At 44.0% G+C, this 144179-nt stretch overlaps 3 protein-coding genes and 1 long non-coding RNA gene across 4 annotated transcripts; 1 reads left to right on the top strand and 3 right to left on the bottom strand.

Moving 5' to 3' along the window:
- Positions 1–27420: 27420 nt before the first annotated feature.
- On the top strand, positions 27421–36310 carry LOC144270402 (uncharacterized). The gene is made up of 3 exons (XR_013347152.1): positions 27421–27558; positions 28493–28569; positions 34837–36310. It is a non-coding gene; the product is annotated as an uncharacterized LOC144270402 (long non-coding RNA).
- A 7316-nt stretch (positions 36311–43626) lies between these two features.
- VSIG4 (V-set and immunoglobulin domain containing 4) lies at positions 43627–92019 on the bottom strand. The gene is made up of 9 exons (XM_077826102.1): positions 91984–92019; positions 58704–58919; positions 54145–54501; positions 49838–50119; positions 49427–49504; positions 48678–48746; positions 47737–47850; positions 46301–46322; positions 43627–44020 (listed from the first exon to the last, which is right to left on the bottom strand). Exons 2-9 carry the CDS (start codon positions 58756–58758, stop codon positions 43807–43809), a joined length of 1191 nt encoding a protein of 396 aa, XP_077682228.1. The 5' UTR covers positions 58759–58919; positions 91984–92019; the 3' UTR covers positions 43627–43806.
- Positions 87852–107891, bottom strand: LOC144269972 (V-set and immunoglobulin domain-containing protein 4-like). The gene is made up of 6 exons (XM_077826103.1): positions 101875–107891; positions 99234–99590; positions 98165–98446; positions 97081–97194; positions 93963–93984; positions 87852–92233 (listed from the first exon to the last, which is right to left on the bottom strand). The coding sequence occupies exons 1-6, from the start codon at positions 101927–101929 to the stop codon at positions 92020–92022; spliced, it is 1044 nt and encodes a 347-aa protein (XP_077682229.1). The 5' UTR covers positions 101930–107891; the 3' UTR covers positions 87852–92019.
- Positions 107892–112065: 4174 nt separating this feature from the next.
- On the bottom strand, positions 112066–140794 carry LOC144269970 (heat shock factor protein 3-like). The gene is made up of 13 exons (XM_077826101.1): positions 140620–140794; positions 137540–137648; positions 134620–134747; positions 132917–133041; positions 131919–131994; positions 130480–130541; positions 129547–129628; positions 129129–129256; positions 121909–122157; positions 118192–118297; positions 116998–117063; positions 115525–115588; positions 112066–114275 (listed from the first exon to the last, which is right to left on the bottom strand). Exons 1-13 carry the CDS (start codon positions 140731–140733, stop codon positions 113944–113946), a joined length of 1641 nt encoding a protein of 546 aa, XP_077682227.1. The 5' UTR covers positions 140734–140794; the 3' UTR covers positions 112066–113943.
- Positions 140795–144179: the final 3385 nt, after the last annotated feature.

The raw sequence follows: 144179 nt of genomic DNA, 5'->3' as shown, positions 1-144179 counted from the left end.
ATTGATTTTAAATTATTCCCTCTGCTCTAAGAAAAGGAAAGTTGTTTGAAATATACTAAATCTTGATGGCATGTCTTCCAAAACATAATAAAAGTGTTGCTTCCTAGATACATTATTTTCTTTTAGCTGAATGATCTCAAACCTTTTTCAATGTATTTCTGCCCACCAAGTGTTAGTTTATAGGAACAACCAGGGGTGAGTCCTTCCCAACCTTCCCAGGACTGATCCTGCTGCTTCCACAGTGCTTCCATCCTCTGCTAACGCCAGGAGCCAAGGACCAAGCTGAGCACCTGAATATGAACTCTCTGCATGGCAGCCCTTTGCACTGTCACATGGAGGCCCTGATCTTAGTTGGGGCCTGTAAGTGCTAAACTAGTGATAAATAACAGTGATGATGCAGAACATCCTTCCCAGTGCTCTCTGCTGACCCCCAAATACGTTTTCACTCACACAGGAAGAACCCCCTTCAGCACACTCTGAACAATTCTCTGCCCTGCTGCACACAGCTAACATAGTCACCATTAGTACCCTCCCTGAGAACTGTTCCTGCTTGTTCTCTTTGCACTGTATGTTAACTATTCACCTCATCCCACAATTTTGAAGCAAATGCTGCCAGCTGGGCATAGTGCAGAGAGATCACATCAAAATGACCTGAATGGAGGAGCTGAGTTTTAGCCAAAAAAAAAAAAAAAAAAAAAGACAGTATTTAAACCGCTGCACAGAAGTTAATGTTACTGAAGTTTGTTTTTTTGTTTTTTGCTTTTGTTTTTAAAGAAGAAAACACAGCTCATGGGAAGGTCCAAGATCCCCCACTGTCCTGTGATGTCCCCCATAACAGTGCTCTGACAGTGAGGTACATGAACTCTGAGCTTTAAAGATCCATGACATGAATAAACTCCTGTAGTCTTCCGCAGCATGCACCAGGCACAGCCTAAAGTGACAGGCAGTTGAACATATAAACAGCCAAATCAAAGTTTTCAATACAACTCGGGAGGGTACCAAACCCACTCCAGGCACCTTCCGCATCTGTTCTTACACCTTCCCCACACACCCTTGACTCTGTTCCACTGAAAGCAAAGGTAAAACTCCCACTGACTTTAATGGGAGCAAGACTAGGCCAGTTTACTCGCGGGTTGCTCAGCAGCACTGGTCTATGATGAAAACTTGTTAAGTACTGTAGGGATGCTTGTAAATGCTCGGCTATGCTTGTAGGTTATTTTTGTCAGGTTGCTTGTGAACGCGATGCTGCACCTAGCAGTTTGTTATTGTCGTGTTGTTCATGAGACCTGTGCTGTGCACACTGCTTTAGTACTGTGGTGGGGCCTGTGAACGTTGGGATATGCACTTAGGGTTTGTTTCTATAGGGTTGCACAAACATTAACACCGTACTGCACATGCCACTCTGTTATTTGTAGTGCTGCTCACAACAGCTGGACTATGTACAGCTGATTGTGACTGCAGTGCTGTTGAGTGGTGCACACTGGTTTGTGTTATTGGGCTGCTCCTGGGTGCAGTGCTTCCAGCATTTCATTAGAAAGGAAGAGCACTGTTGCTTGTATTTTGGAATTAGAAACATCTTTAAAGCATTATGGAGCCTTGGCTAAAGAGTAGGAGAAAAAGACCAATCACATTTTGGAATAAGCCTTGACTTGGCCACTTTAACCACAAGCCTCAGCCTAATTCTTCATCACACAGGGAGAACTTTGGGGCAAGAATCCCATTTGACTGCAGTGCCTTTGCTTGCTTTCCTGGGGGGTCTCTCTTTGATCCATGCCTGTAACTGCAAAGTGAAAGGGTTTAGAACTATTTGTGCTTGATTTTCCCACTGCCAAAAAGAGGGCTTCACCATGCTGGTTCCCCTAGGATCCCTTCTTCCATGCGGGCAGACAGCAGAACAGCTGTTCAAGCAACTAGAAACCGGGGGATGCAAGTGCATTCAATTGTTAATGCTGTGAGGATTCCGCCAGCTACAACAGCAGCACCATCTAGAGCTTTTAACTGTTCCTGCACTCATTTTAACCTGTCAGCCCCTGGTGCCAAATGCTTTCAGATCCCAAACCCTTCCCCTTCTCCAACTGTGATCTGTGTGTTCCCTAGGTCTGTCTGTCTAATTTCATTCCAGGACCTGCAAAACCCGTGGACAGTTCTGATTAAGATGTAATGGCCAAACTTTTCGAACACCGAGGACTAGAATAGCATGAGTGCTGCGGTTGAGGAGTGAGGTGCATCAGCAGTTATAGCTGGTCAAAAAGTTTTTTGGGGGGGACAAATAGGTTTTTTTCGGGGAGAGGGTGTTTGTTTTGTTTGTCAAAAATGGGACTTATTTGAAAATGAATATTTTTTTAATCAATTTTGTTTTGAAATTGTGGTATTTTGAAAATATTCATGTTCTCACAGTTTGTTACCCATTCCTCCTTTTTCCCCCCACTGGAAAATGTGGGGGGAAAGGTAAAAAACTGAGAAAAAGTTGGGGAAGAAAACATTTTATCACACTTACTTACTTTTCCCAGTAGAACAGTATGAAAAAAGTATAAAAAAGTAAGAGAAAATTATACTTTCTCTCACTTTTTTTTTTCTTCAATAAACACTTTTCCCTGTGTTTCAAGTGGAAGAGTATAAAAGGGAGAAAAGTTGGGGGGAACATGTTGGGTTTCCCCCTTGTTTTCACTCCCTTTTCCACTTTCCTGCCCTTTTTCAAGAGAGGAAGGAGGGGAAGAAAAACCTAAAAACCAGAACCCACTTTTTGTCAGTTTTCAAAAAGGAAATTGAAATGAAGATTTTGATTCTGAATGAAACAAATGTGTTTCTTTCATTTAAAATTTTTCCATCCAAAAATCTGAAGATTTTAATTGGTATTTCTTAAATAAAATGTTTTGTTCCAAAATTTTCACTGGGAAAATATGACTTTTGCCTCAGCAGACCTGGGGCAAACGGGGAGTGGGAGGCCACCGAATTGGAATAGCAGCTGGGCACCACAAGTCAGGAGTAAGTTGTATCAATTGAGTTGTGTGGAGAGAAGACTATCAGGAGCTGCTACAAGTCTGAAGTGCATTAGTAAGCTGCACAGCTTACATAATACATGCCTCCAGCCTGCCTGATTCTGTCCAACTAGCCAATGACCCCACCCCTCTCACTTACACAAGCACTAATGCACTCAAAAAAGGTTTTTAAAAGAAGTTGGTATGTAAAGTGCTGATACTCCTGTGACCCAACTGCATCCTCCCCCCTCAAAGTTCTCCTTGCATATTAACAATGCCCCTTGCTCCCAGGAGAGCCCTGCTCCTGATGCCATCATGATCTGCAGGGGTTTCAAACCCTCAGTGCTTTCATTTATTTATAGTGAAAAATTCTGGCTAAACACTCCCCCATCTCTGCTCACTATCATCGCCCCTCCCTCAGGAAGCTAGAAACTCTCAGGCCAGCTCAGTCCCTCACCTCATTTCACATCCTCTTGGTTCTGGCACTGCAGATAGACCATTTCCTGCTGGGCATGCCACAGGCTGACTCAGTGGATGACACCTGTTCCACCCACTGTGTGCATGCAGCATGACTAGCATTTTGTTCATGCACCTCAGTTTTCCCCCCAGGTTTTCCCTTTCTTGGGGGGAAAGTAGTAATTTATAACCCTCGTAGACCCACACATATAACGATACCACTGCAGTCTACAGTCGTATCTGAAACACCACAGTGTCAGCCCTGTAAGCTGCAGCGTTTGTTTGATCTGGACAGTTGTGGAGTATGTCACTCTGTAAACATGGGAAAGATGCTATGATTCTGGTTTCTGTGCAGTGCCCTTTTAGGGGTAAACAGTCTCCCTATTGTGTGTGCTGCAGCAGTGCTGTGAATCAGTTCAAGCTAGCTGCTGTTTTAAAGTGAGTCTCACACATTACATTGCCTCTCACAGAGACTTTATGTTTAGTCTTTCATTCTCTGTTACTTTCCTGAATAAAAGTAATCCAGACTGAATGTTTAGCTCTGGGTACACAGAAAACAAAACAGATACATCTTGCTCTGCCAAGTTAGCAACAGAGAGTCAAATCCGTCTCTGGAAGTGATTGGAGTTGCATGAAGGATACATTTGGCTGGAAGTATCTAGGCTGGTATTTTCAAAGGAGTCTAAGAGTTAAGAAACCAAATAGGATTTGGGCATTTTAGGCACCTTGAAAATCCCACACCAAACACCTAAATGAAGTATTTACAAAATGAGCGTTTGAAAACCAATCCTCAAATTATTAACGATTATACTGCAACAGCAGCCAGGGGCCCCAGTCAATGTCAGGGACTGTACAAACAGTTGTGACCTTGAGCCTGTTACTTAATCTCTTTGTGACTGTTTCTGTCTTCTTTATGTATCCAGTGAACTCTTCTGGCCAGGGACAGCCTCTCCCAATGTGCCTGTAAGGTGCCTAGCACAATGGAGCCCTGATCACATCTGGGGCACTAGGCACTACTGAAGTACAAATACAAATAATAATTAATAAATATAGTCCTTGCCCTAAAGTGCTTACCATCTACGAAGACAGGTGAATTATGAAGGTTAAGGGGGAGAGAGAAAATATATGCAATATGTGCAAGTTTTATAAACATGTATACATTTTTATTTTAAAAACAGATTATAAACAGATAAAGTAAGTATCATCTCTCCTCATCTGCTGCTAGGCTGAGCCATCATTCATTGGAACAGGCTTGTTTCTATTAGGCACCATGGCATGAGCAGGGATTTGAAGGAGAAGGGAGTGGCCCTACAGTTCGAGTCAGGGAGAGCATTCCAAGTGTAAGGGACGGTGTACTCTTGAGGAAGCAGGGATCATCCATTTCAGGGAAATGCTTTCCCTTAACAATTCCATCAACATGACAGGTGAAACCAGACTCAGCCTCTGACTCACAGCAGCCCTAAACTCTGTGTCCATGTCTTGCTGTAGCCTACTTCCTGCTAGATGCCTGCAGGGTCTACACACTGACCCTGTGCCACAAGGGGCAGCACAGAGGAGGACACTGAGACGGTCATGCAAGAAGCTAATAAACCAAGCTAACGAATATGTATAGTTAGCATGATGCGATGAGCTCTCTGTGTGCCCAGCTCTGCACAATACAGGGGAAGACAGGGTCCCTGCCCACAAAGGGTTAATATCTCAAACAAACAGACAATCCTGTTCAGAATCTTAATGCACCGAATGACCACAGGAAGGTCCATGCTCAGGACACAGCCAATTTCTCTATTCTCATATCTTAATGAGGCAAATTATCACTGCTGGCCTCTGCAGACAGATCATGATGTGGGGAGTAACTCGAACAATGACAGGATGCTCATTTGGTGCATATGATTAGGTTGGATATTAGGAAAAACCTTTTCACTAGAAGGATGGTGAAGCACTGGAATGCGTTACCTAGGGAGGTGGTGGAATCTCCTTCCTTAGAGGTTTTTAAGGTCAGGCTTGACAAAGCCCTGGCTGGGCTGATTTAGTTGGGGATTGGTCCTGCTTTGAGCAGAGGGTTGGACTAGATGACCTCCTGAGGTCCCTTCCAACCCTGATATTCTATGATTCTATGATTGACCGTAATAGTTCTGGTGCAAGTGTTCATTGCTTGGCTTTGAGGTTGACCCATGAGGTTTCTTTAATGCTGGGCTGGGGTTTATCCTGGGTCCTTGTAGAGCATTGCCACCAACATAACGATGCTGAAAGGCACATTTTTGCTGGTGGGAAGATGATCCCCAGAGTAAGTGATTTGGTAATGCTGATTTTCTCTCAGAGTTGTTTGTTTTGGTGGGAATGTCTCTCTCTCTTTTCACTGCCTTTCTCCTGCCCCCCCCCCACCCCCCGAGCTCTGTGTTCTGGATTCCACACACAGAGACAAACCTTTATTTGCAATATTTTTGCTTGTCCTTTAAAAACACCATCACAAATAAAATGTCTGCCCAGCAGCTCTTTCCCTGGGGACAGCGCAAGCCCAGGATTGCAAAGAATGTTCCCATGCCGTTTTCACAGAACCACCCATCTTGGAAATAGAGTCTGTGGCAACCAGCAGAGGTGCAGAGCAGGCAACTATTCCTCCACCAGACTAGATCGATAGCCACCCCCTGCTCCAAACTTCAGAGCTCTAGGGTCAGTCAGCAGGCTGCAGTGAACTAGGAAACCAGTCTCTGGATGGGGTGAGATTAGAGAAGCGTGGAGGCTTTGCTCAGGTTAACGTTGGTACAGGCAGGAGTGTGCAGCAGGGCTTGTGCTAATGCCAGAGACACAGTAAGATGAGGGCAGAGACTCAGGACCGGCCTCCAAGCTCATGGCACATATTAAATTGATTGAGCGCCATCTTTCTCCAATTAAAATTAATAACAAAATGCCCCTTCATGTCAGAGGCAGCAGGAAGCACATAAGTTTGTTGTATGGTATCGTGCAACACAGTCAGCAATTCCCTGCTAACGTTCTGTGGACTTGGAAGGGGATGACTTCTTCCCAGAAGGCAACTCATCTCCCATCCCTTTCCCTGCTCCTCCACTTGTCCCTCCCTGTAGTGCAGAGGCACAGATACATGAAGGTCACATGCAGTGGCTTCCATGGAGCCAGAGGGAGGGGAAAGACAAAGCCTCACACCTTCCTCCAACAAATACTGGTCCATTCCCACTGCTCTGGCTCTGACTTCCCCTCTCTGCTCATTGATGTCCCCTCCAGGGCAGGGAGCAGCACGTGGAGGAAGCTGTTACTGATGGAACTGGACAGATAGTGTCGCTCTCCAGCAAAAAATTCATTGTGGTGTGTGTGTGGTGGGTGGGGGGGGGAGGGGGGAGGGGAAACATGCATGGAACTCCTAGACGATTGACCCTAAACATGCACCGAGTGCATTTGGCATCTTGACATTCAGTGCAGTTTACAACCAAGTGATTTTGAGGAGAAGGAAGCGTCTCTACCAAACCTCCTGCTGCTTGAGTTCAGCAGCTTGACAAGATGTGAGTGAAGTGAGCATTAGGCTTAGTGTGTGTGTGTGTGTGTGTGTGTGTGTGTGTGTGTGGGCTAGATGTTCAGCTGTGTCACAGCAGTGTGCCGTGCAGCTAGAGTGGGGAACAAAGGAAGTTCAACCGCTACCACAGGTTAGAGTAGCCTCAGAGCTGCGCTAAACTGCACAATGGCTTCCCAGGAGACCATCCAGCACCCAGAGACAGCTTCACTCTGGCACACCCTCTTTTCCCCAGTCCATTCTCCCCCTCCAACCTAACACGCGCACACACTCCATGCTGAGGCAAGGAGGGGTGTGGTGAGGACTGGCTACTAAAGCTGGCAGAATTCTTTCCCCAAAACCTTTCTTTGATGAAAGCTTTTGCACAAAGCTTTCTGCTTTTGCAAAATTTTCCAGTTTTTCATCAAAAGTTAAGTTTTCCACAGTTTGAATTTTCAATTTTGGGTCCCCCTCCTGCCTGTTTTCCTTGATTTCTTTTGGTTGCTGAATGCAAAAGCGTGAATGATGTCTAGGAATTGAGGTCCTTTTTCCATTTGTTCTTTTGCCACTTTGTAACTTTTCCAAACTTCCTCAACTTTGGAAAAGTTCCAGAGTGGCAGAAGAAAAGTTAAACTTGAAATCAGCCACTCTGGAACTTTTCCAGAGTTGAGGAAGTTTTGAAAAGTTATGGAGCAGCAAAAGGGCAAAACAAAACCCCTCAAACATGACAATTATAGATAAAATAGGAGAAAAGGAAGAAAAAGGGGGAGAAAACAAAACTGGATTTGCAAAAATTGGAAATTAAAAAGAAAAATCTGGAAAAAAAAACAAGTAAATCTCAAAATGGAAACTACTTCTACATTTTTTCATGACATTCCTTTTCCACTTTTGGACCAGCTCTTCCTGCTACACTGGCTCTGCCTATCTGCCAGAGGATCTCCATGGAGCACATTATGGTGGTTTGCATCACAGAATGTCATAAAGCAGACTTGATGGAGGTCAGGATCTGACACCATGTGTCTGCATATGTGTATCTATGTAGTCAGTGCAGGTGAGCTCATCTGTGTATACATGTGAGACAAGGAAATATCTTTTACTGGACCAACTTCTGTGGGTGAGAGAGAGAAACTTTCAAGCCACACAGAGCTCCTCTTCAGGTCTGAGACAGGAACTCCCACCATCACAACAAAACCCAATAGATTGTTTAGCATAAGTAGTTAACACATATCGTAAGGGACTGTAGAGAGGTTAGCCAGGGCTCGGGAATAGTTCTTGTGGGGTATTAGTCCAGCCGTGGGAGTCTTCCTCTGCGGCCTTTGTGAAGGTACAACTAAACACAGTAAGCCCAGGCCCTGGTCAGGGCAGGGCAGTGGTGAGTCAGGCGCTCAGGCAGGGGCTGAGCAGTAACAGTATATAATAACAGTAGGCCCAGGCGCTAGGTTTCAAAGGGCCTGGAAGGTGGGGGAGACTGCCACCCGCAAGTTGGGTGGCAGGGGGGACGCAGGCCCTCCCACTCCACTGCGTCCCAGCCTGGGGCCCTAGCAGCGGCAGAAGACCCGCTGCTGAGTCAGTGGGGATCCTGGCCGCAACACACTGACATGGGTCTGGCAGTGCTGCAGCCAGACTAGGGTCAGCTGCCCCCGGGCTACTTCCAGACTCCCCCTCTTGAGGTACCTGGGTCGGGGTGGTGTCCTCAGGGGGGTCCAGCACCCAGGGGTTCCTCAGGATAGCTGGCGAGGGGTAGACTTAGCAACTCCTCCTGGTAGCTGGCTCAGGGCAGGCTCGGCAACTCCTCCGGGTCACTGCCATGGGGCAGGTCGGGCCAGTCCTCGGGTTTACCGCAGGCCACTGGGGTTTCCCAATCACAAGCTAGGCCAGAGGCATCTGGCCTCCCAGCCTGCTCTCCCAGTGAGCTTGGAGGTTGGGCCTTTATACTTCCGGGGCAACGCCTGACCCTCTGGGGGGCGGGCTCAGAGCTCCCTGGCTCCACCCACTTTGGTGTCCGGAGGGTCTCGCCTCTTTCCAGGGCAGCGGGGAACCACACCACATCACTACAGGGACCATTCAAGGTCGAGTGGCCCATTAACACTTCATCAGTCATAGGACAAAAAGAGGGGGTTAGTGGGTCACAGATTGTTGTAATAAGCCATAAATCCAGAGTGTCTGTTCAGTCCATAATTTTGATTGTCTAACAGACTAATGAATTTAAGCTCCCAGGCTCGTCTTTTGAAAGTCTTATGCAGGTTTCCTTTGAGGACAAGGACTGAGAGGCCAGATGTAGAGTGATCACTTTGTGAAAAGTGTTCACCTGCAAGTGATAGAGAGTTTTTGTCTTTTATCATTTTTCTGTATGAATTCATTCGAATAGGTGTGTGAAAATACATGTACATCTGTGTGTGGGCATGCATGGCTGTGGGTGCGTGTGCATGTCAGTGTAGATCGGCATGTGTATTAGTGTGTGTCTGCAGTGGTGTAGTGGTAATAAAATAATCGGGTAAACAAAACTAACCTAAATTGAACTCCATAATCTCCGGATGAGAAGTGGGTTTACCTGCATTTACACTGGACTACACTGCCATGCGTATGGATACATAACTGATCTGTAAGAAGAAAAGGAGGACTTGTGGCACCTTAGAGACTAACCAATTTATTTGAGCATAAGCTTTCGTAAGCTACAGCTCACTTCATCGGATGCATACTGTGGAAAATATAATGATGTTTTTCATGGACTGTGTGTATAAAACATCCTCACTGCATTTTCCACTTTATGCATCCGATGAAGTGAGCTGTAGCTCACGAAAGCTTATGCTCAAATAAATTGGTTAGTCTCTAAGGTGCCACAAGTACTCCTTTTCTTCTTGTGAATTCAGACTAACACGGCTGCTACTCTGATAACTGATCTGTGTGTGCCTGTTCCTGATGTGCCTTTGCTGCCTCATCAAATCCACTTTCACTCCCATTTCCCATTTTTCTTTCTGTTGGAAGCTGCGGCACCATCTTGTGTTGAGCAAATGGAAGCACACATGCAGAGAAAACACTGAGCCAACCGCTAAAAGCCTGTCTCCTTGCCTTCTGAAACAGCAGCTCGGTTTGTCTTTGGCTATATTTGGCATCAGTTCAGCAGCATGTGGCTGGCACTTATTGTCAGCAGTGGAACATTCTTCCATTGTCATAAGGGAGAATGGGGTAAAGAATGAACAGGAGCACACAGAAAGGGATCCTGGGTTAGCTAAATAAGTGAACGTCCACTCCCCCTCCCCCCCAGTTGTTCTTTGAAGGAGAATATAGGAGTAAAGCAATAAAACGCTATGCTGGTGGTGACTGTGTGTCTTTGCCTTTCAGATTTAAGGCCAATATCATCAAATTTGGGTGCCTAAAGTGAGGATCCTAAATAGGGTTGCCAACTTTTTAATCGTACAAAACCGAACACCCCTTCCCCATGGCCCTGCTCCTTCCCTGAGGCCCTGCTCACTCTATCCCCCATCCCTCTGTCGCTCGCTCTCCTCCACCCTCACTCACTTTCACTGGGCTGGGGCAGAGGATTGGGGTGCGGGCTCTGGCTGGGGCTGAAGACTCTGGGGTGGGGCCAGGGATGAGGGGTTTGGGGTTGGAGTGTGTGGGGGGGGCTGAGGGCTCCAGCTGCGGTGTGGGTTCTGGGGTGGAGCTGGTGATGAGGGGTTTGGAGTGCAGGAGTGGGCCATGGGAAGGGTGTTGGGGGTGTGTGGCCTCCAGGAGGGAGTTTGGATGCGGGAGAGGACTATGGGCTGGGACAGGGGATTGGGGTGCTGGAGAGGGTTTGGGGTGAGGGATCCTGGCAGTGCTTACCGCTGCTCCCGGGAAGTGATCCCCAGTTCCCTGCAGCCCTAGACGCATGGGCTGCCAGGAAGGCTCCATGCGCTGCCCTTGCACCCACAGGCGCCGCCCCTGCAGCTCCCACTGGTGACGGTTCCCAGGAAATCGGAGCTGCGGAGCCGGCCCCCAGCGCAGGGCCAGTGCGCGGAGCTTTCCTGGCCACCCATGCATCTAGGGGCTACAGGGACCTGGCAGTTGCTTCCAGGAACTCGGGCAGGCAGGGAGCCTGCCTTAACCCCGGGCCCCTGCTGCGCCGCCAACCGGACTTTTAACGGCCCAGTCAGCAGTGCCAACCGGAGCCAGTGACCGGGGTCCCTTTTTGACTGGGCATTCTGGTCAAAAAACAGATGCCTGGTAACCCTAATTCTAAATAGGCGGCCTGGTTTTCACAGGGGTTGAGCATGCACAGCTCTCACTGGCATCAGTGGGACTCAGCACTTCTGAAAACCAGCCACTTTAGTAGTCTACCATTAGGCCCCAAAGTTTGACAATTTTGACTAAATGCTTTCAGCATTTAATGGGGTTCTTTGGGTGTGGGGAGGAGGTGGGGAGTAGAAGAGAGGGAAGAAATTGATAATGGTGACTCCAGCCGGTCAGCCTGCACACCTCAACTCTGTACTTAGTCTCACCTAGCACCATAACATGCACACATCAAGGGCAACACTGTCTCAACTCAGAGCCCTGCCCGTGGCTGGACATGGTAGCAGGTGCTCCAGGAAGAATTCATGCTGATTCAGATTCCTCCTCAGGCTTCCAAAGAAAGCACCCACTGCAGCGACATCTCTGCCAGCAGATGCATCATGCACTCTTTCTATGCCAGGCCAGCTCCCCATCCCCTCCGACCTTGTCTAAACACGATTTTAGCCCATAAAGTCTCCCCCTGGTATTTCCACTGGTCCGGCTCCATCAAGCAGAGCAAGCCAGGGCATTGGTGGTTGTTGGCGTTTTACCCACTGTGTTATCTAGACCATTGGTTCTCAGTCTCTTTGGGCTCAAGACCTGGTTGTAAATGTTTATGGTCTGTCACAACACAGTAAATAGTCTGGGTGTGGAGGCCCTGGGGTGGTTATAGGTGGGTCCTGCCCCCGCCACCCTCCAGGGCTTGGGGGGGGAGGGGGGAATGTTGGGTCCTGCCCAGCACTCACTCCACACTGGCAGCTCCTGTGCTGTGGGGCTAGCTAGGCTTGGCTCTGCACTCCGCGCTTTTCAACCTCTGGGGTTGCAGCTCTGCTCAGGTTTGGCCCTGCCCCCCTGACTGGACCAAATCTGTGTGAGTGGAGTTGTGACCTGGCTCATGGGGTTGCAGTGCCACTCACTCAAATTTGGCCTACCTGGACTGCTGTCATCACGACGGCTGGGCCAGACCTGAGTGGTGCTGGGACCCCAGCGTTGCAGTGACTAGAGCAAGGAGCCACAGGAACTGCCACATGACCCTTTGAAACACTCTGGTGACCCAATTTTGGGTTCCAACCCACAGGTTGAGAAACCCTGATCTAGACTGCAGAAATTATAGGTGGAACAAATTAGAGTGAACATAGTTTAAGAGGGACTAGTGCACGCAGCAACACTAGTATGGAGCAGTGGCTTTGCTTCCCCAGTCGATATTTTATATGTGCAAGTGTGTTCCCTGCATTCACCAGAAACAATCTGCCCACCTGCCTGATTTCAGTACCCAGAGATCGTTTATGTTTCACAGACATTTTGCAAATCCATAAGCTAAACAAATGGGATAAAATACAGAAATTACACTACGCAACAGGCCAGTTTTCAAGCTATTTACAAATGTGTCCTGGCCCCCAATGCATTCAGCTTCCAAATCCATACTTGGGTTTCCACAATGTAGCATTAGCATCTCTGTCTTTGTCCAGTAGTACTGTATGAGCAAATACCATGCACAGCCAGAAAGTGTGCTGTGTTGTGCATTAGTTTATCACCCTATAAATATTATAACTACTCATAAAGTTATCCATCCTGTTCTTAATTCTACACTCAATGGGTTCATGTAGTGTCTGCTGTAGGAAGAAGTGTCATCTTATTTATATATTGTGACTGCACTGAACTTGAATTTCAAATGCTTGCTGGTTCCCACATTATGGGACAGTGAAAAGGATGCATTGATCAATTTTTAGTAGAACTTGCAGTGTTCTAAATACCTTTGTCAATGGAGAAACTCCGTCTCCTTCCTCCTGTATTACTCCATCTTCCGTTCTGAAGTAGTCTTTGCTCCATCCCTGAGCTGCGTAACTCAGGTTAAGCAACTCAGCAAGTTTAATTACTATACAAATTATTTTATACTTAGATTGGAAGCTCTTTGAGCAGGGACTTTCTTTTTGTTTGGTTTGTTCAGCACCTTGCACAGCGGGGCCCTAGTCCATTACTGGGGCTCTTAATTGAGATCAAAATACAAATAATAACAGTACAACAAAATTAGTTTATCAGTCTTGTGGCTTAAATACGTCACTGTTCTGGGGCAGAAGAATGATACCCCCATGTCTAAGCACTGGCTTGCTACCTGTACCTCAGCACTGGCCATTTCATAAGGAGCATTAGCAAGGAACATTATAGTTTGCTCCCAGCCTTTCAGTGGAGTGTCACCAGGGCTGAAATTGGCCTGTTGTGTTTTAAAAGCTCTGTCATACAAAGGGGGAAACTTAGAACATACCATCCAGGGGCCAGTGATGTGAGATGAGTTGGTTTGTTTGCTGGGTCCCAGTTCAGTTCCTACTTGCAGAAATGTCACAAATAACCCAGAGACTGCTCCCTTTGTGGGCAGTCCTCAGTAGAGCTGTTGAGGACTGAATGGGTCCCAGGAACTGCTCCAGGGCAGGAGCATGGTGAATTGTCAGAGCAGCCTGACCTTGCATCTAGTTGGCAAGGAGGGGACTTCAGCCTTTGAAAGATGCTGTCAATTTCACCAGCACAATTTTTTGGGGCCCAACCCTTCTGCACATCTGTGGAAGGCCCTGACCCAGCAGGAACAGTGGTGGCTCTGTTGCAGAAAAGCAAGATTTGGAGAGGACCTGCAGAGCGGTATGTATCGCACCATTCTTTGCAGGCTCCCTGTGTAGCAGTGTGCACAGGCGTTGGGGTAGGGCAGGGCCAGAGCCACAGGATAATAGATTTTGGATCCATTTGGCACTCTTCCTCCATGAAGGGGGCGGGGGCACATCAGCCACAAGGGCTGCTGCCTTACAGCTGCCAGAGTGGGTATAGAGCATTAGAACATAAGAACGGCCGTACTGGGTCAGACCAATGGTCCATCTAGCCCAGTATCATGTCTTCCAACAGTGGTCAGGGCCAGATGCTTCAAGGGGAAGGAACAGGACAGGGCAGTTATAGAGTGGCCCTGGAAGGATCATAGCCAAAAGGATCCCCCGCTTCCCCATGGAAATAGTTAGTGTGCAGTCTTGGGACCCAGCATTTGGCTCTTCAAAACTAAAAATTCAGACGCCACATTTAAAGCAATGGAATCAATTCCTCGGGAGGCCTCAAAATGTGACACACCCTGGACTGAGAGACAGCCATAAAAATCCACGCTATCTGTGCTATTGTTGCAGCTGAAGGATGTCTTGTGCTGTTGGGGAAGCACTTCGTTGCCAAAGAGGATGATGGCTGATGTAAACCCAACTGTCACTCTTGAGCAACTCAGGGCAGGAGCTAGGGCCTGGTGGTCACACACTTCCCTGTGACAATGACTCTGCAAGCAGAGGCTGCAGTGTTGAAATGCCCTCTTTGTGCTAGACGAGTGGAGCCAGATAAGCAGCACGCCTGCCTCCTCCCAAAAGCCCACAGTGCACAGGCCAAGAGAAGCAAACACCAGTATCATGGGTATGTTGTGGTGGCTGCTTCCCAGCCTGTGGAACTGCAGGATTGATAAACAGACAATTTTGTATCTAACAGGATTCTTGGTATCACAGGCCCTTCTGTTGTTTCTGCTGACATTAAACCTCAAGCATTACCATCAGTGGCAAGCTTTTACTCTGGGCATCTCACCATTCTGCAAAGCACTTTTTTTCCCATCTAAAGATGCATGGAAAGGATTCTGTGCTGATGAAATTGAGGGGTTAACGGGCCTGGTCAGAGCCAATCAAAGTGCAGGCTAGTGCTGTGCAAGCTTCCTTGACAAAACTCAGCTGATACACCTCAGTTCTGACCTCACTGTCTTAGTCTGACACTCTCTGTGAGCTCAGCCAAGTCACCTGCATGGTGACTGGTAGCACTCTGATTTTCCAGTTTGGGGCTTCTCCTGAGCAGAGGGTTTTTAAATGTCAAATTCTGCCAGGATGTGCAGAACTTGGGAACTAGTATCGATCCCCCCTAAGTGATTTTTATTTATAATTGATGATGGGATCTGAATCCAGGATTTGAACCCAAGTGAAAGGCTCGTTCCTTGCCTATTGGACCTCCCTGTAAAGCGTCCTCATAACCGAGATGTGAGCCCAAGACCTACACTATAATGACAATACAACCGTAGCACTATTTTGACTGAAACAGTAGCTCTTTCCTATATATGATTTAAAGATCATTAGACGTGCACCATCTATAATGTCTGTCTGGCTTGTGTTATGTATGTAAACGGTGGAGTAGAATCCATTTCAGTTGCAGCAATATTATGTACGTGCTCTAATAGTTAGCATCTGTACAGCTGTTATTCCCACTATTTTGTAAATCCATGGAACTGCTGCCTATTTAGTGTTACAAAAATAGTTATTGATCCAAACTTGGAAGCCCTGGAGTGACAGGGAAGCCTGGATCTATATGAAAGGAGAACAAACTGCTCTTTAATTGGCTGATATAGATGTGGATATGACGTCTGACTTTTGGAGGTGCTGAGCTGAATACCCATAATTTTAGCTGGAGTTGTGAATACACAGCACTTTGGAAGATCAGGCCTCTGGTATACATTCCTTTAAAGTGTTTTTCACAAGTTACAAAGACCCCCTGTCTCCCTCTTAAAAAGACCAATCAAACAAAAACCCCAGCCTTTCCCAGTAAAGTCTATTTTGGGAGAGCAGCACAAATGGACGTGAGATGTTTAGGAAAGGATATAACTTGGATAACGCCAGGAATCAAAGGTGGCAGTGTTGCATTATAGACAAGAAGTTCTTGGCAATTAAAGGTCAGGATGAGACCTTAGAGATCAGGGTGAGACCCAAGGGGGAAGGAAAGGCTGGGAGGCAGATTGTCCCATATCTGCCTACCTCTGACTTCTTATACCTTCCTCTGAAGCATCTGGTACTGGCCATAGCCAGAGATGGGATATGGGACTAGGTGGACATTGGGTCTCATCTACTATGGCACTCATAAGAACATAAGAACGGCCATACTGGGTCAGACCAAAGGTCCATCTTGCCCAGTATCCAGTCTTCCGAAGGTGGCCAATGCTAGGTGCCCCAGAGAGAACGAACAAAGCAGGTAATCATCAAGTGATTCATCCCATAGCCCATTCCCAGCTTCTGGCAAACAGAGGCTAAGGACACCATCCCTGTCCATCTGGCTAAAAGCCATTGATGGACCTATCCTCCATGAACTTAACTAGTTCTTTTTTGAACCCTGTTATAGTCTTGGCCTTCACTACATCCTCTGGCAAGGAGTTCCATAGGTTGACTGTGTGTTGTGTGAAAAAATACTTCCTTTTGTTTGTTTTAAATCTGCTGCCTTTTAATTTCATTTGGTGTTATGAGGAGTAAATAAGACTTCCTTATTTACTTTCTCCACACCAGTCATGATTTTATGACATGATTTTGCTTTACTTAGGTGCCTACTTGCGGATTTAAGAGCCCAACTTTAGGCACCCAGGTTTGAAAATGTTGACAGATTCATGTTAGATTTAAAGACCGGAAGAGACCATTTTGATCAGCCAATCTGCATAACAGTGCTTTGGGGATGCATGACAGTGCTTTGGGGATCATAGCCATGTGATTTACAAAGCCATGAGCTTGTTGTTGGGGTTTGCTTTCCCTAGCTGTTGGTATTATTTATTAATGTAAATAGCACCACTCACAAGGATCCGGGTGCCCCACAAGCTAAAGCAAACTCAAACTCAACAGGAAGTTAGCAGCATTTTGTACAGAACAAGACAATTTTCTACTTAAATTTTAAAATACAAATGAGTCTCACCTTGGAATCTCTTTAGGAAGCGATTTCCACCAGAGGGAAGGTGGAATCCTTTTGGGTCTTTAGCTTTAGACACCTCTCCCCTGATATTCAGAGGTGCTGGGCATTTACAGCTTCCATTGGCTTCAAATGGAGTGACGGGTGTTCAGCATTGGGTGTGTCCAAAGTTTGGCATCAAAAAATTACAGGATACTTCTCAAAATATGGACCTAAATGGTCTAGACGAGTTTCTGTATTTTGAATGTGCAAGTGAAGGGAACCAGGCTGACCTGTGACAAAATGTGGCAAACACAGACAGGACTGAATGAGCCACAAAGACTGATCTGTGCTCTCAATCCTGGATGATGTTCTTCTAGGTCAGTTGTTCTGGGGAAAACTGTCTCTGGGGCTGTCAATTCAGTGCTTTCTCAACAGCACGAAATCCATACAGAAACTTTAAAAAAGAAAAAATAACTCAGTAGTAGTCAGAACCAATGGCAGACGAGTGAATAATTCACAACAAATAAGCTACTTGGCTAATTTAGCCAGCATTTCTGTTCATGGAGTCTTCACTAATGGGTCGTGATTTTCACAAAGGTGTTTGTCATTTGAAGTCTGTTTCAGTTTTGGCCTCTGTGGATTGATCAAGAACATATGAAATTCAAGCTGTGTTACCTAGTGGTGGTTGGTCAGGTTTATCATCTAGTATTGATTCTATTCCCTGACTGGACAAGCGAGCAAACACTTCTGTTGTGAATACCTGAGTGTGCATCTTTCCTCAAGTTTCCACCAGCGCACAGGACATGGAAATTCACTTCCTGCAAACATTTGTGCCAGTAAAACTCAATTGCCTGAATGTTCATGGAAAGCAAATGGAAAAAGGGACTCAAACCCATACAGTGCAAATTCATGTAACAAGCCAATGAAAGCTACACCAAAAATACGAGGCACGATTCCCTGAGCTCTAAAACCAGCTCTACTACTGAACACACCTACTGAGACAATGGTGGGAATGTGACCATTGTGTTTTACAGGCCATACACACAGAAGGGAGTATGGAGTAGGCCTAAACCTTTTTGCTTGCTACACTCAGTACTAATCAGTGAGCCTTCATACTCAGGATGTTAATTTGATAACGTCTCTAGGGACTCACAGTGGTGAAACTTGGTTCGTATGTGGTGATTAAAGGCTATTAGGCATAGAAAGGCATCTTTAGTATGTTCAAAAAAAGACACCGATTAGCATCAGATACCCAATAAACTTCTGCCTTACTAATCAGTAGGAAATCAGCACAATATTGTTTTAGAAGTATTTATCTCATTCAAAATATATTCTAACATGTTCTGATGCCTCACTGTCCATTTGAAGAATGGGTTCCAACCCACAGCTGTTTTTGTAGTCTCCTGGGACCAGATTCTGCCCTTGGTTACACTGGCGTAAATCCAAAATAACTCCATTGACATAACTGAGACTAAAACACAACCCCATCACCCCTGATTATATTAATTGCTAAGAGCTAGCTTTGCTTGCCTTGCAAAATATAGAGGACTACCTTACTCCTTACATAGCTACATAATGGGACTACCAAGGAGTAGCAGTTCTGTTCTGTATATGAATAAGGTAGAATATAACCCTATAAAGTACAGGGATGAGGGCCATACCAGTACTAGATAGACAGATAGATAGACAAACATGGCTTAGGACAAAGTTGCAGCATAAGTTTGCTTTCAGAACTTCTAGGGAAAGTAACAGCCCTGTAGTGAGAGAACACGGACAGAGAACCACGCTGTACTGTAACAAGGCTGACAGGTTTGGGGAAAGAGAAGGAAGATCCATTTCTTCCCCCATTTTAAAATAGATCTGAATGAACCAGTTCAGATGAAATAAGCCCAGCCCCATTGCTCATTGGCTGGTGCTATTTTTCTATTCCTTTCATAAACACCAAGTGTACATGAATATTATTAATAATAATTAGACTGTATATTGTACAGGATGCTTATGGGTCACTGAAAAGCTCTTTTAGACTGAACTTGGAACTCCATGCAAGGGCGGTGACAGTTAGTGGGGTTTTCTTATCTGACACAGGCCATCTGAAAAACAGCTTGAGCCTCGCAGTTTCTTGTGTGTTGGGTTTTTTTTTCCCCCAAGACAGAAGTTTAAAATAAATGTGACAAACACATAATCGCCCATGAGCAGCAACATCCTCCATTTGCTATAGCCCAGCCTCCAACACTGGCTGCTGAAAATAGGACAGACAAGCTATAAAAGCCCAAACACAACATTTAAAACAACATTATGAGGCACTAGTGATGGTTTTCTTTTCTGCGAGGTATAAGCACATGTGAGCAGCAACCAGGTGCTCATGAGATCAAACTCCAGCCACCCCAGGTTAGCGAGCTGCATACACATCAGCCAGTAAAGAGTTCATTTTGAAAGTGCTTTTTGCTGAAGGTGCCAGAAACAGCTTCATGCCCTCAGAGTGTAATTGACCAATCAGACTTGTGGTGAAGATGCAATGCTTCTAATCTAGTGTCTCATTGGTTGAATGGGTTGTCACTCAATGTCTTGCTGCTGAGGTTAGAGACCGGCATGATGTGGCATCTCATAGAAGAGGCTCCCAATCATGCATGGTTCACTTAACTTCTTATAAAGATTCAGCTGTTATTTTTCTGCATCATCTTTGGGGTCTTAAATGCTTAGAGCTCTGTTGTGCCATAAATCAACAGCCCACTGTAGGGCTCGTTGTCCATTGACTCCTCTCCCCATTCCTGGGAGTCCAACACTGCCAGTGGCTCCACCTTCAAGTGTGCAAAGACTGATTGCGCCCAGACCTTCACAGAGACTCAAGGGAAGGGGACTCCTTGCACCATCTCCGCCTCTTGTACACCTACCCTAGGGTCAGGCATATATTGCCCTTAGTATGGGGCCTAGTATTGATAGTTCCCACTGTAATACTGTGGAAATTACCAATGTTCTAATGAAGACCACTGTACAAAAACACCAAGTGCCATGGTTTCAAGATGTGCTCCTGTTGGATGTGTCTGCACCTGAGAACCTGCTGTTGTCCTCCACAGAGCTCCAACCCAGGTCCATCCTTAGGCATACCCAGAATACACAGCTGCGTAAGGCACCTGAAAATTTGGGGAACCACTGGGTCTTAGTGTCCACCCTTCCATCTCATCCTATCCCTGTTCTGACCCTTCCTGCAGGCTCCCACAGCTGGCTGCTGCAGCCTGGTGACTCTTACTTCAGAGGGGATCTAGTAACTTAAAAGTGAAAAAACCTTCCAGCCTGCCAGACCTATTAGCACAACACTGAAACTGGTAAAGAGCCATTCAAGTGGTAATGAACCAACCCATTTAACAGGCATTTGCCAACCCCCAGGTATATACTGTCAGTTTCTGAATTTACTGACAAAAACAGTTGTGCATTACTGTAATATTTACTCAGAATATGTTAGTCTGCAGGACCTTAGTTTAAAATTTGCTTTAAAAATATTTCATTAGTGAGTTGGTGATGATTATAAAATCACATCTCTAAAAAATCCTTGCATAGATTTTTAGATGCACAATCATCTTTAGTTTTAAATGCTTGGATCTTCAGACATATAGTTTTGAAATAAATCCTTCAAAAGATCACCCTTATCTAAAAAACACATTTTAATTTTAATTACTATAGTACAAAAAAATTGCTCCCAGAGTCTTCCTGTCCTTTCTGTCCATCCCTTTCTTCCTTCATGACCTCCCCCCCCCCCCTTGAAGAGAGCCCTTTAAGGGACAACACTCCTTTCCTTCCAGATAACTGGACAAAGAGTTTCCCTTTCTTTACTTCTGACTATTTGATGAACTAGTTTTAAGAGAACTCTCCAGCAAAATCAGTACCTTAGTAAGATATAAAATCCTTTGTTATGCCTAAAATCTTTGGAAACATATTTTTTAAAGTTGGTGAAATTTCATAAACATGTCTATTGTTATGGAGATCACACAAGGTAAATTAGTGTTTCCTTTTTCTAAAAGCAATGAACATTGTTATGAACACACTAAACCTCTGTGACTGATTAATTTAAAATAATGTCTTTGTTTTAGTGAGTAATGTGGAACGATTACTTTATGAAGGCTTAAGATATAAAATATAAAATCAGCTTAGAAATACCGATTAAGAAAATGTAAAACAGAGAAGAGCTGCATCATATCTTCCATAATATTTAATGTTTGTATTCAGCAAGACAGCTGACTGGCCCTTACTAGAAAGTTTTTGCAAATAAATCTCTGACAAACTTCAGGGCATATCAAAAAACCTGTGACTGACATTTTTTATTCCCAAGTTTAGTGCTTTTAATTAGGTACCTTCTGCATGTCCATTCTGCGTGAGGGAGAGGGTATGGGGGTCTCTGCGGGGATGTGACTCTCTGCCACCGTGAGGTGGGCTGAGCATCTCGCTATCCTTTGCTGCCTTGTCCCCCCACCCCTCTCCCGGGCTGCTGTCAGGCATAGGGGCACCAGTTTAATAATACTGAGTAGGGCCCCATAAATCCTAAGGACAGCCCTGCTCCAACCACACCCAGACTGTGGTGAAGTCAGAAGCAGCTGCCACTTTGGGAGAAGCTCCAGTAGCAACTGGCTTTGGTGAGCTTTTAATCAGAAACCTCTCCAGGATCCAGGGGAAAAAACAGGGTCTGGGGGAAGATGCCACAAGTGGGAAGGAAAAGAGCAAGAACATCTGAACATTATAATTATAGCAGTTTGTCAAGCAAGGACCAAGTAGGATTCTTCAGGTGAGAGGAGAAGCCTGAGAGAGAGCGCTGGGGTATTACAGTGTGATGGGTAAATTACAATTCTTGTCCACACTGGGATTTTCATCCTGCATTAGCAGGGCTTAAAAATAGGCAGCATCTGTGCTCCAGCTGGGTTACAGAACTGGGCTGGAACTGCAGTGAGGGCCTGATCCAAAGCCCTCAGAAGTCAAGGAAAAGCCCATTCATTCTCACTAATGGTTTGGATCAGGTCCTAAACTGGCAGCACAACACTCTAATTTGCTTGCGTACTTGTGGAGCTTTGCCTTTCAAGACATCTCTCAGCACTTTACATTCAGTGAGGATCCTAGTGCAACACCACTGCCCTTACACTGAATCTGGATCTAGCCCAGCAACCAAAGTCTGCTTTAACCTACACGTGGCCAATCCCCCTGACATCAGGGCTGGGTCAATGAGAGCAAACTGTGGCCACATGGATTTCATAAGTTAGCTCATCCCTAAATGACAGCAAACCAATTCCTGGCCCTGGCCCCAGTTGGGAGGGGCCTCACTCATGATAGGTCCAGATTTACCTGCATCCTACACAGACATGCTGCTTTCTCACCGCTTACTCCTACACATATTGACAATGGAAGTGCAGGATCTTGAAACTAAAATGGGTGAAGATGTGGTGAAATGAACCTCCCATCCCATTCCAGGTGCGGGCTACCTCATTCAAAGGTGGGGTTTGTCACCCACCTTTACTGCACAGTTTGTGCTTTGGGGAGTTGGCAGGCTGAAGGCTATGACTGATAACCTCTCTGAGACACACAGGGTATGTCTGCGCTGAAGCTGCACTTTCCAGCTCGAGGAGACAAGCCTGCACCTGAACAAGCTTGCGCACTAAAAGTAGACATTTAGCTGTGGCAGTGCGAGTGGCAGGAGGGGCTAGCTGCCCTAGTGTGTGCCTAGGAACTTGGAAGGGATTGTACTCGGGGCAGCTAGCCACTCCCATGGCAGAGGCAGCCCCAGCTACACTTCTATTTTTAGCATGCTAGCTCTACCAGAGCTAGCCTGAGTATGTTGTTAATATCCCCTAGGGGAGGCTGCAGAGCAGTATGCTGCAAACATGTTCTGGAAAGGGTGACTTGGTTAGGAAATGCTGAGTGCAGTTTCAAAGCTATTGCATGCATTGGGGTAGTGTGGTGACACCTGACAAGCTGAAGGGGAAATCAGCTTCACTGTGAAATCCCCACCCGCTTTTGCTAAAGCTGGCCTAGGAGCTCAGAGCCAGAGGGGTGTGCTCTAGAGCAGGGTGTCCGGGCTGGAGAGAGATTTAGGGTCTCTCACTGTCTGGCGACTCAGATCCACTGCTAGCTAGTTGAGGCCACCAAGGGTATGTCTATACTGCAATAAAACACCAGTGGTTGGCTTGTGTCAGCTGACTTGGGCTCGCAGCGCTCAGGCTGTGGAGCTATAAAATTGTAGTGCAGATGTTCGGGGACAGGCTGGAGCCCAGGCTCTGGGACCCTGCAGGGGGAGCGGGGTCCCAGAACCAAGTTCTGCAGCCCAAGCCCTGTACGCCCAAATCAGCTGAGACTGGCCAGCTGCAGGTGTTTTATTGCAGTGTAGACAAACCCTAACTCTAAGGGGCTGTGTGGTAGCTGAGGATTGTCAGAGCACTATTATACTCCAGCCATGCCCCCCACAGCAGTGGCCACGGTCGGTGTGTGGTGTAGGAATGGCTCTGCCTGCTCTGTGCCAGCTTCAAATGCCTCTATGGGAGGAATCCTCCGATAGCAGGTCTGGGTGCTCTCCAGCCCCTTTGTGCCACCAGCTTGGTGAAAACAGGCTGAATTACAATGTAGAGCCTGGCCCCCTATGTTTCACAAGCAAGTAGTGTAATGCTTTTTATCCATATTAACTACTATCTTTCTGTAGGGCAGGGAAGGTCAGTATTGTAGACTGTGACATAAGGGGAGCATGAAATATAGTTCCCTGTCAGTATCATGTTTCAAACATAATAAAAGACTGGTGAATAGTTTTCAAATGTGTTTGCTTCTGCATAAAGGGTAACATATTCTCAAGCTCCTACGTGAGTATCTCATTTTCAAAAATGACTTAGGTAAAAAGTTCTCTTACAACTACAGGCTGAAGGAACAAAGATATTTTGGCCAAAATTTTCAAGCCTAGGGTTTCAACCCATTCGAAGGCACTAAAATGTAAGTATCCTGATTTTGAAATTTTCTAATTTCCATTGCAAGTTAGGAGCCTAGAAACCTTTGAGGATCTGGGCCTGAGTATTCACAACTCCCGTCAAAGAGAATGGGAGCTGTAGATGCTTAGCACTCTTAGCCATCAGCTTGCTTTACTTAGGTGCCTACTTGCGGATTTAGGAGCCTAGCTTTAGGCACCCAGGTTTGAAAATGTTCACAGATTCATGTTAGATTTATAGACTGGAAGAGACCATTTTGATCAGATAATCTGCATAACACAGCCATAGAACATTGGCCTTCATCTTTAGCACAGTCCAAGGTTGTTGCTGTGTGAGCAAGATCAAATGCTGCTCTGAACGTTACCCACTACAACTACCCTGCATACATTTATTTATAGCAGTTTAATTTGTGGAGCAATGTATGGACATGAGATTGTGGTTTCTTGATGAAAATATTTGAGCATGTTTACAGCTTTCAGATCTTTTATCAAGCTCCGAGTTGAGTTTTTGGTTATTCAAGACCTGATTCTGCTCTCTCTCACACACAGGTCTGAATCAGCACTGACTCCACTGAAGTAATGGAGTCACACAGGTGCAAAAGTGATGTAAATCAGGTCAGAGTCAGGCCCATCATGTTTTATCTACAACATTGCAACATGTGACACAAACAGCATAGGAAACTAGTGAGCACATATCAGATCTGCCATTGCATTCACTTGAAGAGAGAAGCATGATGAAATTGCTCCAAATTGTGACGCTAATTCTGAAGAGGTGGACCTGGATTATGGATTGGGGCTGGATTTCTAGCAGGTTCAAAGTCTGAGGGTGTTAAGATTTGGAGTTCTGGCTCAGGCTGTCCCTAGGTTTTTCAACCCTGTACTGATTGTTGTCACAGTAAGCACATGATTTAGTGTGTGTACCAAATTCTGTGTTATACTGTACTGCTCCTTGTATTTGCATGCCCAGAAATGGATACAAATAAAATATGTCCTCCCTCACCTATGAAAAGTCAATAATTTGACCTTGAAGTTCAAGGAATTTATGGAAGTTTCCACTGATTTCAAGGGCTTCTTGATGTTTGCATGGTAAAGAGAGAGAGAAAAAAAGATTCAGAACAAATTGTACAAACTATATCCCTGATTCCACTCCCTCCAATTTTTTTTTTAAAAACCACCCAAATCTTTCCATTCCTCTTTATTGTTATATATTTTAAAATGCCGGTGATGAAAGAGGAACTCAGCATGCTAGTTATGTCCCTCATTTTCTAATACTCCCTGTCAGACACGAGGGTCAGGGTTTGTTCTTAGCTGAGGGCCTGAACCCAGATCCTGCAAGCACATGAGTGACTTTACATGCACGAATAACCCCACTGAGTTCAGAGTGTGCGTGGCTACTCATGTGCATAAGTGTTTGCAGAATCAGGGCCTTGGACAGCACAGTAACAATATGGTGAAACCAGTGGTTGCCTCCCTCTCTGTGTTGATAAAGCAACTGAAAGCTGCTGGCTTAGTTAAGTCCCAGCACGCAAAGACTGCAGACCTCTCCATGTGGTTTGGCTAGAGGTACTGAGACAGCAATGGGAAGTTGGAAAAGGGAAGGCTAGGTGGGTAAAATCAGCAGATGGCACATTCCTGATGACCCCGTGCTGCCAGATGTTATCTTGTTCTTCAGTTCTCCCATCCTTGAGGCTGTTGGGTGGATTCCAGTCTGCCCTCCGTGGGTCCTCTGGTTGTTTCCACTTGACGCCTTCTTCGGGGGATGGACACTGGATTCTTAGCCTGGCACCTTCCTGATCATTCATTTATTATCCACACCAAGCATCCATCCACATACATCCTCTATCTCTATTTTAATCACAATTTTTAACAAAGCGAGATGAATACAACGAAAGGGCGAGTAGTCTCTGGGTGCTGTTTCTGTTGTTACAAAGTATCGCTTTGAGTCTCTTTCTGTGTGAGTAGTTGTTGTTACAAAGTATTGCTTTGAGAACAGACTCTGTCTTAGGATGTACTAACACAATTAGCAGCTTGCAAGTTTCATACAGAGAGGGAGAGAAACAGTAAAAATAAGAGACCAAAAACCAAGAGACCTCTTAATTAGTAATACCCTGGAATTTAAACTATGGGGAATCAAATTCATTTGTGATTTTAATACAGAACTTCTTTAATATGATCCAACATAACAAAATGGGAAGGAAAGGCAGCTTCTGAGTGGCAACAAAGGGAGAACCGATCCCTGGTAACTGATGAGACACAAGCCAGGAGCTAACTAAACATGCAGTGACATCTTTCAAATGAGCACTGACTCCATAGGAAGATGCTGCACACAATGCTGTCCTCACTAAGAGTTTTCCAAAAAAATTCCTGGCGTTGGTAACACAAGTTCAGGTTCCATAGTCCTAGCTGTGCTGTGGAGCTTAGCGTGGGGGGCTTTCTGGCAGTTGTGTTCAACACTGCATTGATTAGATGAGAGTGACCGTTGGAGCTGGCAAGCTGGCTCCACTAGGGCTCCCCATGTTGCTAACACCCATGGAACCGATGTGGTGTTCACAATGGTGAGAATGGTTTGTGAAAGTTCTCCAGTGCAGAACAAGCTAATGGTAAACAAACCATTGATGTTTTCTGTGCTGGTGTGTGTAGAATGCTTAGATACTCTGGAGATAGAGGTCTTCAAAATATGATGGGTGAATAGGCAGATGGGCAGACAGATGGACAGATAGAACTAGCAGTGCAGTGCCTGCTATATGCAGTGACTTTTAGAAACAAATGTTAACCAGGATATTTATGGGAAGGTATTTCATTTGCAAGAGAGATGTGTCCAAACTACAATTTCAAATCCGAAGCCATCTGATCAGTTTGGGGATGAGATTCAGTTCCTTGGTCCCAAACCAGCCCCATCTCTTTTGGTTCTGGCTTGGTACCTTTTTTTTAATTGGGTCCATAAGCGACCAACGGTGTCAAAAATCTCTCAGGAACAGCTGATCTTGTGAGATATCCTCTCTCTTAGGCTGAACTATTGCTCTCTGCCAGTCTATGTCTCTTTCATCTATTTCCCTTCCCAAGTGCATTCCCCATAGCTCCGCTCACGTTCTGCACCCTGAGTCCGCATTGCCAGCTTTGTCACAGTGTAGCCACGGGCAGCATCCTGATTAACTAAGTGGGCTTACAGGCAACCCAAGCTAATCTGGCCATTTAAACAGTTAAAGTAAATGTCCCCTTCTAAAAGCAAGAGGCTGTCGGGAGAGCCCCTGGAGTTCCTTTATGAGCCAGCAGTGAACAGCCTCCCACAAAGTGTCATTAGCTCAAATACAAGCAATGTGGCCTGGTTACCACTTCTGCTGATGCCTTGGGGCCTATTCTAATCTGCAAGGAATTCAGTCTGAAAGTGCATCTGGACAGTTTGCACGGACCCTGTCCAGCTTTGCTTTAGCAGCAGTTTGTGAGCTTTGCACCCTGTGAGAGGGACAAAGCCAGGAGCTGCTGCTGCTGCATTTCACAACTCTGACATGTTGTCACTCACATCCAGACATTTCCTGTTATCTAACCTCAGCCTTATCTTCCCCATTTTCAGCTTCCTCTTGAAGGAGGAGAGGCCCCTTCAAAAACGAGCGGCCTTCCTGGGCTGAGCCCCACTGCTCTGCTTCTGCTTTGCTCCCTGGGTGCCCCCAGCAGGCCCCGCGTGCCTGACCCAGCACCACTCCACTTCTTGCCCCGTGAGAGTGCAGCTACAGGTATGGTTTGTACCCGCTGGCATGTCTGCTTGGTTTTACTCTCTTGTACGCTGCTGAAATGGGTGGCAGAGGGGAGAAGGGATGGAGTTTCAAATGGGACACTTGTCTCATGCCTCCAAAGGGCCTGCTACCTCTCCTTTGAGTTGGGTACAGCTAGGGAGAACAGGCAGCAACAAACCACTTCTAGCCAGTGTCCTGTCTAAAGTTTTTGGGGGGTTTCTTTCGGGAGACTTTGGGGTGAGGTCCCAGGGCACACCCCCAATTTCTGCCAGACATCTGCTGGACACTCCACCCCCACCTTCCTTGGTGTCTGTCCCCTATGTTTACAATTTGGGCTAGATCATTTCTTACCCCAGCTTCCAGAATCCCTTTCCCCAAGATACAGAATCATATCCAATATTCAAGCCTCCCTGGGGCAGATATTTGTAATGAGGGGGTTTGCCGGATCTCTCCTGCATGGAGAAAAACCATGCAGCTGGACAGTATATTTTAAGTAGATGGATAGAGGGGTCACCTTCTTCATTTGTCTTTTCTCCCCATACATCCCACCAGGGAAGAAAATGTAGCTGATTTTTCCTGGGAGCTCTGCACCTGGAACCATAATTAATTTATTATGATTATTATGATGATTATTTATTATTAATGACTATGTGTACAGTTCCTAATGCATGCCTGGTGCTTTACAGAGAAATAAAAAACCATGTTGTTGGCCTTGGGGAGATTTCAATCCAAATGAGAGATAGAAAAGCCAGGGCTATAACTAGCAATGAGCAGGGGGAGGTGATCCGGGAGGAAGGAGGTTTCCGCCAGTGAAAGATCATGCAATAAGCTAGTATGCATGCCCCATTGGCTGGGTCCTTTTCTCAAATTCGGTGTATGTGAATTGTAGATATTAGCGTTTTCCCTCCCTTTTTCTTTTCTCCCTTCTTAAAAGTTAGTGAAGCAAACAGTTTGAGAGAGCAAAGTCCAGCTGGAGCACAGAAGAGGTGGGGTGGAGGCCGGCGCTAGAAGGTGAGTTTCAAGGCGGGATTTGCAGGAGGATTCAGAGATATGCAATGCTAGCAATAATTAGTATTGTATCGAGCACTTCTGCATTGCTTTGCCTAGAAGCATAACTTATCACGTGTAAATTGCTACTCTTCTGATTTTCAGGCTCTTAAGCCATTTCCACGGCTCTAATCGATCCCCTGATGTGTCAGACTGTGAGATTATTCATGTATTGATCAGCTGTCAAAAAGTTTTCCTTTGCTTATAGCTTTATCCTTTCTGGGTCTCTGAATTATGTTGCAAATAAGAATGCTGGGGATACCATGTGCTTTTATGTCAACCACAGTGAGATGGGGCCCAGCAGTAAACTCTGGATTCAACTTTTGAATATCCCAAAGTTCAGGGGTGTACCTGGATTATTGGTTCAAGCCCCCATCCCTGAAGCTGAGTTTAACTGTCTGCATTGTAAATTGGCTCCCAGTCCAATTATCCAGATAAATACTCTACAGGATTTTTTATTTTTATAACTCTGTGGAGTGTGAGGAGAAAGCTTTAATACCGTGTGCTTCATACGGAATAGCACACTGCTCCAGGAATAGTCCCACTGAAGTCAATGAGACCACCTGTGGAGTAAGTGCTGCTCAAGATGAGAACAGATATCAGAATTTGGGCCTTTTATTTTATTTAAAACAGCAACGTGACCAGTGCATTGTATTCATCTATTACACGGCACCACAGACGTGCACAGGGCTGTACAAAGACAAATGAACACAACCCTGCTGCAAAGAGCCTTACCATGTAAGTTAAGGTGCAAACAACAGGAGAAGATGTCAACGCAGGGAGGGAGAGGTGGAAAGCAAGGGCATGCGCTTGTATAGTTGATGGGGAGACTAATGCATGTACCTTAGGGGGTAAAATTATTGTTTATGGGACTCTGGTTTATAAGCCTCTGTGGAGAAGTGGGGTTTGAGAAGAAGGTGGAGGAAGGGGTCCAGGTGGGTTTGCAGGGGGAGGGAAGCATGTGAAAGAAGGGCCAGAGGCAGGTGTGGGGCAAGGACAGAGAAGGGATATTCAGATGAGTAGCTTGGGCTGAGTGAGGATGAGTGGCATTTCTGGCAGAGAATAAAGACAATGACCTAGGGCCTATGTCTCTACTCTATACAGCTGGCATAAGTAAGGACAAAATCACACTGATGGGGGACAGGGGGTCATTGGGATGACAAGACATGGGGAGAAGGTGCCTGGGGAAACATTTCACTGTTTTATACGTTTCCCTGTACGGACATTTGGGTTAAGCCCGGTCTCAAAATCAAGAGAGCAGCCTGAGCCCAGCTCCCTGGGAGGTCAGAGGGCACATGTGAGGCTGCTCGCCAGCCCAGGCAATAAGCTGAGCCAGTGCCCTGAACCCAGCACCCCTGAACTTCGGGGTGTCGCCAATCTGGTTCTGGAGCTGGATGTCCCAGCTTGAGCCCATCTCTAACTGGAACACGTAGAGCTCTGTTGTGCCTGGCCCCTGTACAGAGGGAATTGGTGCGAGAAGCCTCTCTCCACAAGCACCTCTGTGCCGAGGCTGGGCACAATCTTTGTGCCTGACCCAAAGTCCCCTGAAGTCAATGGGAATATTTCCAACGAGCTGGATGGGCTTTGGATTGGATGCTGTTTCTCTGAATGCAAGAACCGCTTTGGTTTAGTGCTGTTGGCAGGGCTGGATTCCTCAGAGAGGGTGGAGGTGAGAGAAGACCATAACCTGACCCCGCTTCCTCTGTACCAACCAACAGAGCTGCAGAGTGTACCCTGCACCTGCTTCCAGGTGGCTGCCTCAGCTGTCCTCCTGAAGCCAGTACTCTTCCAGGAACTCTCTGCTGCAGCTCCACTCTGTCCCCTATAGTGTATCGTGGGTTAAAGCCTTAGCAAGTAAACAGGAGAGTTCCCATTAATTCTAGCACTGGGGGAGACAATTTCATCTGCAGCAGGGCCCCATGTGCAACCAGGAACCTCACTGCTGTAAAAAGGCCAAGAGCAAGCGCACAACGAAAGCTCTCATGTGGCTTTTGGCAAGCCCTGTGCTGCTGTTGCTCAGCTCTTATAAGGAATCGAATGTTTTATTTAGTGCTGAACGAACTCTCTTCTAGTTGGATTCAGCATCCTTGGAAGGCAGTTCGTAACATGATCAGCCCTCATTAACAGGGAGCAGAGCATTTGCTGTCCTGCGTGATCTAAGAAGCAGCACTGACACTTGTTGGCCAGAGAGCAGGCGTTATTAATGTACTGGGCACGATACTTAGGTGGTTGCTCTGCCTGAAACTTATTAACTGTCTAATCCAAATCCACAGATGTGCTATAGCAAAAATGGACTTGGGTACAACCTGGCATGGTTGCTTCAGTGTAAACTCTTTTATCTCCAGCTCTGATCTTTTCTGGAGCACGCCTGGTACTTGTAATTGAATACTTTGAATCAAATCCTGTGCTCTTTATTCAGGTAAATCTCCCATTGGCATCAACCATAGTGATGGGTGCAGATCTTCAATGGAATAGAATAGGATTCAATAGGAGGTTCAATTAAGTAAGGGCTTCAGAATTTGGCCCAGTGATGTTAGGGTTTTCAGTTTCCAGCTAGAGCTTGGGGGGACACTCAGGAAGCCTGACTCTGACCTCACTCCAGTTTTAAACCAGTGTAAGTCTGTTGAGTTCAATGGAGTTACTCCTAATTTACACCTGTGCAATTTGAGAGGAGACTCAAGTCTAGAGGTTACAGTTGGGAGGGTGTTCTACAAACCCAGCTCCACCCAGGTTCATGTGGATTCTCGCTCTCTTCATTTTGATTTGAGATGTGTGTTTGAGTGAGTATGGCAATTAGAGATGGGTCTGCACCCAAATCCAGGTTCTGAGTGCACTGAACCTGAGAAAGGTGTGTATCCAAATTGAGAGCTGAACTTCAGAGCTTGGGCTCGGTTCGACTGAAAATTCAAAGAAACACACAGCCAAAATACAGGCACTTGTCTAGGTTTGGGGTCAAATCCATCCTGCTTTGTTATTTTCCTTCCATCACCGATTGCACAGCAAATAGGAAGAGAGTCCTGTAAAACTCCCAAGAGAGATCACACATGGCTGATATGCTCACAGCAGGATTTCTAAAGCATTGGCCTTTTATGCTATTCACAAGGGGCTGCCTGGAGAATGCGTCTGTTTCTGTTTTTCTGCCTACAGTAATATTGATGGTTAAGTCTGCTTTTTAACACCAGGCTTTTCCTTGGAAATACCTGTTCCAACTGGAAACCAGAACCCCTGTCAATAGTGAGGTCCACCCAAACAACGTACCATCAATAGAGGGTGTGGAGTGAGTTCCTCTCCTATGTACTGAAAGAATGATCTTCACTTTGTGACCCCCCGCCCCCTTTATCTGTTGCTGACAGCAGCATTATGAGCAGCTCTGTTTTTCCCCTCTGAAAGCCACAACGGTTTTAAGCTAGAATAGCAGAAGCGGTGGTGCTCATTTTTTTAAAAAGAGCCTTCTTGAACTTCAGTGTCAAATCCTCATCTGGGGTAAGTCAGTGTCACTGCACTGATGTCAATAGAGCTCTGCTGATTTACACTTTTGATGCAGCCTCCACATCAAACTTTACTGGAAAGAGAGTTCTTAGAGCAAACTTGAGGCGTTTGGACCAATTCCCAGTTAGTTTAATGATGAGCTCATTCTTCTTTCCCCACTTGTATAGAGAGAATGGTGCCAAGGACTGCACAATGTCTAATTAGTAGTCATAAATAATTTGCATGGAGAGCCCAATGACAGATCTGGGAAGAAGAGCCAAGCACCTGCTGCCCAGTCCCCTGCTATAACCACTAGGGCACATCAGCTTTGCAAGAGTTAATCTGTGGCCTTGGCTATACAGTACTATAACTCTTGCACAGCTATGACTAAGACATTTTAAAATCAGTATAGTATGACGTGGCAAACTCCTCAGGTAGACCACCTCGATTCCTTTAAATTCCGCCTAAACCAATGTAGCTTAAGGTCGTAACTTACTGGATTGGTTTTAAACTGGTTCAGTTACACTGGTGCAAGTTTACTATCGACAAAACCCTGTGCCAACAATGTCGTTCATGCAGCTATTTAGGGTGAAATAGTCCCTTATGCAGAGGACAAGCCCAAGGACAATGCATCATTAAAGTCCCATTTAAACCCTAACTTGAGTGTTTACGTGGAATCTGAGAGTTGCATAGATCTTATGCTTACTGTGCACGGGGATGGGAGTGGGGAGTAAGGGGGGGAGGGGATCAACATTGACTAGAATTTTTGTATTTTACATGTAGAAAAAATATGTGAGTGTGTGTGTGTGTAATAACAGATGGGATACTAAGATATCATCATAGAACCACATCCCAGAAGTTAGAAATTAGAATTTAGACCTATTAGATCACCCACTCCATTTCACTGCCAGTGTAACGGTTTAATCCTGCTTTCATCTCCTTTAAAGGTTTTCAGTTGAGTTTCTCACTGTGGTATCAAAAATAGCCTGCTTGCTTTCTCAGAGCCTTGGTGCCGCTGGTCATGTGAAATGAAAAGAAGAGGACTCTGACAGCAGAAAAACTTTTTCATTTTTAAAAATAGGCTCTGCCAGGGCCTCGACCACAGAGCATGTGAACAGCACTGAGATGGTGTGACACGGGATCGGTTTTTTCCAGGAGTTGTGATAGATTTCCCCTGCATCATAATTTCAAGCAGCAACCCACATTCTGAGCTGCCATCTTCCTTTAAGCATGCATCTGTTAGTAAAACTGAGCAATGCCTTTCCTCCTACAGACTTGATGCACTGGAATTTTTTAAAGCAAACTATTCTGTTTCTAAAAGGGTTAAGGCAAGGGACCTGCATCTGCATGCTTGTGTGCAGAGGAGCGGTGGGGGGGGGGTGCAAAGTGGGGGGACAAAGGGGACAGGGTTTCAGTGGGGAGTTACAGAAGATTATGGGGGGTGAGTTGTGCTGGCATATGTGGGTAGAAAGCTATGTTTGTTCATGGGGATTGGGGAGGGGGCAGGGAAGGGAACAAAGGGGTTAATTTTGACAATGGAAGAGAATGTTCCCAACGTCATTCATGAAGAAATTCATTATTTCTTTCTGAGATCCCCTGGCTGTACAGCAATAGAGAATTAGAACCCTTACAACATTATTGCCAAACAGTGCAGTCCAATATAGGAAGGTGACGGGCTTGGGACCATTACTGGAGTGTGCTGAACTCCCACGTTGTTTTAGCTGTTTTGTTTTGGTGGGGTTTTTTTGGGGGGGGGGTATTTTGTTTTTTGACGACAGTGAACACATTTGACACTGGACTTTGAGCCAGTTTTAGGGTCGGATCCTGCTAATAGTGGAGTCCATGGCAAACCTCCCATTGATTTCAAAGGGACCAGGATCATACCCTTCATCTCAGATAGGCCTGGAGGTCCCATTTTTCAAATTCAGGTGGCCAGTTCCAAATCTGGGAGCTCCTTGATCGCAGCACTTAAACATCAAGGGTGAAATCCTGGTTCCACTGATGTCAATGGGAATTTTGCCATTTCATCCCTAACACCTGTTTTAGACGCACAGGCCCAGATGCACAAAGGAATTTAGGCTGCTAACTTCCATTATGGACCTGGGCCAGAGACCCCAATTGAGCAACATAATTAAGAATGTGAAGCATTGGCTACAATGGGATGATTTATATGCTTGAAGCTGAGCAAGTTCCTAAGTACCTTGCAGATTTGGGTCACAGATGACCGTGTGATCATTGGAATGCAAATGCAAATTACAGTAGGGGTTTTAATAAAGGAGCCTCCATTTGAAAATCCTGGCCTGCTTATCTAAATGAATAATCACAGAAATGAAAAATGCAAATGCTCTATTAGGTCATCTTGCCTGTGACCCCATCTGGTGCAGAAATGCTCCCTAGGGTATATGCTCCAGGCCTTTGTCTAGACAAGTACTTTTTAAAAAGGCCCTTGTGTATGCAGAAAGACATCAGCCTTCCTGACCATGCATACAAACTCCATGTCTGTGTGTGTGGATAGGCCTTGTGTGGGCAATGCAGTAAATATTTCAAGCCCTGTGGGCTAGCAGGGCACTCAGATTAGCTTCTATCTCTGGGCATCGATCACAGCTCCTCATATCCAGCTTCAGTTCACAGATCAATATAGCTGATGTGAACTCAGCAGAAATCAATACTTGCTTATTTGGCTCTCCTCCCACCAATTAAAGGGAGGGATTTTCCTACCCTGTCATTGACAGAAACTCAACCTTTCTTTTTCTTCCCATCTAGGACACCGCGTCACTGAAGGTTTCCCAGGTGGTACGCCCAAGTCCCGCAGTGCTGCGCTCCGTGTATTTGACAAGCTGAGTTTGACACTCAATGTGGCAGAGTGTCAGTTTGTCAAATACCCCAAGTGAGGCATTTGCTTAGCAACACACATCAGCACCAGAGAAGATTGATTATTGCATCTGACTGGGATGGGAGTCTTTTGTTTAATATTTTCTCTCCGCTGAAAATACGAAGTGCTATCTAATAACTGCATACTATGCTTTGCTTCTTGTGCTAGCAGATTTCCTTAGTGCCCCAAATTCAGAAGCATCTGTTTGAACATGCATTTGAATGGTGAGTTTCTACAGAAATAGGGCCAAATTTTTGCTGGCACACTTCCACTGAGTTACACAAGCCGAGAATTTTGCCCAGAATTACTTATTTCTTCAGTCTGTAGCCAAAGTCAATGCTAGTAACTGAAGTAATGGTGGCAACTAGTAGGTGATAAGTTGAGTTGTTGCGTGACAATGGTTTAGTATATTCATCTAAGCTAAAGGTTAAGGCGGTTGTGATCCCACTTACAACAGCACTGCCAATAACAGAGAATTTCTTCATCAGATGTGTTGAAATATTTTTGTATAATCATAGAAGATGGAGAAGAAATAGACTTATAGGACCGTTATTTCATTTCCCCTCTTCTCCACCAGCCAATATAAGGTTATTCCCTGCAGTGAATTCTCCTGTGGTTTGATTAGTCCAATTTTAAATGACTCAAGCGAAGGAGCTTTCATCACTTTGCTTGGAAGTCCTAGTAAAATAAATCTCATGTTTAGCAGAAGCCTCCTTCTCTTCAGCCAGTTACTCCCAGTAAGATCTCCTAGCAGTGTTACCTATTATATTTGCTGTACCTCTGCTATTGTATTGAAGCTATACTAAGCCAGCTCAGATGAAGAAGACCTATTTATTGGCCTACATTTTCAAAAGTAACCTGTGATTTTGTGATTTAGCCCATGAAAGCTTATGCCCAAATAAATTTGTTAGTCTCTAAGGTGCCACAAATACTCCTCGTATTTTTTGCTGATACAGTCTAACACGGCTACCACTCTGAAACTTGTGATTCTGGGTGAGATATCATAAAGAGGTCCGATTTTCAGAGGTTGAGGTGCTCCACATATTTAGAAAAATCAGGTCCCTTTATGGTGTCTCCAGTTGGACACTCAAAAACTGAGCCAGAACCCAAAATCCCTTTTGAAAATTCAGGCCATTGTTACTTTGCTAGTGTAAAGGGCTTGTCAGAAAACCCTTCTCACTGTTACTGGAGCAGTATCAGCAGCCAATTGTGCAATTAAGTTTATATATATATATATATGATACAGATTTCATCCTTAACTCTCCTTTTTTCTTTAGATTACAACCACTTATTGTAAAATGTTCTGGAGATGCTGGGCTTTGTATGAAGAATGCTTTCTGTAAATAAATGGTATTGCCTTTCTAAGTGAATAGCATGCTTCTGATCATCCACATAATAGATCTGCAGTGTGCACCTATATGAGCAAACATGGCCGTAGTCATTCTGACTCAAACTGTCCCTCCTGTGTTCTCTTTCCAGTCCCTAAAGTTGATTCATAGTCTAGACAGTACTCTCATATTAATAATTGTTTTTATCTGTGCATTCAGTTTTAAAAGAGTACAAGGTCCATTGTTCTGTCTGACTTTCCATCTCTGATAATCCATAGTGTAACTGAGGCATATATTCTCTCTAAACCCTTTCTGTCTCTGGTCAGAAGCCATTGGGTCAGATCCTCAGCTCTTGTAAATGGGCCTGCTCCCGCCACGTCAATGGAGCTACACCTTTTGACACCAGCTGAAGACACGTCTCAGGGTCCATTTTAAGTCCCTCACATCCTCTTTTTCCAGTAGTTTACCTCAGTCTTTATTCTTACTACTTTGTCTCTCCCCTCCTCTTCTGAAATGTCTAGGAGCAGATCCTTCAGTTTCTTCCAGGCCCAGGGAGGAAGCAAGGTTAATCTCTCCATCTTCGACAAACTCTGAAGGAAGAGAATTAACCCCTCATTTTGGTGGAACAAATCCTGCTGTTTCTGGGGCATCTTTCCTTTCAGTTCCCATCAAGATCTGCAGCTTCTCACCACCTCTGAAAATCAGGATCAGGAAAGACAAAAAAAGCCAGTGCACCCAAATTAGCAACCCCCCTCTGAAAATACTGGCTTAAATGTCTGCACATCACAACCCCACTTTGCCTCATAGTTCTCTGACAGACCCATGAATATAGTCTGCCCCGAATCCCACCCTTGCAGTGGGACTGATATCAAGTCAATGGTGTTGCCCAGATGCAACCAAAGGCAGAATTTGGTTCATGACACTTTAACTGCTGCTGCCAAGTATTGTGTGTCTTGTACACAGTGCAGTTTCACAGAGGAAGCTGTGGTTTTTCTCTCCACTTTGGCTCAGATTCTGGAGTTGACTGTATTAAGTAGATCATCAGGTGAGTGATCAGTGCAAAGAAAGGAGAAGTTCCCCCATTATCTGTAGGGACACCCCTCCCCGCCCAGCCACTTCCTCTCTGCAAAGCCTTCTGACTTTCAAGGGAAAACGTCCTTTGTTCTGGCTGGCTTCTCCCTCCCAGAAATCACATGCCCACTGCATAGAGGGAAGCAGCAGTATAAGGCCAGAAAGGAAGCTGCTTGGTGCTTTTGGGGACCAAAGCATAGGCTAAGGGCACCCCTGGGACTGCTGGAACATGTGGCAGCCAGGGACAATCAGAGCACAGATCCACTCCAGCCATGCCTGCTCTGGGCCTGTCTCAGCCCCGCTTCAGCTTCTTCCTCCACTCTGCTCCCGCCCCATCCTTTGCACCATGGCTTCTGCAGAGGCAGCACAGAGCTGATGCTTTTTACTGGGGGGGAATCAAAACTGTGGGCTGCATGGTTACCGAGGAAGCACGGGCAGGCCCCGAGAGCTATTAAACAATAAGAGGTTTATTTCTTTGCGAGTGGCACAGAACTACACCCTGGCACAGCAAGCAGAGATTGTCCCCCTTAGCTGTAATACTGTTTAAATGGAATCAGACCCTTCCAATTGCTTCATCCCTCATAAGGGATGTACAAACTGCCCTACTGGAACAGAACCGTGAGCTGTTTAGTCCATTACTCTGTCTCTGATGGTGGCCAGAAACTTTAGAGGTGGTGTTAGCACCCAGAGTACTGTTCCAGGGAAAGTGGGAGAAAAGATATTTCTTCCTGTCCCTGCCTGTTGATCAATTAATGCCCTGACACATGAGGACTGACAGCCCCAGAAATGTTGCACTTGCTATCACCACCGCAGATGCTATTGTTAGCTATAAAAGCACCTAAGGCACTTGTTTCACATAAGAGTAGCACATAAGTAATGTCAAGCCACAGGCTAGTGTGGGAGGCAGGATGGAAGGGGGCAGAGTCTGAAGCACCTTCATGTGCTCAGGCAGATTGTTGGTGAGCAGCTCAGCGTGTAAAGCCGAGTAAACAAACAGAAGAGACACAGAGACAAAGCGATTGAGTCAAGAGCGTAATGCAGGAAGCAGCACATCTGGCTGTGACAGGGAGCTAAGAACAGGGCTTCACACACCTTTCCAGGAAGGAATGTTCCTCCCATTTGGTTTGTGCCAGAGATCTTTACACTCACTGGGGCAGACTAAAGGAGTAACTGCAGATAAGGGAGGCAGTCCATTTATACATTACACTACAAATGTTGCCAACTCTCATTACTTTTTTTGGACCCCATTTCTTAGAACCCCAGCTCCCGGAATCAAGTGATTCTGCTTTCATTACCAAAAGTAAGTTTTAGCCTCCCTGGTCATGGAGAAAAGCTTGCCCAACATGAAGTGAGTGCACTCTGAATGCTCAGAAACCAGAAGGCAGATAAAAAGAACCCAAAATCAACTATTTGTAATATAATATATATATATATATATATTTTAAGCCCATTTCATGTTTTTTTGATGCTTCAAGCTGGCAGTACTGCTTCGGCATGTGAGATGCTGGCAAAGTGGCTCAAACATCTCTAATCTCAAGGATCCAGCAGGTTTATTTAAAACAATAAACCCACCAGGAAGGCCTAGAACAAACAGGCCCCTAACGTCTCAGGGCACAATGGGCCAGTGGAAGGGTGTCCTTGCTTCTCCATAAGAAACAAGCAGAGTAGCTTGGCTTTAGGCTAATAACCTAAGGCCCTTCCTTCATAACTTACTAAACCTGTTCCTTTCTCATAGGCCTGTCATGAACAACCTCCCCTCCCCCTGATTACTTCCATGACAAGGGTCAGTGTCAACTCTACCCCATGGTTTCAGGGCCTGACAGAACCTCAAAGCAGAGTGGAGAGAAATCTGTTTGAATTTTTGCTTCAGAGGATCTCATTTCCCATTCTGAGCTTCCTCTTTTTTTCCTATCACAGGCTAGCAAATGACTCTACTCCTTTCTCCGAAAACCTCTTCTTACTCAATCTGTCCTGCAAAACCTATCCCCTGCCTTGCCTCATCTTTTATGGCCTCACCCCACCAAGCCCAGCTGAAGTTGATTGCAGCACAACCCTACTGCAGCATCTAACCCCTTCCCTGCCTGAGTAGATGAGGCAGAAAAGGGAGGCGGGGGTAACACAGACTGACTGATGATCCAGGTCTCTTTATTAACCCTTAGAAAATTGCCCATTTCCCAGGTACAGAGCCCATGAATGACAGATAAGCCAAGTTGTGCAGACCAGATCCACACTCCAATCAGAAGTAGAAGATCCCCAGTGAGCTCTGGGGTGTGCAGAACTGGGGTTCTGAGTTGGCCAGCTGTAGGGATGGGCCTGGGTCACAAAGGACCTGAATTGTCCATAAATTTGTGACAAAAGTTGGGGTGGGCAGGTTGGATTTGGTGTTCTAGTCCATCTGTACTGAGCACTGACTGTTTCCACGGGCATTTCTGTGGTCAGGCTGGGGAATTAGTGGGGAAACGTTTCTGATAGTTGTGCAGTGGGGGAGAACAGCAGCCCAAGAGGGAAAGATATTGCTTTGGTACAGAGGAAGCTTTGCTGGGTAGTGATGCAGTCTAGCAACTCACCAGTGCCATCCATAGCTTGTCTCCTCTCTGTATCCCCCACAAGTGACCTTGCAGCTAATTGACCCATGAAAGCAGGCAAAGCAATAGGGCCTGTTTGTTGCAAGAAGCAGTAAGGCATCATAGGGATGACCCAGAGGAGCTGGAAGCAGATATAGTAAATAGGTGAGCCTCTTGGGGATACAGTGTTACCAACTCTCATGACTCTCATTGGTGTCTTTCTTAAAGATCCAGCTTCTGGAGTCAAGTGGTTGCATGAGAATCTCAGCTTTCATTTTTTTAAAAAGAGTAAGTTTCTAGTCCTCATGGTTACAGAGAAACCTTGAACACTTGAACCCTAAAGGTTCAAAAGGCAGACAACACATAAAAGGAACTCAAAATATATTATCTAAAAAAAACCTCATGTTTTTAAGATGGTCTGATTTTTGGGGCCTGACATAATTATTGAATGCTTGGGTTTGGTAATACTGGGATACAGCAAATCAAACATAAGGAGCAGCTTTGCAGAATCAGCACTGGCTGGCACAGTTTGGTTACAACATCTAAGGTTCAAGCATAGTAATTGCACACACAGGGCAATTGGATCCTAGCACATTTTTAGAGGGCTCTTCTCACTCACAGAGTCTTTGGAGTGCAAAAAGGCCTTGGGACTGAATGAGGAGCACATTGTATGTTGACTGAAGTTGAAAGAAGTCAAGCAAATAAAGTGGAGTCTTTATTCTAGCCACATAAATGTATGTTTGAGCTACTGCCCTAGCAGAGAAAGACTCCATATCCTGCTCGGACACTTTGACATGTATTTGGTAGTAGTCTGTTATGATTGTTTAACATACTTAGGTTTTGAATAATAAAAGCAACATGAACAGGCCTCGTCCTTTGGCAGTGGTCGCAGTTCTGTCTGCCAATAGCAATGCCCATTGGGAGTTCTGATTGAGAAACAGAGGACGGTGTGACTGCCCTCTTTAGGGATGAATAGGTAATGTTCTATCACTCTTGGGCCTTTCTGCTGGCACTATCAATTCATTTATTTACCATATTCATTTCTAAGGCACTGATCAGCATAGTATCTGGGCACAATTCACATAATTTAGTTAAGTTGATGTAACACTTCCAAGTGTATTTTTCCTCTGCTCGCCCCTTCATCCATTGTTCTTGAGATTGTCAGTTGTGTTGCTGAATTTTGTGATGTCCCCCTGGATTTAAACCAGTGTCCTTGAAGTGAAAAGCTCATTACTTGCACTGCCAATTCCCTGCATCACTCATGCCCCTTTAATGTCATTTTTATAAGGGTGATGAAAGAGGCTATTGTTCAAACTTCCAGGTCAAGATTAGATGTATGGCGAAACAGGGACTCCTTGTGGCCTGGACAACAAAAGGTACTTCAGGGAGAAATAATATAAAGCCTCCTCCCAGTCCCACTTGTCCTCACTTTTCCTCCCAGGTTCTATCTACCTGATTGGTGTAAACCAGGACCCAAAGAGCAGCACCAGGCAGGATTCAAATCTGGGGTTACTAAAATAAGAGATACAACTCCATTGACATGTAGAACATCCTCCATTTTTCTTATGGAAGGAACCCCATTCAGAATGGGTGAGAAATAATTGATTTGGAAAGGAAAGTGAAAGGCAAGTGAGGGGGAGGATGTTACTGGAGATAAGCCTTGGGCTTCTCAGCTAGTTGAAAATTTTCCATTGAAGTTTTTCTCAGAGGAAACAAAATATTTGCGTTATTTTTTCATTCAGGTTGCGGTTTTTGTTTTCTAATGAAAAAATTAGAAATAAAATATTTAAATTTTTTCTTTTTTTAAAAAAAGTTTTGTTTTGAGGGGTAATAGTCATTTTCTCTCACTTCCTGACTTTTTTCCATTGGAAAGTGGGAGGAGTGTGGGTGGGGAATGAGAAAAAAATTAAAAATTAGAACAAAAATTCCATTATTTTACTTTTTCCTCAGTTTTTCCAGTGGCCTCTTTTCATTAACTTTTCTCTTCTTTTATCAGTAGAAAAAGTAATAAAGTGAGAGAAAGTAGGTTTTCCCCACAAAATGAAACAAAATCTTTTGAAATTTGTTTTAAAATTAAAAATGTTTGCAAAATTTTTCATTAAGAAAACAATATATCTCCACTAAAAATTTCAACTGAAGCAAAACATTAATTTCTTTTAATATGTGTGTGTGTGTGTGTGTGTGTGTGTGTGTGAAAATGAAATATTCTTGTTTTTTGTAACCTACTCCACTGGGGCTACTAAATGATGGTTACTGGATTGGTGGTTGGCTGGTTTTGCTTTACAGCTCAGGAGAAAAATCATCCTTCATTTTGTGCAGCAGCTGCTCCTGGTCAGCAGTGGTGTGAGGCAGCCAGCGTTGCCCTATCTTTGCACAGTACCATTTCTGTGTGCACAGCTGCTATACATTCTCAGTGGAGTTCATAGAATCATAGAATATCAGGGTTGGAAAGGAAGGTGGTCATCTAGTCCAACCCCCTGCTCAACGCAGGACCAACCCCCAACTAAATCATCCAAGTTACAATGGTATAACTAAGAGCAGATCTGACCCTGGCTCAGCAGGTCTGACAGCAGCACAAAATAGTAAAACCTTATTTGTGTCATTAGAGTAAGTAGCTGTGAGCTAACCCTTAGGACCCAAACTCACATGTCCTCTTGTGCTGTCACTACAATGGCAGGCAAGCTGCATGTCTGTGAAAACTTGTGCAAAGAGACTGTACCAGTGACTGTGAAAACACCATCTAACTTTATTTTGAGTAGGGCACGCTGTACCCCAAATCACTCTGCAGAGTTACATCAGACAAGAGAGCAAGGGGAATACATTGCAGGAAACAGAATGAGCATGCATTGGATGATGAAAGAACAAAGTGGTCAGAGTCAAGATTCAATAGACACCTTGAGACCCCTTGCGATTACCATGGGAGAATATTAAAATACTCAGCACTTATCAAGCACTTGCTATGTTCAAGGCACTTTACAAACATGAAAGCCTCACAACATCCCTGTGAGATAGGTCAGTATTAATATCTCCATTACACAGATAAATAACTGAAGCAGTCAGATTGAGACACATACCAAAGGCCACACACTAAGCCGGTGTCAGAGCCTGTATTAAAACTCAGGTTCCCACTTCTGGTTCCCAAACACTTGCTCATATTACTAGACCACCCCTTTTTTTCCCCTCTAAGCTCTGACTCAGGATGACAAAGTTCTGCAACATTTCTATTATATTGTGTCCCCACCCTAAAGTCAAGCTATAATGTTTTCCCCAACACCAACTCTGATTTTCCAGAAGAGAGGCGGGAAAGAAAGATGCCATTCCTTCTTCTAGCAAACAATCAGCTCCAATCTGACACGCCCTGGACATCAAACAAACCCTTACGGTCCTTTTACCACCCCACCTCAAATCTTGGGGAGAAGACCTGAGTGCAAATAAGATGTAAAATCAGTGGTTTAATTGTAGTGGAGGAAACCAGAGAACTTTCCTCCTTTTAACAAAGTTCCCTGGCCCTAAGCATTCAGTAACTTTCTAGCCAGGGAACGTACACTTACCATTATAGATCTTTTTATTGTTTTCATTATCATTTGTTAGGTATGTTACAATCTACTATTTACCTTGATCTCCAGCTTCAAGACTTTTGTGGAGCCCCTTTAACCCTCACCGCCCCCCCGCAGGATGCTCACAAATTAATCACTGCATAAAACAGTTAGCTAACAAAGGCCAGAGCTCAATTTGCTGAAGAAGCAAATTGTTCCCCTTGAACAAATAAAGGAATGAGTTTAGAATATTTATCAGAGGAGAAGACAGATGGGAAAGAGGGTGTCCCTTGGCGAAGGGTCACCGTTCAAGCTCTCCAGCTCTATCTTCTGACTCCTGCTTGCATGAAAATGCTGGTTCCCTACTGAACATCCCCCACTTCATATTCAGATTCCATTGCGTTCACAAGGATCTTGTATTCAATGTTTTCCTTTATGCTTATTGTCTCATAGTCATTCTCTTTCATAGGCTCTGGCGTGTAGTAGTTTTTGACCTTGGGTTTTTCCTCCTCATACGTGCACTTGCCATTGACTCCTGAACAAATCTGTCTTCTCGCATCATTCTTCGTGTTTTGACTGAAACAAAAGTCCAACATAGAATCATAGAATATCAGGGTTGGAAGGGACCTCAGGAGGTCATCTAGTCCAACCCCCTGCTCAAAGCAGGACCAATCCCCAATTAAATCATCCCAGCCAGGGCTTTGTCAAGCCTGACCTTAAAAACTTCTAAGGAAGGAGATTCCACCACCTCCCTAGGTAACGCATTCCAGTGTTTCACCACCCTCTTAGTGAAAAAGTTTTTCCTAATATCCAACCTAAATCTCCCCCATTGCAACTTGAGACCATTACTCCTTGTCCTGTCATCCGCTACCACTGAGAATAGTCTAGATCCATCGTCTTTGGAACCCCCTTTCAGGTAGTTGAAAGCAGCTATCAAATCCCCCCTCATTCTTCTCTTCCGCAGACTAAACAATCCCAGTTCCCTCAGCCTCTCCTCGTAAGTCATGTGTTCCAGTTCCCTAATCATTTTTGTTGCCCTCCGCTGGACTCTCTCCAATTTTTCCACATCCTTCTTGTAGTGTGGGGCCCAAAACTGGACACAGTACTTCAGATGAGGCCTCACCAATGTCGAATAGAAGGGAACGATCACGTCCCTCGATCTGCTGGCAATGCCCCTACTTATACATCTCAAAATGCCATTGGCCTTCTTGGCAACAAGGGCACACTGTTGACTCATATCCAGCTTCTTGTCCACTGTAACCCCTAGGTCCTTTTCTGCAGAACTGCTGCCTAGCCATTCGGTCCCTAGTCTGTAGCAGTGCATTGGATTCTTCCATCCTAAGTGCAAAACTCTGCACTTGTCCTTGTTGAATCTCATCAGATTTCTTTTGGCCCAATCCTCCAATTTGTCTAGGTCCCTCTGTATCCTATCTCTACCTTCCAGCGTATCTACCACTCCTCCCAGTTTAGTGTCGTCTGCAAACTTGCTGAGGGTGCAATCCACACCATCCTCCAGACCATTAATGAAGATATTGAACAAAACCGGCCCCAGGACTGACCCGTGGGGCACTCCGCTTGATACTGGCTGCCAACTAGAGGAAGGAGCCAGGGAGACTCAGCATCTTCAGATTCTGATCTCACTTACACCAGAACAGGGTAAATCCAGAGTCATTCCACTAACTTCAGTGGAGTGACTCTGGATTTGCAGTGGGGTATTTGAGATCAGGTTCTGGTCTTCTACTTTTAAATGACAGAGGAATATTAGCTGTGGAATAACAAGACTCCTGATACTAATCCAGGGACATTATGGGAGGCTGTGCAAGTTGTCTTAAAGAGACACGCAACAATGATGAGAGAGTCACATACAAAAAAAGAGGCAACCAAGAACAATCAGCAAAGCATTTGGCTCTAAAGCTGACATTACCACACTGACCTCAATGGGGCTACACCCATGGGGGAATTTGGCTGTTGGAGAATAAACAATAGAACAAATAGTGGACAAATTGCAGCCCATGGACCAAATGCATCTGATAAAGTTCCCCAAGGTGGCCTATGACTGGTCACATCTTTACAGTGAAGGTGCAACCAACAAAGAGAAGTCCCAGCATGCAGTGCACAATATTGGTCAAAGTTAGACCTTATTTTAACATACTGCTGTACAAACTTCACTGACAGAATAGCACCTGGGCAAATTTCACTGGCAGAATACCACACTGCAACATACACTCTTATGATCGCTTTCATTGGCATCTGGATAAGCAGCTCCCACATTACGCGTTGTTTTTATTGTCGGGGCCTTTAAATTGGCAGCTTGTCTTGTGTATGTTTGTTAGTGAATGGAAGAGTAGGACACAGGGATTCAAATTTAGGATTAGGATGGTCCAGGAAGAAATACCAGGGAGTAATGGAAAGAGATTCAGCAAAGGACAGTTTTGGATGAACATCATGAAATGGTTCTCGACTGGGACACCCATTCACCTGGGATACTATCCCAAGGGAAGAACCAGAAATTCCTGTTCTTTAGATTCTGGACAAAACTCTGGGAATTCACTACAGAGGACAATCATGCACTGGTCTCTTTGGTGAAGGAACAGAGGAGCCAATAGTTCTTTTCCAACTCTAATTTTGGTGTGATTCTAAGATATCATTCAAGAACATTTCTGTCGCTGTTCCCTATGTGAATAACTAAACCTTCATGCTGTCAATCACATACACCATTAAGATATTCAAACCTCTCCTCTTGTAGAACCAAAGAGGACATTCATTCTTCATTTGGCAAATAGTTTTCCTGCCACAAAAGTCAATAGTACAACCCCAGAAGTTCTCTCAGCATGACAGGTGATGAATCTTACTCACTATGTTACTTCGTACGGATTATCTGAAAAAAAGAATAAAACACAAATGTGAAAATTTTGCATTTTTATTACCCCACAGAGAAAATCAGTTTTATTTAAAAAAGGTGATCTTTGCAAAAAGATTTAATAATGATAAATGGAACTTACATAGCACTGTATAAAGTTTTCATAGTACTATACAGACATTAATAAATCCACTCAAGCACCCTGCTAAGTACATTTTTTTGTTCCCATTTTACAGATGGGAAAATGGAGGCACAGAGTGGTTAAATGAACAGTTGAAAGTCACAGCTGACCTGGGATTAGAAACCAGCAGTTCTCACCTCCCAGCCTTGTGTTCAGCCCATTACATCTCACTGCCTCTCCCCAGCTGATATTTCTATACAACAATTATATATTCATAACTATCTGGCTTTGAAATTCCCATTTCTGAAATGAACACTAGAAAGCTCTTACTATTGGGACTGGATGTATTGTGCCTGCCCAGCTAAGGAGCAGACACTAAAGTGGATTTTGCCTCTGGTGACTGGTTATCTGGGGCCCAGATTCTCTGTGTCCTGCTCATGACTCTCTTGGTCTCTTGTATGCAGGCAATGGCTCCACCAAGTGAGGCGAGAGGAAACGGTTACCCCCTGATTCACCAGTAGGACCCATGCTGAGCTAGTCTCAGCTAGGAGTCACCTATTCAAGTTCTACAGTCAGTAGGATATGGGCTGAGGATTGGTGTCAATTGGAAGCTGCTTTTAGAGAATGGAACCATTCTGATTTCCTAGCAACCATCTCTGGAGCACACACTTGCAAGATGTGCATTCACAGTCTTGCAATGGATAGGCAGAGTACACTCAGTTCAGTGCTCATAGGAAATCTAGGAAGGCAGGCACTGTGATTATGATTACCTTGTCCATTCCCTTCCTTGATAGAACATGCCTGCCCCCATGTGTTCAAATATGAGAAGTGACTCATTTTCCTTTCTTTGTATTGCATCAGTATTCTAATTTGGGTCCAGCTCATTCCTTCCAGTCTATATGCTGGATGGAGGAAAGCTGCTTAGAATATTATTTCTTCTTACTGAATTTCCATGTATGTAAGCTAGGCCAGTGAGTAGCCTGTGGGAGTGCAATGTGACTACTGGCCTTCTGGGAAGACCCTATCTGTCTGGAGTGAGTTACACCTAAATCCTCAGGAGAAAAATCACACACATCCAAGAGAACACTCCCCATCCTATCCTCCACTTGCACACACACATCATTCCCATGATATCAGACCACATTTCTCTCAAACGCCTTGAGCAAACATCTTAAGGTTTTTAAAGCAGATCTCAAAACTGCTTCTGCTACCGTTGGCAGAATATTGGCCCCCTCCCCCAGAAATCCTCAGCAGTAGAGTCAGCCTGATCACCCAGAGCAGCCCTGAGCTTCCCCAGCACACCCCACTCACCCTCCTTGGTCTTTCTCCTGCACAAGACGACAGCGACGACAACAATAACCACAGCCACACTGAGCACAACGATCAGGATGATGAGATAGAGGGGCAGGCGGGTCCTCTGGGGGCCTAGATCAAAACAGCAGAAGCTGAGGTTTCAAGCAAGGAAGCAGTTCTGCTTTTTAATTAACAACAACAGCCACAACCATGATGATGGACCTTTCCCTTGGGAGCTGAATGTACTGGCCTGGGTTATTATGTGGTTTATGGTTGTGTCCCTTTACTGAGTCAGCCAGCTGGGCCGAAGGGGCTCACAGCAGAGGTAGCGGTTCAGTCCGATCTGCTCTCTCACAGCTGGAGTTCCTGCACTTGCCTCTTGCTGTGACATTGGGGCTTATTGTAGTTCAAGGTCAGCATCTCCACTCAGAGATGAAGGGAAGCCCCTGCTGACTGAGAAAGTAGGAGCTGTGCAGAGCAGAGCTGTGCAAAACGTTCACATCCAAACATCAAACCATATGAAACTCATCTAGTTTGGGGCCTCATTAAAACTCTAGTTTCAGCCCAACTCATCCAGAGAGTCACCAAGGTTCACAGACATTTTGAGACACGCTGGGTTTTTTCTCAGAAAATCACAAGATATCTACTGTTTCACTGAAAAAACTAAGTAAATCATGACAGTTCCAGCTGACTTTAACTTTGAGATTTTCAGTACATTTGAATCCTGAAACTCAAAGGAAACATCAGGATTTGGACAAACCCACATGGGCTGGAAGCTGGGAATGAGGTGCTATTGAATGGACCATCTATACACACAGAGAAGCAAAGTGTGAGACTCTGGATTTTTTTATGCCAACAGTTCTTTTCCCTGCAATAAAATCTATTGGCAGGTGTCAGCGTAGAACCTCCAGCTTGACTCCTTTCCCTCCCTGCCAGCTGCTCGGAAGGTCTCCCCTTACCTATTGTCACTTCTTGCCTTACTAGAACTCGCACGTCACTCCCAGTTGCCAGTGCTGTTGTGATCAGATCTGCAAATCAAGCAAGGTTCAGGTGATCATAATGGTGTACGAGTCATTCAGCATTAGAACGAAATCTGATTCTGGTCTATGAAGCAGCTGCAGGACTGGAGGGCATTTCCCTGTTTAGCCTAATAAGCCAGTGAAACAAACCCTTTAGAGCCAGTGCTGATTTACCTGTCAGGGTGATGGTCCCTTCTGGATTGAAAATGAAAGGCCCTGCTGTGATACCTTTGAACTTCTGCAGAGTGGTTGTTTGGCATGTTTCTGCAACATACTGAGCCCCCCAAAACCACTGGGGTGATAGGGGCAGGATTAATGCCTCTGATTAACTTATGCGTAACCAAATGGAGCTAAGGAAATCCATAACTCCCCTAGGCATGTCCTCCCAAGTGTGAGAATAACTGCCATCCCATGGAGGCTGTAACCAAGTAGTCCAGCAGCATGAGAATATGTTTCCCAAGGAGTAAGGGAGAGAGGAGTCTGGAAGTCACCTAAGGCAGCAGAGGTCATTTCCAGGAAGCCATGTGCCTCAGCAGCCTACAGACCATCTGCTAAAAACTGGCTGCAAATGAGGGGACATGTCACATCATCAGCTCATCTTCTGTACCATTCACATACAACCACAATGAAAATATCACTTCACGTCCAGTCTCCAAGCTGCTTCCGATTCAGTGTAGAGCAGGCCTTACCTCTCCCTGGGATGGGCATGGCCGTGGTGTTCGCCTTGGTCTCAGAGCTGAGTACTGTGGTTGATGGTTTTGTGCGGTCTGAGAGAGAAATGACCACACATCAGATTCTGCTACTACTTCAATTTACAAATTGGATAAATACAAAATCTTTAGGGGGAAGTTGGAAGCCTCCCATAATGTACTTTACTGTACAATGCTATCCCACTGGAGGGTACATGACATTTCTATGACCCCAGCCAGTGAGCTGAGTGATCCTAAAGCATGTGGATTGACAGCCATTGTTGTTTTAACCTAGTGAATGTCACTATAAAGGTCTAATCCTTTTAAAAACCCTCGAAGCCATTTGCCTCATTATCATCCTGCAGCTGGGAGTGTCTCAGAGACCACCAAGCACTAGTTTGGGGCACTTACCCCTCACAGTCAGCTGCACTGCATCACTCTGCTTTATGACTTGTGAGCTTGCTCTGTTTTCTGCTTCACAGTAATATTTCCCCGTGTCAGACGTTTGCAGAGACTCAAACATGAGTACAGCGTGATTGCTCACAGGCACTGCATTTCCTCCTGGCTCTCCCTTGAACCATCTGTAGATGATGGGTGGGGACCCATTGGCAGAGCAGGTCAGGCTTGTCCTAGCCCCTTTTGGTACAGTGAATCCCAGATTGCCTGGTCTGATGACAGGTTTAGTCACTGAAACTGAAAGCGAGAGGGAAAGGGATTTGGGTCAGTAGTTAAGAACTCCATAGCATTCATCACCACACAATTTTTAACAGGGTTCCATGCCCCCTTTTTTGGTTTATGTCCTACCTCCAGTCTCACATTTGGACCGCAGTATGTTTTTGGAGCAGTCAGCCATTTTGAATATATATATATATATATGTATGGGGAACATTAGGGCTGTGTGTGTGTGTATGTGTTTTAACATGTGAAGGTTACAAGAGAATAGAGTTTATTTACACATTCTTAGAGAAAAGTAATTTTATAGGCATTTTTAAGCGGATTATCACCAAGTAATAAAGAAAGGAAAAATGTTAGAAAAGCGAGAATTTTAAAACTGCAAAAAAGAAATATGTTAACAGGTCTTTTTAGAGAAAACAATTATGAAGTTTTTGAATGAAAGGTATTAAATATATCAATTTTAGAAGAAAATTTTCTTTATGCACTTACATTATTTTGCCATAAAGTCTGAAAAAGAATTGTGTGCCTTTTGAAATAAAGAATAGAGCATGCATTTTAAGAGAAAATAAACAAGACACAAAGTGAGAGAGAACAGCTGAGAAAAGCTCAAGCATCTTAGCCTGTTACAGAAAAAGGAAAAATAAAGGGAGAGAGAAAGATGTAAAGCATCAAGAAGGCCTCTGTCACTGAGCACATGGCAAAGAGAAGAGAAAACCACCTAACCCCTGCAGCTACCTCTAGACAAATGCCAACAATTCTGGGGGACAAGCTGGTGAGGTAATATCTTTTAATGGATCGACTTCTGTTACTGAGAGAGACAAGCTTTTGAGCTACACAGATCTGGTCCCTTGAAATATGTGTTAACTATTCATGCTACACAATCTGTTCCTCCTTGTGTTTAGCTGTGACATTCTGAGTTAATTTCACAGATCTGAAGATGTTTACAGGCTAAGAGGCTTTTGCTTTTTTTGGCTGTTCTCTCTCACTTTGTGTCTTGTTTATCTTCTCTAATATACATGATCTATTCTTTATTTCAAAAGACATACAATTATTTATCACACTTTTTTTACAAAGTAACCTAAATGCATAAAAAATAGTTTTCCTAAAAACTAATATTTAATACCTTTATTTCTAAAAATGCATAAAAATATTTTTTCTCTTAAAAGATTTCAGCATATTTAAGGGACTTTTCTCTTTTTTGGAATTTTAAAACTCTCTCTTTTTGGACATTTTTCCTTTCTTTATCACTTTGCAATAATCCTTGTTATTTTGTAAATTATCTAAAAATGTTTATAAAATTATGTTTCTTTAAAAGTGTCTAAAATACTTATTTTCTTCTAACCTTAACATGTAAAAACACACACACAAACAACCCTAAGGTTCCCCAGGAAAGTTTTTTTTTTTCAAAATTGCCAACTCTGCCAAAAGTGAACGTGTACGAATAGGAGACGGGGGCAGAACGTAAACCAAAAGAGGGGCATGGAAACCTGTCACAATTATATGGTGACAATTGCTATAGAGTTCTTAAGTATGTAGGTCTGAATTATCCCAACACTGGGGCAGTATTTGATCTGGGAGTTTATTATATAATTAGGGGACAATATGGGCCAGATCTGGATTTCATGTCTGTTCAGATGCAGGGTTCAGGACTTTCTCCAGAGTGACGTAGTTCATTGCCTGCTCACTTTCTGCTTATGCAATATGGCTGCCCGGAATACCCCCAGCACAGACGGCTTTCTTTGGCAGATGCTGAGCTATCTCTCTGCCCTGTCATATTTGCTCACCACCCATGGAAGGAGTTGTGATGAATCTGCTAAGCAGGGAACTACCCATTCCCATCAACAACCTCCCCACCACACTTGATTTTCCACAGGCCAGGAAGGAGGAAGGAGCAGGAATTCTATTGAAAGAACGGACCAAGGAAGTTCTCTGGCCCTTCTGCAGAAGGGGTGGCGGCATGGCCAGTAGCAGCAGGGAAGCCTGAGGCCCAGGGAAATGCCCAGGAATTATGTACAGAGCAGGCTGCACAGAAACTGGGAGACCACATGTGGAACAGGGTGTAACTACTGGACATTGCACCTGGAGCAGGTCTGTGTAGGACAGGACTTGTGGGACAGCAACAAAGTCTGGGCAGAAAGCCAGTGCAGAGGGGCCTCAATGAGACACACACCACTGACTGATCATGGCCTGGAAACCTGCAAACTTCTATTTGGTTTGAACAGAAGGCTGGACTGGAGAGAACAACTCAGGCAGTCAACCTGAAGAATCCTAACCCTTGATGTGATTCCCCTCCCCAACCTCCTACAACCACAAGAACAGCTATTGCCTCACTTTGAGTTAGAACTGTTTAAGCCTTGGTATCTAGAGTATTTTCAAACTTTCCCTTTCTTGCGAGCCCTAATCAAATACCCTTTCACTTTAACCATGTGTCTGAGCAGTTGCCAGTGTACCCACCAGGGCAAGTGCCTAAAAGGCCTAGCTGCTGAAGTGCCTTCAGGGCTTGCCCTGGCGCCGCAGTACACCTGGCAGGCTACTAACACCTTAGTGTTCCATAGTACTGAATAGCTACGCCAATTAGAGTTTTCCTGGGGATGCTGTTGCTGGGGATGATCTGGAGTGGGGAGAGAGTATAGCTGGGGTCTGCCCCATCACAGGCATGAATTCCATCCTCTGGCTTGTTTCCCCCTCATTAGGGTGGGCTAGTGCTAGTTAGGGTTGCCAACTTTCTTCTCGCACAAAACAAAACACCCTTGCCCAGCCCCTGCCCCACCTCTGAGGCCCTGCCCATGCCCCGCCCCTTCTCTGAGGTCCCGCCCCCGCTCACTCTGTTGCTCGCTCTCCCTACTCTCACTCACTCGCTCATTTTCACAGGGCTGCCTCAGAGGGCTGGGGTGCAGGAGGGGGTGAGGGCTCCAGCTGGGGTTGCTGGCTCCAGTGTGGGGCCAGGGATGAGGGATTTGGGGGTGCAGGAGGGGGCTCCGGGCTGGGGGGGGGGTTGGAGCCAAGGGGTTCGGAGTATGGGAAGGGGCTCCTGGCTGAGGCAGGGGGTTGAGGTGTGGGAGAAGGTAAGGGCTCTGGGCTGGGGGTGCAGGTTCTGGGGTGTGGCCAGAAATGAGGGGTTCAGGGCGTGGGAGGGAGCTCTAGGCTGGGGCAGGGGGTTGGGGTCCAGGGGGGTGGGCTCCGGCTGCGGGTGCAGGCTCTGATGTGGGGTGCAGGAGGGGGCTCCGGGCGGGGGGGTTTGGAGTGCGGGAGGGGGCTCTGGGCTGGGGCAGGGGATGAGGGTTTGGGGTGCAGGAGGGTGCTCTGGGCTGGAACTGAGGGGTTCAGCGGGCAGGAGGGGGATCAGGGTTGGGGCAGGGGGTTGGGGTGAGGTGGGGAGGTGAGGACTCCAACTGGGGGTGTGGTCTTTGGGGTGGGGCTGGGGATGAGGGGTTTGGGGTGCAGGAGGGTGCTCTAGGCTGGGATTGAGGGGTTTGGAGGGTGGGAGAGGGGATCAGGGCTGGGGCTGGGGAGAGGGTCAGGGGTGCAGGCTCTGGGCGGTGCTTACCTCAAGCAGCTCCCGGAAGCAGTGGCATGTCCCCCCTTCAGCTCCTACATGGAGGCACAGGCAGGCAGCTCTGCGCACTGCCCTGTCCGCAGGTGCCACCCCCACAGCTCCCATTAGCTGTGGTTCCCTGGCTGCCCCTACACATAGAAGCCAGAGCGGGGACATGCTGGCTGCTTCCTGGGAACCAGGCGGTGCAGAGGCTAGCAGGGAGCCTGCCAGCCCCGCTCCGCGGTACCGCCAACCGAACAGTCAATGGCCTGGTCAGCAGTGCTGACCAGAGCTGCCAGGATCCCTAGCTGCCAGTGCAGTGAGGAAGAGGCATGTAGCTCCAGAATCCATGGGAAATGCTGGCCCCAACTCTCTGGATGTGGGAAGTCAGTGTGGCATGGAAGTCCATCTGCATAACCCCATCCCCAAAAGATATGTAGCCAGCTCAGTCAAGTGCTTTATGACTGACAAATGCTACATAGGTGCAAGGGTTTATTACTGGATTTACCTTTAACAACCTTAACTGTAGTGGTTCTCTCCCTTGTTAGCAGGCTGTTGTTCTGGGCTCTCCAGGTGACTTTGCAAGTGTAGTGTCCACTGTCTGGTATTTCAAGCTTCTCAATTTCAAGAGAGACATCCCCTGGCCTGTATTTTGGGATGCTGAGCCTACCTCTGTACCGTGACAACATAATGTGATCACCAGAGCTATCCCTTCGAAAGACGGTGGCAGGGCTTTGATCTCGGTCCAGGGTCCAAATGACTGTTTGCTGCACAAAGTCCTGGGAAGGCACATAGACACATTGCAAGGTGATGGAACTCTTCCATGTCCCTTCAATGTCGTGGGGGCCAGTCAGTTCCAGCATGGCTGCAGAAAGCAGGAAAGGAGGGATGGAAATAAAAGAGGAAAGAATATCAGTAACACCAAACCATGCTGGATGCACCACCAGGCTGAGTTCACCAAGCCACAGACACAGACAGTCACTCCCGACAACCATCTTATATGTGCTGTTTTTTATTACCATCTGAATCCAGGACGGTCAGTCAGACCTCTGACTGCAGCTTCTCCCAGCTCCCTGGTTATTTTTGTTGCTCTTCTCTGAACTCACTCCCATTTTCAGTACCTTTCTGCTGAGATGTAGTAGATCTGAATGTAACATCCCAGCTGTGCTGACCACAGGTCCACAGAAAGGAGCACCATTACCTCCTTTTCCTAGGACTATGGTTACATATTCATATTACCTCTAAGTACAACTGGTTGTTTTGGATCTTTCAGCTCCAAGGAGTTCCTTAGTGTTCTGCTTGGACTAGGGTGACCAGATGTCCCGATTTTGTAGGGACAGTCCTGATATTTGGGGCTTTTTCTTATATAGACACCTATTACCCACCACCCCCGTTCCAATTTTTCACACTTGCTATCTGGTCATCCTAGGTTGGACACGGTGCCCCAATACTCTACCATGCAAATTCCTTTCACAACATGACTAGCCACTGCTCCTCCCATCCCTTCACACACACCTGTCTATCATATTTGGGAGGAAGGAGGAACAAAAAGTCATTCCCACTGTTCTAATGCCTTTAATGTATTTAGTGCCAAATTCTGCATTTAGTTACACCAAGGAAATCCAGACTGTAGTAGGTTTACTCTGCATTTACACCAGTATACCTGAGATGAGAACCTGCCCTTTTGTCTCAATATTCAATCTTGAACTTTGAAAACAGAGATGGAAAGTTTCCCAGCTCTTAAAGTTTCCATTGGAGCATTTCCATTTGTTTCTCAAATATTGTCCAGAGTCTTGCAATAGTTTTCCTTGAATATTGTGAAATTCTTATTAACAGCTATGAATGTATTTTGTATTCTCTCAGCGTTGGCCTTTTAAAATCCTAATGTCCAGTGTCTAAGGCATTAAAGGCATAGAAGCTATCTGTGTTGTGCAAACAAAATACCAAATAAATACAATGCACTAGATCCTCAGCTGGTATAAATCTGTGTAGCCTTATTGAGACAAATGACTCTACTGAGATCAATGGAGCTACACAGACTTATACCAGCTGAGGATCTGGCATCTACACATTACATGCAGCAGAGGACTGTGAATACCCATGTCTAGGAATCAGTTATGGAGAATTATTGGGAAAACTAGAACAATGAGCAGAAGCAAGATTAAAAGGGAGAGTCTTGGTTATCATCTAGACCAGGGCAATGTCACTAAGAGTCATTATCAAGCTCTTGGTACTAAACAGTTCTTTGGCCTGCATTATGTGAAAGTTGGTGGTGGGTCTCTGCCTCTCTGCCAACTTCTTATCATAGGTGACCACATCCCCAGCATTGCCATGCCAATTAGTACTTCTTGCCTGCTTGCTGGAAGTCTCCCCAGAGAAGCTAAGGTTGAACACCCACAGATTCCCCTCTCATCCTACAAGTCACAGATGTTCCAGACCAACCGACATGACGAGGAGTGTTCATGGAGTTTGGGCTGCAGGACATGGGTCCTCTACTACTTATAACAAACCTCAGACATGCCGACATTATTTGAGATAACATGCCTGGGCAGATGCAAAGACTGGGATGCATTCTTTGGGAACTATGTCTACTTCAATCATAATGAAAGCCCTGGTGTCAGATTCAGAAAAGATTCACTTTGAATATTGCAATAATGAGACCTGGAATGGGGATGGGGGGAGGGAGGAGAAGGAATACAAATCTGGTCATACAAAGGCCAGATCACTGACACTGATTTTCAGAAATTTTATAAAAAGTCTCCTAAACAGAACACGCTGCAACAACAAACAAGAAAATACTCTAAACTTTGTCCAAAAAAATGACAAGAAGCAAACGAACCACAGGAGCTAGCTGGATACAAATAGAAAACTTGAAAACAGGAAGTGGTGAGCATGGTAGCTCTAAATGGAACCTTTTCCAGCTGGGAAGAACTTAGCTTCAGAGTCAGCTTTGGGGGTCGTTCTTTTATTTATACTGTGAACTGGAGCGGAGTGAAATATATATAATATATTCCAAATGTTTTGAAAGTCCAAGTTATCTTAGAAAGGAAGAATGACACAGCTGGGCTCAAAGGGGGCTGGGCCTTTTAGGGGAGTAGGCTAGGAAAAAACAAATATGATTTAAGGAAGACAGAATGAAAATAACCATGTTGGAACGGAAGAGCTGAAGTCTAACGTATATGCTGAATGGAAAAGCCCTGCAGTATGCTCAGTAGTAGCTGGTTGTGTAATCTTCTCAGCTTGTATGAGTTGAACAGGGTCAGATTTGGGAGAGCTCCAAGAAATGTAGAGTCTATATTGGGGATTTACAGAACATAACCTGGTCTTTTGCTCTTGGTAAAGAGGGACATGTTTTTATGAAAAAACTTGCATTGTCCTACCTACCTAGCTGTATTTTAAGGAACCTATATGCTTTGCCCCACCCCTACCCCCTTTCTGGTAAAGTTAACTGGAAACTTATCAACCTTTACTCCATATTTCCCGGAGTGTGCATTGTTGCTTCGTGGTGTTAAACAGCTGCTGTGTTTCAGCCCAGAGCTTGCTGCATTTTGCAGAGTGATACAATTATTATATCCCAAAGGAGAGACAACTAGCTGTAATGGGATAAACAGAGCAAAAGAAAACTGATGCTGAAACATTTCTGAATAGGAAATATTTCCTACCAGTGAGAGCTGTTTAACTGGGTTGTAGCTTCCCAAGGGAAATTATGGGGTTCCCATCACTAGGGGGATTTAAAAGTAAACTGGCCAAAACCATGGAGGATGTATTTTAGAGAACATTCCTCCATTGGTCAGAGGAATGGTTAGCTAACCTTCTAGAATAGTACAAATTTTCAAACCTTTTCATTTTCTGGACCATTCCATAAGAGTGGGACAATCTCTTTTAGACCCTCTCCCCTCCTCCTCTCCCAATCCCCCATATTCCTAGTGGCATAAAATTGTTCCCTGAATCTCTGGTCTCATACAGTAAATCTGTGAACTGGGACAAGAATTCTTTGGGGAGGTCCAGATCTGCGTCTGGTCTTCTTGGTTCATGGCCATCTTTATAAGATGAAATCCAACCAGAGCACTGGATCAGAACTATGGGCAGGTTTGCATTTGGAGCCACAATCCTTATCTCATCTCCAAGTTCTGTGAGTCTAGGCTCACTCTTCCAGTTTATCAGATAGCCGTCCAAATTTCATAAATAGTCTGAGAACTGCAGCATCTCATTAGCAAATGGCTTCAGAATTTTCCTCAAAGTCCAGCTTTTAGTTTTCGAAAAGGTCTCCTTTTCTGAAAGCTTCCTGTTACTTTTAACTCAGTTTAAAACAGAACTCCAAGTAAGCAACTGAAATAGGAGTTCACATACATCTAAACTTCTTCTACTTTTGTATAACAAACCCACCTTCTTTTCTAAAACATGGAAGTAATTCTGGGCTTCCACGCACACCTTTCAAATCAGTATCAACATTTTCCCCTTATCCTGTTTTCCAAGTTCTTCCTTATGCAGTGCAGATTTACTAGTAAAATGTGAGCACATTTCATTTGAAACTGCAGCACTATATAAAATGACAGCTCAGATTCTGATCTCAGTTACATGAGTGTAGCCTAGAATAACAGAGTTATGGAGATCAGAGTCTGTCTGGAGGTGAGCCATGGGTACAGCTATAGCCAGCACTGTAATTACGATACCCACCAGTAGAATTCTGAAAAGTTGTTACGTTCCAAAAGAATGAACATATTCCAACCATACAATGAATTTTTCAGAAACTAAAATGCCAGAGAAAAAACCCTCCCAGTATCCTGAACAATCTTATTTTGTTCTAACTCTGGGCACATTACATCTGACAAATTGTTTAATACTGGGCTGTTTGTTACATTCTCAAAAACATCTCCCAGTTGTATGTGATGCAAAATGACTATAAATGTATATTAGCTGCAGAATCAAGGTTCTGGTTTTCACAGCATTTTTAATATTTATTCTTCCATCAACATACCTATACAAACGATCAACTAACACACACAGGCATATTCTGCACCTCTAGAGTAACTTTCTCTGAATATGAAAATATTTGCATTTACTCACCATTGCAAAAGATGAAGGAATTCACAAGTGCCACTAGCCACATTAACTTTTCCATTCTTCACAGGACTGCAGCTATTTCTCTCTTATGCTGAACTCAGTGAGACAGACCCGCTCTGCCAGGATCAGAAGCCAAGTCAGCAACACTTCCTTTTCTTCACTTATTATATCATCTGGGATCTAGAGTGGCTGTTGCTGGCTCCTCTCTTTTCCTTCCTTCTTTCACAAAAAATACAAGTTACATTTTACTGGTGGCCGAAGGTGTTGTGTGACTATTCTACAGATAGGAGAGATCCTAACAAAGGATGGAGTTAATAAGAAGATTCTAATATTCTTTTCTTTTCCATTTCATATTTACCTTGAGTCTATCTACTTTGCTTACCGTTCACTTGATTTTTTTTTAAGTGATTGCTTCCTTTGCGTCTCTTTATAACTTGCTATTTTTTTCTGCCTTCTTCTCTTTCATGTTTTCCATTCTTTTCTCAATGGCCATCTTTATATATATATAAAAACCACACACACACAAACAAAAGAACATTTTTGAGGTTGAAAAGTCAAACACTCCGAAGTTAGGAACTGCCTGAATTAAGATTGTGCACCTGAATTTGGCCTGCTTGACCATATTTATTATGATACAGTCTTTAACTACCTGAGTACATACTATTTTTCTGTCAGAGCCCCTGCCTTATTCAGTGCACAGGATGGATAGTGCTCACTGAAAACTTTATTTTATCCTTACTGTTCAATGTGTGGGCCCCATGCCTTATTTACTGCACACTTTCAAACCCTGCTTTGAAGGCAGAATTATTAATTATCTCCTGGGCTTTTCTATGGCACTTATCACAATCGTTTTGGAGTGCTTAACTAATACCCCTGTGATGAGGAACTGAGGAACAGAGAGATTAAGGTCAAAAGAATCCACTAATTTTGGGTGCCCAATTTGAGACACCTAGGACTTGATTTTTCAAAGTCCTTAGCATTACATAGTATGTTCTATGTTCAAAGCACAGCTGCCATTGACTTCAGTTACAGCGGTGAGTGCTCAGCACTTCTGCAAATGGGACCTTGGGTTACCGAGTTAGGCACTCAGAAAATGAGGAACACACAATTGGGGACCACCGTGAAAAGTTTGGTTTAAATGACTTTCCTAGAATCACTCAGGAGCTCTGTGGCTGAGGAGGCATAGAATCCTGTTCCTCAGGGCAGCATTTAATTACCTTAACCATGACCTGCTTCTTTCTCTTCCTGCAATACTCGGCCTTATTCACTACACACTTTCCAGCTTCCATCTTGCAGTTCTCTGACACTTCAGCTAATGAAGGAACCGATAACGGTAGTACTATATACATTGATAGTATTCATCACCACGTATTTTTGAGAGGTTTCCATACCCCATTTAGGGCTTATGTCCCGCCCTCCATCCCCATTTCCATTGGCACCAAAGCTTGGCGCCATCAGCCATTTTGAAAAAATGTTATGTTTGAATGGGGGAGTGTTGTGTGCTTGTGCTTTGATACATTTAGTGCAAAAGGTTGAAAGAACAGAGTGAGAGAGTTTAAAGATAAAAAAGAAAGTTTGGGTAAGGTTTAGAGGAAAAAAGGGAAAGAAAGGTTATTTGGTGAGGTTTAGTAAGGAGAGATGATTTTAAAGGCCTAGTATGGTATGTTATTAAAGAATAGAAAGATAGAACTTTAAAAAATTTCGATTTTTGTTTTTAAAGGGTTAGTTTGAAAGAAGAGAGGCAAGTTATTAAAAAAAGAGAGATTTTTGGTGAGGTTGAGTAAGGAGAGATGATTTTAAAGGCCTAGTTTGGCATGTTATTAAAGAATAGAAAAATTTGAAATAAATATAAAAGGTGTATTAAATATAAGGGTAGGTTAAGAAAAGAGCATTTAGAAAGAGTTAAATAAAAGAGAAAACTAGGTTTAAAAAGAGCACACATGGCCAAAAAAGGAAATTGTTGAAACTTTTCTTGTCTGCATAGTAAACACTGGTGTTTTTATCTGTTTGAATAATCAAAGTGGTGCTTTCTGTGCCTCCTTGGTTGCAAAGATTTGAACTGCTTCCTGCTGAAGGTCCACAGTCTGGGCCAGCTCGTGCTCTGTTGGGATGGTTGCAAGGCCAACCAGCCTCTCCTGCGTCATTGTGGAGGGTAGATGTGTTTTTATTAACTTCAGCTTGGAGAAGCTGCGTTCTCCACTGGCAACTGTTACAGGAAGTGTTAGAAGTATGCGCAGAGCAACAAAAGCATTTGGAAAGAGGGTGGTCATCTTATTTGTGCACAAATATTCCAGAACAGCCTTTGGAGTTGATCCTGCTGAAATGTATCTTGAAAGGGCTTTCAGTTCATCACCTAAATCACTCGCATCAATATCGCGCATGTCATCATATGTCAACGCTGTCTCTAGTGCCCTGCATTGCTGGTGTAGGTCTTCTTCAGGTATAGTGAGGAGTTTTGGAATATCATACAACATCCCAAATATACTGCTGTGTTCCCTGCGCTGCATGAAATGTTCTTCAGCTGACTGTATTGCACAATCTAGCACCTGGTTAAAGAATTCAACTTTGAATTGTTCTTTGGGGTCTCTGATGGGATTATCCCATGCCTCGTAATCAAAATGTCTTCTTCTTCGGTGACTCTTGTATTTTTGAATGGGTGGGAAAATAGCTTCAGTGTGAAGATCCTCTGCCAACTTCTGTGGACTCTTCAGAACGTTTTGAAATCCCTCATCTGACAAGTAAGACTGTAGGTATGACTTTGCTTTGTCCAGTTGTTCCATTGTTCCAGATATATCAAGGTCCACACCTTGGAGTCTCTTGCTTACAACATTTATTTCAAACAGTATGTCATGCCACAACACTAAGCCACACAGAAATTTGAAGTTATGTATGTTTCTGGTGATTCCATTTCCCTCTGCCACTGTTCTCCCATGAACAGTTCCTGTCATACATTATTCTCCCTAACGGCAACTATGGCATCATCTGTCTTCCCAGTTTGGTGTTTGATAGGCTTTATCGCCTCCACTCGACTTTCCTATCATGTGGTACTCAGTGGTTTCACTGTCAGAGCGGATGTTCCCAGATGTTGCTTCAAAATTTGCCATCGATGAGTTGATTCAGAGAAAAATACATAGATGCTTTGAATTACATTTAAAAATTCAGCAGCCTCACTAGAAGCTGATGCTGCATCACTGACCACCAAGTTCAATGAATGAGAACTGCACGGGATCCGTGTCTGCACTCCTCTGTTCTTTCCTCTCATGTTGGCACCATTATCAGAGTCCTGACCTCTCATGTCAGCTATCGCAATTCCTGTATCTTCCAGCTTTTTAAGAAGCACATTTGTCATACCAGCTCCTGTAGTATCATCAATGTCCATACATTTTAGAAAATGCTCTCTGACAGTCACCATTGCAGGGACATTTTCACTAGGTTCTGTTGTTGTTATAAAACGCACCATTAAAGTAATTTGTTCCATATGGCTGATGTCAGGTGTGCAGTCCAGAATAACAGAATAATATCTTGCTGACTTCAGATCTGCCACAATTTTCTGTTTGACTTTTGTTGTCAGTAACTGTATGATCTCATTTTGAATTGTTTTTCCAAGGTAGTGGTGTGTGTACATTTTTTGGGTGGTGACTCTTCTTGGATGCTCCTGTAGTACAGCATCAAACTCAGCCATCAGCACCTCAATTTTAAGGAAGTTTCCATTGTTTGGCACATACAGCTGATCTGAAATGCCACGCAGTGCTAGGTTTTGGGTAGCAAGCATTCTCACAATGGCAATGAGCCTTTCCAGAACATTTTGCCAGGAAAGAGACTCTGATGCAATCGTCTCTTGATGCTGATCATCTATGATGGCCTTTAACCTTAGTCTCATCTCACGCTCTTTCCACCTATAGAATGCTCTCTGGTGATTTGCTGCCTTCTCATGGCATGCCAGATTTCTAGCCAGATTTTTCCAGTCCTTTGTTCCTGTAGAACCCAATGTGGCTGGAACATTAGACTGGAAGAGTTTGCAACAAAAACAGTATGCAGCATTCTGGGGTTTTGAGTACATAAGCCATGGCCTCTCCACTTAGTCACTATTGGGGATTTCATGCCAGTAATGTGTTGGATGAAAACTTCTATTTTCGTTGTCTTTGGGGAACATGAAGTTTTTCACTTGCTGTGGCCCATGCAGTACAAGGAAGTCCCTCAGGCTACTGCTCAAGTGGGTCCACAGCCCTGGATCATCTAGACTTAAGGAACTAAACTCAGCAGCAGCTGTTTCTTGCGCCTCCACCACGCTCTATTCTGATCTACTCTTTTCTTCAGGAATGTGCGTGGTTACATCCATTTGGGATGGAGATATGGATGCTGCAGTAGCTGCCAGGTCATCTGCACTCTGACTAACTGGAAGATCAGGCATCTCCTCACCACTCACATCCTCACTGGGGCCAGAAGGCTCACCGTGAACATTTGTGTCTATGTATCTCAGGAGAGCTCCTTCCTGCTTAGACAGAAAAGCTTCTTTTGCTTTCTTTCTTTTTCTGAATGCTGCCCAGAGGGGTGTTTTCTTCTTTCACTCATGACTGCTGTTCTGTGCCAGCTATAGTGGCTCTCAACACTTAATTGAAGGGGACAAATAAGCAGGCTGGTAGCAGGGCCTGAGTGAGGGAAGATATCACTGTCTTAAGGGCCTACCTGGCTCTTACTACTTCAGCTGACTGCCTGTTCTCCTCAAGTAGATTCAGGGAAGCAGCAGGAAACAGGAAGCTCCCTGAGGCCCGGTCTACACTATGAGATTATGTCGGATTTAGCAGCATTACATCGAATTAACTCTGCACCCGTCCACAAAACAAAGCCATTTTTTTTATATAAAGGGCTCTTAAAACTGATTTGTGTACTCCTCCCCAATGAGGGGATTAGCGCTGAAATCGACATTGCTGTTTTGAATTAGGGTTAGTGTGGATGCAATTCGAAGGTATTGGTCTCTGGGAGCTATCCCACAGTGCACCATTGTGACCGCTCTGGACAGCACTCTGAACTGGAATGCACTGGCCTGGTGTACAGGAAAAGCCCTGGGAACTTTTGAATCTCATTTCCTGTTTGGCCAGGTGAACTCATCAGCACAGGTGATCATGCAGAGCTCATCAGCACAGATAACCATGCAGCCCCAGAATTGAAAAAGAGCTCCAGCATGGACTGAACGGGAGGTACTGGGTCTGATCGCCGTACGGGGAGAGGAATCCATGCTATCAGAACTACGTTCCAAAAGATGAAATGCCAAAACATTTCAAAAAATCTCTGAGGCCATAAGGGACAGAGGCTACAGCAGGGTCACAACACAGTGCTGTGTGAAGCTTAAGGAGCTCGGACAAGCGTACCAGAAAACCAAAGAATCAAACGGATGCTCCGGGACAGAGCCCTAGACATGCTGCTTCAACGCTGAGCTGCATGCAATTCTAAGGGGGGGGCTGCCACCACTACCCCACCCCTGTCCATGGACTCCGATGATGGGGTACTCTCCGCCATGCCTGAGGATTTTGTGGACAGGGAAGATGAGGAGGAAGAGGACGAGCTTGAGGATAGCACACAGCACGCTGTTCTCCCTGACAGCCAGGATCTTTTTATCAACCTGACTGAAATACCCTCTGAAACCAACCAAGTCAGAGAAGGGACCTCTGGTGAGTGTACCTTTTTAAATATAATACATGTTATAAAAGCAAGTGTTTTTTAATGATTAATTAGCCCTGAGGACTTGGGATGCATTCGTGGCCAGTACAGCTACTGGAAAAGTCTGTTAACATGTCTGGGGATGGACTGGAAATCCTCCAGGGACATCTCCATGAAGCTCTCCTGAAGGTACTCTAAAAGCCTTTGCAGAAGGTTTCTGGGGAGAGCAGCCTTATTCCATCCTCCATGGTAGGACACTTTACCATGCCATGCTAGTAGCAAGTAATCTGGTATCATTGCATGACAAAGCCTGGCAGCGTATGGTCCCGGTGTTTGCTGGCATTCAAGCAACATCCATTCTTTCTCTCTCTGTGTTATCCTCAGGAGAGTAATATCATTCATGGTAATCTGGTTGAAATAGGGGAATTTAATTAAGGGGACATTCAGAGGTGGCCATTCCTACTGGCCTGTTTGCCTGTGGCTGAAAAGAAATCCTCCCCACAGTTAGCCACATGGTTGGGGGGAGGGGGGCATTGGTGCTGAGCTGTTCGCATTTGGCTAGCAGGGATCTTCCATGATACCAGCCACATAGTGTGGGGAGGGGTAAAGTGATCATCCCAGATAATTGAATGGGGGGGGGGGTTAGTTTGGTTTCTGCTGCACGTAGACAGGAAAACCGCAGCACTAAATGGCCAACTCAATGGGCTTTGCTTGGTATGGGAAAGGAGGGCGCTGCTGTTATGAAGGTTGCAGAAGCCAAAAGACTGTGGCTTACCATGGCCGCCTGCAAGCCGAATTCTGTTGCCCGGCCCTGCGTGTGGGATCTCTCACCCCAAAGCCGCAGGCACTTGATAAAAGATGCAAAATGCGACCTTGTACCAAAATCACACGTGCTCTGTAACGTGAATAGCATTGTTCACCGTGAAAGAGTATAGCCATTGTTCTGTAAAATGTATCTTTTTAAATACTTCACTCCCTTTTTTTCCTCCAGCAGCTGCAAATGTTTCAAGCCTCCCTCCTCCGTCCCAAAGGCGATCTCAGATAAGGTGGTGAAAAAAACGCACGCGCGATGAAATATTTTCTGAGCTCATGCAGTCGTCCGGCACTGACAGAGCTCAGCAGAACATGTAGCAGAGTACAGGAAAGCAGACGATGAACGTGAAGTGAGGTGGTGGCAGGAAGATCAGAGGAGGCATGATGCAACGCTGGGGCTACTGCGGGATCAAACAGACATGCTCTGGCGTCTGGTGGAGGTTCAGGAACAGCAGCAGGATCACAGACTGCTGCTGCAGCCCCTCTTTAACTGCCCTCCCTCCTCCCCAAGTTCCATTACCCCCTCACCCAGACCCCCAAGAACGCGGGGAGGGGTGGCTCCAGGCACCCAATCACTCCACCCCAGTGGACAGCCCAAGCAACAGAAGGCTATCATTCAACAAGTTTTGAAGTGGCCTTTTCTTTCCCTCCTACCCTCCTCCCACACCCCACCTGGCTACCTTGTGAGTTATCTCTGTATTTTAATAATCAATTAATAAAGAATGCATGTTTTTAAAATGATAGTTACTTTATTTCCTTTGCAAGCAAGCAGTGATTGAAGGGGGGAGGGCAGGTGGCTTACAGGGAATTTAGAGGCAACCAAGGGGGTGGGTTTTCATCAAGGAGAAACAAACAGAAGTGTCACACAGTACCCTGGACAGTCATGAAACTGGTTTTCAAAGCTTCTCTGATGCGCAGTGCTTCCTGCTGTGCTCTTCTAACCGCCCTGGTGTCTGGCTGCGCATATTCAGCAACCAGACGATTTGCCTCAACCTCCCACCCCACCATAAATGTCTCCCCCTTACTCTCACAGAGATTGTGGAGCACACAGCAAGCGGCAATAATAATGGGAATACTGGTTTCACTGAGGTCTGAGTGAGTCAGTAAATTGCGCCAGCGACCCTTTAAATGTCCAAATGCACACTCTACCACCATTCTGCACTTGCTCAGCCTATAGTTGAATAGCTCCTTACTACTGTCCAGGGTGCCTGTGTACGGCTTCATAAGCCAGGGCATTAAGGGGTAGGCTGGGTTCCCAAGGATAACTACAGGCATTTCAACATCCCCAATAGTTATTTTCTGGTTTGGGAAGTAAATCCCTTCCTAAAGCCATTTAAACAGACCAGAGTTCCTGAAGGTGAGAGCGTCATGAACCTTTCCTGGCCATCCCATGTTGATGTTGGTCAAACATCCCTTGTGATCCACCAGTGCTTGCAGGACCATTGAAAAGTACCGCTTGCAGTTTATGTACTGGCTGCCCTGGTGGTCCGGTCCCAAGATAGGGATATGCGTTCTGTCTATAGCCCCACCACAGTTAGGGAATCCCATTGCAGCAATGCCATTTATTATGACCTGCACATTTCCCAGAGTCACTAGCTTTGATAGCAGCAGCTCAATGATTGTGTTGGCTACTTGCATCACACAACCCCCACAGTAGATTTGCCCACTGCAAATTGATTACCGACTGACCGGTAGCTGCCTGGCATTGCAAGCTTCCACAGGGCTATTGCCAGTTGCTTGTGAACTGTGAGGGCTGCTCTCATCTTAGTATTCTTGCGCTTCAGGGCAGGGGAAAGCAAGTCACAAAGTTCCATGAAAGCGCCCTTACGCATGCGAAAGTTTTGGAGCCACTGGGCATCATCCCAAACCTGCAACACTATGCGGTCCCACCACTCTGTGCTTGTTTCCGGAGCCCAGAATCGGCATTCCACGGCATGAGTCTGCCCCATTAACACCATGATCTCCAAATTGCCGGGGACCACGGTTTTAGAGAAATCTGTGTTCATGTCCTCATCACCATGCTGCCGTCGCCTCCTCACCTGGTTTTTCAGGTGCTGGCTCTGCAAAAACTGCACGATAATGTACGAGGTGTTTACAGTGCTGCAGTGAGCTGAACGGGCTCCATGCTGGCTGTGCTATGGTGTCTGCTCAGGCAATCCAGGGAAAAGGGCGTGAAATGATTGTCTGCCATTGCTGTCATGGAGGGAGGGAGGGTTGACTGATGACATTTACCCATAACCACCCACCACAAATTTTTGGCCCCACCAGGCATTGGAAGCCCAGAATTCCAATAGGCAGCGGGGACTGCGGGAACAGTGGGATAACTACTGACAGTGCACTGCTCGGAATGTCGATGCTTGCCGCGGTACTGTGGACGCACACTGCTGAATTAATGTGCCTAGTGTGGACGCATGTACTCGACTTTATACAATCTGTTCCCAAAAATCGACTTCTCTAAAATCGGAGTACTTTTGTAGTGGAGACATGGCCTGAGAAGCTGGTGTTAATCAGTCCAGGCTCCTGAGAGTGCTAGAGAGGTACAGAAGAGGCTCCTCCTCCTCTCTCTCCCTGCAGCTCCCGCTGCTTTCTGTTATTCCCTCTCACCTTTTCTCCTGCCTGCCTGTTATGTCTCTTGTGCCCCCCTTAGTCCAGCACAGCACTCCACCATCTCTGTGCATCTAGAGCAGAGAGAATACATATGCACCAGCAGCAGACACAATTTTTTACACTCTGGGTCCTAGTGGCACCCCTCCACAGTCTGGCACCTGAGGCAGCCGCCTCAGTTCACCTCATGGTAAGGCCAACCCTGCTTGGGGGTTAAAGCAAGTTGCTGGCAGCTCTCTGAGAGCATTGTGAGCCAGCCTCATGCCCAGTCTCTGGTCACCTGCTGAAGCAGATTTGTCTGCACTGCCCTGGAAACAGGTGGTTTTTTTCAGACTCCAGCAGATGCCATATTAGCCATTGCATCAGGTGCTGGGATCACAGCGATTCTTTGGAAGCACCATGGGGCCTAGCTCCTATTCTGGAGAGCACCATTTAATCAGTCACAAAGCATTCTGGGATGCAGAGATAGCAGGTAGGGTGCAGATGACTGAAATGTGGGGTCATGTTCTGAAAAAGAATGAAAAATGCTGATGAAAAGAACATTTGATTTGCGTTTCTAGCTCTCTGCTCTGGACTTACTCATACTTGGGTGTGTTCCCCCACTGCTAAGTACATCATGAGTTAGGATTCAGGGAAGTTCTATCCCTTCCTTTCCTCTTCTCTTGTGACATGTCTATGCTGAAAAGAGAAGACTACGACTTTTGGCTCCACATCATTGCTGCTGGGGAAGGAAAGAGACTTGTATTCTTAATGAGGCAATTGTGGGTTTTAGTGACCCATTCCCCACAGAGCTGGGGAATTTTAGAAAACCGTGCCTTGTATTGTTAGCAAATAGCAGAAATGATTGCCCAGAGAAAGCTGAAATTCACCAGCCTCCCAACCAGATGCCTCTGTTGTGACCACAGTTATAGATACGTGCAGATATTATAGAGAGGGAAGGATTTCTACAGCATCCAAACTTCTTTTTTGTTTTAACTAAAATCAAATTACAAAGTAACTACACAGTCATTTGAACCTAACATTACAAGATTTCTTAATATTTGCAGGCAGAGCCAATCATTAGTGTCTGATGTTCAAATTCATGCAGCATCTCAGATTGTCTTGGTACATTAATATTTTTAGGATGAAGGTCTCACCAAGATAGTAATTCCATCATGCTAGGTGCTGTACAAACATATATACATATATTCTTTGGGAAGATTTATGACAGGTTCCCCATTCCATTAAATAGGTATTTTGGTCACACTATAGTAAGGGTACATTTAATAATAGGTTAATAAATGATTAATAGATGCTCTTACCATGTTACAAACAGGAGAAATATGTGCTATAACTGGCTATAAACACATCAGTAAAAGGTATTACAGATGATTAGAAATCATGGCTATGGACAATCTATTGACCAGTTGGGCACTATAACAAATGATGAACCATTTATTAACACATCTTTTAATAATTTATTATGCCTTTATAAGCTATTTATAAATGTGCCCGTAATATAAAGTGTGACCAGCACCATCTACTACTTGGGACAATTGGAGGGGTAAGGTCAGTACCCTTAGTTCTTGTCTGGGGGAGAGGGTTCAATAATCTGCACCCTCCTGGCTTGCCTGAATGGAAAGAGAGCAGAGAACAGTAGCCATCTATCATCTAACCCTTGCACTCCTTAGGCAATCTCTCACTGATTACGTTAGGCATGTTTGGGGGTCTACAGGGAATTCAGGATAATACCCTGCTGTACACAAAACCAGAAGCTGCTGGAGTACATTGGCCCTTTTCAGTTGGGGTTAGAGGGTTAACCTAAGCGTAATGTACCATAATTCAGACCCTGCCACAAATTGTCTGCCTGGCGTCATTATTAAGTGGTCTTCACTAAAGCTGAGCTCAGACTGGTCTCTGAACTGCAAACAATGGATCATTCCAGCTCTGCGCAGGATGGTGAGAGACAATGGGACATTTTTCTTCCCTGAAAATCAGCCATTTGGTGAGAGTAGCTGAGGCCCAATCCTCTCATTTTGATCACCTGGAGGACTGTGCTTGTTCAGAAGCACCACACTTGGACCATTGCATTTGGTTTAACTTAATGATATGTGGAGTTCACTTTAAAACTTGACTCTTCAGTGCACTGGGACCCAGAGGAAGGAGCTGTGTATATAGCGTGGTATGGTGTAGGTGAGCTTGTGCGAGGTTCCAGACTGACGGCCCCTGGAGACTGAAATCCTCTGTGCATCTACAGAAAATGAATAGTGTAGACAGCTCCACTGCAGCATTCTCTCACACTCAGAGGTGAAAGTGGACCGGTACAGCGAACTGGTAAGAAGTGGCCGCTGGTACTGGCCCGTACGCAGCCGACATTAAAGCACCGACACGCTTTTATCAAAGGTTTTTTATCTTACTTTCACTCCTGCTCACACTGCACCCAGGCCAGTGTGCCTAAAGCCTGACTTAGAGGGACAGCTGCACAACCCCGTTCCCTTCTAAACCTCTCTGCTGAACGAACTGAACTGTAGTGGTGGTTTTTAATCACACAGACGATGGCTTGCTACCAACTGGACCACTTGAAATAGAGTCACAAAGCAATAACTCTATATCTGAATTCTCAGTCCTCATCTTCAAAGAAACCTGCACACACACATTCAAAAGATGAGCCTAGGAGCCTAAAGTCATGATTTTGCTAGACACAAACAATGGTAGACTGAAGAGAGACACTGGATTTATGGCTTATTACAACTATCCCTCCCAGCTGCTTCCCCCTCCCTTTTCTCCCTGTGACTGGAGGGGTATTAACAAGCCACTGCACCTTGAATGATCCCTTGAAATATGTGTTAACTACTTACACTAAACAATCTGTTCTATCTTGTAGTTAGCTGTGACTCTGAGTAAGTTTCCTAGACCTGAAGAACAGTTCTGTGTAAGCTCATAAGCTTGTCTCTCTCACCAACAAAAGTTGGACTAATAAAAGATATTACCTCATCCACTTTGTCTCTCTAATATCTTGGGACTGACACAGCTACACCACCACTGCACATAACATCTGCATTTCAGTCATTTCCAACTCAGTGGGAATCAAAATGCTGTTATCTGGGGGAAGCTTGCTGCACCACTCGTCTGCCTCGTAACAGGATTTCATTCGCACGAGGCCTCAGATGAGGAGGTGAGCCTCTTGTTGCTTTGGAGGATTTCTGCCCACTGATCCCAATTATCAGACGGGTGAGCTCTTTTCCACATCTCTTTGGAGCAGTGGGCGTTGTCTGGGATTCTCCGCTCAGTATCCCCCCGGTTCCCTTTTATTGAACCTCTATTCTCAATCTCCATTTTCATGTTCATCGCTGTGTCTTTGCGGCCCCTCCCCATTCCTGGAGGGGGGTGCTGCTGCTGTGATGGCGCTCCTTCACAGAGATCAAATAGGTTCTTTTAAAAAATAATAATAGGTCTGCACCTTGCCCCAGAGTGACTCCAGAAAATGGTACTCTAACTGGAATTGCAAAGACATGAGCATGCAACACCTTCCTGTAAGCTTTCAACACTCCAGAAATTATCACGTGGCAATACATTACCCAGTCATGATTTTCAGTTGCCCTCTGGAAAACCCTGCAGTCTGATTGTGTTTTGCAATATCACTGTAATGTATTATTTTGTCCCTTACATGTCCACCATGCAAATAATTCACCATTAATAGCTTCATAGAGTTTTAAGGCCAAAAGGGATAATATAGTCTGATCTCCTGTATATCATAGTGTGACATACCAGGGCACAATCCAGATTAAGGAGTAGCTGCATCACCCCTGCCCTGTAACCTGGGGTACCCTTTACAATGCCCTGCTGCTATAGCCTCTAGCCTGGACTGCTCACGAACATCCTCCAGCATGTAAGTCACTCCCAGCTATGTCTGTGTGTGCTGCAGCCAGCCAGCCAGCCAGCCACACCTTGGCTCGTACCAGTCTTGGTTATGCTGCAGAGTGACCCCAACGTCCGCCTCACCCTCCGTCCTGGATCTTCCCCCAGAAATGTAAGTCCTGTATTGCCCAGTACTCTCCTGGACAGTACAAATATATTAAGTGTGTTATTCCTTTAAGGAAATAATATGTCAGCTTATTATTTTAAAATAGTTATCCAGTTATTTCAATTTAAACACACAGGATTAGATAAAACAATACAACTACAAAGAGATCAATTTTAAGCGAGTCCAAGTAATAAAAGTGAGAAATGCTTACAAGAAAAATAAAGATAAAACTCTTTCTGGTGCCTGACTTAAACTATATGAGAGTCAAAGAGAAATTCTCTCACCACCTGCTTTCAGCAGTCTTACTGACCAAATTCTTTAGGTCAGGACCCCTCTCCCAGGGTCCATCAGCTGCTTCCTTTGTCTTTTCAGGTGCAGAGAATGTGATGGGCAGAGGGAATAGGGAGGGAGAGAGAGAGAGAGAGAGAGAGAGAGTCCTGTCCACCCTTTGAGAAGAATTTCCAGCTGGGAGCAAGGTAACAGGCAGTCTGTGTGGAAGGAAACTCCATGCTGTTTCTTTTCTAAGATGTAGATTTTTGCCCCTGACCCCTTTCCTGCCAAAGATGGCCACTTCGCAGGTAATGGTCCATCAGCCCTTTTTACACCTGGCTAAGGCATCAGCTTGCCCTTTGACTCTGAGGAACTGGTTTGACCACTCCCTAAGTTTATCTGGAAAACATATGTTTAGTCATGATCTCAGCTTGTTTATAACTGCACAGATAATGCTGCTATTGCATTTTGCCATGCTATTACTGATCATCAAATTATGAGGTATTTAAATGATACCTCACAAGGCATACCGAACACAGGGGCATATTCTGTCACATTTCCCGCTTTACAAAGCTGCAGAAGGGTTAGCCACTGGCTGACCTGGAGACACCAGGTCAAGACCCTCTTTCCTGGGTAGGGCATTTGCCACCATGTTTTTTTCCCTCCTTTATAGACACAATTTCCATATTAAACTCCTGTAAGCCCCTAATCCAGTGTCTGATGTAGCGGTACACAGTTCAAACACCTTGTCAAAATCTGGACTGGCTAGAATAGGCTTTTTAGACAAGATTTTTTTTACCTTATCAAAACCCTCTTGCCATGCCTTTGTCCATACAGCTTTGGGTTTTTTTACATAGATCTGTGCTTGCAGATACAATGTCACTGAACAGACACACAAACCTTCTGTAATAATTTACCAGATCTATGAAAGACTGGACCTGTTTTTTTGGATGGGGGTATAGGCAATTTTACAATGGCTTCAACTTACCAGGGATCAGGGGATATTTGACCTTCCCCTACCCAGTGTCCCAAATAAGGAACTCTGGCTGATCCAATTTTACATTTGGAGGCTTTTATAGTTAGGCCTGCTTCTTTGAGCTTTGACGGCACAATTCTAAAGTATTTTTTGTGATCAGTCCAAGTATTGCTAAACTCTCCGATGTTGTTGACGTACGCCTTTGCAAAGTTCCGCAAACCATTTAACACTTGGTGGACCAGCCTTTGAAAGGTGGCTCCTGCATTAATTAACCCAAATGGTAACATTGTGAATTCAGATATTTCGTTTTGCTTAAAATGCCCGGCATATCATCAGTTCTAGTCATGGGATACACATCTGGTTCGGTGACAGCATTGAGTTTTCTATACTCAACACAGAACCTTACCATGTTGTCTTTCTTAGGTACCAAGACCACAGGTAACACCCAAGAGCTGTCAGACTCTTTAAATTACTCCCAGTTCTAACACACTTTCTATTTCTATATGAATTTGTTCCTGCACCTTGCCAATGGCTCTGTAGAGTCTGCTGGCAGGCGGCTGTGGTTCTTCTGTAATGATTTTGAGTCAGCAAGTGTGTCTTCCCTGGCTTGTTAGAAAACACCTCTTTGTGTTCTTGCAACACTGACAACAGCTCTGCCCTTTCAGATGGAGTTAAGGCACTGCAGATATCAATGCTTTCCAGAGTTGAGTCAGTTTGGCGTTCAGCCATCAGCTCAAAGAGGCAGCATGCCTCCATTTCCCCATCTGAGCAGCAGATGTTTACCCTGTCATCCCTGCTGAGATCCCTGTCATCCCTGCTTTAAGTCTGTTTACATGTACCGGGTGTGGGACAGCATTACCATGTGACTTTTTAACATGATATGTATCTTCATCTACCTCAATCACCTCAAGAAGTCCTTCCCAAGAATTTTGCATTTTTTTCCACAGGGCTTAATACCATTGCTAAGTCTCTTATTTCAAAAGAGTATTTGCAAATATGTTTCTCATACTACACCTTTTCTTTGGACTGACAGTCTTTGGGGTTAGTTTGTCTCTTCTTTCTTTTCTGAACCTTTGTACATATTCAGTTCCTGGCTCTCCCTCTGCCTCGGAAGTTGCATGTCACAGGCTGAGAACGGGAGAGACCAAGGTGCCACCAATGCCCACGGCACTGCAATGGCAGGGAACTGATTAGACGAGACATTCCCAGATGACACCAGCATGCAAACCATGCCTCATGCTGCAGAGGAAGACTTATAAACCCTAAATAAATTGGTTAGTCTCTAAGGTGCCACAAGTACTCCTTTTCTTTTTATAAACCCTAGAGTCCCTGCAAATCTGATCTGGGAGAAAAATCCCCTGACCCCAGATCTGGAGGTCAGTACGATCCTGAGTGTGTAAGGAAGACCCACAAGCCAGGCATCTGGAAAGAGGACTCTCTAATTCACCCTATATGGTGTTCTATCTCCTGCTGTGGCCAATCTCTGATACTTCAGAGGAAGGTGGAAACAAACCAGTTCCTAGACATGTAGCCAACTGAGCATTGGGGGGCAAATTTCCTTCCTGACCACCTACTGGCTGAAGCCCTGAAGCATTAGATTTAATGATAGACATTATCTTAATGAATACCTGCAAGTGTTATAAGTATGCTGAGGGCAATGCAAGCGGTTCCATTCTCCACTTGGCTCCTGAAGGTAGAGGATGAACAGGAGGATTCAGATTCACAGGTTCCAAGCCCAGAAAGGACAGTCACCACCATCCAGTCTGCCAGGCCACCCCCTCCTTCCCAACCACAGAGAGGTCATCGAATTTCCCCAGAAGCTGGATTAAGTCATATGTTTTTAAAAGATACCAATGCTTGGAGTCTTTGACAGGAGAGAAGGTAAGTCCACCACCTCACCTGGTAAGTGTTGGGATTCCCTCCGAGACCTTTTTCCACTGGACTTCTCAAGAACTCACTTGTACTCCAGACTTCGTTACTCTGGTATCTTTATTTGGCATTCAGCAATACTATGCTGAGATGGTCAGACTCAAAAGCAAAGGGTGGATGCAGGATACATCACAGATCCAAAGTTACACAGTTATATTCCCTTTGTATACATTTACACATCTTATTGCACTTACTATACATTGCATCACATCTTTTGGATTGGTTGCTTTGCAAGAACCAATCCCTGTGCAGCATGTGCTGTCCACCCATTGTCCGCGCTCATTCCTAATTTATCTTGTCCATTGTTATCTTGTTTGTAGTAAATGGTTCCCTCTTATCTAAGCTGGCTCAGACTTTCAGTCTTTTAGCCTACTAACCTATTTACTTATCTGCGTTGCATAAATGTTCTGTTTTCAGCCTAATGATCTGTTTCCCTCCCTAATTCTATCTTCCAAGAAGTGCTCCCCACGTCTGTTACTCACTCATGACAGGCCAAGCCTCAGCTACACTAAACTGTTCCAATGTTTAATTAGCCTCAAAACTAGGAAATTATGTCTTATTTTAAGGCTGAATTTATCTAACTTCATCTTCCAGACATTGGATCTTGTTATGCCTTTGAAACATGACCCCCGCTCCGCAATCAAATGTCTCTTCCATGTGTAAGTGCTTACACACAGTGATCAAGTCACCTCTCAACCTTCTCTTCAGCAACCTGAATAGACTGAGCTCCTTCAACCTCATATCAAAGGCTTGTTTTCTAGCCCGGGGATCATTTTTTGCTTCTCCTTTGAACTCTCTCCAGTATTTCCTCAGCCTTCCAGAAGTGTGGACATCAGAACTGGAGATAGTATTCTGGTAGCGATCTTACTAATGTTGTATACAGATGCAAGATCACATCCCTACTTCTACTTGATAGTCCCCTTTTTAAATATCCAAGGATCTCAAATTTATCCTTTTTGACACAGCATTGCACTGAGAGTTAACAGTGAGGTGATTATCTATAATGACCCTCTAGTCCTTTTCTGAATCACTTTTTTCCAAAATAGTCTCTCATTGTGTAGGTATAACCTGCATCCTTTGAACCCAGAGGTATTACCTACCATATAGCTGTATTAAAACACACTTTGTTGGATTGTGATCAGTTAACCAGGTGATTCAGATCCCTCTGAAATAGTAATCCATCCTCCTCGTTATTCACTACCTCACCAATCTTTGTGTATATATACACTATCTCACACAATTGCCTTTATCAACCAGACCTCTAATCCTATCCTGTTTGACAAGACCTACCTTGCATGAAACTATGCTGACTAGCATTAATTATATATTTATGTTTTTGACCTTCCTTATTGCTTTAAAATCAGATAGCTAATATTTTGTATCTGCTGGAAGTTGCAAAAATGAAGTGGGTCCTATCAATCTCCACAAAACGATCCTCTCTCCTATCAGGTGCAAAATGTCTTGTCAGTGCACTAGCGCCCATCACACACTGGTCCCATCACCCCAGCTAAGTCTGTTGCAACAGTTTTTTGATGCTCTGCTGTATTCCATCAGTAGGCGCAGATGTAGCATTGCCTTTTCCCTGGGAGGTGCCTGACCACTTTCAAAATATCAAGTGTCAAAATATCCTGTGCGAAAGATCACCCTCAGCACTTGGGTTACACCTAAACCTCCAGCACATGCGTGATAATACTCTGCAGGGGAAGTTAGCCTTCTTTACCCTCTTAGACGGCTTGATACATTCCCTCAAGCTGAGCTATTTGCACATGCACCTTCCTGCCTGCAGAATAATGAAAGGCATGACAAACGTGCTGATTTTACAGTCCTAGAATTTAATTACTTCATCTCATGTTCCTCCTTTGCTACCCAACCTACCCACATCCGGAGCATGCTGGTACCAGCAAGCCTGCACATTTCCAAGTCCTCATCACCAATAAAAACACTGTCAGCATTTTCTGTTTCCATTTTAAAACCTAGGTTTCGTAGCTCTAGATTTTTAAAACCGTTCTCAAGAAAAGAAATGAAACTTGGAGGGGGAAAAAGTGAAGGAACTGGATCTAAAATATGATGGTGAACAATGCTTAACCCCACTGCTGCAGCCAGACACATTCATGCTTCAAAAGAGATCAGTAGCTGGAAGTGCAGATATTGAAATCAAACCTGTTCAGACTGGAAATGATGCAAGAACAACCACATTTCCTGACATATGTGATTGGTTTGAAATTGCATTAGAACAGCTGGGTCTGCACTAGATTGCTGCTCCCAGCAAAATCCAGACATAGCAAAGATATGTGAAAAATTAAAAAGCAAACCAAAACAAACAAACCCAAGTTTTTTCAAAACCAAGAAATTGGCCCCATTCAGCTACTCCTAAACATCAGCCAGGGGCACTGCATATCCAACAAGTAGCAATTAAAGAGATACAAATGTGAAAGGTCTCGCATCTAAAGGACAGTTACAAAAGTACTGGAATAATTAGCATTTCGAAGGTACTCACCTGTTAGAATATAGATATTCAGGCCTGCCTGTAAAGGTCTATACTTTAAGAACTTAGGTGTAGTTTATCACTTAGCTGATTATAGAGGTATAAAACAAAGAATCAAAATCACGGTCCACCTGTGTATGGGCCTTCTCTCTCTAGGATAGTCTGAAGCCTTGTTCTTAGGCTAAGGTCTTTGGCTAAGCAGCAGGGGCAGCCTTAGGGTCACATCCTCACATTCCAAACCAGTCACATTGAAATAAGGTGGTATTGGGCTGTTAGGAAGACAATCCTGTCCTGATAATGCCCATCACCACCAGATAAAGAAACAGATCTTAAGAAAGCATCCTGTCTGGCAAGAAATCACTTATCAATGGTTCTGGCTGTGAAACCCTCATTTCTGTATTGTTTTATCTTTATGGCCCCCACTTTTCTATTGTTAATCTGTCTGGTTATCTAATTGTTTCTGTCTGCTGCATAATTCATTTTGCTAGGTGTAAATTAATTAGGGTAGTGGGATATAATTGGTTAGAGAATTATGTTACAATATGTTAGGATTGGTTAGTTAAATTTCAGTAAAATGATTGGTTAAGGTATAGCTGCAAATATGACTATATAAACTGGGGTCAAACAGGAAGTGGAAGGGGAAATTGGAATCATGCTTGCTCAGGGCGTGGGACACGGGAATAGGGAACAGGGACACAGGCAAGGCTCTGTGGCATCAGAGCTGGGAAGGGGGTCAAATAAGGTGTCTAAGACAAGGTTATGGTTTGCTGGTTATGATTATGCTATCTGTGTGCAGGTATCATTTTTGTATTTAAAGTTATAAGTATTGGCTCTATACTGTCTGTATTTCAAACTTGTGATATGCTTCTGGGTGACACCCCAGACAATTTGGTATCCGCACTGCCTAGCCTGCTTGATGGCCCATTAAGGACCATCAGCTATACAACTGATCCATTGAAAGAAGGCAGATATACCTTTGACGCAGCAAGGCATGCAAGGATATGCCTATGGACAGAACTCTAAGGATTTTTCATGCCATGTGCTGGAATGCTTATCTTTGGAACCAAGAAAGAAAGGCCACATGACAAGAGACTATAAAAGGCTGCTGCAGCTCCTCCATCTTGTCTTCAGTCCTGCTTCTTACTTCTGGAGGGACTTTGCTACAAACTGAAGCTCTGAACAAAGGACTGAATGACCCATCCCAGCTGTGGATGTACTCCAAAGGCTTGATTTGAACCTGCAGTTTATTCTATCACTGCTACAAGCCTGAACCAAGAACTTTGCCATTACTATAAGTAATTGATTCCATTTAACCAATTCTAGCTGTCATCTATATTTCTTTTGTTTATGAATAAACCTTTAGTTTTTAGATTCTAAAGGGTTGGCAACAGCATGATTTGTGGGTAAGATCTAACTTGTATATTGACCTGGGTCTGGGGCTTGGTCCTTTGGGATTGGGAGTACCTTTTTCTTTTACTGGGGTATTGGTTTTCATAACCATTCATCCCCATAACGAGTGGCACCGGTGGTGATACTGGGAAACTGGAGTGTCTAAGGGAATTGCTTGTGTGACTTATGGTTAGCCAGTGGGGTAAAACCAAAGTCCTCTCTATTTGGCTGGTTTGGTTTGCCTTAATAGTAAAGAAACTTCAGCTTTGGGCTGTAACTGCCCTGCTCTAAGCAATTTGTCCTGAATTGACACTCTCAGAAGTGTCCCACGAAGGGCAGCATCGTGACATGGGTAAATGCTCTGCGGCATCAGAGCTGGGAAGGGAGGACACGGGGTAAATGCTCTGTGGCATCAGAGCTGGGAAGGGAACACTGGGGAACAGACTCTATCGGCATATAGAGACAAGCCCGACTGGCGTGAAGGGCTTCAGAATGTGCTTGCTTGGAAACTTAACCCCACTAAACATCGCATTGTTTGCACTTCGAACTTCTGGTCTTTTGCTGCTTGCTGTCTGCATGACAAAAAACCAGGGAAGTGAGAGGGTTGATGGAGAGCCTTCTAACATCTTGGTGCCATGACTCAGATACATCACATTGGACAGGTGAGTGGCAGCCAGGTAAGTCTCCTTCCCCAACAGATCACGCAGCTGCTTGGAGGGGGTTATGGCAGACTCTCATGATGGCAGTTGCGGGTCCTTGCAAGCTGGGGTAATGGTCTTTTTGGATAAGTGGATACAAAAGAATCAGGCCCCATGACAGGCATGGGGGGTCAACCTGGGATGAGTTTAAAAAGGAACTGGAAGCAGTGTTAGGCGACCCAGAGGGATGGGGGCTGGCTGAGAAACCCACCCTCCTGGGTAAATGGGTAGCAGAAGGAGGGGATAGGATGCCTTCCAGGGAAAGGAGACACTTAAGTCTGCTTGTAAGGGGTTTGAAGTAAAGGCAGTATTACAGGAAGCTGCCAGTAATCTTTCGAGTTTGGTGCTACTTCAGCAAATGCTACTGGAGGATTATAAATTAGCGTTGGGGTGGTTAAAGATGATTTGGCACAATAGGGTTTGGAGCCAAAAGCAGAGTTAACAGACCTCCTTAAGAGAGAGGAGCTGGGACTTGGTCCTACGGGAGTGGAGGAAAAAAAAAGTTTCAAAGTGAAAAACAGCAGGGTTTGCAGGAGCAGATAACAACCCCCACTCTTCTCCCAGAGCCAGGATAAAAACCTGGGGGTAAGGGCTCCCAAGTGTTTAAACTTAAGGAGCCCTATCCTTTGCTCAGAGCTAACTATATCCTTTTCTTCTCCTCTTCAGTTTGCTTAATTTGCTGCTGTTAGCCTGTCAAGGTTCCTCCCCCACTCTGAACCCTAGGGTACAGATGTGGGGACCTGCATGAAAAACCTCCTAAGCTTATCTTTACCAGCTTAGGTCAAAACTTCCCCAAGGTACAAAATATTCCACCCTTTGTCCTTGGATTGGCTGCTACCACCACCAAACAAATACTGGTTACTGGGGAAGAGTTGTTTGGAAACATCTTTCCCCCCAAATACTTCCCAAAACCTTGCACCCCACTTCCTAGACAAGGTTTGGTAAAAAGCCTCACCAATTTGCCTAGGTGACTACAGACCCAGACCCTTGGATCTTAAGAACAATGAACAATCCTCCCAACACTTGCACCCCCCCCCCACCCTTCCCTGGGAAATGTTGGATAAAAAGCCTCACCAATTTGCATAGGTGACCACAGACCCAAACCCTTGGATCTGAGAACAATGAAAAAGCATTCAGTTTTCTTACAAGAAGACTTTTAATAGAAATAGGAGTAAATAGAATTAAAGAAATCCCCTCTGTAAAATCAGGATGGTAGATACCTTACAGGGTAATTAGATTCAAAACATAGAGAATCCCTCTAGGCAAAACCTTAAGTTACAAAAAAGATACACAGACAGAAATAGTTATTCTATTCAGCACAATTCTTTTCTCAGCCATTTAAAGAAATCATAATCTAACACATACCTAGCTAGATTACTTACTAAAATTTCTAAGACTCCATTCCTGGTCTATGCCTGACAAAAGCAGCATATAGACAGACAGAGACCCTTTGTTTCTCTCCCTCCTCCCAGCTTTTGAAAGTATCTTGTCTCCTCATTGGTCATTTTGGTCAGGTGCCAGCGAGGTTACCTTTAGCTTCTTAACCCTTTACAGGTGAGAGGAGTTTTCCTCTGGCCAGGAGGGATTTTAAAGGGGTTTACCCTTCCCTTTATATTTATGACATAGCTTGTACTTTAAAATAACTTCACTAGGTTAATTGGTTGCTTTCCACGCCACCCCCCTCTCTCACACTTTTGGTTTTGCCAAAGTTTTAATGGAGGGCATTTTAGATATTTATGTGAAATGTTTGTTTGTTTTTGGAAAATGTTTGGGTTTTGGAAGTCTGCTGGATTCTGCTGAAATTTTTAGAGTAAAAGATCCAGGGGTGACCCTGGAGATAAAAGTTATTTTTAATGCCTTTTTGAACAATCCCGAAGTAAAGACAGCCCAGGGTAAAAGGCAGTTGTTTGCAGAAATTAATACTACCGTTGGGGGCCGGGGGGAATTTGGAGTGAAGTAAATGGCTGGGAGTTGTGGAAATGTTAAAAGGTAATGGTTGTGAAGATATTAAAGAGTTGTTATAAGAAGGAAATTTCTGGTTTGATGATAAAATCTAGTTATGTAAATGTAATTATTTGTGCAACTCGGTATAGTCACATTGGGTTGAATCATGGTAGTTAAACAAATTACACAAGCAGGTGAGGTGGCTTCTACCACCACCAGGGCCATCCTGAAGCATACACAGCATACCCGGCTGCGTAAGGCACCTGAAAATTTGGGGCACCCCTCGGTCTTAGTGTCCACCCTCCCATTTCTTCCTATCCTTGTTCTGACCCTTCGTGCAGGCTCCCACAGCTGAGTCTTCCTCCGGAGGGGATCTAGTAACTTAAAAGTGAAAAAGCCTGCCAGACCTATTAGCAGAACTCTGAAACTGTTAAAGAGCCATTCAAGTGGTAATGAAGCCATTTAACAGGCATTTGCCAACACCCAGGTATATACTGTCAAGACCTTAGTTTAAAATTTGCTTTTAAAATATTTCATTAGAACATTGCTGAAGATTATAAAATCACATCTCTAAAAAATCCTTGCATAGATTTTTAGATGCATAATCTGAGTAAAAAGAAAAGGAGTGCTAGTGGCACCTTAAAGACTAACCAATTTATTTGAGCATAAGCTTTCGTGAGCTACAGCTCACTTCATCGGATGCATAAAGTGGAAAATACAGTGAGGAGATTTATATACACACACAACATGAAAAAATGGGTGTTATCATACACACTGTAAGGAGTGATCACTTAAGATGACAGGTTTCAGAGTAGCAGCCGTGTTAGCCTGTATTCGCAAAAAGAAAAGGAGTACTTGTGGCATCTTAGAGACTAACCAATTTATTTGCGCATAAGCTTTTGTGAGCTACAGCTCACTTCATCAGATGCATACTGTGGAAAATATAATGATGTTTTTATACATACAAACCATGAAAAAATGGGTGTTTATCACTACAAAAGGTTTTCTCTCCCCCCCACCCCACTCTCCTGCTGGTAATAGCTTATGTAAAGTGATCACTCTCCTTACAAAGTGTATGATAACCAAGGTGGGCCATTTCCAGCACAAATCCAGGGTTTAACAAGAATGTCTGAGGAACAAGGGGTGGGGGGGCTGGGAGGGGTTGGAAAAAACAAGGGGAAATAGGCTTGAATAGAGACTGGGAGTGGCTAAGTCATTATGCAAGGTAACCTAAGTTAATTGTATCCAATTTGCAAATGAATTCCAATTCAGCAGTCTCTCCCTGGAGTCTGGATTTGAAGTTTTTCTGTTGTAATATTGCAACTTTCATGTCTGTAATCGCGTGACCAGAGAGATTGAAGTGTTCTCCAACTGGTTTATGAATAATTCTTGACATCTGATTTGTGTCCATTTATTCTTTTACGTAGAGACTGTCCAGTTTGACCAATGTACATGGCAGAGGGGCATTGCTGGCACATGATGGCACATATCACATTGGTGGATGTGCAGGTGAATGAGCCTCTGATAGTGTGGCTGATGTTATTAGGCCCTGTAATGGTGTCCCCTGAATAGATATGTGGGCACAGTTGGCAACGGGCTTTGTTGCAAGGATAGGGTCCTGGGTTAGTGGTTCTGTTGTGTGGTATGTGGTTCCTGGTAAGTATTCGCTTCAGGTTGGGGGGGCTGTCTGTAGGCAAGGATTGACCTGTCTCCCAAGATTTGTGAGAGTGTTGGGTCATCCTTTAGGATAGGTTGTAGATCCTTGATAATGCGTTGGAGGGGTTTTAGTTGGGGCTGAAGGTGACGGCTAGTGGCGTTCTGTTATTTTCTTTGTTGGGCCTGTCCTGTAGTAGGTGACTTCTGGGAACTCTTCTGGCTCTGTCAATCTGTTCCTTCACTTCCGCAGGTGGGTATTGTAGTTGTAAGAATGCTTGATAGAGATCTTGCAGGTGTTTGTCTCTGTCTGAGGGGTTGGAGCAAATGCGGTTGTATCACAGAGCTTGGCTGTAGACAATGGATCTTGAGGTGTGGTCAGGGTGAAAGCTGGAGGCATGTAGGTAGGAATAGCGGTCAGTAGGTTTCCGGTATAGGGTGGTGTTTATGTGACCATCGTTTATTAGCACTGTAGTGTCCAGGAAGTGGATCTCTTGTGTGGACTGGACCAGGCTGAGGTTGATGGTGGGATGGAAATTGTTGAAATCATGGTGGAATTCCTCAGGGGCTTCTTTTCCATGGGTCCAGATGATGATGTCATCAATATAGCGCAAGTAGAGTAGGGGCGTTAGGGGACGAGAGCTGAGGAAGCGTTGTTCTAAGTCAGCCATAAAAATGTTGGCATACTGTGAGGCCATGCGGGTACCCATAGCAGTGCCGCTGATTTGAAGGTATACGTTGTCCCCAGATGTAAAATAGTTATGGGTAAGGACAAAGTCACAAAGTTCAGCCACCAGGTTAGCCGTGACATTATCGGGGATAGTGTTCTTGATGGCTTGTAGTCCATCTTTGTGTGGAATGTTGGTGTAGAGGGCTTCTACATCCATAGTGGCCAGGATGGTGTTATCAGGAAGATCACCGATGGATTGTAGTTTCCTCAGGAAGTCAGTGGTGTCTCGAAGGTAGCTGGGAGTGCTGGTAGCGTAGGGCCTGAGGAGGGAGTCTACATAGCCAGACAATCCTGCTGTCAGGGTGCCAATGCCTGAGATGATGGGGCGCCCAGGATTTCCAGGTTTATGGATCTTGGGTAGTAGATAGAATATCCCAGGTCGGGGTTCCAGGGGTGTGTCTGTGCGGATTTGATCTTGGGCTTTTTCAGGGAGTTTCTTGAGCAAATGCTGTAGTTTCTTTTGGTAACTATCAGAGGGCTTGTAGAAAGTGGTGTTGGAGAGCTGCCAAGCAGTCTCTTGTTCATATTCCGACCTATTCATGATGACAACAGCACCTCCTTTGTCAGCCTTTTTGATTATGATGTCAGAGTTGTTTCTGAGGCTGTCGATGGCATTGTGTTCTGCATGGCTGAGGTTGTGGGGCAAGTGATGCTGCTTTTCCACAATTTCAGCCCGTGCACGTCAGTAGAAGCACTCTATGTAGAAGTCCAGTCTGCTGTCTTGACCTTCAGGAGGAGTCCACCTAGAATCCTTTTGTAGTGTTGGTAGGGAGGTCTCTGTGGATTAGTATGTTGTTCAGAGATGTGTTGGAAATATTCCTTGAGTCGGAGACGTTGAAAATAGGATTCTAGGTCACCACAGAACTGTATCATGTTCATGGGGGTGGAGGGGCAGAAGGAGAGGCCCCGAGATAGCACAGCAGAAGCAGCTGTCCTAAGAGTATAGTTGGATAGGTTAACAATATTGCTGGGTAGGTTGAGGGAACCAATGCTGTGGCCCCTTCTGGCATGTAGTAGTTCAGAAAGTTTAGTGTCCTTTTTCTTTTGTAGAGAAGCAAAGTGTGTTGTAAATGGCTTGTCTAGTTTTAGTAAAGTCCAGCCACGAGGAAGCTTGTGTGGAACGTTGGTTTTTTATGAATGAGTATCCATTTTTGAGAGCTCATTCTTTATCTTTCCCTGTTTGCTGTAGAGGATGTTGATCAGGTGGTTCCACAGTTTCTTTGAGAGCGTGTGGCACAAGCTGTCAGCATAGTCTGTGTGGTATGTAGATTGTAATGGATTTTTTACCTTCAGTCCTTTTGGTACGATGTCCATCTGTTTGCATTTGGAAAGGAAGATGATGTCTGTCTGTATCTGTACAAGTTTTTTCATGCAGTTGATAGATTTCCACTCCATACGGCTAAATGCAGTGCCTTGCATAATAACAGGTTTCAGAGTAACAGCAGTGTTAGTCTGTATTCGCAAAAAGAAAAGGAGTACTTGTGGCACCTTAGAGACTAACCAATTTATTTGAGCATAAGCTTTTGTGAGCTACAGCTCACTTCATCGGATGCATACTGTGGAAAATATAGATGATGATTTTAATACACACAAACCATGAAAAAATGGGTGTTTATCACTACAAAAGGTTCTCTCCCCCCACCCCACTCTCCTGCTGGTAATAGCTTATGTAAAGTGATCACTCTCCTTACAACGTGTATGATAATCAAGGTGGGCCATTTCCAGCACAAATCCAGGTCCGTCCGTCCCCCCCCCCACACGCACACAAAAACCCCACTCTTCTGTTGGCAGCAGGAGAGTGGGGGGGCACGGGGGGGGGAACCTTTTGTAGTGATAATCAAGGTGGGCCATTTCCAGCAGTTAACAGGAACATCTGTAAGCATATTCTTAATATTTGTGATTGTTTATAATAAATTGTAAATCTGCAATGTTGATTTATAATATTTGTAAATCTGCATTTATAACATTTTGTAATTCTCCTAGGTTCTGCCTATAATATAATTCTTCTATTTGACAAAATTGTAAATCTGCAATATTGATTTACAATTCTGTATTAAAGCTTGCAAACTGTACCTTGCAAGCAGTCAATTGACTCTGCTTTCTCTGAATTGATACTTTTTCCTCACTTGTTATTAAGATTGACGCTTGTCAATTGAGTGGTTTAGCTTTACTCTACTTTCTCTGTATTGACGCTTTCCCTTGATTGAAATTGAGATTGACGCTTCTAAATGTAAACCACTCAATTAGCCTTACTTTTTCAAATGGTTATGTTCAATTGGCTCTACTTTGCGAATGGATACTTTGTGATGGAAATTGACATGCTTTTTTGTAACGCCCGAGAATTGGAGTGGCGCTCATAGAAATGTCACATAGAGACTCCCACCCTCTATAGTTTGGATCAGGAATGTTAAACGGGGAGTCTCAAATAAATAACACCTTTGTATGTTAAAAGAAAGTCAATACCGAAGGAATGTTAAGAGACAGGGAGTCTCAAATAAATAACAATACTCAGTGAAATAAGAAATGTGTTTTTATTAAAGTAAAGAATGTATGTGAATGAATGGTGGGTTTTGAATAATCAGGGAAGTGCCAGCCTAGGAATTTAATATCAAGTGGCTGAAGACGACGCCAGGTGGAGACAACCAGAGAACCCCACCAGAGGGCAAACTGGGATCCACCTGAGCAATTCAAAGGATGAAGAAAGCTGATGAGCACCTGACAGCCATCCTGGAGCCGTCATGACTAACAATATGACAAAGCAAATTCCACGGACTGGCACAGGAAGAAATTCCTATAAAAATGGACACTAAGGACTGAGAATTTTGAGTCTCCAGTTCTGCCACTACCCTTCAGGAGCATCGGATGCGCATCTGACACGGACTCGGCTCCACTCTCATGTACAGGTTACCTGGCCAGTACACCGTCACGAGCAACTTCTAGGCTGGTAACTATAACCCCTATGCAGAACTGGTATGAATGAATGAATATATAGTTAAGTAAAGAATAAGTAACAATATAACAGTGTGAGTTTTATATATATTTCTTTTATTATATTTATAATAAATGTGGCATTTTGCCTTGTCCCTTTAATAAGATCCTGCTGGTTTTTATTTTATTGGTATAACACATCCCCTCTCCCCCCACCCCCCACGACAGTTGGGGTAGGGGACGTTCCTGTTAACTGCTGGAAATGGCCCACCTTGATTATCACTACAAAAGGTTTTTCTCTCTCCCCCCCCCCCACTCTCCTGCTGGCAATAGCTCATCTTAAGTGATCACTCTCCTTAAGTGTGTATGGTAACATACCCATTGTTTCATGTTCTCTGTAGATATAAATCTCCCTACTGTATTTTCCACTGCATGCATCCGATGGAGTGAGCTGTAGCTCACAAAAGCTTATGCTCAAATAAATTGGTTAGTCTCTAAGGTGCCATAAGTACTCCTTTTCTTTTTGCGAATATAGACTAACACCGCTGTTACTCTGAAGCCTGTCATAATCTGAGTATTCATCTTTAGCCTTAAATGCTTGGATTTTCAGACATATAGTTTTTTAAATAAATCCTTCGAAAGACCACCCTTACCTAAAATACACATTTTAATTTTAGTTACTATAGTACAAAAAATTGCTCCCAAAGTCTTCCTGTCCTTTCGGTCCTTCTCTTTCTCCCTTCAACCGCCTCTCCCCTCCCCCCAGTTGAAGAGAGCCTTTAAAGGGACAACACCCCTTTCCTTCCAGATAGGGCAACTCGTTTGTCCAACTTTCTTTACTTCTGACTATTTGATGAACTAGCTTTAAGAGAACCCTCCAGCAAAATCAGTACCTTAGTAAGGCATAAAATTCTTTGTTATGCCTAAAATCTTTGGAAACATATTTTTTTAAAGTTGGTGAAATTTCATAAACATGTCTATTGTTATAGAGATCACACAATGTAAATTAGTGTTTCCTTTTTCTAAAAAGCAATGAACGTTGTTACGAACACACTAAACCCCTGTGACTGATTAATTTGAAATAATGTCTTTGTTTCAGTGAGTTAGATATGTAGTAATCTTGAATGATTACTTTATGAAGGCTAAATTTAAAATATAAGAGTACATTTAAAATATAAAATCAGCTTAGAAATACCGATTAAGAAAATGTAAAACAGAAGAGCTGCATCATGTCTTCCATAATATTTAATGTTGTATTCAGCAGGACAGCTGACTGGCCCTTACAAGAAAGTTTTTGCAAATAAATCTGACAAACTTCAGGCTGTATAAAAAAAAACCATGACTGACATTTTTTATTCCCAAGTTTAGTGCTTTTAATTGGGTACCTTCTGCATGTCCAGTCTTCAGCAACTGGCATGCAATGGAAAATATGCTCTATTTTCTTTTGAAAAAAAAAGACACCACTTCTGCAATTTCTTTATAGTCATTTGCTTAATTTGGGTTCAGGGATTTGGCTAGAAGGGGGTGATCAGGGAGGGAAGAGAGGAGGGGGACAGTGGGGAGCGGGCGGGGCCTGGGCAGCATGGGGGGGGGCTGGAGCAGAGCAGGGGTAGCATATGTACGGGGTCACAGGTGGGCTGAGGAGGTAGCCTCCCCAAGTGGCAGCTTCACCCACTGCCCATGAGCCCAGGTAAGAGGGGACTGGCTCCTGCACAGCCAGTGCGCACTACAGTCTCCGTAGGCAGGGGCCGTATTCACAGAGCCGAATGTGCCAGCACCACGCATTCTGTATGAGGGAGAGGGTACGGGGGTCTCTGCGAGGAACTGACACTCTCTGCCACTGTGAGGTGGGCTGGGTGGCTCGGTATCCTTGCTGCCTCATCCCTCCCCCGCCAGGCTGCAAGCCCAGGCTGCCGTCGGACACAGGGGCACCAGTTTAATAACACTGCATAGGGCCCAATAAATCCTAAGGACAGCCCTGACCACTACTATGTTTTTGTCCCCAGGAGCCTTTATAGCTATTCTGTGGGAAAATGGGCCCTTTTCCCACAGAAATGGTCTGTAAAGGACTGCTGCAGGCAGCCAGATACTCTGATCTATATTATTTGACTAGAGGACGAATTAATCAAAATCTCCAAAGGAATGTAAGGGGTTTCCACTAAAACTTGACTGTCTCCGATTGTACAAGATGGGAATGTAATCTGGGTACAGCTGCGTAAAAAGTAATAGAAGCAGTGCAAGGGGTGTTGAGTAAAAGAATTTTTGCATGTGAATCTTTTTGTGTAGTTATGTGAGGTTTTAAGGACTAAACCAATACTCATGGTTTGTAAAATCCTGTTTGTAGGTTTAGGATAATTGGTTTTTGTTTTTTTAAATAAAGAAAAAACAAACAATGGTACTAAATCTATTTGAATCTCTCATTCAAAGTTGCAAAACTGACAGACACTTTTTGCCAGACACAGATAACTAGTGTTGTTTGGCTTTGGTATTTAGCATTTAACCCTTAAGGTACCTCAATGTTTAATATGTTTTTAAATAAAGACAAAGTCATGGCTGTGGTGGGAGGCGGCTGGGGCCACGGGCTGAGGGAGATATTTTGGATTTTTTTGTGCGCCCGCACAGGAAAAAGGGGGAGGAATGAAGGGAACACTGAGCCTTGGGGTGGCTCTGGGTGATCGGACTGTCACTTTGGTGGGGGTGCAGGAGAAATCTGTGGGCATCGGGGAGACAGTTACACCTTGTGTGAAAGTTGATGTGGCTAATATAATGTTGTAGAGTTGAACTGTGGAAGGGGTGTGCATTTTCCTAGAACATGTGCAGTGTATATTGTAGAAGAAATGCAAACAAAACATGCTACTTAGTTAAAATTCTATTAGGGCTCGAAAGGGAGCCACAATAGGTTGTGTTTTCTTTTTCAGATGGCTGTGTGTTTTAGAAGCAGGAGTTAAAAGTGAAAAGTAATCAGAACTCTGGTGGAAGTTAATTGTGTCCCTTTTAAGGCAGAGTCTCTGAGCTGCTAATAGCTTTGGATCCAAAAGCAAGCCAGAAAGCCTCTGTGTGGATGCAAATTACCTAGCTGTTAGGGGAAGGAGAGCACTTCCCATAAATGGCAGTACAAAGGAGCTGCAAATAATAAATATACCCGGTCAACAAACAAGCTAGTTGTAAGCAAGAAGACTCAAATTGTGGCCCTCCAGGAAAGGGAGGTAGGAAAACAAGTCAAGCCTGAAAATAAGAGGGTCAGGTAAAAAAATAAGAGGGACAGGCAAGACTCTGTGGCGTCGGAGCTGAGAAGAGGGACACAGGGTAAATGTTCTGCGGCATCAGAGCTGGGAACAGAACACTGGGGAACAGACTATCGGCATATAGAGACAAGCCCGACTGGTGTGAAGGGCTTCAGAATATGCTTGCTCGGAAACTAACCCCAATAAACATTGCATTGTTTGTGCTTTGGACTACTGGTCTTTTGCTACTTGCTGTCTGTGTGACAAGAACCAGGGAAGTGAGGGTTGAGGGAAAGCCCACATCATCACCCTCTAGGGACAACAGTCTCCGCCCTTGACTCAAGGCTTTGACAACAGGAGGAGCTACAAGCCAGGTTCAAAGAGGTTGGAGCTGCAATTACTGTATTTGAAAATGATGCATCTGGTGTCAAGTCAGTCACCACTGGACTATGTGAAACAGTTCAGTTTAGGGCTATCAAGAAAGTACCTTGGCTTCTTAATTAGGCAAGCAGTTTCATGGTTCAGGGCATTTCAAGAGTTGGGAATGCAAGTTAACTACAAACAATACCAAGTAAGTGATTTCAGAATAGCTCGACGGGAAAGAATGGCAATTTCATAACATGGAATTGGTTCTTTGCCTGTCTCTAGCTAGCCCCCAGCTGCTTTGCATCAGCACTGCAGCTACAGGATATTGTTGGTTTAAAGACTATTGGCCACATCCAGTCCTTGCACAAGCAAGTTACATGTTTGAATTCAATAGGATAGTGCTAGGTTATAGCAGGAGCTAAATGTGTCTCTCTCTATAGCTGACCCCAGAGAATGGCCAGAAGGAGAATACAGGAGAGTTGTTTCAGTGCTCTGGGGAAAGATATTTTTGAAAGAAACACCATCATTGCTTTTTTAATATCCAACATGTGAACTGATTTAAAAAGGTACTGAACACATTTTTACAGGCGAAAATATAGTCTTGTAATTATAATCTTCAGGAAGGGATTTAGGAATAGATGACATTCGCTAAGGACAAAGTTCTGTCCAAAGTTATGCAAATTCCCTAACAGGGAGTGCCCGGATAAAACTGAGGGCAGAATCAGGCCCAACATCTGAATATGGGTTTGTGAACAGGAGTGGGTGGAAGAGAGGCAGCTACAGGAATAGTTTTAAGTTAGTGGAAAGTTTTTATTAACACAACACTTAAGGGCTGTGGCAAGGGATGGTTGTTAGCATATGATTCCATGCTAAAAATATCATTTTGCATAGGAAAACACTGTTGCCTATATTAAAGCCTAAGGGCAAAGCAAGGAGCAGAAAAAAAAATGATAGTGAGAGATGCCAACACTCCTCGCCCCAGACATTTTAAAAAGTATCTTCCATCTTTTCCATCTTTTCCAAATGTTAAAAATGCAATTCTAGCAGGAGACAAAAGGAAGGGACTCTCTGAAGGAATAGGTCCCAAGTTGCAATTTGAGATACTATATGATTGGATAGCTACTAGCAGCCAAACTTTACTACAGAATACATACAGATTTCCTCTTGCAGTAGAGGTATGGTATAAAAACTATTACAGAGCAAGATACGGATGTAGAGTTTGTTCCTTTCCGCTGGTCCCTTCAGTACTAGGCAGTTCTTATTTTGGCCTTGCTCTCAGGTTTTTTTTCCTGAACTCTCCTTGCATTATTAAAGGACCTTCCATTGTCTGTGCTGAACATTAGACCCCAGGGGGAAGAGAGAGCAAGAGAGACACACGCACACTTTTCACCTTGTATCATTCCTGGATAGTTTACAGCAGGAAGCTGATCTTAGAAGGTGCTTGAGAACTTGCATGAGAACTAATAGGGCAGACTGGATTCCATGAAGAACCAGAGGGTGATGCAATTGCCCTTCAGCAATTAAACAATGGAGCTTAATATTTTTATGAGAAGATGGAAAGGATGAAGGGCTTCCCTTAATGAATGGTCACCATTCAAGCTCTACAGCCCTACCTTCTGCACTGCTGCTGGTGTGTAAATGCTGGTTTTCTATGGAACATCCCCCAGTTCATATTCAGATGCTGTTGCTTTCACAAGAGTTGCATAGTCATTGTTTTTCACTGTGCCAATTGTCTCATATTCATTCTTTTCCACAGGCTGTGATGTATAGTTGTTTTCACCTCTAGATTTTGCTTCCTCATATGTGCACTTGTCATTGACTCCTGAATAAGTCTCTCCTCTTGTGTGGTTCTTGGAGTTAGGACTGAAACAAAAGTCGAATATTAATGGGAGGAAAGAGCCAGGGGAGACTTAACATCACCCAGTTTCAAGATCCTGGGCAATGGTCCCTCTAATTTTTCCCATCCATGTGTGGAATGAATTTTGTTATGTTCACTAATATGGAGGTGATGTCTGCTGGGGGTGTGGCCGAGGGGTTCAGAGTATGGGAGGGAGCTCAGGGCTGGGGCAGAGGATTAGGGTGCAGGGGGTGAGGGCTCCGGCTGGGGTGGGACCAGGGGTTTGAGGTGCAGGCTGCCCCGGGGCTGTGGGGGGTGGGGGGAAGAGAAGAGAGAGAGAGAGAGAGAACTCCCCCCAGCTCTCTCTCCTTGCAGCAGCCTCTGGGCTCAGATTGAGCAACTCTCCCCGCCACAGCAGCTGCGAGGCTGGGGAAAAAGGCACCTCTCCACGCCACAGCCCCTGGGTGGGGGAGTCCTCTCTCCCAGTGGCAGCCCCAAAGCTGGGAGGGAGAGGCATGTCTCCGTGACGTGCCGCAGCCCCAGGGCTGGGGGAGTTAAGTGCGCAGCCTTTGGTGGCCTCCTGTGCGGCGCCAGACCTTAGTGGGAATTTAGGTCCTGGGGCCAGATTTTAGTCTGCATTGCACCAGCATAAACCTGGAGTCATTCCACTAATGTCCGTGGAGTGACACTGGATTTACAGCAGGGTAGCAGAGATCAGGCTTTAGTCCTCTGATTTTAAATGACAGTGGAATATTAGCTATGGAACAACAAGACCCCGGATACTAACCCAAGCACATTATGGGAGGCTGAAAAAGTTGTATTAAAAGGAAAAGCAACAATCTGCTAAGTTTGGGACCAAATTCTCTGCTGATGTATGACACTGACCTCAGTGGGGCTATGCCAGCTGGGGATTTGGCCCTTGGAAAATAAAGGACAGAATAAATAGTGGACAAATTGCAACATATGGGCCAAGTACAGCTGATAAAGTTCTCCAAGGCGGCATGTGGCTGGCCACATTTTTTACAATGAAGGTGCAACCAACGAAGAGAAGTCCCAGCATGCAGTGAGCAATGTTGATCAGAGTTAGACCTTATTTTAACATACTGCTGTACAAACCTCACTTGGACAAATTTCACTGGCAGAATACCACACTGCAACATACACTCTTACGATCACTTTATTGGCATCTGGATAAGTAGCTCCCACATTACATGTTGTTTTATTGTCAGGACCTTTAAATTGGCAGCTTGTCTTGTGTATGTGTGTTAGTGAATGGAAGAGTAGGACACAGGGATTCAAATTTAGGATTAGGATGGTCCAGGAAGAAATACCAGGGAGTAATGGAAGGAGGTTCAGCAAAGGACAGTTTTGGATGAACATCAGGAAATGGTTCTCAATTGGGAGACTATCCCAAGGGAAGAGCTAGAAATTCTTGTTCTTTAGATTCTGGACAAAACTCTGTGAATTCACTACAGAGGACAATTGTCACTGGTCTCTTTGGTGAAGGAACAGAGAATCCAATAGGTCTTTTCCAACTGCAATTTTGGTGATTCTAAGATATTCACAAACATTTCTATCGCTGTCCCCTGTGTGAGTATCTAATGCTGTCAATCACAAATACCATTAAGACCCCCTCCTCCTGTATAACCAAAGAGGACATTCATTCTTCACTTGGCAAATAGCTCTCCTGCCACAGAAATCAATATTACAACCCCAGAAGTTCTTTCAGCATGACAGATAAAGAATCTTACTCACCATGTTACTTCATTCGGATTATCTGAAAACAAGAAAACGAAATGTTTTGTAGCTTTATTCTTCCAAGTGGAAATCAGATTTTTATTTTTAAAGTCTTATCATTGAAAGATGTAATAATAATTGCCCTTACATAACACAGTATGTTTTTATAACACTGTACAATCATAAACTAGTGCATCCATTCCAGGACCCTGTTTGGTTAGTGTTGTTCCCATTTTACCCATTGTAAAACCAAGGCAGAGTGGTTAAGAGACTTGCCAAAACCGGGAATAGAAACAGCCTTGTGTTTAGTTCATTACATCTTGCTGCCCCTTCCTGGATGATGGTTCTATTTAAGAATGGCCGTGAAGGGAAAGACCAATGGTCCATTCTAGCCCAGCATCCTGTCTTCCAACAATGGCCAGTGCCAGGTGCTTCAGAGGGAATGAACAGGAGAAGCAATCATCGAGTGATCTAATTCTTTTTTTGAGCCCTGTGATAGTGATAATTTCCAAAAGGCTTCTGTCACTGAAGTACCCTATGCTGCAATGAACGCTGAAAATCTCTTCCCATTAGGGCTGGATGTATTAGGCCTGTCCAGCTAGCGAGTAGACACTAAAGTTGATTCAACCAGAACGAAAAATTAAAATTGCAAAATTAGCATCAAGTTTACAAAGGGATTCAATTACGTTTATCTGTGAACATACTGCAATGACAAAATAGATACATGACATGACCTCTAAACTAGTAATATGTAGATACTTGATGCTCTGAGAAAAAAGTCAGTTTTACAAAACTGAAAACAAATCACAAATCAGCTGGGGGGGGGGGGGGAGGAAGTATTTAAACAGAAAAATGTGAATAATAATTGGGAACAATTTAAGATGGCCAAGAAGCCACAATTGCACCATTTAACACTGGGGGAAGCAGATAGTAACAAATAAAAACAAACAGCTAAGAATTGTAGAAAATTGATTAAGGAAGTAAAAAAAAAATCTATGCCCAGCAGAGTTAAGAACAATAAGGAGTTTTTATTTACAAACAAGGAACAAAAGGAATCCAGACAATAGTACTGGTCCACTATTAGATGAAAATGGAAGTATGGTCAATAATAATAATGTGGGGGGGAAAAGGAATAGTGTCCAATAATAACTAAATAGCATAATAAACTACTGATGCTAAACAATCTGTTCCACCTTGTATTTAGTTGTGACTCTCTCAGTTAATTTCCCACACCTGAAGATGTTTGCAACATCAGAGTGTCACAGTTAAATACAAGGTAGAACAAATTGTGTAGCATGAGTAGTTAACACATATTTCAAGGGATCAGATCTGTGTAGCTTGAAAGCTCGTCTCTCTCAGTAACAGAAGTTGATCCATTACAAGATATTACCTCACCAGCTTGTCCCCCAGAATTGTTGGCATTTGACTAGAGGCAGCTGTAGGGGTTAGGTGGTTCTCTCTTCTCTCTGCCATGTGCTCAGTGACACAAGCCTTCTTGCTGCTTTATAAAACTCTCTCTCTCCCTTTATTTTTACTCTTTCTGTAACAGGCTAAGAGACTTGCTTTTCTCAGCTGTTCTCTCTCACTTTGTGTCTTATCTTCTCTAATATACATGCTCTATTCTTTATTTCAAAAGACATACTTTGAAAAAAGTGTGAAAAATAATTGTAATCTAAATGCATAAACAATATTTTCTAAAAACTAATATTTAATACCTTTATTTAAAAAAAATAATTTCTCTGAAAAGACCTCAGCATATTTAAGGGACATATTTTTTGCAGTTTTAAAACACTCTTTTCTGACATTTTTCATTTTTCACTGTCATAGTCCATGTTATTTTGTAAATTATCTAAAAATGCCTATAAAAGTATTTTTCTTTAAAATGTGTGTAAAATACCTGTTTTCTTCTAACCTTAACACGTAAAACTCACACAAACAGCCCTAAAGTTCCCCATGAAAAAAAAATTCAAAATGGCCAACTTCACCAAAAGCACACATATCCCAATAGGAGACTGGGGCAGAATGTAAACCAAAAAAGGGGCATGGAAACTGGTCAGAGTTATGTGGTGACAAACGCTATACAGTGCTTAGCTATGTAGACCTGAATTATCCCAACACTGGGGTGGTATTTGATCTGGGAGTTTATTATACATTTAGGGGACAATATGGGTCCAGATCTGAATTTCATGTCTGTTCAAATGCGGGGTTTGGGCCTTTCTCCAGAGTGACGTAGTTCATTGCCTGCTCATGTCCTGCTTAGTTCTTGGTTGCCCGGTGACTGCTTTGCACCAGCTAAGCTAGTGCAATATGGCTGCCCGGAATACCCGCAGCACAGACGGCTTTCTCTGGCAGATGCTGAGTTATCTCTCTGCCCTTTCATATTTGCTCACCACCCATGGAAGGGGTTGTAATGAATCTGCTAAGCAGGGAACTACCCATTCCCATCAACCACCTCCCCACCACACTTCATTTTCCACAGGCCAGGTAGGAGGAGGGGGCAGAATTCTATTGAAAGAACGGACCAAGGAAGTTCTCTGGCCCTTCTTTGGAAGCAGAGGTGGCATGGCCAGCAGCAGCAGTGAAGCCTAAGGCAGAGGGAAACGTCCAGGAACTATGTACGGAGCAGGCTGCACAGAAACCAGGAAACCACACATGGAACAGGGGATGACTTGAAGCAGGAAGTTCTATGGCTTGTGTTCCGCAGGAAGGCCAAGGCTAGATGATTACAGTGGTCCCTTCCATCATCTACTCTTTCTACAGTCAATAGGAACTGTGCTGAGATGTCAATTGGAAGCAACTTTTATAGAATGAAACCATGTTGACTTCCTAGCAAACAGCTCTGGGGCACACAGCTGCAAGAAGTGCATTTGCACGATTGGAATGGATAGATAAAGTACTGTAGCTCAGTGCTCAGAGAAAAGGAGACTAGCACAGTGGATTCTGATTACCCTGTCAGTTCCTGTTCTTCATAAACTAAGCCTACCCCTTAGTGTTCCATTTCAAGAAGTGATCTCGATTGACTTATTTTCTTTCATTGCACTGTAGCAATGTTTTTATTTGGCCTCTCTCCAGAAATCTTCAGAAGCAAAAAAAGTCATCCTGTTCGCCCGGCGCATCCCCAGCACACCCCACTCACCCTTCTTGGTCTCTCTCTTACACAAGACGACCGCAATGACAACACACACCACAGCCACAGGGAGCACGACAATCAGGATGATGAGATAGAGGGGCAGGCTGGTCCCCTGGTACCCTAGATCAAAACAGCACACTGTGAGGTTTCAAGTAAGGAAGCAATTGTGCTCTGCTGGACTCGCCAACATACTGAATTCTCCCAAACCATGGGAGTTATGGAGGCAGGAATTTTGCTCCTGATGACTTCATGACGAACCACATGAAATTAAGGAAATCCATGACTCCTCTAGGCATGTCCTTCCAAGTGTTAGGACAGCTGCCGTCCCATGGAGTCTGCAACCAAGTAGCCCAATGGCACAAGGTCATGCTTCACAGGAGAGCAGAGGAAAGGGGTGTAGTAGCTAGAACCACATAGGGCAGCAGAGGTCATTTCCAGCAAGTTCTATCAACCTGAGGACTAACTTCTAAAATGGCAGCAAGTGGACATGTCACATTCAACCCACCCTTCTCCATCATTCACACAGAACCGCAATGAAACCACCGCTTCGCTTCCTGTCTCCCAATTGCTTCCAATTCAGCACTGAGCAGGCCTCACCTCCTTCTGATACCATGGTGTGCACCTTGATCTCAGAGCAAGGCACCATGGTTGCTGATTTTGTGAGGTCTAAGAGAGAAGTGACAAATGTGTCAGACTCTTCCACCCCTTCAATTATGAATTTATAAATTGGATAAATGCAAAAGTTGTAAACCTCCCACGTCTTATAGAGCACTTCTCATCTGTAGATCTCAAAGGACATGACAAAGGGAATGCCCGTTATCTCCAAGGGTAAACTGAGGCACAGGAAGGGGACTTGCCTAAGGTCAGCAAGCTGGCAAGTGGCAGAGCTGGAGGACTGAGAACATTTTTATGACCCTAGCCAGTGATCAGCTTTGTCCTAACTAGGAAGGCTGAGAGTGACAGCTAGCGAATCTCACTGTTGTTTACATTCAATCTAAATGTCTAAACCTTTCTTAAAACCGCTTAAGCCATTTGTCTCATCATCACCCAGTGTCTCAGAGATCACCAAGCACTAATTTGGGGCACTTACCCCTCACAGTCAGCTGCACTGCATCACTCTGCCGTATGACTTGTGAGCTTGCTCTGTTTTCTGCTTCACAGTAATATTTCCCCGTGTCAGACGTTTGCAGAGACTCAAACATGAGTACGGCGTGATTGCTCACAGGTACTGCGTTTCCTCCTGGCTCTCCCTTGAACCATCGGTAGATGATGGGTGGGGACCCACTGACAGAACAGGTCAGGCTTGTCCGAGCCCCTTTTGGTACAGTGAATCCCAGAGCGCCTGGTCTGATGATGGGTTTAGTCACTGCAACTGAAAGACAGAGGGAAAGGGATTTGGGTCTGAATTGTCCTGAAGTTGCAGGGTATTTGATCTGGGGATTTGGTCATCATAGAGAAAGGTGCAGGAGTCAGACTTCCCTGAATTCCATGGCTGTTCACCCTTCTCCAGAATGAATTCATTCATGACCTGCTCATATAATCCCCTTTTATACAGAGTTTCTGAGCTCCCTTCATGGTTTCCTTGTGACTGCTTTGCACCAGCCGTGCCAGCACAACGTGGCCACTGCAGGGAATACCCCCACACCACAGCCTGTCACAGTCAGAGGCAGAGCCATTTTTCTGCCCCTCCATAAGCCTTCCACACCAAATGCACAGAGAGAGTTCTGGGGTGTGTTGGGGATGTTCTTGAGTGTGCAGCTGGGGCAATCCTGTACTCCAACTCTTCTGTAACTGCTGCAAGGCCCACAGATATGTTCAGCAGTGAGGCACTTTAAAGCAGTCGTGAAGGCTGTCTTAAGTAGCACTAGTGGCCAAGCTAGGTACAAGCCACACCCCCAAATCAACGTCACAGGCATGAATCCCATCCTTTGGTCCATGTCCCTCTAACTAGGATGGGGCTAATGCCAATGCAGTGAAGATGATGCATGGCACTCGAGAACCCGTGGGAAATGCTGGCCCCAACCCTGCGGATGTGGGGAGTCAGTGGGGAGTGGAAGTCCCTCCGCATAACCCCATCCGAACCAGATAGAAAGCCAGCTCGGGCAAGTGCTTTATGAGTGAGAAATGCCAAGTAAATCACATTTTATTATTGGATTTACCTTTAACGACATTAACTCTAGTGGTTCTCTCCCTTGTTAGCAGGCTCTTGTCCTGGGCTCTCCAGGTGACTTTGCAAGTGTAGTGTCCGCTGTCTGAGACTTCAAGCTTCTCAATTTCAAGAGACACATCGCCTGGCCTGCTATTTGGCACGCTGACCCTACCTCTGTACTGCGACAACAGGATGTGATCATCAGAGCTATCCCTTCGAAAGATGGTGGCGGGGCTTTGATCTCGTTCCAGGGTCCAAATGACTGTTTGCTGCACAAAGTCCTGGGAAGGCACGTAGACACATGGCAAGGTGATTGAACTCTTCCATGTCCCTTCAATGTCATAGGTGCCAGTCAGTTCCAGGATGGCTGTAGAGAGGGAACAGGAGATGAGGGGTAGAAATAAAAGAACAAAGGAGAGAATGTCAGTAAGACCAAAGAGTGCTAGAGGCACATCCAGGTGGAGTCCACTAAGCTGCAAGCACACAGACAGCAGTTCTTGACAAACACTACTGCTCGATTTCCCTAGTCGCACCTAGTGGATAGGGCAATGGCTTAGGATGTGGAGACCTGGCTTCAGTTCCCTGCTCCACCGTGGAATTCATGTGTGACCTTGGGCAAGCCACTTATTATTTCTTATTCCCCCCTCTGTAAGATGCAGATAACACCACTTTGCTGTCTCACAGGGGTGTGGTGAGGAAACATACATGAAAAGATTGTGAAGTGCTTTGAGCTCTATTCATGAAAAGGAATTGTGGTTATTGCCTCTCAGATCCTGTCATAACTTAATGTGGCTGCTTAAAGTTTTTCTCCCTCTTCCTTAAAGTGCCCCACAAAGCAGAAAGAGATATTCAGAGGCTGATGCACACCAAGGCATGTTGTCCTAATTAGTTCGAACACAAGTCATGTGTTCTCTTAAAATGTCACTGGCCTTTGGTCCATGAACTGGAACAATGGATGCGAAGTTCCTTGAACTTTGGGGAGGTCCAGATCTGCATCTGGTCTTCTTGGTTCATGGCCACCCTTATAAGACAAATCTCAACCAGATCACTGGATCGGAACTATGGGCAAGTTTGCATTTGGAGCCACATTTCTTATCTCCAAGTTCTGTGAAGCTAGGCTCACTCTTCCAGTATATCAGATCGCCATCCAAATTTCAGCCTCGAATTGTCTGAGCTGCTGCATCTCATTAGCAAATGACTTCAGAATTTTCCTCAAAGTCCAGCTTTTACTTTTCATCCCCCTGAACCCCTTTTCTGAAAGCCTCCTGTTACTTTTAACTCCGTTTAAAATGGAACTCCAAGTAAGCAACTGAAATAGGAGCTCACATACATCTAAACTTTTCCTTTTGCATCAGAAACCAGGACTGGTGCCTTACTTGACATCCTTTCCTAAAACTGGGTTTCCACACTCACCTTTCAAAGCAGTTTTCAACATTTTCCCTTTATCCTGTTTTCCAAGTTCATTGTCATTCAGTGCAGATTTACTGATAAAGTGCAAGCACATTTCATTTGAAACTGCAGCACGATGTAAAATGACAGCTCAGATTCTGATCTCAATTACACAACTGTAAGATATTTTATTTACACTTATGGAGGTCAGAATCTGTTTGGAGGAGAGTTGTGTGTAGAGCCATAGCTAGCACTGTAATTACGACACCCACTAGTACAGGAGTGGGCAAACTATGGCCCGCGAGCTGTTTTAAGCCAGCCTGCATGCTGCACCAGCGGCTCAGCCCCACTCCACACGGGGCACTGGGGTGGGGCTGCACCACATGGCTCAGCCCTGCTCTGGCCGGGGTGCTGGGTCAGGGGCTGTACCACGCTTGAGGTAAGTGCCGCTTGGAGCCTGCACCCCATAGCCTCTCCCTGTGCCCCAACCCCCTGCCCCAGCCCTGATCCCCCTCCTGCTCTCCAAACCCCTTGATCCCAGCCCAGAGCACCCTCCTGCACCCCAAACCTCTCATCCCCAGCCCCACTCCAGAGCCCACACCCCCAGCCAGAACCTGCACCCCTTCCTGCACCCCTGCCCCAACCCTGATCCCCCTCCCGCCCTCCAAATCCCTTGGTCCCAGCCCAGAGCACCCTCTTACACCCCAAAATCCTCATCCCCAGCTTCATCCCAGAGCCTGCACCCCAACCCCAATTTTGTGAGCATTCATGGCTCGCCACTCAATTTCTATTCTCCGACATGGCCCGCAGGCCAAAAAGTTTGCCCAACCCTGCACTAGTAGGATTCTGAAAAGCTAAGTTCAAAAAGAATGAACATATTCCAACCACAACATGAATTCTGAAGAAGCTAAAATGCCAGAGAATAAACTCTCCCAGTACCCTGGACAGTCTTGTTTTATTCTTAGTCTGAGTACATTAAATCTGACAAATTGCTCAATACTGGGCTGTTTCTTACATTCTCCTTGTTGTATGTGATGCAAATAGCTGAACTGGAAATATACAAGCTGCATTTTCACTCCAGGGATAACAAGCTGCTACTTTCCACATGGTTTGAATTTGAAGTGACTGAAAACCAAGCTGGTAGAACAGAAGAGATACTGGTTTTCACAGCCTTTTAAAGGTTTAATTCTTTTATCAGGTCCATACCTATGTGAACTTAGATTAACTGTCTCTGAATATGGAAAATGTTTTCATTTACTCACCACTGCAGAAGGTGAAGGAATTCACAAACACCACTAGCCACACTAACTTTTCCATTCTTCACAGAACCGCAGCTACTTCTCTTACCCTGGACCTCCTCTCCTATCCTCAGATGCCAAGTCAGCCATACTTCCTTTCAGCACTCGCTCACTCAGCTAGCATACAGAGTTGCTGCTGCTCTTTTCCTTCCTTTTTTTCACAAAAACCACAAGTATGTTCTTACTGAAAGTGTTGGAGTGATGGGTCTACAGACAGGACGGATCCTAATGAAGGATGAAGTTAGGAAAAAGGCCTAAGGTTTTTTCCCCTCTTTTTCCATTACATATTACCTTTACTTTGAGTCTGCTTTGCTTGCCATTCATTTGATTGGCCAAGTAATTGTTTCCTTTGATTATCTTTTTAACTGGACATTTTTGCCTTCTTTTCATGTTTTGCATTCTTCTCTCAAAGGCCGTATTTTTAGATCATCTATCACACTCAAGTTCTGTTAAAAGCACATTATGGTTGCAAAGAGAAGCACTCAATAGTTAGGAAGTGCCAGAATAAAGATAAATTGATTTTGGCCCAGTCTATATGTATATGCATTAAGGCACAGTATTGAATTATAGGATCACTTTTTTTTCCCCCACAGGACCCCTGCCTCGTTCAGTGCACAAAATGGCAGGTGAATGAACAGCTGTTTGATTTTGTTTTCTCCTCATTGTTCAACGTGTGGACTTTGGCTGGTTGAGGAGCTTGCTGGATCATTAATATTGATTTTCAATAAGCTTTGGGGCACTGGGAAAGTTCCAAAAGACCAGGAGAAAGCAAGTGTTGTGCCAAATTTTTATAAAGGGTAAACCGGGTAATCATAGGCCTCTTGGCCTGACATCAATCCCAGCCAACATAATGGAGCAACTGATATGGCACTTGGTTAATGAAGAAGTAAAGAATGATAACATAATTAATGCAAATCAATATGGGTTTATGGGAAATAGATCCTGCCAAATTAACTTGATAGCGTTTTTTTTTTTTTAAATGAGATTACAAGTTTGGTTCTTAAATGTAATAACGTTGGCTTAATACAGTAGACATCTTCAAGGCATTTGACTTGATACCACATAGCATTTTGTTAAACAAAACCTATTTAGAACAATATAAAATTAACATGGCACACATTAAATGGGTTAAAAACTGGCTAACAGATAAGTCTCAAAATGTAACTGTAAACAGGGACTCATTATCAAGCAGGTTTGTTTCCAATGTGGTTTTCCAGAGATCGGTTCTTGGCCCTGTGCTATTTAGCTTTTTAATCAATGACCTGTAAGGAAACAAAATCACTGATAAAGTTTGCAGACGATACAAAAATTTGGGGAGAGGTAAATAAGTAAGATGACAGGTCACTAATGCACAGCCATCAGGATTGTTTAGTAAACTGGGGGCAAGCAAGCAAACAATATGGGCTTTAATGTGACTAAACAAATGCATAGTCTAGGAACAAAGATGGTGGCCAGGCTCATGAGATGGAGGGCTAGATCCTGGGAAGCAGAGATTCTGAAAAAGATTTGGGGGCTGTGGTGGGGGGAAAAAAAAATCAGATGAACAAGAGCTCCCCCATTGTGACTCTGTGCCAAAAAAAACCTAATGTGATCCTTGGATGCAGAAGCAGGGGAATCTCAGCTAGAAGAAAGGTTAATTTACCTCTATTTGGTACCAGGGCAACTGTTGCTGGAACCCTGTGCCCACTTTTGGTGTCCACACTTCAAGAAGGATGTTGATAAATTAAAAGGAGTTCAGAGAAGAGCCACAAGAATGATTAAAGTTTTAGGAAACATGGCCTATAGTGAGAGAGTCACGGAGTTCAATCTATTTAGCATAACAAAGAAAAAGTTAAGGGATTACTTGATCAAGTACCTACATGGGAACAATATATTTGATGATGGGCTCTTCAATTAGCAGACAAAGGTATAACAAGACCTAATGGCTGGAAATTGAAGCTAAACAGTCAGACTGGAAAAAAGGTAAATTTTTGAACAGTGAGGGTAATTAACCATTGGGACAATTTTCCAAGGGTCATGGGGGATTCTCAATCACTGGCATTTAAAACAAATCTAATCTTGACTTTAAAAGATATAGTCTAGTTCAAAATGAATTATTTTGGGGGAGTTCTGTTGCCTGTATTATGCAGAAGGCCAGACAACATGACCACATGGTCCTTGCTGGCCTTGGAATTTATCAGTCAAGTTACTAAGGAGGCACGCCTGAACTAGGATCAGCTAATTCTCCAAGTTACAGAGGAGGAGGAATAAACCAGAACCTGAGAAGGGCTGTCAATGGACAAAAGGGTTTATGAGTTATTGAAGAAGACCCTTGACAGGAGAAACTGAGGCAGGGGATGCTTACACAGATGCCCTGAGGCTAGGAGGAGGCACACAGGAGGCAACCATCTGATGGCAGTGCTCTTCTCAGTGCCAGTGCTGAGTAGCATACAGCCATATGATCTCATGGTCCTTCCCCCAAAGGGAATCATCTTCCCTCGATCTAGAAGGCTGTGAGCAGTCATTCGGATACCACAGACCAAGTGCCAAAGATATAAAATCACAGTCGAGGAGAAGTGACCAATATCACCGCTGTGGCTGGGATTTCTCCCCCAGCCTCCCATTTACTATAATTTTAAAACTTGAATTTGGGGCTCAAAGTACCAGAGACTGACGTTCTCCATGTCCCCCAGAGTAAGTACAGCCAGGGACCAACACTGTACCTCAGTCACCATTATCCCTAAGGAACACAGGGAAGTTCAGTCCCCAGGCCCCTACAATCCTTATCCTCGCAGCTGAGTCAGAGAGCTCGATAAGTGTCCATTGTACCAATTGTTTTTGTGATGCAAGCACCACTTTGGCTCTGGAATGGGGCTGAAACCCTCCTATTTGTTTCACACAGGCCAACAAAAGGGGGGTGACGAATCAGGAGAAGGTTGGTAGCAAGCTGTTGTCAAACAATCTGCACGCAGAAGAAAGGGCAAGTTATACAGCAAACATTCACACTAAATCTCCCTACTGCCTCCCATCACAGCTGACTTCTAGAACAGGCTAAAGAGCAGCCACGAAACCGCCAGTTTTAGTCTAGATTTTGGCTGTTACATCAAGAAACTGATGGCACTGGCCATAACACTCACAACTATCACAGTCAGCAAACAGTGACACAGAAAATCATAAAACCATGGCCTTCATTCCAGTTAGTGAAATAAAAACCTAATGCAAATCAGCTTGATTCTGGCCATGGTTTCTAGGCCCTTTGGGCTGCTTCACGCAGCAGTGGCTTTCCTGGCGGAGAACCTCCAGGAGACTGACATGAGTTTTGCGTTGTTTCATTATCTGAGTCAAGCTCCAGTAACACATCTGGAGCTTCTTTAAACAAACTGATGACGCTATTCTCCCAATGCATCCTGCTGTAGATCACAACCTGGGATAGAAGAACCTGTTTTATAGGGATAGGGAATGGTTTCCCAGGTCTGGGCATCTCTGACATTTTGAGAAGTGTCCTGGCATCTCTACTTTCAATCTGAACAGCTTCCAGAGCTGGGCAGAAGGGACACTAGCATGAAATGTTCAAAACGAAGAAAGGAAAGGTGAAGAGAAGCAATCTCCCCTTAATTATTTTATCTCATAGTAGCCTGTTATGAGAGATCGCTCCCTATTGGGAAGCTACTAGTAAGATAGCTAAGTTTACGTATAGGGCAATGTCTGGGAACCTACAGAACTACTTTAAGGAGTGCTTAATGAGAGAAGACTGTACATGTGGAGGAAGGAACATAGCCTGAATGTTTCACCTGTCTTGGCTTGCTCTCTTTGTAGGTATGAACACTGAACATGGTGTCAGAAGAGAATTGGCCCCTCCAGGTTCATTCATTCAGAAACTAAGTATATCAAAAAGAAAAACTCAAAGAGAAAAGGATAATCATGGCAGCAAACCAGATTGCTGTCCATGAGCAGATAGAGAAGACAGACAATGGTGTTTCGCAATTGTCCATTCTTTAGATCAGTGCTACTCAAAGTGGTGGTCCGTGGACCGATGCCGGTCCACGAGCCATCGGCTGCCGGTCTGCGTGCACACTGGGAAAAAAAAATTGCCAGAGCCCACCTCAGATAGCTTGAGAAGCACTGGTCTAGATCCTTTAGATCACAAGGGAAAACTACAAAATTGCAACAAACTGGATAAAAAGGAAACAAAATAAGAACAGCCTCACTATTAACTGTGGCAGGCAAAGGCCGCCACATGCTCCAAATACTTCTGGACATGTCAGCAGCAGACCCATGTAAAATACTAGAAGTGCTCCAAATGATATTGAAGATCTCTCTTCAACCAGTGTAATCATGAATCTGAACAAACAGATCAATAGTCATTTTCACAGCTTGGCAATCTGACTCATAGGATTATCAAATCTTAAAGAGATAATTACTAATATATTAGTAATGGGAGAAAAGACAAAGGAGCTTGAAAGAGAATGCTCAGAAAGCCCACACTAACTCTACCAAGAGCGAGGGACATGTACAAAGCCAGTGTTCAAGCTCACATCCAAATGCAGAGCATAAGTGGAACAGACAGATTAGTTTACCAAGTAGCCAAGGAAAAGAATAAAAACTACAAGGAAAAATACACCAACATTTGTGCAAAAGCAAATGCACAAATCACAAAGCAGAAGAGAGAAAAAATGCTAAGGAAGACCTGGGGGTACTGCCGAGAAAAACATGTTAATGGAAAATGCCAAGCATCTGGGGTCTTGCCAAAATTACGGAATAAGAAATTATGCCAAGGCTTGCAGAAAAAAACAAAAAGAAGTGTACCAGATCAAGGAAGCAAGCAGTGACTCAGAGGAGGGGAGTCTGCACATGACAGTAATATATTGCGAAAGAGCAAAATTAAATGGTTTGTGAAGCTCAGACTAGCAGCAGATGCAAAGAAAAGGCAGCAGCACACATGCAGAAAACTGAATGTCAAATAGATGTGGAGGCATCGGTGAATGTGCTAGGCTAAGAAGATTGGTATTATGCAAGAGAAGAAAGTGAAATTGCAACCAAGTGAAGCCAAATTAAAATTAGGCAAGGCGTGATCATAATACACTAGGACAGTGAAAATTACATGCAGAATACCCAGGAAAAGTGATCAGGCAGAAATTTCTGGTAGCACAAACACAGAAACCACTGCTTTGAGCTAGAACAATTGAAGTCTGAAACCTGGGACAAACAATTCATACAACAGACACAACCAAAAACATACCCAGAGCAGACAATGAACCATGGCAACCCTGCAGCAAAGCTGCCAAAAGATTATCAAGCTGGTTTTGAAGGACTGGGATGTCATCAAGGCATGTCACACCCAGAAACAAATAAAACAATTCAGCCACTATCGGCCTCACAGAGTACAGTTTAACATAAAAAGAAAAAAGAATAGAAGCAACAAAACAAACTTAAAAGTCATAAAGCCCCCAAGTTAGATAAACAGCATGACAGCCATTGTGAAGCCCTGCAAGCTGCACATTTGTAGACATCCAAATAGTTTAAACAAAGCACTAAGAGCAGCTCACTACAAAATGCTTACAACTGAAGAAGTGTTACTTGACATTGTAAAGCTCAAAACAGCCTCAGTATTTGCCAAAGACTGATATTGGCAAGTGCTATTAGGTAAGGAAAGCAGCTACCTCACCATATTTTGGACTTCAGCAGGAAGATACAGAGCGCTGAGAATGCTGCTTGGGATCAAAACCTGTAGTGAAGGACTATCAATGCCACCTGCAAGCCATACTAACAAGACTTGCAGGGATAAGCGTCACTCACAGTTGAGGACATTCTAGTATGCAGATGCAGACACAGCATTGCAGAAACTATGGCCGATAAGGACCTCAACCTCATCTCTCTGCTAGAAAGAGCCAAGAAAGTAAATCTGAAAGTGAATTAAAAACAAGTTGTAATTGTGGTTCACTGCAGTGTGATACAGGGTACACTGGTTGACCTCCCAAGAGCGCAAACCACAGAGGCAAGTATTGGACATGGTTACCTTAAAATAATGCAGCCATCACACGCAAAGAACTGGTGCCCAACTTTCCCATCCTGGCATGCTGTGATGTGAACAAAGAGGAATCCACATAATGTGAGGACAGTGAAAAAGGGGTTGGTGCATGTCTCCTACAGAAGCTTTCACATCAAGATAGCAATCACCAAGGGGGGAGGGGGGAGGAAAGAGAGAAAAGATACACCCAAATTGAAAAGGAACACCTTGCTAGAGCTTCAGAATGAAGTCTATTATTGGAACAGAACATTTCGATTGTTCTTTTCAAAACGTTTCATTTTGAAATTTTATTTTTTGAAGAAAGAGGTTTTGATTTTCTCTCAACAGAATGTTCTGATCAACTGAAAATTCCACTTCACAGACAAATTTCACTCTCCCCACATTCAGATATAGAACAAAGATAAAACTTTCAAATCTGAACATTTTTAATTGAACAGAAAATCCAGGTACCCAACAGCTCTAATGCTGTGTGTGCTGGGTAGAGTGGCAGCTACGTTAACAAGACAGCAGTTATTTGTCTGTCATCACATTGTACCAAATTCAGTGTGTCAATGTTGTCGCTCCTTGTTACTAGGAAATAAACCACATTAATAAGATGGGTGTCAAAATAGAAGGAAATACCCATGTAACTAGCTGTGCCAGCATTTCATTTCTCCCCTTTCTCTTGCAGTGTCCCTCAATTTAATAGAGAGATCTTGACTTTTAAGAAAATCCAAAGAAAAACAAGTGAAGGGACATGGATGGTTAAGGAGACTGTAAACAAGGAGAGGGTAGGGCAATGGCCCCTCATAACCTACCAGATGGAGTCTTTCACCTTTGGGTCACAGCCATTCCAGGCAAAATGGGAACTCAAATCTGGGGAAGCTTGCTGTACCACTAACTGTATGGCATCACATCTGCCTATTCTCCAGGGCTGCCACACTAGGCCCCATCGTCCCTTGCACGGGAGGGCCCTCTGTTCCGGTGCTCTCTGCCCACCAATTTCAGTTGTTAAGAACATAAGAATGGCCATACTGGATCAGACCAAAGGTCCATCTCTCTCGGTATCCTGTCTTCCAACAGTGGCCAATGCCAGGTGCCCCAGAGGGAATGAACAGAACAGGTAATCATCAAGTGATCCATTCCCTGTCGCCCATTTCCAGCTTCTGACAAACAGGCTAGGGATGCCATCCCTGCCCAATCTGGCTAATAGCCATTGATGGACCTATCCTCAGTGAATTTATGTAGTTCTTTTTTGAACCCTGTTATAGTCTTGGCCTTCACAACATCCTCTGGCAAGGAGTTTTACAGGTTGACTGTGCATTGCGTGAAGAAATAGTTCCTTTTGTTTGTTTTAAACCTGCTGCCTATTAATTTCATTTGGTGACCTCAAAGTTCATGTGTTATGAGGAGTAAACACCACTTCCTTATGTACTTTCTCCACACCAGTCATGATTTTAATAGACCTCTCTCATATCCCCCCTTCCTCATCTCTTTTCCAAGCTGAAAAGTCCCACTCTTATTAAGCTTTCCTCATACAGAAGCCATTCCATACCCCTAATCATTTTTGTTGTCCCTTTCTGAACCTTTTCCAATTCCAACAGATCGTTTTTGAGATGGGTCAACCACATCTGCACGCAGTATTCAAGATGTGGGCATACCATGGATTTAAATAGAGGCAATATGACATTTTCTGTCTTATGATCGATCCCTTTCTTAATGACAGGTTTCAGAGTAGCAGCCGTGTTAGTCTGTAGTCGCAAAAAGGAGTACTTGTGGCACCTTAGAGACTAACCAATTTATTTGAGCATAAGCTTTCGTGAACTACAGCTTACTTCATTGAATGCATTCATCCTTCCCTTTCTTAATGATTCCCAACATTCTGGTTTTTTTGATTGCTGCTGCACACTGAGTGGATGTTTTCAGAGGATGACTCGAAGATCTTTCCTGAGTGGTAACAGCTAATTTAGACCCCATCATTTTATATGTATAGCTGGGATTATGTTTTCCAATGTACATTACTTTGCATTTATCAACATTGAATTTCATCTGCCGGTTTGTTGTCCAGTCACCCAGTTTTGTGCGATTCTTTTGTAGCTCTTCGCAGTCTGCCTGGGACTTCACTATTTTGAGTAGTTTTGTATCATCTGAAAATTTTGCCTCCTCAGTTTACCTCTTTTTCCAGATCATTTATGAATATGTTGACTAAGACTGGTCCCAGTACAGATCCCTGGGGACACCACTATTTACCTCTCTCCATTCTGAAAACTGACCATTTATTCCTATCCTTTGTTTCCTATCTTTTAACCAGTTACCAATCCATGAGAGGCCCCTCCCTCTTATCCCATGACAGCTTACTTTGCTTAAGAGCCTTTGGGGAGGGACCTTGTGAAAGGCTTTCTGAAAAATCTAAGTACACTATATCCCCTTGCCACATGCTTGTTGACCCCCTTAAAGAATTCTAGTAGATTGGTGAGGCATGATTTCCCTTTACTTCCACTTTTTAAAGGATGCTATTTTGTCTCTCACTGCTTTTTACTTTGTTGTTTAGCCACAGTGGCTCTTTTGCGGTTCTCTCTTTTTTTAATTTGGGGTATACATATAAGTTGAGCCTCTATTATGGTGTCTTTAAAGTTTCCATGCAGCTTGCAGAGATTTCACTTTGGCACTGTACCTTTTAATTTCTGTTTAACTAACCTCCTCATTTTTGTGTAGTTCCCCTTTCTGAAATTAAATGCTACAGTGTTGGGCCGCTGTGGTGTTTTCCCCACCACAGGTATATTAAATTTAATTATATTATGGTCCCTATTACCAAGCAGTTCAGCTATAATAAACCTCTTGGACCTGATCCTGTGCACCACTTACACAGTCCTTAAACAGGCTAGCTCCTTTGCACACCTTTTCAGAGTACTTGTGTAGGATCATCTGCTCACTGTCCCCCCTCTGATTCTCTTTCGTTGTACCTTTGAGCTCACTCCCCATTGTCATTTGTCCCACATACTTCATCTCCATGTCTTTGTGGCCCCTTCCCATTCCTGTCCTGGAGGCCATTGATCTTTCTGCGATGGAGTTCTTTCAGAGGTCAAACAGACAGACTTCCTTCTTAACATACTTACTCTTTTTTTTTTTTTTGGGGGGGGGGGGAAGATAGGAGAAAGGAAGTGGGTTGAACAAAAGGTCAGGATCTTACCCCAAAAGGGACTCCAGAAATGGAGTCCTTGAGTGGAACTGCAAAGACAGGAGGATGCAACAGCCCCCTGCAAGCTTTCAACACTTCAGAATTATCATCACTTGACAACGCATTGCCTTCTGGACAACCCTCCAGTGCAGTTTTGCAATATCATTACAATGTGCTAGTTTGTCACTTACACCACCACCTACAGAAACAAATACTCAACGTTAACCCTCATTACTTAAAAGCAGAATGCTAATGTCCTGCATCTGCTGGAAGCTGATAAGACTCACTTCATTTTTGCAGTTTCCATAATAAAATAAATTTTCCCTAATCACGTGCAAAACATCTCAACACACAAGTTCTAATCCCAGGTTGGTCCCACACCAGACCAACTCTGCTGCAATTCTTTTTTCCTCCCAAGAACACATTTTTACATGCGAAGTAACAAAAGGCATGACAAACTTGGTGCCGATTCTACAATCCCAGAATTTAATTACTTCAGCTCATGTTCCTCCCTTGCTACCCACCCTCCCCACATCCAGTATATGCTGGTGCCAAGAAGCTTGCACAAGTTCACACGTTTCCAAGACGTCATCACCAACAAAAAAGCTGTCAGCATTTTCTGTTTCCATTTTTAAACTTAGGTTTTTTGGCTCAAGCTTTCTAACCACAGTCTCAAGAAAATAAAATGTGGAGAAAAAAAAACAAAAAACAAACAAACAAGACATTAACTTGATCTAAACCCTCTGACTGAATAAATGCTGGCACTGCTAATGCAAGGTACATTCATGATGGGAGATCTCAAGAGAGATCAGTACGGGAAGTGAAGATGTTCTTGTATCATTTTGATTTGAACATCGACATTTCCTGAACTGTGTGGTTTGAAATTGCACTAGAACGGTCTGGTCTGTACTATTTTGCTACTTCTGGCCAAATCTAGGGATTGCAAAAATCTGTGAAAATTGAACTAAAACCAAAAATCAACCAACCAAGCTTTTTCAAACCCAAGAAAGAGTTTAATGGGCCAAAACCTTTCTAACAAGAGCTTGGGATACTGCACACCTAACAACCAGCAGTTAAAAAGATACAAACATGAATCACCACCTAGGTAGAGGACAGTTCAAAATGTTGATTTAGGCCAGTCCTTTTGTAAGTTACGCAACCTTTAGAAACAGCCACTTCCTCATTTAACTCAAGACTCTGAGAACAGGAGCTACAAACCACATTCCGACAGGCTAGAGTTGCAAATTACTCTATCTGGTGTCATTAGCCACTATCCAAATAAATGTGGAACAGTTGTGTTTAGGCCTATCAAACAAACAGCTCGGGTTCTTGATCAGGCAAACACTTAAGATTCAGGATATTATAGAGTGTTGGGAATACAAGTTAATTACAAACTTAACACAAAGTAAAGTTATTTCACAGTAATTGTGATTCTTTCTAATGGAATTACATCATATTATTGAATTGGTTCTTTGTCTCTGGCTAGCTCCCAGCTGTTTTGCTGGTTCAGGATATTGTCCGTGTAAAGACTATGAGCCACATCCAGACTGAGCACAAGCAGGTTAAAAGTTTGCTATCAATGGAAAATCATTAGGTTATACCAGCAGCTAAATGTGGCTCTCTACATCATAGCTGATCACAGACAGTGGCCAGCAGCAGAGTACAGGATGGTTATTTCAGGGCTCAGGAGAAAAATATTTTTGACACCACCCTTGTTTCTTAATATCCAACATGGGAACTGTTTTAAAAGGTGCTGAATACGTTATTTTTACAGGAGAAAATACAGTCTTGTAATTATAACCCTTAGGAAGAGATTTGGGAATAGAGGACATCACCTAAGGACAAAGTTCTGCCAAAGATGTGCACATTTCTCAGTACACCATGCCTCAGATGTAGGTGACGGCAGAATCAGGCCCAATGTAGGAGTGCAGTTGCACGAACAGGGAGATATCATGAGTGGAAGAGAGCAGTGTACAGGAATTTTTTTTAAATTAGTGAAAATCACCATGTGGCTCTTTCAGTTTTGCCCCAAGTGAGCCAAGGCAGAGCTCAAAGTTTTGTAACAGGTGCAGGAAAATGTCAAACTGTGCTCTTTGCTCAGGCAAGGTCAGTTTCTGGACTTTGTTACCTTCTGGACTTCTCAGATCCCCAACTACTGAGGTCAAGTGACCCATGCGTGTGTTATGTGCAAGTTACACCAGAGGAGCTGCCATGTATTGTGCACAAGAAATCAGTTAACTAGCAGAACACTTAAGAACTCTGGTCAAGAGATGATTGTTAGCTTACTAAAAAGTAATATTCCATGTTAAAAATACTGTTTTCCATAAGAAAATAATCTTGCCTATATTAATACCTAGGGGCAAATCTAAGATTAGAAAAAAGTTACACAGGCAGATGCAAACAATTGTAGGAACAGACAAACAAAATATATTCCATCTTTTCAAATGTTAAAAAAAAACCTAGTTCTAACAAGAGACAAACCACTTAATGAAAGAGACTCTCAGAACAAGTCCCATGTTGGAATATTCAATAGGATGTGACAGGACACCTAAAAAAAAAAATACAGCCCAACTTTAAAATAGGATACAAATCTCCCTTTTGCAACAATATAAATTTTTTTACATATTACAGTGCAATATATTTGTGACATTTGCTCCTCTTCCAAGGGCCTTCAGTGCTGTGCAGTTCTTGTTTCAACATTGCTTTCAGCTTCTTGCATGAACTGCTCTTGCATTTTTAAGAGACCTTTCATTTCTTTGCATATTAGGCCCCGGAGGGGGGGGGGGGGGACAGGAATAGAAGCTTCTCACTGAGCCTTGTACCATCTCTATATTTTAGACAAGGAAGCTGACAGATTTTGTACAAGTTCTCAAGCAGTTTCTATCTCAGAGGCCTCTTCTATAAAGTTAGCAACAGGACTGAGAAGCAGGAGGGGAAATAATTTATACTCTCCATTTCCGTCTTCCGAGAGCAGAGGCTGATCATACAGTTCCAATGCATCAAGGGATTCAGCCTGGTTTGCTGGAGCTGCCAGTGGTGAAGCTGCTTCGTTGCTTGAGGGAAGAGAGAGAGCGGGTTTCTCCTCCAGTGAGGACAGGAGAAGATCTTTAGGATCCTCTGTCTTCCCTACACCTTCAACAGAAGGCAGTTCTTCGAATAACGAAAGCAGAGGGTTTCCCCTGTATTGTATCAGCTGCATGTCTGTAAGGAAACAGACATTCTAAACTCAGATTCATGACAGGTGTGAGAGCAAGGAGGTCTTATTCAAAAAGGGAAACGGGGTGGGGGGAAGAATTGCTTCAGAAATTCCTTCGCTTCAGATATCATAGAGGTAAACTACCTTTGACCAGCTGTGGGCCAGAAACAAAAAGGATCCTAAGGACTGCACTTAAACCTTGTGTGAAATGGACCAGACTTGTCTCCCTTCATCTTTAGGCTGGAGACAATTTGTGGATGCTACATCACAAATGCATGCAATTAACTTTTTCCAGAATAGCCTGCCCTGACCACTGTAAAGCTATACAAATGGCATTCACCAGCCTCTCAACAACTTACCTCTCCTCATTCTGCTGCTGTTAAAAGTTCCCCTCTTGTCCCTCCAAAGATTATTTCCTCTCACTCAAATCCCCTCAGTGGCTTCCTGTCTTTACACTTCGGATTTAAGGTTCAGCCTTTCCTTATCACATAGTGCCCTGAAGGCATTATTGAATCTTTCCTGTACTTCCTCCTACTCTGCTTCTAGATCCATACACTTGGCTGTGTCTTTACAACTGCTCCAATCTCACCCATTGGCCACTCCCCAGCTTGCACCTTTTGCCATGCTGCATCCTCTGTTTGGAGCAACCTCTCACGTCTCAATATGCCTCCTTTCATGAAGCCTTCCCTTGCTGTCGCCTCAACCACCTTGTGTTTGAGGCTCCCTTGCATTTCGTATTCATGCCTGAAGTAGAGTGCAAACTCATCGGAGCTGGGACCTCATACATTACATGAAGCTGTATGTACACTTACCACGCTCCATAAATAAAGCAGACAGTGCATTACATTCTGGGAGCTGCAGTCTATGTGGGCCACACCGCCACAGTAAAGGGGGTGCAGCTGTGAACCACACTTTGAAGCTCTCCGAATTCCACTTGCTCCCACCACCGCAAACAGAATTATTTAAAAATGCAAAGTCTCCTCGGTAACATTAACACATGGCCAAGGGAGACGAGGAAAAATTAAATCCAACAACTAAGATGATGGTGCTATATTAAATCCTTAAGGGCTTGACTCAGCTCCCATTAAAGCCAATGGAAAGTCAGGGTCTTAAACAGGAATTGAACTGGGCTCTCAACTATGGAAGTGAGGTCATACCAACACAGGTTGGGAAAGCTAAATTCAAACCCCAGTGCTGTATTTTTAGGGTGGTCTAAAGACTCTGGGACAATTCCCAGTTTTCCCTGCTGCCCACCTTTGTTTCCTGTTTCCCGCTCACTTGTTCTTAGCTCTTCAACACTGTCCGTCAAGTCCTCAATCTAGAGAGGAAGTGAAAACAAAATAAAGGCAGCACATTTAGCAACAGAGAATTTTTAGACTCAGAAATATTATTGGGACTTCCAGCTTTCTGTTGTTAAGTTACAGAGTCTGAGGGTGGGGGTAGTCATTAACTAAAACCTCCACCAAAAAAAGGCCAAAATGGCATGCATGCACTCTCTCACCCACCCCTCCCTCCTTTCCATTACTAATCTGCACAGCCCTGACTTTAAGGACTGTTGCTGCTTGTGAGGGTGAAAGCTGGCAGTGCAGCAAATAAGAGCTTTCAGGAGCTTCTTGTAATTCAGGTAACTAACATTCCCTGTACAGGTTTGCTGCAGTTGGTTTTTAGCAGATGTTTCCCAGTAAATATTGATCTCACCCAAAACCAAAAGCTCTGCTAGCTCTTTTATTGCAGCAGTGCAGACCATGAAAAGCTGTTTCAATGCTTACAAATTAAATCACAGCTGATGAAAGCTGCCAGCATTTTACTCTGATTAACGTGATCCAAAGCAGGCTGACAGAGAAGCGTATTTAACTAAAGTATATTGTCTCAAGATTTGTAAAATCAGAAGCCATATTTTCCACCAGTTTTCTGTTTCAAGAGAGGAATTTAAGAACTGGATTAAAGAACAGCCATTTTCTTATGTCTCCCTTTAGGAAGCTGCTATGGAGGTGTGTTTGGGAGAAGTGTATTTTATTCAAGTTTTTACATCACTAAGAACTGGTGTCAATTCTTAATGAAAACAAATATTCATCAATGCCCCATTTACAGAGTTGAGTGAATAATTCATGAATATATGAACTGAAAGTATTTCTGACTAGGTTTCCCCCTCCCCATTATTCCCTACCTCTATTGACAAAAATCAGAGAGTACGCTACCAAAGGCAAAATGAGAATGGGTGAAAAATGTTTTCCTAAATAGGTAGGAATATTACAAAACTTTAAGAGTCAGAGGGGTAGCCGTGTTCGTCTGGATCTTTAAAAGCGGCAACGAGTCCTGTGGCACCTTATAGACTAACAGACGTATTGGAGCATAAGCTTTCGTGGGTGAATACCCACTTCGGGCATTCACCCACGAAAGCTTATGCTCCAATACATCTGTTAGTCTATAAGTGCCACAGGACTCTTTGCAAACTTTAAGAGGACACTCAAGACAACTTTCTCTTACTTACTGCACATAGTAACACCTGAGATAATTCAAATAAATCTAAAGTTCAAGCTTCCCCCCCCCCATCTCTGCTCTTCACTCTCTTTGGACAGTGAAATAAACTAGAATGGCAGTTTTCATGTTGTATCTCTAATTAATTTCACTTGTCACATAGACAACTTGTTGACTAGGGTCAAACAAAATTCAGCTCCTTCAATACCTTGTCAGTCCTTCCCACCAGAAAAATTCCCCAACACTTACATTTTCCATATTGGATGAAGTATCTGTCAAGTTCGTGTCCAGGGCTGGGAGCTCAGGATTGAAAGTCTAAAGGTAAAGAGAAAGAACATACTATATATTTATGGGGGAAAAAAATCACAAGGACACACATAGCATATGCAGGTTCACAAAGGAAGGGGGGAAAAGGAGGCCAGGCAGATTGTGGAGTCCATTCCTCCCCTCTTCAATGGAAGGACACCACCTTTAATAGAGGATGTGTTACATTCAACAATATATAGGGCCTTCCATTTGAGAATCTAAGAGCACTTCAGAAGATGCCTGCAAGACAGATTAGTATCCTCCACAATTTACAGGAGGAGAAACTGAGGCACATAGGCAAAGTGTCTTGTCCAGTATCAGAGCATGACAGCAAGAACTGAAAAGAATTCTGATCTCCTATGCCTCAGAACTGTACTGTTGCTGGAAGATGCACCTTATAAACGGATGCTGCTCTTAATCTCAGCCAAAAGGCCCAAAATACTCACGGTCTTAATTTTCCCCAGAAGAGCTGAGCATCCATAATTCTCACTGATTACAATGAAAGTAGCAAGTGCTCCGCTGCACTAAAATTCAGGCTGTTAGTTTCTTGCATCTTCTGTTCACTGTAGCCCCTCAGGACTTTCCAGTCAACAGATACAAGAAACAGATCGTAACAATGATGCAATGGAAAGTCCCATCCCAGTTTAACATTACACATCTGACCTGATAAACCCTACATATAGTGCCTCTAAAGGCAGTGAACACCAACCAAAAAAATATTTAAACGCTGCATCATCTCCAATTCCTCAAGAGTTAGGGCAGTAAACACAAATATCTAGTGGGTACACAGGCAACTAAGGCACTGCACGAAGGGAGAATGTTCTTGATTATCAGTCTGTGATGTTAACAGGCATTTATATTTTTTTATATATATATATATATATATATATATATATATATATAAAAAATAGGCATATATTTCTTGTTCCATGTAACACGTGTACATGAGGGTAACAAACCATAAGATGGTCTGATAGGAGTCCCTATAGCGACTATTTCATTCTCTACATCTGTATTTATGAGGATCTTCTCCTCTACACACACCTATGGAATAAAAGCCAACAGGAGGAGAAATAATGTAACTGTTTCAATTATTACATCTGAGAAATCGAAGTGTGCAAATAAGGAGACACTCACATCACTAAAGGATTCAGAGCCAAAGTTAAATTTCTTCCCAGACAGCATTGCCTGGAGCTCCTCAAGACTGGCATCAATACAATTCAGAAAATCCTGAATCTCTTCCCTAAAAGAAATAAAATGACAATGTAAAGCAAGATGCATCAGAAAACAAGACATGTGGACTGTACTGCAGGCTGCGAAGAGTCCCGGGGATAATCTAGTGGCCCAGTGATAGCAGGAGAAAAATATGAAATGGTCAGGACCCACAGTGGGCCACTGCAAGTACAAGGTAGGTCTCATTTCCATGCCACAGACCCCATTAAACTGCAGCGTTGACACATACAGCACTGTTTACCTGTCAGATAGTCTTCCTCCTCATGCCAATATACCAATACCTATTGCATCAAAAAGAAGCGGGAAAACCATCTTCGATTCTCCCCCTTTCTGCATGTATTTTCCTCTCATTTTTAAATTTCTTCCAAATACTCTCAGGATCCTTCTGTGGTCTGAAATACATGAAGTTTCTCTTTATTTTATTCAGGATGAGCAGCTCTTGCCTTTTAAACAGCAGTGCTGAATGCAGCATGGGAAAGCAGGTCTGTATGGTCACTGCTTATGTTGTAACACAAGCAACCAGATTCTTGCCAATCTGTACCTGCTTCCTATGGTGGCTGGCAGAACACAAAGAGCCTGACCTCAAATGGAAAGGAAATGTGAAAATAATGCCAGCTAGCATGTAAGCCAGAAAGGAGACAGACTGCAACCCCTCACTGTACACTGAACTACTTTCCACAATGGAAAGATAGATAGATAGATATACACACACACACACACACACACACACACAGAGCTAAACAAAACTATACAACTGCAATGCAATACTCCAGGTCTTGAGTTCTCAGTGAGGTGATATCCCACTGGATATTGGGGATTTGCACCCACCACTCCAACAACTGTGAATTATTGCTGCTATTCATCCCTGAAGGATAGCACTAAGGTCACTATGAAAAGGAGTTAATTAGACATCATTTTTCCAGTAACCAATCTTGTCAATATGGCTGTCTCTTCTTATGTAACGGAATAAAGGCACATTCAACCTAAAGCAAGAGTTAATTATAAGAGTATGTGCTGCTAGAGGACTGGATGGCAGAGAGACTATCACCTCTAAGTTGATCCAAACCTAGCCTATGTCAGTAGTGACCAACAGTCACTAATGGTTTTCCACGTGGCTTATGTGGAGCTAGTCTCAGTCCAGCTTCTATTGGATAGGAGTCCACATTAGATAAAAAGAGAACCCACAAAAATGGCACTATTTGGTCCCCTTATTTGCAATCCCAGCTAAGGCTGAATGGACCATTGAGAATTAACTCTCCAGCTGCTCCAGAACTTGGATGTGTAAACTTTCATGGTCATTGTCACTGAGATACCTGTTCTGTAGGATAAGAAAGCACCTCAGTTTGTGGGGCTGATCAGCCTAACCTCTTTTCCCAGCAGCATATAAATTCACTGCTGACAGCCTCAAACCCCTGCCAGAGGCAAAGGATTTTTTGGGGCGGTTGGGAGAAGTCCAGCTAGATGTTTATTGCTCCCCTCATGTATGCTAACATTCACTTTTAGAATAGGTACTTGCCATGTTATAATATTGACAGATCCAATTAAGCTAGAGATTTCTACCCAGAATATACAATGCTCAGTTTCAGGAAATGAGACCTATTTCCACTGGATCCTGCCAAGTAGTATTAAGTATCACCCTATTCTCGGGCTTATTTTGAGAATGCTGGCACAGATGGAGAACAGACGATACCTGCTTTCCATTAGCCACACATGACCAACAGCTTTCTGTATGATACTGAAGAAAAAAAATTACTTTAGAGGTTCCACCTATTTTTTTCCTTTGAAACCTTGAATAGCTTGTGAAACAATAACTCAAACCACTTATCAATTTGAAGACAGAAGAATTGGAGTGGGTATGTTACAAACTATTGTGTTGAGGAAAAGGTTTTTTTTTTTTTTTAAATTTAAGAAGTGACGCAATACTGCTATCCTGTCTTGCAGGGTTTACTGAACACAGCCTACTGCAGCATTCTCCTTACAGCTGTCACATGCTTTTTTTTGCCTGGGCTGTCGTCTCAGAATGTTTTGATCACATGTATCATAAGGTTGATCTGAGTGTGTTGTTTTGGACAGTTACTCCTTTTCCACGAGGGCTCTTTCATGCCAGATTCCATTCAGTCCTGTTCAATGTGTATGAGGAGCAAGTGGAAGAGATAGAGAGATTGATTTGGGCTGGGATGCCATCAGGATACTAGAGACACAGATCTGTGTCTAATTTTCCCATCAGATCCAGAGGGTTTGGCATTTTTTACTTTCCTAGTGCTTGACTGAGAATGGCATTTGGAGGGGAACAAATTGGCTAAAGCTAACTCTGAACAAGATGCAGTATATGATAGAGGGTTGCAGGCAAAGAATAGAAGTGTATGGTTCCTACCACAACTACTTTGCTCAAGGGATTTGCAGTTGGAGAGTACTTGCATATCACCAGTTACTACTAGCAGCAGTGATAGATGAAGACACCTGCTTTCACTTTAAAGTATTCAGGACCACGTCTCTTTGATCTGGACTTCACGAATGCCGTGCATACCTTCGTGACTTGTAGACTGGATAACTGCAAATGCTCCACAGGGAGCCAGCTTACAAATGTCCCTTAGAGTAGGTCTATACTACCCACCAGATCGGTGGGCAGCGATCGATCCAGTGGGGGGGTGTCGATTTATCACGTCTCGTCTAGACGCAATAAATTGACCCCCGAGTGCTCTCCTGTTGACTTCTGTACTCCACCGCTGTGAGAGGCACAGGCAGAGTCGAAGGGGGAGCAGCAGTCGACTCACTGCGGTAAGTTGATCTGAGAATGCTGACTTCAGCTACGTTATTCACATAGCTGAAGTTGCGTAACTCAGATCGATCCCCCCGCCCCTCAGTGTAGACCAGGGCTTAGAAACTGCAGCTGCCTGCCTGATAGCACCAGCTGCATGGAACTATTACACAAAATCTTCAACAACTCCACTGGCTTTCTGATTTCTTCTTGGTGCATTTCAAGTTGCTGACTCTGATTTTTAAAGTCCTACCATGTACAGCATGACTCCTGACTAGCAGGAAGTCTGCCTCTCTCTCCACAAACTGCCATGGTAGTTGACAGCTGGGCCATTTGAGGGGACAGTCCTGAGATTTTTAGTATCTGGAGGGCATGCATTCTCTGTGAATGACTCACAGCTCTGGAATTCACTCCCCCTAACCTAGTATAGATTGTGCTGACCTTCTACATATGGAAGAAGACCCATCTCTTTTCCAAAGCTTCTGAATGAGGAGTGGGGTCTCTGGGGGAAGGATAGCTCAGTGGTTTGAGCATTGGCCTGCTAAACCCAGGGTTGTGAGTTCAATTCTTGAGGGGGCCATTTAGGGGATCTGGAGCAAAAATTGAGGATTGGCCCTGCTTCGAGCAGGGGGTTGGACTAGATAACCTGCTGAGGTTCCTTCCAGCCCTGATATTGTTTGTATGTATGTATGATTAATGGAGGGAAGAGAGGGAGGTCTAGGCTTTTCAAAGGTATTTGCTGTGTTCCAATATGTACATACATCTGTAATTAGAAGCATTTTATAAAATTAACACAATGTAATGTCACAAAAATACTAGTATATAGGCTAGTCACCAGAATCAAATATAAAGATACTTTGTACCTCTCCAGAAAAGCATCGCTTTGAGTTGTGGAGTTGCTCTCATTCAAGATGGAGTCAATCACTGATGCAGGATCTTCAGGAGCATTAACTTGTGTGGAATGCAGTTCTACGGCATGATTTCCTACTGCACTGGACTTGAAAGGATTGTCAGCAACTTGGGCTGGATAGTCTGGTTCTGTATGACTTAACTCAATGGGCTGTGATGCTTCATAGGCAGGCAGATCATGTTCTTGAGTGGTCTGGAGCTCTCTAAGAAATATAAGACACATAATGAAAAGTCTCAGGAGAGCTCAGCTACTACAATACTTCATAAAAACATAAGAACATCCATAATGGGTCAGACCAATGGTCCATCTAGCCCAGTATCCGGCCTTCAGATGCTTCAGAGGGAATGAAGAGAACAGGGCAATTAGCGAGTGACTGATTCTCTGTTGTCTAATCTCAGTTTATGGCAATCAGAGGTTTAGGGACACCTGGAGCAGGGGGATGCATCCCTCACCATCTTGGCTAACAGCCATTGATGGACCTATCTTCCATAAACTTAATTCAATTCTTTTTTGAACCCAGTTATACTGCTGGCCTTCACGGCATTCCACGGCAACAAGTTCCACAGGTTGGCTGTGTGTTGTATGAAAGTACTTCCTTTGTTTTAAACCTGCTGTATATTCATTTCATTAGATGACCCCAGTTCTTGTGTTATGTGATGGGGTAAATAACACTTCCTGATTCACTTCTTCCACACCAATCAAGATTTTATAGACCTCTATCATATTCCCTCTTGTATGTCTCTTTCCTAAAATGAACAGTCCCAGTCTTTTCAACCTCTCCTTGTATGGAAGTTGTTCCATATTCCTAATCCTTTTTGTTGCCCTTCTCTTTACTTTTTCTAATTCTAACAAACCTCTTGAGATGGTGCGACCAGAACTGCACCCGATATTCAAGGTGTGGGTGTGCCATGGATTTATATAGTGGCATTATGATATTTTCTGTCTTATTGCCATCCCATTCCTAATGACTCCTAACATTGTTAACTTTTTAGGCTGACAAAGCACAATGAGCAGACGTTAGAACTACTCACGATGAGTCCAGGATTGTTATCACTCAAGAAAGCATTTAATTTAGACCCTATCCTTTTATATGTATAGTAAGGACTATATTTTCCAACTTGCACTACTTTGCATTTATCAACATTGAATTTCATCTGCTATTTTCTTGCCCACATACCCAGTTTTAGCAGATCCCTCTGGAACTCTTCACAGTCTGCTTTGAACTTAACCATCTTCAGTAATTTTGTATTGTCTGCAAACTTTGCCACCTTACTCTCTACTCCTTTTTCCAGATCATTAATGAATATGTTGAATCGTACTGGTCCCAGTACACATTGTTGGGGGGCGGGGGGAGGTGTCATTACCTGTCTCCACTCTGAACACTGACCATTTATTTCTAACCTTTTCCTCCTATCTTTTAACCAGTTACTCATCCACTAAAGGACCTTCCCTCTTATCCTATTACTGCTTAGTTTCCTTAAGAGTCTTTGGTGTGGGATCTTGTCAAAAGCTTTCTGAAAGTTCAAGTACACTATATCACATCATAGAATATCAGGGTTGGAAGGGACCTCAGGAGGTCATCTAGTCCAACCCCCTGCTCAAAGCAGGGCCAATCTCCAATTTTTGCCCCAGATCCCTAAATGGCCCCCTCAAGGATTGAAGTCACAACCCTGTGTTTAGCAGGCCAATGCTCAAACCACTGAGCTATGAGCTATATCCGCTAGAAGAGCAGCGAAGAGTCCTGTGGCACCTTATAGATTAACAGACATATGGGAGCATAAGCTTTCGTGGGTGAATACCCACTTCGTCGGATGCACGTAGTGGAAATTTCCAGAGGCAGGTATAAATATGCAAGCAAGAATCAGGTTAGGAATAACGAGGTTAGTTCAATCAGGGAGGATGAGGCCCTCTTCTAGCAGTTGAGGTGTGAACACCGAAGGAGGAGAAACTACTTTTGTCGCTGGCTAGCCATTCAGTCTTTGTGGAATCCTGAGCTGATGGTGTCAAATTTGCAAATGAACTGAAGCTCAGCAGTTTCTCCTTGATGTGTGGTCCTGAAGTTTTTTTGCTGCAGGATGGCTACCTTTAAATCTGCTATTGTGGGTCCAGGGAGGTTGAGGTGTTCTCCTACAGGTTTTTGTATATTGCCATTCCTAATATCTGATTTGTGTCCATTTATCCTTTTATGTAGGGACTGTCCAGTTTGGCCAATGTACATAGAGGGGCATTGCTGGCACATGATGGCGTATATTACATTGGTGGACGTGCAGGTGAATGAACCGGTGATGGTGTGGCTGATCTGGTTAGGTCCTGTGATGGTGTTGCTGGTGTAGGTATGTGGGCAGAGTTGGCATCAAGGTTTGTTGCATGGATTGGTTCCTGAGTTAGAGTTACTATGGTGCCGTGCGTAGTTGCTGGTGAGAATATTCTTCAGGTCTGTGGGCGAGGACTGGCCTGCCTCCCAAGGCCTGTGAAAGTGAGGGATCGTTGTCCAGGATGGGTTGTAGATCACTGATGATGCACTGGAGAGGTTTTAGCTGAAGACTGTATGTGATGGCCAGTGGAGTTCTGCTGGTTTCTTTCTTGGGCTTGTCTTGCACTAGATCACCCATGTCCACATGCTTCTTGACACCCTCAAAGAATTCTAATGGATTGGTGAGGCATGCTTTCGCTTTACAAAAGCCACTTTGAAACTGTAGTAAAGAACAGAATTATCATAGCATGAACACAATACGTTGAAGAGTCAATCAATTTGTCTGATACTGAAGTTAGACTTACAGGCCTGTAATTACATGGATTGCTTCTGGAGCCTTTTAAAAAAAAAAACAAAAAACAGAAAAACCAGTGTTACATTTGTTACCTTCCCATCTGGCACAGCAGCTGATTTGAATGATAGGTTACATACCACAATTAGTAGTTCTGCAATTTCATATTTGAGTTCCTTCAGAACTCTTGGGTGAATACCATCTGGTCCTTCTGACTTATTACTGTTACATTAATTAATTTGTTCAGAAACCTCCTCTACTGACATCTCAACTGGGGACAGTTCCTCAGATCTGTCATCTAAAAAGAATGGCTCAGATGTGGGAATCTCCTTCACATCCTCTGCAGCAAAGACTAACACAAAGAATTAATTTAGCTTTTCCATAAATGGGTAGTCTTCCTTGAGTGCTCCGTTAGCACCTCAATTGTCCAGTGGCTCACTGGTTGCTCAGCAGGCTTCCTGCTTCTAACATACATTAAAAAAATTTGCTGTTAGTTTGTGTCTTTTGCTAATTGTTCTTCAAATTCTTGTTTGGCCTGCCTAATTTTATTTTTACACTTGACGTGCCAGAGTTTATGCTCCATTCCATTTTCCTCAGTAGGATTTGACTTCTAATTAAAAAAAAAAAAAATTTTTTTTTTTAAACTCTGTTTAGCCAGGGTGGCATTTTTTAGTCCTATTACCGGTTGGGTTTTTTTTAAAATTTACATTTAGTTTGAGCCTCTATCGTAGAGTTTGGTTTTTTTAGAAATTTCTGTGCAGCTAGCAGGCATTTCATTCTTATGACTGTTCCCTTTAATTTACGTTTAACCAACCTCGTTATTTTTATATAGTTCTGCTTTTGACATGAAGTACTACTGTGGTGGGTTTCTTTCATATTTTCCACCCTGTAAAATGTAATTACACTATGGTCATTATTGAGTGGTTCAGCTATTGTTGAACTGATCAATGAAATTGTTTTTAATTGTTCACTTTATTAATATAACTTCACAAGCAAAGTTTTATGAATGAAACAACATTCATAAAACCAATTACCCCAATAACTGGCTAACTGAGTTCCACTTTCAATCCAATTGCTGCTTAAATCGCTGAAACTTACACCGTTTCAACATTGTAACTTCTGTTCACTGTTTGCCATTCCTTACACTTGTCCATATTGTAACTCAAACTCCATTTTAACTTGTCCCAAACTCCATTTTAAAATGCTCACTCAATTTTGTAAAAGCTTGCTGCAACCTTCATTTTTGCAAAACCCTGCTGTAATCTTATTAGTTTAGATGTGTGAATGAGGTATGTATGGATGATGGAATCAACCTCTAGCCCCAGCCTGTCCTGATGAAATAAAGTGTAAACACCAATGGCTGAAGATGCAGACAACAGCCCTGACAAAGCAAGAAGAGTCCACCCTAAAAGGAAAAGGGCAAAAGGACAAAAGTACAATTGAAGAAACATCAAAACCAGGTCCTAGGCTGACAGTCATGTCTGCAACTGACGGGTGATCAATCACACCAAAGACCTATAGACTCTAGATTCAAACTAAAGCCTACAAAAAGAATGGGTGAGATGGCAGACTTTGGAGGGTAACATTCTGCTGCCAACATGGAAGGGCATCGGTGTATGCCCAAAAGAGACCCAGCTCTTCCTTGTGCCCGGCTTTCCTGGCCAGTTAGCCGCCACAAGCTACGAACCCAGCCACGAACTCAGCTACATTCAGGACTGGTAACTATACAGCAGCTGCAGAACATTTTTATATATATATTACACATATACACACACACACAGAGTTATTAGTCATAAATCAAATTGTGTTATAATAAATGTGACATCTTCTCTCATCCCCTGAAACGATCCTGTTTAGTTTTATCTGTGTAACACTATTAGACCAAATTCTGTTCTCCACTTAGGACTAAATCAAGAATTGCTTCTCCCCTTGCTGGTTCCAGGACTAGCTGCTCCAAGCAGCAGTCATTAATGGGGTCTTGAAATTTTATCTCTGCGTCCCATCCTGAGGGGACATGTACTCAGTCAATATGGGGCCCGTCAAAATCCCCATCGTGCTTTCTGACTTTGCAGCCTCACTAATCTTCCTGAACATTTCACAATCACACTTCCTAGTCAGGTGGCTGATAGTATATGCCTACTGCTACATTCCTGTTATGATACAGTTTGAATCATTCATGATTTTACTATATTTGACACTATGCTCTCTTTCACATATATTGCAACTCCCTCACCAGCACGACCTACTCTGTTCATTCCTATATGTTTTATACTCTGCTGTAATCATGTCCCATTGATTATCATTCCATTATCATTCTGTGATGCCTATTATGTCAATATTTTCATTTAACAGACACTCTAGTTCATAGTATTTAGATTTCTAGCATTTGTAGATAAGCATTTTTAAAATTTGTCAATATTCAGTTGTCTGCTTCATAGATCACAGAATATCAGGGTTGGAAGGGACCTCAGGTCATCTAGTCCAACCCCCTGCTCAAAGCAGGACCAATCCCCAATTTTTGCCCCAGATCCCAAATGGCCCCCTCAAGGATTGAACTCACAACCCTGGGTTTAGCAGGCCAATGCTCAAACCACTGAGCTATCCCTCCCCCTTATGTAACGTAATAGAATGGAACTCTGCCATTTGACTGACTCTGCCAACTACTATCCTCTCCTCTTTATTAGGCAAGACCATCTCCTTTAATAAATCCTCCCCTAAGGGAAGTCTCTATCTGAATCAGGTGCTCTTCTGCACATGTTGACTTTCCCCAGCCCTTTGTTTTGAAAACTTCTCTACTACCTTTTTAATTGTACATGCCAGCAACCTGGTTTTGTTTTGGTTTAGATGGAACCCATCCATCCTGTATAGGCTCCTACTTTCCCTGAAAACTTCCCCCATTCCTAATAAACCTGAATCCCTCCTCCCAACACCATCATTTCATCCACTCATTGAGATCCTAAAGTTCTACTGTCTAACTGGCCCTGCATGTGGAACAGGAAGCATTTCAGAGAATGCTACCATGGAGTCCTGGACTTCAATCTCTTACCTGACAGCCTAAATCCAGCCTCCATGACCTCTCCCCTACCTTCCCCAACTATCAATATTTCTACTAATCAAATCACCCACTACAATTACCTATCTCTTCCTAATAACTGGGGTTCCCTTGCCCAGGGGGGTATCCACAGTGTGAAAGGATACTGTGACATCACCTGGAAGAAGGGTTCTAACTATGGGATCATTTCCCTCCACTCCATCTTGATGGCCTTCTTCCCTGAGATTTTCATCCTCCTCAACAGCATAGAGGCTGTCAGATTTCCCATTACAAGCTTTAATATCTCAGTTCTCAATGCCTTTTATTTAAGTCTAACAGATTAAATCCTTTGAGTGCTCAATTCATCATTCCAGGCCCTTGTAAAATTAGTGAAAATACCCTTATAAAAGGAGAGGTGGAGAATCACTTATTATAGCTTAGATAATGCACTATAACAGAACATTCTATTTTGAAGAACTGGAGTAGTATCTGAAGACATGAGCTGAAAAAAATCCTCCCTAAAAATGGGAGATCATGCTAGACTTGAACTACAAAGCTTTGAAGGGAGACTGCATTTGGTATTGGTTGCCGACAACTGTGTGGCTTAGGACTTTGTAAGACATGCAGATTGAGAGAAAGAGAAACCATGTGTTTCAAAGACTCCATGCTTTACATGGTTCCTCATTCAGCATGCAGGGACAAGGGATTTTCTTTAGGAACAAAGATCTCTTTTCCCTGGGCTGAGACACACAAGAAACATTGACCTTCCTTTTACTTTTGGCATAGTTTCTAAAGACGAAGATTGCCAAATTTACAAACATTTGTTAGGCGACTACATTGGAGTCTTCAGCCAATACAGTAACTGAGTCCCACCTTCAGATCATCATGGCCCCATTTGGCTGTTTTATATTGTTCCTCCCAAATATTCTACAAGAGTCTGAGGTTGCAGGCTGGAGGTTTTCCTCCACCCCACTTATTTAACTGTTATGTAGAATCAAGGTAACTGCCCAGACTTGGGTAACAACTCTAAGGTTTGCTTTAGATATTATCGTACCAGGGCCTCAGCATGTAAGAGCCTGAGCATGTGCTTAATTTTAAGCAGGTAAATAGTCCCACAGAATTCAACTCAAGGTGTTTACTTTGATTCAAATCAGACCATTTCCATATTTAAAGAGAAGAACCCACTTAAGTGCTTTGCTTAGTGTCCAAATGATCTTCATGTTTTCTAACAGCTTTTAAAAACAAACCAACCTGTAATGCACTGAATATATTTAAAGATTTGTCTAGGCTGTTACATTTTTAGATTCAAGCAGTGCCACTTAGGTTATCATGACAAGTATTAAAAATGTCTGAATACGGTCACATTCTCATTCATACCCATCACTTCCGCTTGTATGCACTAGAGTGAGCAGCTCATCAGTGGCATCATCCACAGTGTTGGTGACATCTTGAATAATGATGCCTGTATCATTTTCACCGTTTGGATCATGTTCAGAAATAGCCACCTGCATGCCAAAGGAAACAATATAAAGAAAAAAAAAAATCAATCATCCGGCATATTAAGGTCTCAGTCTTTAATTCTTGTTGCAATTGGTGTTCCACATTTAGACCTTTTTTTTTTTTTTTTACATCAAACTTTGTATTTCCATTGTTTTGAAGACATAGCAATAGCTTTAATATTTTCTATATCAGAAATGTTTCACCCAAAGTTGAGCAATCTTACAACCATAATATCCTCAACAGACCATACAATGACAAACACATCCATTATCCTAAATGCCCCCTCAAAATTTACCGCATTGCCATGCTCCACAGGTAGGTGAATATACTGCCTGCTGAATTTAGAAGGTGAGGCACCTGACGCATCTGTTAGAGATCTGAGAAAAAAAAAATATATATATGTATATATATAGCTGTAATGCATAGTTAAGAATAGGAGCACAAGTCATAGTAATGCCCAATTTCACATACTTGCTTATGTAGAATAGCAGCAGCATTTGCTAAGGGCACCTAGGAAGGGACTAATATTTAAGAGATTCAAAGCCATCAAACAGTTGGTGTAAAATGCTTGCTTTCATTACTGTTATCCTCATCCTTTGTATTTTTGTCTCACACACACACACACACACTTGTTTTATTCAATAAGAGGGAAAACTCTTGGGGGCAGGCATAATTTTTTCACATGCTTTGCCCAGCATAAACAGGGTTCTGACACTGCAATACAAATGCAATACAAATGATAATAAATAAATAAGAATGAGAAGGAATTTGCTCATATTTGCTTTGAAAAGAGTCTGGACAGAAAAACTTGGACAGCAACTCTTAGGACAAGCTCTTCATAGCCCCACAACATAAAAACCACAGAATCACAAAGCCGCATTTCAATTAGCAGAGCTACAATTTTAACAGTAACCAAAAAAAAAAAAAAGGGCACATGCAAAATTCAGAAGAAGCCTGCACTGGCAGCACAGTTAGGAAGACACGTCCCACCGCTGTTTCTTTCTCACATGCATATAGACAGACATGCGCCACCCGTCTTTCTGAGAGAGAGCGGTGGTGTTATGGTCCAAAAAAGTAAAATCTTTCAAAAGTCTCCATTTACGAAATTTGATGACTTGGTTTTTTAAAAAAAAGAATGAGCTAGGAAAGGAGGGAAAAATAATAAAAGTAAGTGTTTAAGGGACCTTTACAAGAGCTCTTTGGCCACCAAATAGTCAAAATTAGTTACCTTTTTCTCTTGACTCCCACAATGTAGTTTCCTCTCATCAAACTTAGTATAAATTGAAGGATCTGAGGAAAGAAAAGAAAATGTGATCAAATGGATGGATACCAAGAATCGACTCAGTATCAATGTATAGGCTTCTCTACAAAATTATCAGCAGACAGTAGATGTGTTAGAGATAAATACTACCAATTGGCGTGACTGTCTTTAGATTAAGAAAAAAAAAAAAATAAGAGGGCCCCCAAAATTAGATCATCCCAGGTAGGTGAATTAACAGTTAAAAAAAATATTTCTTTGAAGTATGAAGTATTAACAATCACCACAGACAGGATACAGACCAGACAGACCATGAAGTTCCTTCAGCAGGACAATTCCTAAATTTTCAGTTTCAAAAATCTTCACTGCCAGAATTCAGCAGTCTCGCTCTCCTGGTCTTCAAGATCCCCCATAGATCTTGTAGCCCACAAAAGCTTATGCTCAAATAAATTTGTTAGTCTCTAAGGTGACACAAGTACTCCTGTTCCTTTTTCATAGATACACCTGTACTCGTTCACAATTTCATGATTTTCTATTCTCCACCAAGGTCCCTGCAGTTCCCAAATCCCACACTCTGGCCTGATGTACATTTAAAAGCTTTGATGGCATAGCTATCTATGCCAGTTAGGAGTGTGGGAAAGAACAAAAACAAAACCACACACATCACACCTCTAATCGACACAGCTATGCCAGCAAAAGTCTTAAGGTAGATGCTGTCCTTCTGCTGGCATAAGCTGAGGGTGCGCTGGTAGAACTATACCAGCAAACCCTTTCTGGTGTAGACAAAGCCTCTGTTCTCCCCATTTCTACTGTGAACAGCAAGGTTTTCTCCCAGGTCCTGTATGGGACAGGCCCAGTGCACCTCTATGCACCACATATACTTCAAATCCCTGGTTTAGGACCTAAACAATCCACCTTCATTCAGCCTCCTAATTTTCCCACATGCTCAATCATTTTCCCTGAAACTTTCCCTGAACACTCCTCTTGAAATTCTCTGCCCCACTTCCCGCTGGATGTATAGTAACTGTGATTGCTTTTCCTAGGGTGGATTAATATGGCCTGTCTCTTGCAGAGTTAAGACGGGGGGTGGGGGGTGGGGTGGGGGGGGTGTGCGCGCGCGCAGGGGGGTGAGTTAGTATCTTTTATTGGACCACCTTCTGTTGGTGAGAGAAGAGCTGAAGAAGAGCTCTGTGTAAGCTCAAAAGCTTGTCTCTTGCCAACAGAAGGTGGTCCAATAAAAGATATTACCTCACCTACCTTGTTTCTCGAATATCCTGGGACCAACACAGCTACAACAACAATGCTCGTATAACAGCATCATCTGTCATTCTACATAATGAAAGAATGCCATGGAATGTCACCAACAGGCAGGAATAAGGATAGTAGCACTGAAGAGGCTGCAATGGTACCTTAGACAACAGCTTCTGTTGTTGGCTGTGCTTCTGCCTTAGAACAGCCACTTCTTTCCACAGGGCTTTATTTTCCCTACAACACAGAATAAATCAGGTGGGAGAGATGAACAGAGAGTTTACTTCCTATGCTCTAGTTGCACAGTTTCCATAGTTTATACTAGCCTGAGGGACTGAAGACAACATTCCTTCCCTGGATAACTGGGAATCAGTGACTCAGACCCACCAATCCAGACTCTGGGTTAAACTCGCTCCATCCTCCATCAGGCTGGACCAACCAATTGGTACTGGGGATTTTCACATCCTCTGCTGCTCAGCCACTCATTTTGGTCTGAGGTGTCCATCCAAAGCCTCCTGAGGTACCTATGCTCATAGCTTTCTTCTAACTGGTCATCACTGTGTGATGCTCAGAGAAGGAGAGGCTCAGCGTAGCAAGGACCATCTCAGAGCAATCTGAATGACTACTTCAAAGAAACACAAAAGAATGTTTAGCAGGGGATGAAAATACTTACCAACTTTGGTTGGTGCTGCTTGCTTGTCAGAGGTCAGAACGGGATAACCCAGTGTCCATAGGAATGGATCTGCAGGAACAGAGAGACTAGGACATGCAAATTCAACTTACACCTGACCTCCTCTCACACAACCACAACTGACCCTGTTTTGTATTTAGGAAGACTAAGTCATTTCCTGCTGCAATCGTCAATTAGAACACAAACATTGGCATGGATTCTGAGACTAGTAATCAAACTGAAATTGCATGAGTGTTAACAGATTCACAGTCCCAGGCTCTGCATACTGGAGTTGCTGAGCCATGTAGGTAAATGAAACACAGAAAACTGGAACATGGATTATTCAAAGGAAAGTATAGGACAATAATTAAGCTATATGCTTTTGATTAATATGAAACTCCTAAGCAAGGAAACTAAAGTTTGGGTCCATTAATTAGATACAATCAATGTCCAAAATATATATTCATCTGAAATATAGACATCATCTACCTCCTCATACTAGCCAGTCTGACATCCATGTTGTTCTGTTGCTCTCTCATTTCCTGGACTTCAGAAAGCACTTTCTGTAAATCTTCCGAACAGACTCTGAGATCCTCTGCTCTCACTGCAGACACCTAAAATGGAATTGGGTTGCAGGTGCTTTATTAAGGTCTATACTTCATGCATTTCATTTTTATAAGGAACAGTACAATTTGATTGATTCTGCAGAAGAACAGTGTCTGGATTGCCCCGATGGATTAGGTAAAACTGAACTATAAACTCATGCTTCGGTGTATGAGAGATCACACCAGTGCAGACACAACCTACTACTGATCATTCACGCTTGTTCCCTAAAGAAACAATATTCCACAATCTTTAGATCCTTTTAGCCTTAAATGCGTACAGAATCAGGAACCCAAAAGGAGTGTGGCTATCATGGTAGGGTGGGTATTTAACATCATGCATCATGTTGAAAGTTTAGCACAGATTCAGTCTTCTCCCCTCAAGGACTCTCTATATTACTGACATGAAAATTTGCCAATACTGCTAGAGTACAAACCTGCTGTAACCAGAAAGCTACAAAAAAAACCCCTTCTTATTGCACATTATAGACTCTGAAACCAGCCCATATCACAATAACAAGGCAGCAAGGTAGAAGTTTACTGGGATCTAGATAGTTGTATTTAGAGTAGCAACTAGATAATCCAGAATTACCAGGTGTGGACTAGAGACTTAATTCTTTCCCATCTCTATGATTCTATGCTAATGTGGCTGCAGATGCTAATAATCAGTAATATACTAGAGATTAACATGCATACTTGGTATCCTGATCAAAATGCATTTTGATCCTGCCTGCTTCATTCTAAGCATAGCACCAGTTCCCAGAGAACCTTGTGTCTCCACGTTAGAGTAACGGTAACGGTCTTAGGAGACGACGTGAGTCAACTATTCCAACATACTCGCTCTGTGGAACCAGAAAATAGGTTTTGCCCAAAAAAGCTAACAATTGTAGGAAATAGGGAGGGCGGGGGTGTGTGTGAAGGGAGGAGATGGCAGCATCAGAACAGCATATATATTTGGTGCACTTGAGCTGCATGAACTTGAAATCACAAGATAGGGCATCGAGCAAAATAAAATTGTAGCTTCCTAACTAGTCCTCACATCTACATCCTGGTCTTTAATAACTCAGGCAACACAAGAGCCAAAAGGATCTTCCACAGAGCTCAATGCACGTTTGCACACTGCTGAATGTCCACACTACACTCAGTACAATAATGTTCTGGGTGCGCGCTGCTTGGTAAGGAGATTTTGGCATCTAATGATCAAATACTGTTTTTACAAAGCAGTTGTTACAAGACAGACTCAGTGTGTGAGTTTAGTATGTGGAAAAAAGTGCACTAGGTTGATGGTCCTGCAGACTAAGGTCATCTGTTTTTCCTCAGGAGAGGTACAACATAAATGGGGCAAGCGTCCTCTACATTACACCAGGATAACCTGAAGGGGCCGCATGTGGAATTCAGTCTATATGGCAATACCCAATCCTCAGATTATCTGTTGAACAGGGTAGCAGAAAAAAAAAATCTGTGCACAAGTGAGACCGTGCTTTTTTTGGTCATGCAGAATTTGTTGGCTAGGAAGTAGACTAAGACCCAACAGCTTATTCCACATAAACTACCTTTGATAAAAGAATGAATACGCTCAGTGCACTATACCTTTCGTTTGATGTTTTCCAGTAGGTTTGCTTTCCCTTGTTTAAAGAAAGGATGCTGGAATTCAATGGCTGCATTCTTCTCTGCTGTAATCATACCATTCTCCAAGGCAATCACTTTCCTGAACCCATCTGTTGAGGAAAGATTAGAGCACTAATTTCTCTCAGCAGCCAAAAGGAAATTCAAAACATGCAGTTAAACAATAAAAACCAAATCCAAGTAAGATGATAATAGCTGTAGCACGTAAGAATAAAGTTAACAAAAGCAGGACCTGAAAGAGACCAAATAACCTTTCCCCAGCCCTCAGCCACTTGACCGATGCTGAACTTCACAGCCAGAGAATGCACCTGCAGTACTATGGAGTGTAACGACATGGGCTAACAGATTCCATTCCCAGGGAATGAAAGTGGATGTTGTTTGGAAAGCAGGCATGGTATAGGACTGGGAGGAAAGAGCTGAACAGTGATTTCCAAGGAATCATGGAAGTTAGAGAGAGACATGACCTGTTAGGATACCTTGGGTAAATACCTGGCCCAACTGAAGTATATGGGAGTTTTACCATGGACTTAAATGGAGCCATGATTTTACCCATTGTTCATCTCTTGCTCTTACCCTCACATGGCAACTGAATGCATCAGAAACTGCATCTTCACGTATTACCCTCGATTAGCAAAATAATGTAGGGAAGGGAGAGGAGAACAGCCCAGGGGAGAGTTAGGCTCAGTTTATGTATGAACACACACATGTGCCGCTCTCCCCACATCACTCAGCAGGAAAGCAGCATGTCTGCTCTAAAAATAGCATGGTGGCATTGTGTTCTACTTCCATCAGTGCCATAAATACTATGATGAGGATGCAGAGCACACTCTTGAGGGGTAATATGGGTTCTTGCTACTCCCAACCTAAGTTTCCAACGTAAACAACAACATCGTCTGGTTACCAGGATACAGCTCTCTGGGTAACAAGTCTGAAAACTGCACTCAACGCCTGGCTGGGCCCAGCAGGAATATCAAGCCCCATACATCTGTGTTTCTTTGTGGGACAGGGGAGCTTTTACATGTTTAAATCCAGTCTTGCCACAAGATAACTAGTAACTGTTTATTTAATCCTTGGATGCTCAGAGGTTATCCACTTCACCCTAAATGCCAAGAGATTAACAGATCCCCTCATCTCCTACATCCAATATAGAATCTAACCATCAGAGATGTGGACAAGTCTGTACAAATCTACTCAGCCAAGGGCAGAGTTCCTTCGTCACTTCCCAACATAATCAAAGGGAATGTTGTGAAATGACTAAATCCCAGTATCATTCCGTCAAGCCACTGCAAATCTGTTTCTTCTGCAAGTCTTTTAATCCTTTCCCTTCAAAAAGGGGTCTGAAATAATGAAATACCTTCCTTTCATTCGTGACAAGGGAGGCTCTCCAAAGTAAAGAGTGCTTTTGTTTGCAGTGATCAGGAACATTCAGTAGCTGACTCCTCCAGTTCACGGACATAGTTCCTAAAGAATTATACCCCAGGGAAGGGTCACAGGTAAGCAGAGCTATGTGAGTAACTGATTTTATGGCTCATTGGCCGAATTGGAGTGGGGAGGAAGAAACACAAGCAACCCTCTTCCCCAAAAAACCCACAAACAAAAACAGTTTGTTCCTGGGTCAACAACATGTTTCATTGGAGGGGGCGGAGGGTTGGGGGGTGGGGGTGTGTGTGTGTGTGTGCAAACCTTTAATGAAATTGAAGCAAAATTCTAAATGAAAAGTTGTTTCGAATTGAGAGAAATCAAAACATTCTGAAAGCGTGGACACAAAACATCTTGATTTTTGGATTTTGTTCTTTCCAAATCGAAACAGAATAGTGAATTCAACATGAACTTGTGGAAATGTTTCTATTGACCCAAATTTGCATTTGTTGTCAAAAATAAATTTCATCCAGCTCTTCTGATAAGTCTGGGACTTCCCCATGGTACCCTACTCTTTTTCCTGGGGTTACACAACATAGTCTTACTGAAAATTTTAAAGTGATAAACACTGGAAGTTTCACTAAGGGTAGTTTTTCTATATCATTTCCATCTCCAGTTGTCCCATGAAGTATTCCAGCTACCAGACAACAACTTGTTTGTTCTGCAGCGTAGCACTGTATTGTGTCTTTGGAGCAGAACCTCATTCAGCCTTGACTGAGGAACTGTATAGGGCATACATTTATGGTGTTATAAGAAGAACAATGCACCATACTTTCAAGGAGGGCGTTAAAAAAAAGCTGCTTATGAATGAGGAACTTAATCCAGCTGATGTATCAATGTGACTAATCCTGTTTCAACATAACCATGCCGCACAGACTAGAACATTTTGTCTTCCAAAAGACAAATGCATGTGTGTACATATAGCCTTTCTTCCTTTTAAATATTTATAAGTTTAGTACTCACGAAAATGCAGTATTAATAGCACTAGCTGGAGCCAAATATAGAATGCAAGCATCCCCTGCACAGCTCTGCCAATATACATCATCCCAAACAACATTCTCTGTTATTTTAGCTCTGGATCCTCTTGAGCAGAGACCAACTATAGCACCCAAGTGAGCAGCAGTTTGTGAGGCATACAAGCCAAGTCTGGGATGAACTCCACCACCATACACCTCTTCTGTTGTGAGCCAAGCTCAAGACTAGACTAAAGCCTTGTATGGGACTATTTTGAATACCACTCCAACCATTATGGCAGTCGGTCTTGCATGACCCACAGGATCCTGGTCCTCCCGCAGGCCTCTACACTAGTCCCACACAGGGCTCTAGATTAGGCCCCACAGCTTCAGGGGTAAAAAGGTCAGAGCACTCAACCCCCAGTCAACTCCATTCCTTTGTTTAAAGATATTCCATATTACGTGGTAGCAAACTTAGCAGCATTTGACACACAAGAACAGCCATTACTTACACATATTGAGCTGACGTATGAAGCTGCAAATATTGTTGTGTTTGAAGTATTTGGGAAGTAGCTCTTTAGCAAACCTCTGCTCATTCAGAATGCAAAAGCTCTGGCCACCCTAGAAGCAAAGTAAGGGTACAAATTAAAGAACAATACATTTCCAAACTGCTTAGATGCAAATGCCTTCTAGGCTGGTAACTACCTGAAATGGCTTCTTTAAGGAGCAAGTAAAATAAATTCAGACAGATTTTTAAAGTTGATAGGATCCCTTTGAGTTCCAGTACTACAAGGAAAAGTTTAAAGCCAAAAGATATCCACAGCAGCATTTCTATTGACAGTGAGGTGCTGTAAACCCTTTCCAATTAAATGTTGAGCCTAAACCATTTAAAGGCATGCCTCCCGAATAAGCTGTGATAATATGGCACAGTCTTTCTAAAAGAAAGTCTCAGTTCCTCCAACAAAATATAATCATCGCTTGTGCGTGTTGGAATTCAGTCACGAGACGGCTCTCCCACTTGCCGCAAAGTCAGGCCTTCTTTCCGACTTCCTTCTTCTGAGGAGGTTCCTCTGCACTCCATTGCTTTGCTCACAATTGTCATCACATATAAATACACAGATTATCTCAAAGAGATACTGAAAGTACAAAGAGCGTAACCCAGTGATAAAAACAGCCATTTTATGGTAGCTGAACTAGTTTTATATTCATTCTATTTCCAAGTTTGGACTTGCTGGGCTGGTCTTTCACTATCCTCCTGCTAAAAGAAAAGGAGTACTTGTGGCACCTTAGAGACTAGCAAATTTATTTGGAGCATACCCATTAGTGCACATTCGCTGTTCAAGATTAGGCGTCAGAAGTAAATAGCAACAAAGTTAAATTAGAACCTTTCGAATTTGATGTTCTAAAGCACTAATTGCAAGGTGAGAATTGCTTTTAATTAAATTGTTTGTAATTCTGCATCTGGCTGATCAACACATTTAGGGTATGTCTATACTTACACTTTATAGCGCTCTAACTTGCAGGCTCAAGGGTGAGAAAAATCACCCCCAAGTGCAGCAAGTCTGAGCGCTTTAAAGTGCTAGTGGGCTCCCAGCCCTCAGAGCCAATCCCCTCGTGGAGATGGATTACCAGGAGCACTGGGAGAGCTCTCTCCTAGCGCTCACGCGTGACCACACTCGCACTTCAAAGTGCTGCCACGGGATCATTCTCACGGCAGTGCTTTGAAGTTTCCAGTGTAGACATACCTTTAAAGAAAAGGAGTACTTGTGGCACCTTAGAGACTAACCAATTTATTTGAGCAAAAGCTTTCGTGAGCTACAGCTTACTTCATCGGATGCATAAAGGGGAAAATGCAGTGAGGATTTTTTTATACACACAGACCATGAAAAAATGGGTGTTTATCACTTCAAAAGGTTCTCTCTCCCCCCACCCCACTCTCCTGCGGGTAATAGCTTATCTAAAGTGATCACTCTCCTTACAAATGAATTCCAATTCAGCAGTCTCTCCCTGGAGTCTGGTTTTAAAGTTTTTCATAATGTAAGTTGTGATATTACAACAGAAAAACTTCAAAACCAGACTCCAGGGAGAGACTGCTGAATTGGAATTCATTTGCAAATTGGATACAATTAACTTAGGCTTGAATAGAGACTGGGAGTGGCTAAGTCATTATGCAAGGCAACTATTTCCCCTTGTTTTTTCCTACCCCCCGCCCCCCACTGTTCCTCAGAGGTTCTTGTTAAACCCTGGATTTGTGCTGGAAATGGCTCACCTTGATTATCATACACATTGTAAGGAGAGTGATCACTTTAGATAAGCTATTACCAGCAGGAGAGCGTGGTGGGGGGAGAGAGAACCTTTTGAAGTGATAAACACCCATTTTTTCATGGTCTGTGTGTATAAAAAAATCCTCAATGCATTTTCCACTTTATGCATCCGATGAAGTGAGCTGTAGCTCACGAAAGCTTATGCTCAAATAAATTGGTTAGTCTCTAAGGTGCCACAAAAAGGAGTACTTGTGGCATCTTAGAGGAGAGTGAGTTTGTGTGTGTATGGGGGTGGGGGGGTGAGAAAACCTGGATTTGTGCTGGAAATGGCCCACCTTGATTATCATACACATTTTAAAGAGAGTGGTCACTTTGGATGGGCTATTACCAGCAGGAAAGTGAGTTTGTGGGGGGGGGGGGGGGGGGCGGAGGGTGAGAAAACCTGGATTTGTGCTGGAAATGGCCCAACTTGATGATCACTTTAGATAAGCTATTACCAGCAGGAGAGTGGGGTGGGAGGAGGTATTGTTTCATGGTCTCTGTGTATATAATGTCTTCTGCAGTTTCCACAGTATGCATCCGATGAAGCGAGCTGCAGCTCACGAAAGCTCATGCTCAAATAAATTGGTTAGTCTCTAAGGTGCCACAAGTACTCCTGTTCTTTTTGTGACTACAGACTAACACAGCTGCTACTCTGAGACATACCCTTAGTTGCACTATGCTAATCCTAACAACACAAAGGTACTCACACAGTATATGACAGTGGTGCTCAATCTTTCCAGACTACTGTGCCCCTTTCAGGGGTCTGAAACCCAAGACCCACCACCGGAGACTGTGTTCTTGGCATATCTATCTACCTACAACTATGTGTGCATGCGACATATACCCAGACACTCTTTATACATGGGGTAGTCAATTATTTTTTGTCAAGGTCCAGACTCCAGAGTAAAGAATAAAATTTCAGGGTCCAGTTAAAAAAAAAAAAAAAAAAAAGAAGTCTAGTGGCCCAGTTTTGGCCCACAGTCCACCTATTGACCGCCCTGTTTTACACACCCACCCCTTCTCAATCAGTGAGCACAAGCTGTATGGTGCACGTGCACACCCAAGGACTACTCGTGCACTAGCTCGAACCCCTGCAAACGCTGCCCCCGTGTGCTGCTACACTGCTAATGAACCTCGTTATACACACTGGGCCCGACCTCCTCCTGGCCCCTGCCTCCCCCTCCCCGGGCACGCCCAGCTGCTCTCTCGCCCCCCCCAGGATGCTGAGACGAGTAGCGCTGCCGAGCATGCGCCTTGCCCCACGGGAGGGGGGTGGGGGCGCTTACCCGGCCCCAGGCGATCACATCATTGGTGCCCGGGTCCTCCACCAGGGCCCAGAGCTTCGCCAGGAAGCCGGGCACGGGGGTGGCGCCGGGACCGCCGGCCACCGCTTCCTTCATCCTCGCGCACAGATGGGAGACGACGGACCACACAACGGCCAGCCGCGCGCAAAGGCCTACCCGGAAGCCAACGACGCTACGTGAGGGGCGGGGCCTCCCTTCGCGAGCCTCTTCATTGGCTGGGCCTTGCCGGGTCTGGCCCCGCCCCCTTCTGCGCGCCACCACTCCGAGCGTGGCGGTTGTTGTGGCTCGGAGAGGAACGAGCTGAGGGGCGGGGCGTTCAGGGCCTCGATGACGTCAATGGAATGCCCTGAAGGGGCCAAACAATCTAACGCGCGACGTTGCGCAGTTTGGTTGGCAAATGGCCCCGGGCCAGGGGCTAATCCTCCGGGGAAGGGGGGGCCGCTCTTGAGGGGGAGGGGGCAGGTTTAGGTGGCGACAGGGTCAAGGTGGGGGCGCTCAGCGCCTGAGCCTCCCGCAGCGGGCGCCCACTTTGGGGGTAGCAGCCCACCCACGGGCACAGGGCCCAGCATGCGGCTGCTGCACTAGTGCCAAGGGTCAGGCTTTCACTGGATGTTTTTCCTGAAAGCTTCTGCGGCTGCTGCCGCCATGTCCTAAGGGGAGACGCCGCTTTCCCGTCACGTGGGTGGGAGCCACCCAGGGATGGAGGTGGGGGAGCAACTGAGCAGCTTGGCGGCTACCGCTTCAGCACACGAGAGCGACACACGAAGCCCGAGTTAGGCGCCTGGGCTCCCTTTTCAGAGAATGGGGAGCGACAGGCCCCTAGGAATGCAATCCTCAAAGCCAGCGGATCTAAACCACCTGGCGAGCCGCCTAACCGAGGCAAAGGGCAATGCCCAGGAGCGGGATGCCTGCTAAGCCTCTCTCTGCTTAGCCATTCACATCGAAGAACCCAGGACCTGGAGTCAGGCAGTTTAGGTGCTTTTTTGGGGGCAGCTACCTCACTCCATGCAAAACAGTAGGAGGAGGTAGTGACAATGGTGCTGCCCTCCTTATAGGCTTTAGCCTACTGGTTAGAGCACCTCCCCTGAGAGGTGGGAGACAGACCCCTGATCAAATCCTCCCCCTCTTACTGTGGTGGGGAATGATCCTGGGTCTCCCACGTCCAAGGTAAGTACTCAAACCAGTGAACTAAATGTTATAAGGTGGGCACAACTTTTTCCTCCATCTAGATTTTGAATGGGACGTGATCTACCTGATAGCCTCTGTGGTTGCCAGTTTTGGTTGGATGTATTCCTGGAGATTTCATCACATGACAGTCTTTAATCTTTAATTCCTGGAGACTCCAGGCCAATCTTGTAGGGTAGGTAACCCTTCCTCTGTGCATAGCTACCACATCACGCCACCTGCAGCTTAGGTAGCCAAATGCCTGTCTTCCCTAGTTGCTGACTTGCTTGTTGGCTTGAGTGAGGCAATACTGTGCATGCCAGGACACAGAGATGTAGCTGCCTAGGGAATTTTGAAAACTTAATGCCTAAACTTACTCAATGCCTTACAGGGTTCAGCAGGAATTTTGTAGGTTGCCATGGTGGGATTTAGGCACTCTAATATCTTTCAGCGTAACAGCCCTGTTAGTCCGTATTCGCAAAAAGAAAAGGAGTACTTGTAGTACCTTAGAGACTAACCAATTTATTTGAGCATAAGCTTTCGTGAGCTACAGCTCACTTCATCGGATGCATACTGTGGAAAGTGTAAAAGATCTTTTTATATACACACAAAGCGTGAAAAAATACCTCCTCCCACCCCACTCTCCTGCTGGTAATAGCTTATCTAAAGTGACCACTCTCCTTATAATGTGTATGATAATCAAGGTGGGCCATTTCCAGCACAAATGCAGGGTTTAACAAGAACAGCTTGGGGGGGGTGGTGGTAGGAAAAAACAAGGGGAAATAGGCTTGAATAGAGACTGGGTTGCTATATTACAACAAAAAAACTTCAAATCCAGACTCCAGCGAGAAACTGTTGAATTGGAATTCATTTGCAAATTGGATACAATTAACTTAGGTTACCTTGCATAATGACTTAGCCATTCCCAGTCTCTATTCAAGCCTATTTCCCCTTGTTTTTTCCTACCACCCCCCTCCCCCCGAGACGTTCTTGTTAAACCCTGGATTTGTGCTGGAAATGGCCCACCTTGATTATCATACACATTATAAGGAGAGTGGTCACTTTAGATAAGCTATTACCAGCAGGAGAGTGGGGTGGGAGGAGGTATTTTTTCATGCTTTGTGTGTATATAAAAAGATCTTTTACACTTTCCACAGTATGCATCCGATGAAGTGAGCTGTAGCTCACAAAAGCTTATGCTCAAATAAATTGGTTAGTCTCTAAGGTGCCACAAGTACTCCTTTTCTTTTTCCTAATATCTTTGTGGTTCAAGGCCAAAGTTTCTAGTCCTCATTGTGGAGAGCCAGAGTGTGCCCAAAAGACACACATTCACACACACAAACTTTAAACAAAATTCTCCATTATTTTTTCCATGTGTTATTTTTGGAGGACTGACTTATGACTTTTCAGTACTTACACTTAGCAATACTTCACATCTCACGGGTACATTCTTTGTGGGCTGAGTCTAGTTGCAATGCAGAGATAAAGCAAGGTAACTTGTTGAGCTTCACCAGTGAAACAACCCTACCAGCTCTTTTCTAATAGGTCTGTTTTTATAGACAATTAGTACAGGAGTCAGCTAATCTGCAGTTGCAACAGTAGACAAGTGTTATAAAAACTTCTAGCCTTATCAGCATTTGAATTCTCTACATCTGTAGTTTCTCTATTAAGCTACACCATTTTCATTGTGTTCTGCAGCCAAGGCTGTGCTAGGGAATTAATTTAAAAACCAGGTTCTGGGACCCATTACTAGCATTAGCTAAGGGAGTTCTGACAGCTCAAGTGGTAGAAGTCTGTGTTTTTGCAGCTGAAGTACCAGGTTATTTAGTCCCAGCTGCCCAGGCTTATGTGCATTATTAATATAATTGTTTCTGTTGCTTGCAGCAAATTAATTTAGCACACTGGGACCCACTGAGGCATTTTAACAAGTACATGCATTTGTATATTTTATATAAAATCCTTGTATTAAAAGCATTTATAGGCTGACTCCAAGAGATATATACTCCGCTGTCCCAATGGAGATCAAATATGAATTTCTGTTCCTAGGCTCAGAGCCTTGTGGAGAGAGTAGCATACTCAACCCCCTAGCACTCTGAAGTGATCTCTCCACCTCTGGCCAAGGCACAAAACAGTGCAGCAGTGTTCAGTCCTCAGATGGAGAGTCACCATGGCAGGGCACCTGAAGGCGAAGCAGGAAAGATGAACGAGGGGCAGAGTGGAAGAGGCCCCACTACCCAGTTGGCCTCTAAATGAAAGCATGAGAAAGAAAGAACAAATGAATGGGGAGCGTCTACTGTGTGGTATCTGTTATCTGCACTGCATTTCACCTATCATGTAATTAACAATATTAGTATCATTTGTTTTCTCCCTGACATAAA

Source organism: Eretmochelys imbricata, chromosome 9 (genome assembly GCF_965152235.1).
Source record: "Eretmochelys imbricata isolate rEreImb1 chromosome 9, rEreImb1.hap1, whole genome shotgun sequence".
Classification (NCBI taxonomy): Eukaryota; Metazoa; Chordata; order Testudines; family Cheloniidae; genus Eretmochelys; species Eretmochelys imbricata.
Note: the sequence above shows the minus strand (reverse complement) of the source record. Positions and strands in the feature narration are given on the sequence as shown.

What these genes read in the sequence shown, in the direction of transcription:
- VSIG4 (XM_077826102.1), bottom strand. Translation starts at nt 58,758, where the DNA reads ATGGAAAAGTTAATGTGGCTAGTGGCACTTGTGAATTCCTTCATCTTT. An exon ending in AGTGCAGCTGACTGTGAGGG is followed by an intron (nt 49,505 to 49,837) that starts GTAAGTGCCCCA and finishes TTTCTCTCTCAG; the next exon opens with ACCGCACAAAACCATCAACC. An exon ending in CAGGAGAAAGACCAAGGAGG is followed by an intron (nt 46,323 to 47,736) that starts GTGAGTGGGGTG and finishes TCTTTTTTTCAG; the next exon opens with ATAATCCGTACGAAGTAACA.
- LOC144269972 (XM_077826103.1), bottom strand. Translation starts at nt 101,929, where the DNA reads ATGGAAAAGTTAGTGTGGCTAGTGGTGTTTGTGAATTCCTTCACCTTC. An exon ending in AGTGCAGCTGACTGTGAGGG is followed by an intron (nt 97,195 to 98,164) that starts GTAAGTGCCCCA and finishes GTTTTGATCTAG; the next exon opens with GGTACCAGGGGACCAGCCTG. An exon ending in TAAGAGAGAGACCAAGAAGG is followed by an intron (nt 93,985 to 97,080) that starts GTGAGTGGGGTG and finishes TCTTGTTTTCAG; the next exon opens with ATAATCCGAATGAAGTAACA.
- LOC144269970 (XM_077826101.1), bottom strand. Translation starts at nt 140,733, where the DNA reads ATGAAGGAAGCGGTGGCCGGCGGTCCCGGCGCCACCCCCGTGCCCGGC. An exon ending in AGCGATGCTTTTCTGGAGAG is followed by an intron (nt 118,298 to 121,908) that starts GTACAAAGTATC and finishes TATTTCTTTTAG; the next exon opens with GGAAGAGATTCAGGATTTTC. An exon ending in CTTCATCCAATATGGAAAAT is followed by an intron (nt 115,589 to 116,997) that starts GTAAGTGTTGGG and finishes CTTCCTCTCTAG; the next exon opens with ATTGAGGACTTGACGGACAG.